This window comes from Meles meles, chromosome 8, assembly GCF_922984935.1.
Source record: "Meles meles chromosome 8, mMelMel3.1 paternal haplotype, whole genome shotgun sequence".
NCBI classification, from domain to species: Eukaryota; Metazoa; Chordata; class Mammalia; order Carnivora; family Mustelidae; genus Meles; species Meles meles.
The window spans coordinates 67,946,080-68,090,258 of record NC_060073.1 but is presented as its reverse complement, the minus strand read 5'-3'; the positions used below and the strand labels follow the sequence as shown (position 1 = coordinate 68,090,258).

The following is a 144,179-nucleotide window of genomic DNA, read 5'->3' as shown; positions in this document are numbered from 1 at the left end:
TTCTCTTGTGTCTCTCACAGTGCAGTATTTCTCTGTTCAATCCTGCCTCTAGGCTGAATGGGATTTGCTTATCAGTGTTGCTGCTCCTTGTTCTTGTAGGAATTTCTCCTGCTTTTTTAATTCTCTATCATCAAAGGCAATGGTGTGAAAATAGAATCTTTGTTTAAAATTTTATTAGTTCTTTTGATAAACAAAATTTTCTTGCATTTCTGAGATTTTAAACACAAACCTGTGAGCTTTTGCATTTCCAACTGGACTAATTTTCTGTCTTTTTTTTTTTAATGTAGCATATAATTTCAGCACCACTTTATCCATGCTATGGCACTCAGCCAGAAGTTGTGTGTGTGTGTGCACACATATGTATGTAAGATATGCAAATATATGTATATATAGGGAAACAACATATATAAACATATCTTACATATAAATATAGTAAAAGATATGTATATGTATGTATATTATATATATATATATATTTTTTTAGACTGTGCTAAAAATACATTTGGAATTTCAGATCAATATAATTACAGAGCAATACATTCTACATCAGTAAAGCTTAATTCTATATCCAACAGTAATCAAAATCTGATGGAACCCTAAATAGGTTTATCAGTCTCTAATATTTCTTCCTATAGACTTTGTTCATCTTTTGAAAGTATTTTGAGTTCTGCAGATCTCACTGATTTCTCTTGAAGGATAAGCTACATTCTTAACAAGACATATATTTCATGTAAATATCCTTGGTTATAAAGAAGGGATCGAAGAAAAACAAACAAAACTTGCAGCATTGATAGAACAGTGCTTAAAGCAACATTTTTTAAAAAGGTTTATTTATTTTTTCAACATAACAGTATTTATTGTTTTTGCACAACACCCAGTGCTCCATACAATACGTGCCATCCCTATTACCCACCACCTGGTTCCCCCAACCTCCCACCCCTGCCCCTTCAAAACCCTCAGGTTCTTTTTCAGAGTCCATAGTCTCTCATGGTTCACCTCCCCTTCCAATTTCCCTCAACTTCCTTTTCCTCTCCATCTCCCAATGTCCTCCGTGTCATTTGTTATGCTCCACAAATAAGTGAAACCATATGATACTTGACTCTCTCTGTTTGACTTATTTCACTCAGCAGAATCTCTTCCAGTCCCATCCATGTTGCTACAAAAGTTGGGTATTCATCCTTTCTGATGGAGGCATTATACTCCATTGTGTATATGGACCACATCTTCCTTATCCATTCATCAGTTGAAGGGCATCTTGGTTCTTTCCACAGTTTGGCGACCGTAGCCATTGCTGCTATAAACATTGGGGTACAGATGGCCCTTCTTTTCACTACATCTATATCTTTGGGGTAAATACCCAGTAGTGCAATTGCAGGGCCATAGGGAAGCTCTATTTTTAATTTCTTGAGGAATCTCCACACTGTTCTCCAAAGTGGCTGCATTTTTCTGGGTTATCAATAAGTTATCACTTTCTCTAAGAGGATTATCTTGATATTTATCACAGTAACAAATAACTATGTTTCCAACCTCACCACAGTTTCAAATTGAAATAAAATAGAATAAAACCTAATGTCTTTAAAAAAAAAAACAACTTTCAAGGGGCACCTGGGTGGTTTAGTTGGTTAAGCATCCAATTTGACTTCAGCTCAAGTCATGATCTTGGGGTTATGAGATTGAACCCTTCATTGGGCTCCCTCCTTCCCCCTCCACCACCCATGCGTACTCTGTCTTTTTCTCTCTTTAAATAAAAAAAAACAAAGAGACACACAAAAAACCTTTAAGACTGATAATGCAGAATTATTTTTGTTGAGAAAATTGCAACTTAAACAATATGGATGAAGATACATTATGTCTCTTCTTATTTTTAAAAATTATCTGAAGACACTGAATGTTTCGACAGAAGAGTGATAGAAAGATCAATGATAGATACATAAATAAATATTACATGTAACACTAACACTTGTTAAAAGGAATTTTCTGCAAATGTAAATTAGAAAAATTGAATTCAACTAAAAGTTGGGTTTTTGTTATGTATATGTATCTATGTGAATAAAGCAAAAAGATAAGTATATAGAATAGAGTTTTCATAATAAAGTGAATAATTTGCTACATGGTTTTAAGGTTATGCTTACCTTATATTTTTATTTTGTTTTTTTATTTGTTTGTTTTGTTTTGTTAGATTATGCTTGTTTTAATTAAGAAAATGAAGTAGCTGTAACTTGGTAAAATTTTCTTTTGTACCAGGAATGTCTCCTGTGTCAATATCTCAGCCTAGGAGAATACATTAATTTTCTATAGTTAAATGTATGAACTGAGAAAGTGGGAGAAATCAGATAACCTAGCTATGCATTTATATAGATAAGATTGGACATACAGATCAGAGTTCAAATTCATTATCTTCCACTTATGCCCTATGTAACCTTAGGCATGTTGTTTAACAACTCTGAACCCCAAAATACTCAACACCAAAATTCTCATTTATAAATTATAAATACTAGTAGCATTATGGTATGAGTAACTCATTGGATTTCTCAACCCACTTCAATTTCCTTTTTTAAAATCTAAAATTAAATCAAAGTTCAAATTTCATGCCTTGGAATTTTGGCACATCTAGTCTAGAATGTAACAGCTTGGCTATCCTGGCAATATCATTTAGTTTCTTTGAGATGCTTGTGAGTAGGAAATTTATCTTATTCATTTCAGTTTTTCTAACCTCCACAAAATCCCGAAACTGTAATAGACACTAACAGAGAAAATTTTCAACTGCCTTTCCTTAGTGTATCTATATTAGTCAGGATAGTGTAGGCTCTGCTGCAATAACAAACTCTTAAATCTCAATGTACTAAATGTATAAAGATTTATATCTTGCTTGTGCAAAATTTAGTGCAGATTGAGTGGCTTTCACTTGAGGCTCTCCTCCAAACTTTGACTCAGCTTTTAACTCTCTGAACTTAAGATGATACCATTTGAGGCTGTAGTAGGAAAAGGAAGATGGAGAAACAAGTGATAATTTTAAAGAACAAAGTCTGAATGTTGATTAAAACACTTCTGCCCACATTTATTGGCCAGACTCAGTCATGTGTTTACAAAACAACTCTTAAAAAGGTTGAGAAAAGTAGTCTTTCTGTTTACCATAGAAGAAGAAATGATATAGTAAACACAGCATGTGGTGTACATGAAATCATGCACTTTTCTGTAAAGCTTTTCCCAACCAGCTGATTGAACTGATAATTTGATTCTCTCTGCTAAGGGTTGCACAATACATTTTTAGAGTGTGAGGTAAATATTTATTTCATACGGTTAATTAGGTAACATTTCTTTTTCATCTGTGATGACATACCTGGTACAGCTCTCCAAACATAGTATGTAATTTGTCTTTTCTGAATACGTATGTGTAGCACAGTGGCATAAGACATGGCATTAGATATTTGGCAGACCATCACATGGAAGAAATGAATTATTCTTTGTGACATCAGAAGGCAGAACTACAGACTACGAAGAGATGTTGGATGAAGATAGATTTTACCTCAATCTATACAAAGACCTCCCAAGAAGATAGGTTAATTTGGTCATAGTGACACCTTAGTCTCTAGACATATTTTAACAGTACCTAATGGTGAGATACAGTGGAATGAGATCGTCTTTGGAGTTAGACTCATCCAAAATTAAATTTTAGTTCCACCAACTACTAACAGCTAGCTACTGACAGTGTGGCCTTGGCAAGTTATATTCATTGAGCTTCCAATTTTTCATACATTTAATGGAGTTTTATCTGTCAGATTTTTTTAAATTATAAGCAATGCAATCAATTCTGGTTGATTCATATAGAAAAGGAATTTACAGAGGATCATGAGTAAGTCACAGAATTAATAGAAACCTAGGAGAACCAAACTAAGACCAGCCAGCCATGAGCCAAGGTTGAATAAGCACTAGAGCCATAGCCCAGATCATGCCTTGGGAGCCATCTGGAGCTGATGCCACTGGGCAGTCATTGTCATGGCTGGTACTGCCACACTTGGCCCTCCTATTCCAAAACTGATTAAGAGTTACCACTGAAATGAATTATTTGCTTGTTGGACTTACTTGTGTCATTCTGGCCAGATTCAAATTTCTAGGTCAGAAGTTCTGATAGGTTCAGGCTCAGCTATATGTCATGTCTGTGCAACCGGAGGGTAGAGAATAATGAGTATGTGGACTTTATGTGAAAGGGGGCAGGATTGTTTCTCTCCAAGATTCATACAGTGGGGATATCCCCACTATGGAAAGATTTAATTACTGGACAGCCCAAAGTCAGCTACAAAATAGAATAATTCCAACATCCATGGCTTATGTAAGAATTGCTAAAGATTTTTTTTTTAATGGCATAGTGTAATAGAATATTTCACAAGGGCTATCTTGACCTAGATTTGAAGTCATGGCTAAAAATTCTCAATTTCCCTTCGTGGGTACTTTTCAAGCCTTGACCCCCAAATACTTCCCTTATCAGGCTCTAACACTCCTGGATTATAAAACACACATACCCATACTAGAGGCTCTCAATTACCTAACACTCAGGCAAGCCCCCTTCTTGGGCTGGCAGAATTGTTTAAAACATCTAATCCACATGAAAACTATGAAATCTTGCTAACTCCACTTCATATGGCTGTATAAACCACCTTATATAGGGCCAGCTTGCTGTTACTCTAGTGCCAGGTGCAAACATGTGTGTGGCCCTCCATGGCAGCTTTCCCTACTTTGAAGAGGTCACTAATAAAGAGATCTATTTGCTTTTTACCTGAGTCTTTGTGATGTGCCTCCCACTATAGAATAATAATCATGCCTAACATCATATAATTGTGAAACAAATGGTGAGTGTTGTACCCAGAACATATCCACTCAATGTGTATTTTTGCACAAATAGCTATTGATAATATTTTATAGATCATTTTTGTATTGGATATGTTTTACATTTTTCAGTGCTATTATTCTCTGAAGATCTAGAAAGGCACAAATACAAATATTAAAGAACATATATCTTGTTTTATTTTATAGCAACTTTGATCTACAAAGTTGTCATAAAACTGCTTTGTCATAAAAATCTGGCTGTTCATAGCCCCGCCTGCTAAGATTTTAAAACATTGGAGACCTGGACTGTGCCTGAGAACTACTATATAAGTAACTCAGAAAGTCATTATAGGGGAAACACATTTCTCAACATCTCCATGGGTGATTCTGCTATACAGATAAGGCTGAGAACCACTAGCCTACAGGATAAAATTCGAATACCATTGCATTGGAAGCATGAACTTTACAGTCCAGATTAATCTCTTTCTGATCTAATTTCTGCACCTGCTCTCCCACCCTTTGTAACAGTTTTATAAGACTGACTATTCTCCAGACACCAAAGCTTCTTTTCTCCTCCTGGATGTTCCATATATTTTTGTTTGTTTCTTGTTTTGTTTGATTTTTTTTTGTTTTAGCAGAGACTGACTTATATGTCTTTTGGGATAGGGTACAGAACCTTGTGCTATGGTCCTCCTTTGCTTCTTTTTGAGAAAGTCCACTGAAGAGATCTGTTAAATGTTTTGTTTTGTTTCCAGCAGTTTCACATTTCCCCATTTTCCATATTTCCAATGTTAATCCTTTAGAAGAAATCTTATATATTTGAGACCTTGTGATTTTAAAAACATATCCTCAATATTTAACTTACATCTCAAATTTATCCACTTTGGAACTCCAAGACTGATTTATTGATTAATTTAAAGGTAAGAAGCATATATTATGTCCTTATTAAGAATTGGGTGTGTATAGCATCCTGAAGAGATCTCCCATGTAAGAAAGGCTAGTAAATCTTGGACTTCTGGCTAGGATAGAGTATACCAGGCATCAGATTTACCTTTTAGGGAGACTTTGGTTATTTTAACTTATTACCTTGAGTTTCTGGGTGTGGTACATGAAAGGCAAATTCAGAAAAACCTAGTGATAGGGTAACAAATGTGACCTGACTTGCCCTATACTCTCAGTTCTAGGTCAGTTAGTATGCTTGGTTCTTACAGTTGAGGAAACAGTGTGGGAAGACCAAAATGATGTGAGATCACAAAACTAGTAGCACAGAGGAGACAGTTGCATGGAAAGAAATCTTCAGAGACTATGAAGCGTTCTCTTGAATACTCAGCTGAGTAATGATCAGGGCATGTATATGAGAAAACTGCAAGAGGCTAGAGAAAGAACTACCTAGAAAGGATGAGAAAGAACAGTACCCAACATTCCTACAGGGTGAAGAATAATGTCTGCTTTCATCAGCCAGATGGGGAAAACTCATGATTCATAGGGGATGGGGTAGAATATATTTAAGGATTTTACTTCATTAGTGGAAGAAAAAGAGACCTAGACTGAGCACTGCCCTGATCCTGCATAACATATCTTAAAAGCCAGACCTAAAAAACATTAAATTGTTTCTTTGAATAACCTGTACACCCAGTCTGGGCTCGAACTTAAAACCCTGAGATCTAGTGTCATATGCTGTACTGATTGAGTCAGCCAGGCACCCCAGGATCAAACTGTTTCTAAGTAATTTAAATTCATTCTAGAATAAAAGTCAAGAATACTTTTAATAAATATATCTACCACCAAACAAGGTAGAATTCTATGAGTTAGTCTTCAATAAAAAAAATCACCAAGCATAAAAAAATATCAGGGATACACAACCCATACTGATGAGAAAATCAATTATTTGAAGCCAAGTTAAAACTGACACAGATGTAAGAATTAACAGTTGGAGGGGGAGACAAACCATGAGAGACAGTGGACTCTGAGAAACAAACAAGGGTTTTGGAGGGGAGGGAGGTGGAGGGTTGGGTGAGCCTGGTGGTGGGTATTATGGAGGGCGTGTATTGCATTGGGCGTGGTGCATAAACAATGAATTCTGGTACACTGAAAAGAAATAAAATAAAAAAATTAAAAGAATTAGCAGACCTAGACATATTCTAAAAGGTAGGATATATGGAAGAGATAAGAAAATATCCAAATTAAGTTTCTAGAGGTCAAAGCTACAGTGTTTTAGAAGAAAACTAAATTAATTAGGATTCCAAACAAAATAATCAATGCAGAAGAAAAGAAAATTTGAAAATTCATCAATAAAAACTACCTAAAATTTAAAAAAAAAAAAAAAGGAGGCAGGGTGAAACAGCACCAATGAATTTACAGACATCTATTTTTTTTTAATTTTGTTTATTTATTTGACAGAGAGAAAGATAGCAAGAGAAGGACACAAGCAGGGGGAGTGGGAGAGGGAGAAGCAGGCTTCCCACCAAGTAGGGAGCCTGATGTGGGGCTTAATCCCAGGACCCTGGGATCATGACCTGAGCCAAAGACAGACATTTAATGACTGAGCCATCCAAGTGCCCCTAGAGACATCTTAATAGAGGGTGGCAAAAAATTTTGAAGAGATATTAGCTAAAAATTTTCAGATTTGAGAAAAAACTATAAAATTGAATAGTTAAAAAACTCAACAAACACCTAAGTACAAGAAACATGAAGAAAACTAAACCAAGGCACTTCATTATAAGATTGTTTTAAAGCAATGATAAAAAAAAAAATCATATTTTGCTTCTTTATGGATCTCAAGAAATCCGCAGAAATTTAAAATATGATGATGATGCAGAGTGATTACATTATTCTTTTAGATCAGAAATGGGAGAGTCATTGAGGAGGTAAACTCAAACTGAGCTATTTACAGTAGGGTCCAGGCTTGAAGACCTGAGGACATAATTTTTGAGGTTCTAAAGGCAAAAATAAGCTTAACATATGAGAAAAAAGGAAAGAAGGCCAACATGACTGCAATTTGTGGCTCTAATAGAAGGTAAGTGAGAGAGAAAGACAGAAGCCAGATTGTGTAGGGATTTATTAGTTTATGTTTATATACTTTTCCAATACAGGTTTGTAGAATTTCGTTTTATTCTAAATGCAAGGAAACGCCCTTGGAGGACTTTAACCATGGGCATGATATGATATGATATGACTAATGTTAAAATGTTCTTTGGAGGGGCGCCTGGGTGGCTCAGTGGGTTAAACCTCTGCCTTCGGCTCAGATCATGATCCCAGGGTCCTGGGATTGAGCCCCACATCAGGCTCTCTGCTCAGCAGGGAGCCTGCTTCCTCCTCTCTCTCTGCCTGCCTCTCTGCCTACTTGTGATCTCTGTCTTTCAAATAAATAAATAAAAATCTTTAAAAAAAAAAAAGTTCTTTAGAGTGCAATAGTGGAAGGATGGAACCAAGCTGACACTGGAGGTCAAGGAACCAAAAGGAAATCCTAAAATTATGTAGAATGGTCTTAGGAATGGAGATGGAAAAGAAGACCATGAAAAAAGAATCCTGGAGGGGAAAAGGCACACTGTGTACAGAGCAGCAAAGACAGACAACTGACTTTCCCTTGTAACAATTACACTAGAGAAAATAATGAAGCCCATCTACAAATTATTAAAAGAAAAAAACACATCAATCTAGAATTTATACGTGGTAAAAATTATCTTTCAAAGACAAAAATAGAATAAAATTTTTTCAGACAAAGAAATGTAGCATTTGACAAATCTTAACATAAATTTTTAATAAAATTTCACACCTAACAATAAAGGACATCTTAAAAACCTGTGGCTACTGAGGAAAAGAAGATGGTGGCAGAAGAGGAAGACCATAGGCTCACCTTGTCCCACAAACACAATTAGATGACTATCAAATCATCCTGAATCCCCCAGAAATAGACCGAAAAAATGACAGAACAAACTCCACAACTAAAGGCAGAGAAGATGCCGTATCAAAGAAGGTAAGAAATGTGGAGCCACCTACAGGAAGAAGCTCAGGATAGACACTGGCAGCCTTACTTCCATACAGCAAACCTCACCACCCTGTGATCAAAAGGGATTGGCACTTTTCAGTCAACCATTCCTGACACTGCAGGTCCCTCCTACAGAAGATCAGCACAGACTCTTGCCACACCACATCTTCGGACCAAAGAGTTCTGAAGGGCCTCAGTTCTGGTGGAGTTGATGCCAGGTTTCATTTCACAAGCAGAACAGGGTGCACCTAGTTAAAACTGGCCACATTCGGGCCAGGGACCAAACACTGTCCACAGTAGGCAAGAAGAGCCTCAGCAAATGACTGCCATGAGGGATACAGCAGCCATAACACAATAGCAGAGCACACACTGCATGCACTGGAGGTACTCCCTGAAGCACCAGGCCCTGGGTGCTACATAATTCTTCTTTATAAAGCCATTACTTTCAGGAGAAGGAGACATTACTGGCCTTTATAACGGGAAGAAGACAAAGACTTAAATAAAATGCCAAGATGGAAAAATTTATCCCAAATGAAAAAACAAGATAAGGCCAGGGCCAGGGACTAAGTAAAACAGATATAAATAACATGCAGAATTTAAAACATCAATGATAATGACAGTCACTGGGCTTGAGAAAAGAATAGAAGACATCAGTAAGACCGTTACCACAGAGATAAAAGAGTTAAAAAAGAATGAGAGATGAAGAATGCAGTAAGTGAGACTGAAAACAAGCTTGATGCCATGAAACAGACTTGAAAAGCAGAAGAACAAATTAGTGATCTAGAAGATAGAATAATGGAAAATAATGGTGCTAAACAAAAGAGAGAAAGAAGAAGGATGCAGTACAAGAACAGACTTAGGAAAATCAATGATTCCATCAAATGTAATAATATTCATATTATTAGAGCCCCAGAAGAAGAGAGAGAGAAGAGAGCAGAAAATTTTCTTCAAAAATAACAGCAGAAAAGTTCCCTCATCTGGGGCAGGGAACAGATACCCAGATGCAGGAGGTCCAGAGAACTCCCAACAATATCAATAAAAGCAGGCCAACAATAAGACATATTGAAATTAAATTTGTAAAACATAGTGATAAGGAAGAAATCTTAAAAGTAGCAAGACAAAAGAAGTCCTTGCAAAAGAAAACTCATAAGGCTAGCTGGAGATTTCTCAACAGAATCTTGGCAAACCAGAAAGGAGTGGCATGATATATATTCAAAGTGCTGATGAGAAAAACATGTAGCCAAGAATACTCTATTCAGCAAGTCTATCATTTAGAATAGAAGGAGAGAGAAAGTTTCCCAGACAAACAAAAATCAAAGGAGTTTGTGACTGCTAAACCAGCCCTGCGAGAAATATTAAAAGGGACTCTGAGGGGCAACTGGGTGGCTCAGTGGGCTAAAGCCTCTGCCTTTGGCTCAGGTCATGATCCCAGAATCCTGGGATCAAGCCCCACATCGGGCTCTCTGCTTGGCGGGGAGCCTGCTTCCTCCTCCCTCTCTGCCTGCCTCTCTGCCTACTTGTGATCTCATTCTGGCAAATAAATAAATGAAATCTTAAAAAAAAAAAAAGGGACTCTTTTAGTGGAAAGGAGAGACCAGAAGTGACAAAAACAGGAAGAGATCAGAGAAAATCTGCAGAAACAATGAAAAAGCAAGTAATAAAATGACAATAAGTTCATATTTATCAATAATTAATTTGAATGTAAATGGACTAAACACTTAAAAGACATAGGGTGTCAAAATGGATTAAAAAAAGACACACACAAGACCCATCTGTATGCTGCCTCAAGAGACTCACTTTAGACTTAAAGATACTTGCAGATTGCAACTGAGTGGCTGGAAAAACATTTATCATGCAAATGGTGTCAAAAGGAAGTGGAGTAGCAATATTTATATTAGACAAACTAGACTTTGGTCTTTGGTACCCAGTGTGTTTTTGAAATAATAGACTTAGAGGGCACTTGGGTGGCTCAGTTGTTTAAAGTGTCCAACTTTTGATTTCAGTTCAGGTCATGATCTCAGTGTCTTGGGTTAGAGTCCTATGTTGGGCTCTGTGCTCAGCAGGGAACCTGCTTCTTCCTTCTTCCTCTCCTTCTGCTCCTCCCCACTCTGGCTCTCTCTCTCAAATAAATAAATAAATCTCTAAAAATATAAATAAACTATCACATGTTTAAAATAAAAAATAGATGTTCTCTGTAATCTTGGGTTAGGCAAAGTTTTCTTAGACACAACAACAGAAATGTGATGCATAGAAGAACACATTGATAAATTGTACTTCATCAGAATTAATGTCTTCAAAGATATTAAGTGAATGAGAAGACTAGACAGAGACAGGAATAAAAACATTTGTAAATCATATAGCTGATGAGTGACTTGTAACAGAATTTATAAAGAACCCTCAACACAGTAATAAAACCACCCAATAAAAAATAAAAAATAAAATAAAATGGACACTAACTGAAGAAAATATATGGAAGACAAATAAGCAATGAAAACATGCTCAAGATAATTTGTCATTAGAAAAATACAAGTTTGTTCTATGTTCTTATTAAAGTGGTTGAAATCTAAAAGACTGACAAATATAAATGGCTATTGTATATTGATAAACTACCTTTGGAGAATAGTTTTTTAAGAGTTAAGCATATACCTACCTTATGGTCTATCCATTTTATTCCCTGGTATTTTTTCAAGAGAAAAGTGTATATCCATATACATATTTTATATGAATGTTCATAGCATGTCTACTGGAAATAACCAAAAACCAAGAATAACATTAGTATCTATGAACAAGTAAGTGGGTAAAAAAAGAACAAACAAACTGTGGCATGTGCATATAATTAAATACTACTTGGCTACCAAAATGAGCAAACGGATGCTACAACGTGGGTGAATCTCAAAATAATAATCTCAAAATGTTGACTGAGAAAAAAAACAAAAAAAATGCCCTGTGATTCCACTAATACAGAATATTAGAAAATGGAAAAAAAGCTAATGACAGAAAGGAGGTCAGTGGTTGACTGGGAATGAGGAACAGAGACTCGTGAAAAGAAGGTATTACAAATTGGTGTGAGGAAACTGTGAATACAGTCTTAACTCTTTTGGACTGTGGAGGTGTTTCCGTGGGTGCATATATGTGTCAAAACTTATTGGATTGCATTTTTCAGAAATGAAGTATGACAATTGTTACCTTGATAAAGCTGTTAGAAATATGGAAGGAAGGGGAGAAGGAGGGAAGCAGGGAGGAAGGAAAGAAGGAAGGAAGGAAACTAGCTTCTTAATGAACGAGCAAGTCAGTTCTTATCCATAGAGGATCAAAAAAAAAAATTATATGCTTGGTTCAGCAAGGGGCTCAGAGAATTAGCACTTAGCTCAGCAAGAAGCTTAAAGGACGGCCAAAATCAAGGAAGGCGTTGCTGAATTGAATCTTAAAGGACAAGATGTGGGTGAATTCATGAGGGGTGCGTTCCAATAAGAGAGTCTTCGTGTGCAAAGGCATGAAAGATGAGAGAGCATGGTATATTTGCAAAACTACAAATTAGATCTGTCTTCAGTCCCGGAATGTTGTCTTTGATCCCCAGCCCAGTTTTTTTCCTGTTTTCTATTAACATTGCATTGGTGAAGCCCTTGATTCCTTAGTGGCAAGTATGTGGGATTGTGAGATAGGGAGTCTTTTCACACCTGTTTCAACAAGAGCAGTTTCACTTAGCTGTTTTACGAATTAAGTGCCTGCAAAAAACTGACTGAGGGAAGAATTCAACAACTAGAGAAAAACAAAACCTCACCATTTTGGCTGCCGGGGAATGTTATCTTCATTAGAAAAAACTGTGTTCTTGTTTCCATTGTTTTGCTTTTTTTCCCCCTGAAACTTGAGTGGTCTCTCCCTTCCGTATGTGTTATCCCAGTCTATGAATTTTAAAGCCATCCCAGTGAAGTCTTCCCTGGTTCCTGCAGCTAGCTTAAAATATTTCTCCCTCTTATGAAAACCCTACAACACTTTATTTAGAAACATTGTGAAGCCAGTTATGTGTCAGAGAAGGCTGCTGGCACTTACCACATATGTCATTCATTTGATCCTCACCACATTGCTGTGAGACAGGTGGCATCGTTTCTAAGACACGGATGAAGAGTTGGAGGCTCAGATTGTTTATATGGCTTTCCAAAATTCACACAGCTGGTAAGAGGCAGAACTAGGAATACAATCCAGGGCTTCTGACCCCAAGCCATATTTTAATTCCATTATAACATTTTTGTTATACTCCAAAATTAGACTTGTCTGGTCCTATCTGGCATTGCTTTTCTTACAATATAGTACCCTTTCTTTTGTGGTTCCTTTCTAACGAGTTCATAAATTTCATTAGAGGCAGAAATGTCTTTTATCACTTTATATGTAGGCTGCACATAGGAGGTGATCAATAAATGTTGGAGGGAAAAAAGAATCCTGGGAGAGAAAAGAAGAGAACAAAGGAAGGAAGATACAAAGGACAGAAAGAGCAAGTGAATGATTGGCGATACATTAAGAAATGCTTGGTATTGGGGCACCTGGGTGGCTCAGTGGGTTAAGCCTCTGCCTTCGGCTCAGGTCATGATCTCAGGGTCCTGGGATCTAGGCCCGCATTGGGCTCTCTGCTCAGTGGGGAGTCTGTTTCTCTCTCTCTCTGTCTGCCTCTCTACCTACTTGTGATCTCTCTCTCCGTCAAATAAATAAATAAAATCTTTAAAAAAAAAAACAACTTCTTTAGCTTAGACCATACTTTTTCTCATTATTATTTTCAACTGCAGTCTTACTAATAAAAAAAAAAGTGTCTTGCAAATATGCAGCTTCCCAAACAAATGTTGATGTGGTGACTTGCCTTCTCTTTGTAACCTGGGTGTAAATTGAACCACAAGGGATGAATGTGGTTCATCCTTCATCTCGTGAATAGATTCCATTATCCATTATCATTACATGATTGTAGTTACAGAGGGCTTATCATGAGCCAGGTAGCATACTAGGCACTTAATGTATTTTTCATTTAATCCTCACAATTAGCTCATAAAGGAAGTTATATTATTTTTAATGCTAGAAATGAGGTATCTGCAGCCTGGAAATATAAGTAACTTGCTTTGATTATCAAGCCAGAATTTGAATGTTTCTCTGACTTCAACAATCACTCTTCTCTATACCATCAGATTATTCTGATGCATAAACAATAACTAAAAGCAATTTTCCTTTAACTTCTAAAAATACTTTTCCAGAAAATAGGAAATATTGACATTGGGTGATTTTTTATTTCTTCATAATTTTAGAGACACTGGAGAAGATTTCTTTTTTTTTTTTTAAATATTTTATTTATTTAACAGAGAGAAATCACAACTAGGCAGACAGAGAGAGAGGAGAAGCAGGCTCCCCGTGGAACAGAGAGCCCGATGTGGGGCTCGATCCCAGGACCCTGGGATCATGACCTGAGCCGAAGGCAGAGTCTTTAACCCACTGAGCCACCCAGGCGCCCCTGGAGTAGATTTCTAAGCGCTCATATAATCTTTCTGTCTGATTTTTTTGTGGGCGATTTTATTGGCGTCTTTGCATTGCACCCTGAACACTAAAAGATATTTTAGTTGAAGTAGTATGACACTGTCAACCTTGAAATAGGCATTTAAAACCTTTTTCATTTCATAAAGCTTTCAGTGTAGCATGTAGATTTATGGTTATATTTTTCTACAACAATTAAAATTCCTATAAATAACATTCTCCATCTTTAGCATTTTAACCTTCCTTTGTTGGTAGCATGATGCATTCAGCATATTTCCCTGAATGCAGCATAAATAAACCATAAATTCAATAAGATGTACATAATACTATTTATACCTAATATAAAATCAGTCTTCAAAATGTTACTTTGTGAATATATCCACTACATGAAGAGAAATATGCTCAGAAATCTATGTATATATTATATGCTAATTAACTCATAATTTCATGTAAATCTGTATGAACACAAAAGAGCAGAAATAAAGTCTCTGAAAAGCTCGGTATTTGAGTGATGAGAATGTGAAGGATTTTCCTTTTCTCTCTGTTTTTCCAGATATTATGTTTATGAGAGTATTAGAGATAATAAGTTTCACTTTGAAATTTCATACATATTTTAATTTATAAAAAAATTTCAAACACCAATGCCAATATTACCTGAAATGTGAAAAAATAACTATTGTTCATTCAAAACTATCCATTTATTTATTCATGTAATTATTACTTTAATTTCATACACATTTATGAGTACCTAATACATATCTGGAAATGGTCCAGTGATTGACTATGTAATAGTGAAAAAGCAGGCAATGTCCTTGTCAATAAGCAAGCATAGTAGCCAGGGAAGAGGGTCAGTACACATGCACACAGAGAAGTTGTGTGCACACACATGCACACACATACATGCACATATGTACAGGAACAGAAAGTTCACATGGGATAAATGCTATCAAGTAAAACAAGATAAGGTGATAAAAAAATTTTGAGAGGTGTCTTTGAAAGGTTATTGGTCTGAATGCTTCCATTCCAAAACTAAAGAAAAAATTACATGGACATAAAGATGATCATTGAGTTGGTCTTTATATCAATATAAATAAAGAGAAAAAAAACCCTCAAAATAGATAATTAGATTATAAACTATTTCAATTTAAAAAGATTATATAACATTAGATACATAATTAATGCTTATAAGTAAATTCTTACATGAAATGAAGAAGGCATAAAATAACCTAATTTAAAGAGTTTGACTATAGCATTTTATTTTTATGTATAAAAAATATGTAATTGTCAATACACAAAAAAGATTAATTTGATTAGTTTTGTTAGGATTAAAATATTGCTTTATGTTGCTTATGTTATTTGTATGGTAATGATAAATTGAATTTAATTCTTAAAAAATTAAAAATCCAGAAAAACTTTCCATCTCTATAATTTTGAACCACTCTAGTTTCCTTATGTAAAGTGAAATCATGTAGCATTTGTCTTTTTGTGACTGGCTTATTTCACTCGGCATAATGTCCTCAAGGTTCATTCATACTGTAGCATGTGTCAGAATTTTCTTTCCCTTTTTGAAATAGACATTTTTGGGGGACCATTTTAGGTTCAGAGCAAAATTGAACAGAAGCAGAGATTTCTCATATAACCCCTGACCTTACATAAGTATAGCCTCCTCTATTCCAAACATTCCCCACCGGCGTGGTACATCAATCAACTAGAGTCCATAGTTTACACTAGGGTTCACTCTTAGTATTGTTCATTCTGTGGGTTTGAACAAATACATAATGACATGTATCCACCTTTGTAGTATTATATACAATAGTTTCAATGCCCTAAAAATCCTTTGTACTCTCTATTGTAGTCAGGGAAGAGAAAATATTTGCAACACCTAACCTGCAGCTTGTTTTGGCAAAGGATTCCCTCACCTGCTTGTGACCAAAAGCAGCTTGCATGGGAGAACAGGAAGCAGAAACTTCCTTACCTTTTCTAGGTGGGTAGGCATAGCCAAGGGACTCCTTCCAGGTCCCTTAGCCAAAGAAAAGCCCTCTGACCCCTGGGAACCACTTATCTTTTTACTGCCTCCATATTTTTGCCTTTTCCAATAATCAAATGCATAGAAACAGTAAAATAGGAGTTAATATAGGGGGGCACCTGGGTGGCTCGGTCAGTTAGGCATCTGACTCTTGGTTTCAGGCTCAGGTCATGGTCTCAGGATCCTGGGATTGAGCCCTGCATTAGGATCCCTGCTCAGCAGGGAATCTGCTTCTCCCACTCCATCCCCCCCTCCCCCCTGCTCGTACTCTTTCTCATGTGCTCTCTCTCTCTCTGTGTCTCAAATAAATAAATACAATCTTTAAAAAATTAAAGACATAGTAGAAAATCAATTCTAGCCTGTACATGAAATTCTACTATACTTTTAGGACCCTTTAGTTTTAGGTAAGAAATCCTATTAATAAAGTATCCAACAATATTTTCAAACCTTGCCATTCATATAATCCTAGAACAATTCTATGAAATAGATTCCATAAATAATTCCCATTTAAAGATAGAGAAAAAAAAATATTCAAAAAGGTAAGAGCTAATAATTAGTATATACAGGATCTGAATCCAGATCTATGACTCTGAGGTGTACCAGTCCCAAAGAGCTGTTGGCACCAGAGAATTCAAAGCCCTACACAGTGGAAGGCCATGTAACGTAAGCTTAACATGCTAAACTAGAATTATAAAAAAATTACCTGAGGAACATAGACGACAATGATATTGAAGCTAACCAAAAGCATCAGGAAAAGTCCCATGACAGAGGTCACCTTTCAGTTAAGTCTGGAATGATTAGCAGATCCTGGAGAAGTTCCTGCAGCATTTCCTATGCAAGTGAGTCTGGAGTTAGAACTCTTTGCTGTGGCATCTTGGAACACATCATTGCTGTTTTGCTGCAAAAGTACTTGCACATGTCTTCCCTTCGTCCAGACCCAACTATTGCATACCCGAAGGCAGCATTCACATGGTGCTCCTCCCCTGGATGCTCTTCACTTACTCGAATAAGGTATGAGAGAGATCTCCTGGAGTTGTACAGCATGGAGACACTTTCCACTTTGATCACTTTCATGGCCCTGTTTTGAAGCTCACTTCCCTCTGTTTCCCTTATACTCAGTAAGTATTGCCCTTCATGTGGCAGGTCCCCACTGCATACCTTTCACTCCTTTGCAAGTAAGTACTCTTGGTGTCAAAACAGAAAAATAGAAGAAAGTTACAGATCTTTCTGTGACAGGCATGGTTCCTGCCATGGCTTAGAAAAAGTGTATAAATGCAAAATTAAAGGCATATCATAAAAATAACTTAAACTCTCACCACAGTTTAATGTGTGAGATATTACCATAATCAATAATAAACAATGTATCTCCATTGTTCACAGGTAAGTTTAAAAGTCATATATATTTATGGTAGGAATTGGAGGGAGAGCAATGGTATAACAAGCTGCAATTGTTTAACATATATTAACTTAAGGGGCACCTGCGTGACTCAGTGGGTTAATCTTCTGCCTTCAGCTCAGGTCATGATCTCAGGATCCTGGGATCGAGCCCCGCATCATTGGGCAGGGTGGGGAGACTGCTTCCCCCTCTCTTTCTGCCTGCTGCTCTGCCTCCTTGTCATCTCTTCTCTCTATCAAACAAACAAACAAACAAATAAAATATATTGGCTTTATTAAATGTCAACATTAGAGATCTCCTTTGAAATCTAGTTCTAAATCAATGGGATATGTAAAGTCTATTGGAGCCATAGTTCTCATGTTTTTTAAAATATTTTTATTTTTAAGTAATCCTTACACCCAACGTGGGGCTTAGACTTAAAACCCAGAGATCAAAAGTTGCATGCTATACTGGGCCTGGAAGTTGCCCCCACAGTTTTTATGTTTTTAGAATGAGTATGATCATATTATAACTTCTGGATTGTGTGGATTAGGACATACACACATAAAGTACATAGCACAATAGTAGGCGCCAGATAAAAGATTTTTTAAGAAAAGGTGTTCGGGTTATGGACATTGGGGAGGGTATGTGCTATCGTGAGTGCTGTGAAGTGTGTTGATTTCTTGATTAGTCTTTCTCTGGCATACCAACATGTCAGCAAATGCTACCAGACTTTTCTTAAACCTGAATCCTAGATCCAGTGTTTCTCATGATCTTCACAGATGGCACCCAGGAGAAGCCACAGACATGTCTAGCCAGGATGACTGCAATAGTTTTCTAACCAGCCATTCTTCTTCCTCCCTTCCTTTCTTAAAATCTACTCTTCTCATAGCAACCAAAAATGTTGTTTTAAAAATGTGAATCAGAGCATGTCATTCCTAGTGTACAAACTTCCAGTGATTTCTCAACCCACTTAGGCAAAAATAAATAAATAAATAAATAAAAATTTTTATCACATTTATAAAGTCTACATAACCAGGCCCTGTCTATCTCTGTGATTTCATCTGCTACCTCTCTGTCTCACTCAGACAGATGTAGCTTGACTTCTATGCGATTTCTCCAACACCCAACCATGTGCTTACCTCAGGACCTTTGCACCAGCTATTTCAGCTATCTGGAGTGCTCTTTTCTAATACCTTTATGGCTTCCTCCTTCACAACATTCACATCTCTGTACCCCTGGGGATAAAAATACATTATATGTTTATAAAAAAAAAATTTGGAAGGGGAGGCGAACCATAAGAGACTATGGACTCTGAAAAACAACCTGAGGGTTTTGAAGGGTGAGGGGTGGGAGGTTGGGGGAACAGGTGGTAGGTAATAGGGAGGGCACATTTTGCTTGGAGCACTGGGTGTTGTGCAAAAACAATGAATACTGTTACGCTGAAAAAAATAAATAAAATGGTAAAAATAAAAAAGGTGTTCGTAATATTATCAATAACACAAAACAATTATAATGTCTCCCTCCTGTCTGCTCAAGGAGTCATTTGCTTGCCAGACAGTGTTGAGTGCAGGGTATTCTGGCTGTAGTTTGTGCTCCTCCCTACCTTCTTCATCCTGGTTTGTGCATCTGTAACAACTGTTCTGCAGGCAGAGGATTGATAAGCTTATGGGGCTTTCATGTATTTGCCTTTCTTGGATGCTGCATTCTATTTGCTCACCTGCTAATCATCTCCATCATGCTTTCTGATTGCTGCTGTTCCCCACCCCGACTCTCTCCTTGAGACCACGCTTCACATGTCTTCACTGTAGGTAGAGAGAAGGCACTGCCCTCTGCATGGACCCCTGTAACTGCTTGCTACTGCTGTTGATTTATTCTGACTTTTTCATCTCGAAATGTGAGTTATCCCAGGGAAATTGAGATAAGCCCCTATGAACTTTATTTGATCCTTTAGAAAACTGTGGTGTTTGGAGAAGAAAGCCACCACAGAGATTCAAACCCATCTGGCAGGCGAAGAGAAAATGAAAGTGATTTGTAAATGCTAAAACATCCATTTTAGGGAAGGGTATCAAGGGATTCAACAAAGGTCATTCTGGGGACCATCTCTGTTTGTCTTCATGAACATTTCAGAGAAGGACATAAATTGAACATTAATTACACATCCTGTACAAACTAAATTGGAGTGGACAGCAAAAGAAGCAGGGATGGGAGTGGGAGCTCTGAACAGTGTGATCTGGGATGAGAAAAAACATTAAGCTTAATTTAACAGAAAGCTCAGGGATGTTGAGTATCATTGCCCAGAAACACAAGGTATGAAACATTATTTTCCTTACTGTTTTCTACTGCTGAGTTATTTTATCTTCATTTCCTTTTAATTATTTTTCATCCAGGCTTTGTCCAAGTTAGGTCAGAGGCTCCTGATGATGAATCATTCTCCTTGGCATATTGTGTTGTGATTGTATCCACTCAGATTCTCAGTTTCCCATGGCCTAACCTGGGAATAAAAGGGTAGTACTAAGCAGGCAGGGATATTCCTTGCGCAAAATATCTTTTCTTATGTTGTATTCTTTTCTCAAAATGACATTTCTTTTCCTTTATAGATCCAGGTCAAGTAAATCCATCAAAAATATATTTCATCAAAAAAAAAAATGACCCTTTCTCAAAGATCTCACAGTCCTGTGTTAAAGATCAAAATAAATACATAGCTTTCAGAGTGATAGTCTGAATATAGCTGTTCGTACTTATCATGGATTAATAGAAGAAAGAAGTGCAGGAGAGAGTAACTAAAGATTTTCTTTAGTCTATATCAATACAGATTTCATATATCTAGCTGAAGCTCTTCTCAATTGCATAAAGCCTTTCTTGCGATCACTTATATCCATATTACCCTCTTTTTCAGAACTATTCTTTTTCTTTTTTCTTACCCCCCACCATCTGATAAGTTCTGCTTTCTTTCCTGACAGATAACATACTCCTTAGAATTGATTACATATCTCTTCACATAAATACCAACTACTAACAAATACTTGCTGGTTAGAATCCTCAAAGGGCAGTATATAAAACCTCAGATTGGGGCGCCTGGGTGGCTCAGTGGGTTAAGCCTCTGCCTTCAGCTCAGGTCATGATCTCAGGGTCTCTGGGATCGAGCCCCGTATCGGGCTCTCTGCTTGGCAGGGAGCCTGCTTCCTCCCCTCTCTGGCTGCTGCTCTGCCTACTTGTAATCTCTCTCTCTCTCTCTCTCTCTCTCAATCTGTAAAAAAGAAAAAAAAAATTAAAACCTCAGATTTAGGTCTCCCAATTTCTCTGACAGGTAGAGAAAAATGGTAATAATGCCCATTTACATATTAGGAAACTGTTTCTTCTGAGAAGCTATGGCTTGCATGTGGAGCCCGGACAGAAACATGGATCTCCCACAATCTGCCATGTTGCCCAGCCTCTTCTGCTGGGCCATGCCATTCTTGCTCTAATGAGCCTTGCTCTTGAGGATTGAAGTGTCATCGGGTTGACTAAGCCTTTCTAAAAGTCTTTGATTGGCCTGTGTCTTTTTTCTTAGTCATAACATAGCTTCTGAGCCCAATGAAAGTGATGTTTATTTGAAGATACTTTGTCAGCTTCCAATCCATGTCTTCTAGAGTTTTCAGCCATAAAATGGCACAACGTTTGCCTAGAGAGTTTACATATACAATTTTGAAGGCCCCATGCCCAGACCTTCTGATTCAGTAGATTAAGGTAGAACTCCCAAATTTGCATTCTCCCAAATTTGTATCATCCTAGATGACACCAATGCTGGATTTCTGAGGACTACACTTTGAATTCTATGACAGTTTTGAGGAACAATATGTAACTTTTCTAATTGTCCCTAATGAGAGGCATACACAAAGAAGTAACAACCACAAGAGATATACAACCTGCTCCCAGAATTTCGCTACTCAAAGTATAGTAGTAGACCAGCAGTAACAGCACTTGGAAACATTTCAGAAATGTAGAGTCTTAGGTCCCAACCCAGACTTGTATCCAGATCTGCAGTTTAACAGAATCTCTAGGTAATTCATATATTCAGCAGAGTTTTAGACACACTATTTAAGTACAGAATAGCCAAATCATTTGGTGACTTGCACTCATTTCCTCCTCTCCTTTTTCCTGTTGCATAGCAGATGAACTTGTCTTCTGTCTGAGAAACTATAGCCTAGAATGAAGAGTAGTGCTTTATGGGTCATGCTTGCTCATGCAATGAGGACAGGATAGGATGGAATAAATGATTTTTTTTAAGATTTTATTTATTTATTTGACAGAGAGAGATCACAAGTAGATAGAGAGGCAGGCAGAGAGAGAGGGAAGCAGGCTCCCTGCTGAGCAGAGAGCCCCATGCGGGACTCGATCCCAGGACCCGGAGATCATGACCTGAGCCGAAGGCAGCGGCTTAACCCACTGAGCCACCCAGGCGCCCCGGAATAAATGATTTTAATGAATCCCATGTAATTCTATTTGTTAAAATACAGTGATACTCAGTCTTGATATTATACATGTATTCTTGGTTTTAAGTAACAGAGAACTGACAAGAAGAATAATGGAATATCTCTGAAAATTATAGAAAAGCAAGATTTTAGCTAGACCTCTGGGATTCAGGAAGCCAGTGGCTCAAATGCTTCTAGAATGCTCATCTTTGCATTCCTCTGCCTATTTGCTTTAGTTTCTCAGAAAGTCTACTTGCGCATCTTCCAATTTTACCATTGTAGAGGGCTTCCAACTCTTCCCTAGATTCCTGATCAAAAAATCCTAACGTGGGGGACGCCTGGGTGGCTCAGTTGGTTAAGCGGCTGCCTTTGGCTCAGGTCATGATCCCAGCGTCCTGGGATCGAGTCCCACATCGGGCTCCGTGCTCAGCAGGGAGCCTGCTTCTCTCTCTGTCTCTGCCTGCCACTCTGTCTGCCTGTGCTAGCTCTCGCTCTCTCTCTCTGACAAAAAAATAAATAAAATCTTTAAAAAAAAAAAAATCCTAACGTGGGATTTCAATTGCCCTAACCTCAACCTTTTTCTACACTTGTACAAATCAACCCAGAGACAGGATACCTTGGTCACTAATCACCATAGAACCACACAGATAAAATTTCGGAGAGGGGGAGAGCAGGAGTATTTTGAGAAATAAAATAAACATATGTCAATATATGCTATCACAACATTGCAGAGTTTTAGCAGAGTTTATTTCTCCTTTACCTCAGAGTCCAAGAGGGTCGTTGGTAGGTCGCTTATTCAATGACACCTTAGAACCATCCACTGAATTCACTTCATGAGGGAAATTGTGGAAGATCTCTTGAAAGTTTTAGGGGCCAAGCCTGGAAATGGTAAACACTTCCATCTACATTCCACTATCCAGACCAAAGAACTATAGCTAAATGTAGACTGTGGGCACAAAGAACAAAGGAAGTAGCATTGGTGTACTGATAGCATTTTCTCTGCCATTTATATAAATACAAACCCATATGAATACTGTATTTCCAATGTCCAATTCAAATGGAACTTGTTAAAAAGTGAACTAAAGCATAGTAAATATTGGAGTTTATTGAGTAAAACTTGATTCAAATTGGTCAACAGCAAACTGGAAGTGGTTAGAAGCACTCTACTGATGGGAGCTAGAAGAAAGACTTTATTAGAGAAAAGGTGGAGGTAAAGTAAGGAAATTATTTGATTGGCTGTAACTTACACAGTTGCTTTATTTGTGGAAGCTTAGTGGGCTGTTTGTGATTTGTTGTCCTTAGATTTTGATTTCTTAATCTTGAGTCATTATAGGGGTATGTTTTGGTTTGCTTGCATAGTCTTCTTAGGCATTAAAACCACCTCAGTTTAATGGCTTCCCCTTTTGATTAACAACCTTCATCTCATTTTGTGAAGAGTCTCTCCACATGTGTATAACCTATTGAATTGGCTATCAAGGAATCTACTTATTATTTATTTCCTTATAGATTTTCATTGACCGTTACTCTAAAGCATTACCATTATCTCCTCTGAAGGTGTTTTTGAACCCATTACTTTTTTCCCTTCCTTTCTCACCCAGGTTGATGACTGAGAGACCAATAAGTTCTGGTCTCCCTGACTTCCTATTTCTACTATTCTTACCTGAGACTTTTGAAACATACACTTAGGGAACATTTTCATGTTAGATATTTTGAAAGCAATTTACTTTTAGCAAAAAGTATCAAATTTTGCAATTGATTTGCTTTTAAAATCAATTTATTCATATATTTACTCATCATATATTTACTAAGCACTTACTCTGAGCCAAGTAGTGTTTTAGACATGAAAGCAGTGAATAGCAGCTTTGGTTCATGGATCCTACATTACAGTGGGAGAATAGGCATGCAGCAAGTAAATACATACATAAAAATAAATAAATAAAAAACAATCAGACTACGACTAATACCATGAAGAGAATTAAAATAAGAGAACATGAGAAGAGATTAGATTAGGTATTCAGGGGAGGGACCTCTCTTAAGATATAAACGGAGATCCACATGACAGACTGCATCCATACATGCCAAGATCAAGGGAAGAAGGACTCTCTAGCCCAAAGTTCCTAAGGTTAATTTCTCCTTTATTCTTTTCTTCATAGATACTCCTTTCATGGTTCCCTTTCTTTTTCGATTAATGAGATGTATAGACTTTATCTAGAAAAATGGTTAACTTTATTCCTTACATTTATTCAACTGAATGATTTGGATTCATATAAACAGTGGTATCCAGAAAATATTCAATAACACATATTTATTGATGCTTTAGTAATAACAGAGACCAACTGGTAAGAATTCACTGCATGCCAAGGATCATGCTTGGTGCTGGAAATACAAAGATACATAAAACAAAATTCCTTTCTTCCAAAAGTTCACAGTCTATTGGAGGTGACAAACCTTCCAGAAAGGCATTATATTCATGTATGATATGTGCAAATTTGGAAGTATGTACCCAGTATAGAGGTAGCCAGATAAAAAAGTGATTGATTCTCCAGAGATGGTTGTAATGGTCAAGGTATCTAAAAAACTGTGCTCTGGGAATGGCAGAGAGATGAAGGGGATACTAGAGAGATTAGGGGAATGGACTTTCACCATCTAGAAATAGTGCCACAATCTCCTACCTCTGACCAGATTAAAAGTCAGAGTACATTTTGTATTAGCATAGACATTTAAGTTATGTAGACCCTTTTGTTAGCCATCATACTCGGGAAATACTGTTCACGTTGCTTAGAAGATCTCAAGACTATGAAGAAAGTCTGATATTTCTTTCATCAGACTGTGTACTACATGCTCAGAGCAATGCAGAATTCTGAGTCAGCCCTAGAAGGCATTATTGAAGACTTTTTTTTCTCGTTGGCAGAGACTTTTATTTTGGCTGATGATAAAATTATGTAGGCAGTCTCTTTTCCCTCAGTGAAACCAAGCGTGTTTTTACTTTATTTGTGCCTCCACTCTGACATTTTAAGATGCTATTCATTGGAATGCAGGACACTTACCTGAAGGAAAAAAAAATCTTTTGTTAATTTTCATAGATTTATTTAATCGGTAACATATGGCCAAGTATTGTTTTCTTAAAAAAAAAAAAAAAGAGCAAGTCCTAAAAATTCTATGAAAGTTTGAGGTATTCCGTTGAAATGTCAGAAATGCCAAACACTCAGGCTCTTATTTACTCAAAGTAATTACCTGAAAACTTGGTAAAGTTCAACATTTTAGCCAAACGCTATCAAGACTCAGAACCTCATTACATGACAACTATCCAAAGAATGATATTTGATCAAAAAAAGCCTTGTTTGAGGGTACTCAACTGCTGCTCTTTGTGGCAGTATTTATCACATTTAAATGGAATGTAAGAATTGCACGTAGTTTGACATTTAGACAACTGTTACTCTGACAGTCTTATCCTTTCAGCCTCTATCCTTTTAATGCATTTGGCAACTGAGAATTTGAGTGTTTTAAGCAATTTTGGTACATATTAATTGTCTCTGGATTTAAGGCATTTTCAGAACCTTCAGGACATGCAGAGAGAACTTAAAAGATAGCTCAATTCTCAGGGTGTTAACAAAGTAGGAAGGAAGAATATGCAGAAGCAAATAATACATGAACTGTTGAAAATGAAGATCATAAGAGTCATTTGTAGTTTAAAAAACAAACAAGCACTCACCAATTACTTATTGTATATACACCATGATTCTAGGGGTCACCAGTACTTAAAGTCATCTCCAGGTTGTCTGCGTGTCTCAGAAATACAGAAAATGTAGCAAATTTCCCAGCAAAAACATAACCCGTCCTTGTAGAGATAGATAATTGGGGCCAAAGAGTCCATGAGATATTAACAGTTTTTATTGTTCAACCACATCTCTATATCACAGAGAATTAACAGAAAATGGATGTTGGTAATTAAAATGAGAAATGTTACATATTCAGCATTGTTTTTGTATCTGTTTAAATTCATTTAAACTAGTATGGAACACCTTTTTTTTTTTCCTTCCTTGACCTTGTGCCTCTGAAGGAATCTAATGGATTTTAATAAAACATAGGGTTATAAAATTACTAAATTTATGGGTTCGGCTGCTGTGCATTTCTTCCCTTGGTAGGGCATATTAACCTGTAAGTGTATGTTCTGCCCATTTGTTATGAGAGATACTAAATGAGTCAATATTGCATCAATAATTCAAGGAATAATTTAGCTATGTAATTGTATTTTATTGCATTAATGCTTTCAGCTACTTAGGTCTAAAACATATCTGTTGCATTGTAGCAATGCGGTAGGGCTTTTCTTTATACAAAGTTTGGTAATTATTATTAAGCATTTCGCAATCACCAAACACAAATATAGAGAAAAAGATCACAGCAGAAAAAATGTCCAGATCACATTGTAGATTAAAAAAAAAAAAAAAGCTTTTCCCCTTTTTCTATATAGATACCATTCTGCTTGAAATACTTTGATTTCCCTTTGCCAAGCCTATATTTAATTCTGAGCCCTTGCCACCAAAGTTGTGAGTTCATCAGCCTAGAGAAAATTTGAAATCGCTGCCATAACAATAATTATGAATAAAGGTGGAAGATACACAATTTTTGAAGTCCTTTTGCACCCACTATCCTCTTGTATCTTTGAGATAATCTTGTGCTTCTGATGGGATGGTTCATTCCCTTTTAGAGATGAGGAGCATGAGGCACAGATAGGCTCTTCTTCTGTTCCAAATCACAGGCCAACAGGTAGGGGCTCACAGTTTAAACTAAGATCTTCTGGCTTCATATCTTTGGATTCTTATGCTTGCTTCTTGTCCAAATTGGTACTCTGTGTTCAAGCTGGCTTTATTTACAGAGTACATTTTGGCTTTGGCTTTCTATGACTATTGGATACAGGCCCTATGAAATCTTATGGGAATATTTCCATTTTGTAAAGGGCAAGTTAGTTCCTGGAGCTTTTCCCTAAACTATTGAGATATGGTACTTTATCATTTCATCACAAGCCTAGTTACTTTTTTTCTTGTTCGTTAAAAATATAGTTCCATTTAGGCAAAAAACATTGCTCAAAACCTCTTCCTCAGATTGGGGTGTCTATTTGACAAGGGTGGGTCTGAGAATTATACTTAAATACTTAAGGGATTTGATATTGATTTCATCTTCATTAGCTTTTGCCTTTTTATCCTATGCACTTGTCTTCATTTCCCTTTCCTCTTTAGCTAGAGAAATCATTCAAGATACAAAGTATTAATTTGGCATGAGACACATATGAAAGTCTTAACATTTTGATCAGTCTGATCAGTGATTTGCCTCAGTTGACTTGTTTAATGTATTTTGGAAAAAATAGTGAACATTCATGAAAACTCTGCTCAAGGTTAAGATAGGAATATCATATTTTATCTTTCTATGGGATTGTAATAATGTTAATATTCCCTCCAGAAAATAGCACTGGACATACTCTACACAAGACATGGGAGGACAAAAAAGGCAGACTTGGGGGTTAACAAAAATATAATTCATATTACAACTTAATGTTCATAGTTCTCTTTGATGAAGTGAACTATTGTTCACTTCCCAGGTCCTCTTCTCTGCCTTATCTTTCTGATCTTGCAACAAAACTGGGGCATATAAGAAATAACAGTCACTTCTTGTCCTTTTGTTTTGTTTAATATTTCAGAGTTTAAAAAAACACTAATTCCCCCCCCCCCTTCTTCTCTCTCTCACTCTCTCTCTCTTCCATATATTGACACACAATATTACTTTAGTTTCTGGTGCAGACATAGTGATTCAAAAGTTTATATGTTATGCTATCTTAAACCACAGATGATAACTACCATCTGAAAAAGACACACATTTTCCAATATACAAATTTATTTTCTTATTTCTTGAAAAAAAATTATGGGGAAATTTTATGTCTTCAGAAGGAAAATATTTACGCTGGAATAAATTTACAATAGCTAACATAAGTCTTTAATAGTTCAATAAAAGGAATGTGATTTTTTTTACCTACAGCATCTATATAATATCATATAAAATATGATATGAAACTATAAACTCTCTCAGAGCAAAGTTTAGGTCTGGATCATCTTAATTTTCCTGACCTAGCATATTGCTTGGTAGATGCTTATTATATAGTCAATAAATAAATTTAGAAGAATCTAGTCACAATATCAAGAAAAAAGAAGTGGAATTGAAGCTATTTTTTAGATGTTACCTCCTCACTTGGTTAATCAAGTTTAAAAAGTTAACTTAGTGGGGAAAATTGCGTTTCTACAGTGTGCATCAGAAATCTATGATTTCTGTAACAGACTATATAACTAAATTAGAAGTTCTTAATAGAAATTTTATCCCATTATCTCCTGCAATGGGAGCTGTGGCATGCTGCCCATATTGCCCCCTTTTAAGAATTAAAGTATTTATTGAGGCATCATCCCACCTTTATAATTGTGGGCTACCAGGAGTGTTGTTGCTAAAATCATATAAGTCCTCCTCCAGGAATTGTGTTCAGTTGAAGTGCGTTGTCTCAACCAAGTTTAGGCCTCCTCCCTGGGCAATAACCACATCCAAAATGGGCTGATGAGAAATACAAAGGTCTTAACTCCTTGCCTTAATTCAAGATAACTTGGAAGGACTTTTCTGGCTCAAGAGTTCTGCACAGGATATGGTGAGGACTCAGTAGGAACTGCTGCTCACAGCTCAGCTCCTCCTTCTGCCCAAACCTGGTCCCGTACTCCTATTCAGGTATATTTTCCCAAACACTCCAATAAAGCTCCTGCACATATATATCTGCCTAATAGTTTATTTCCTGGGAAATGTAATTTTAGGATGATTGGTAGTTGAAATGATTCTAGGAATCTGACTGTAAAATGGGATTTTTGAGTTGGTCACCCTCGAGGCAGTTGGTAGTACAGTGATAGATGGAGTACTTATAGCCCCTGGCAGTGCTGAAACTCTCTGGTGATGAACTGGGATGAGATACCACAGAAGGTAATGCACTGACTGGTACAATATCTCAGACCTTTGGAAGATTTGAGGGAGTAGCAATTATAAGGACTATGCAATTAAATGGCTCTTTCTGGGTGTGATTGATGGATTGGAAAAGATAATGAAAGACTAGATTTTTTTTTAATTCATTTATTTGTTTATTTACAGCATAACAGTGTTCATTGTTTTGGCATCACACCCAGTGCTCCATGCAGTAGGTGCCCTCCCTATTACCCACCACCTGGTTCCTCAACCTCCCACTCCCCCACCCCCCCCCCACCCCCGCTTCAAAACCCTCTGGTTGTTTTTCAGAGTCCATAGTCTCTCATGGTTCATCTCCCTTTCCAGTTTCCCTCAACTACCTCTCCTCTCCATCTCCCCATGTCCTTCATGTTATTTGTTATGCTCCACAAATAAGTGAGACCATACGATACTTGACTCTCTCTGCTTGACTTATTTCGCTCAGCATAATTTCTTCCAGTCCTGTCCATGTTGCTACAAAAGTTGGGTATTCATCCTTGAAAGACTAGATTTTTAATGACCAATTAAGGGCAAACTGTCAAAGACAGAGGGCCTCCTTGGCAGCATATAAAAAAACTCTCATCTGCAACCGGAGGGGATTGGGGGAGGGAGCAAAGTTGAGAATCAGATCTAGAACTCCATTATATGGGTCTTAGAGCTCCAAAAATGATTAAATTCTCAGACACTGTAAGTCTGCTATACCAAGGTCAGGACCTAGAATAGGGAGAAGTGAGCTTCTAAAACTTGGAATGAGAATACCTGGGTTGGTGTGCTTTAAAATTCTGAATCCCTAAATTCTACTTTAACTTCTGACCTATAGAAGTGGCCCAACCCTTTCTGTTAAAGGCTAGTGCTCTCTCATTGCCCGAGATTGAGGTAAAGATTTTTACCTTATAATCCAGTAGGCACCCATTTCAGGATTTACCTCTTACTTCCCTTCTAGCTACCAAACCAACACCTAGAATCAAACAGTAATATAATCTGACTGGAGAGGTAATATTTCTATAGGAAGACAGTGGTTATACCTAAAAAGCCCAAATGTCTAGCCAACAAGTGCTAGCTAGAGCCAGGAGAATGTAGGGATTTTGAAGATGTGATGCCCCAGAGGGAGGATGAAATGTTAATTTAGAAAAGCAAAAGTTTATTTATAATGTTTATTGATATAGGAGCACCATCCCATGAATGAAGATTTAACACTTCAGCAAGAACCTGGGAGATAGTCAGAGGTCTAGGAAGCTATGGAAGTTCTTAGAAACTTGGAGAAAAGATGAGTGAAAAAGAGATATCAGAAGTGCCACAGAAGATGGTGGGGGGAAATGATCCAATGGTTCAGAACCATGGACATAATAGAGTATATAAGTCCAGAACACAGCAAAGGAAGGCCTGGGGGGCAATCCATTTGCCAATGAGGAATGTCTTCATTAATGAGGAACCAGAATTACTGAGAAGCTCATTGGTGGCTGTTCTCTGTAAAATAGGGCAAGTGATGGGAAATTCTATCCCAGACCGGGATTTTTGGAAAAAAAAACATAGATAATAGGATCCTCAAAGAATAGAAGCCAGGTGGTGACATTGAGCCATAGGAGATACGTGTAATTATTTCAGATTACATCTATGGCTTCCTGAAGGTGAAGGGAGACTCTTAGACCAGCTCACAGAGGGAAAAAAAAAAAAAAAGGACCCACATTTTCAAAGATAAGGTATCTCAGTATGGGTACACACACCAAAAGCAGACTGCTGCTGCATAGCTCCAGTGAGGAGTGACCCCAAAAGGCAGTAATGAACATCCTTATAAGAAGAGCTGCTAGTGATGTACCCGTTCATTCAGTTTATTAGAAAGAAATATTGACCCAAAGTAAACGAATGTTAAAAATGTAAAAAAAAAAAGGGAATCTTGAGCAGTGGAAAATAGATTTACTGGTAGTTCCAGTACTTGAAAGATGGATTGGAAGATCAGAGAACAAAAGAATTCTAAACTAAATCCTGGGAAAAGATTAAAACAAAACAAAACAAAACAAAAAAACAACCAATCCTGGAGGAACTATTCCATATGGGATGAACTTGCAATAGTCCTGACATTTTTAATTTTAATTGAAGTATAGTTGACATATAATACCAAATTAGTTTCAGCTGTGCAGCATAGTGATTCAACAAATATGTGATGAGAGACTAAGATAAGTGCATTATAATATTGACTATATTCCCTGTGCCACACTTGTCATCCCTGTGACTTATTTATTTTAACTGAAACTTTGTACCTCTTAATCCCTTTCACTCATTTCACCCATCTCCCCACCCCTTCCCCTTTGGCAAATATATGTGCCCTATGCTTATTGTAGCATTGTTTACAATAGCCAAGATATAGAAGCAACCTAAGTTTCCATCGTACAGCACATATGTACAATGGAGTATTACTCAGCCATAAAAATATATGAAATATTGCCATTAACAACAACATTGAGGGACCTAGCATGTATTATACTAAAAATAAGTCAGAAAGAGAAAGATAAACACCATATGATTTCATTCATATGCAGAATCTAAAAAAAAAAAACAAACAAACAACAACAATGATGAAGAAACAGACTCGTGAATATAGAGAACAAACTTCTCAAACTTCAGAGTGCATGAATTGCTTGAGTACTTTGCTCAAGTTGTCCAGTCTGACTTACTAGGTCTGAGATAGAGCCAGAGATCCTGCATTTCTTACAATCTCTCAGGTAATACTGTGATCCTGCTGGTTTTTGGACAAAACACACATCCACATAGGGAAGAGTTAGATGGCTTGAGCTTTTTAAGAGTAATGGATATTTGTTTAACTTTTTTTTTTGTATGGATTACTCAGTGGTAAATGTGTCTCTTCTTTTTGATAAAAAAAAAAAAAGATGTTAAGTCATCCCCCTTTCATAGACAGAGAAGCTATGTAAAGAAAGCCATATAAAGTAGCATTTAAAGTAGAGAGCCCACAATTCTTGACTTCTTGTGTTTTACCCACAAGACCAAATTACTTCTCAATTTCATGCTGTGTGAATAATAACCCAAAGCCATAAATTTTCTTTAAATCTCTAGTTACATTTTACTTAAAATTCTCATTGCATAGCTCATATCTTTATATTTATAACTTGCTCATTTTCCAGCTTTTGACATACACAGGCTCATAATTACTTGTGCAAGTCCAGTTGATATTAATTAATAGGGCAACAATTAATATTAATTTTATATGCTAGGAACCATACTCAATGTTGAGAAAAACATACTAATACAACATATACAATTTTTCCAAAGTGATTTAAAGTTGGAAGAAACAGACCAAAAGGTATGAAACAAGTGTTAATTAATTAAATTCTGTGTATAACATAGACCAAATATAGGACATGGAGTTAAAAGCTGCAGTCTGGTACATTCTGACCCTGGTTAGTTACTATATGTGAGATTTGAGACTGAGTTACCTAATTTCTCTGAGTCTCTATTTTCTCATTGGTTAAAGAGAAATAGTAATAACATTATTGTAGAATTATGATAGGGAATAATTAGAAAACATATACATAAATACCTAGTCCAGAGAAAGGCAGTATGGAATAATGATTAAAGTAAGGCATGGACTTTGGAGCTAGATTATCAGACTTTACAATCCTGATCCTTCTACTTACTGTGTGATCTCCGGTGAGTCCCTTAATCCCCATGTGCCTCAGTTTTCTCATCTAGGAAAAGGAAATAGTAATAGTAGCCACCTTTACGTACTAAGAGAAGTTAAATAAATATATTATATATAATACGTGTAATATTGATAACAGTAAGTAGATAAAAACAGCATCTGGTGGATAACAAATGCCACCATATGAGTGTTTACTTTCATGTTTATCATCATAGAAATTCAATATCTAATCACTAGAAGGCACTACCAACGAAAAACAAGAGAAGTTTGAACAAAAATGAAATCAGAATGGGCCCCAGTGGAAGCAAAGACTTTCAAGAGCAAGACTTGTTTTGATAGTCATAAAACCACACAGTCCACAAGGATGTGTTTATTTAAAACCATAAGCCATATAGAAATGTAGGGACTGGAGACAAAGATAAATAAGATCTCAGTCTAATAAGGGGGACAAATAACTAAGCAAATACAGGTTGTTCCCTGCTATTGATGTTTGACACAGATAAGTGTAAAATAAATAAGAGCCACAGAGAAGGAACAGTCACCCTTAGAAGTCAGGGCTTGCCTCCCATTAATGTATTTAACAAATATTGAAAAGTACCTAGTATAAGGGAGGCACTATGCTATACAGATTCTGGTAAAGATAAGAAACAGATAAGAACACTTCTGTCCATATATAGTTAAAAGAAGATTATTAAAGTTGAGTCTTAGAGGATGAATGTGACCAGGTAAAAGTACAAAGCTTGATGGCTGCTTTATATTATCATTTAGGGGTACTAACTACTTGCTAAGGGCTCCCAGCAAAGAAATATCAAGTCTGGGACTAGATGCTAGGTTCCCTGACAGTCTTTCAGTATCTTCTCACACCACTTCACGGTGGTGAGAGACCACAGACAAGACAAGATTGAGCTATACTACATCTGGGTCACTGAGCACATTGACATATTTAGCCTTCAAATTAATTTCTGTATGTCATTTAAAGGAAGAAAAGACTTTTAAAGTCATCCTTTGCCTTCTGATACCTCTCTTCATAAAAAAAAAATGTTCTTTAGGATGAACATGATGTTTATGCTGCATATGAATTTGAATGAATATGAATATTGAGAGTGTATTTTGTGTGCTTTAGAATGGACTTAACTGAATTCATAGTGATGTGGAAATGCAAGGCATCAGAACAAGTTGGGGGAGTTTGATCTCAGCCCAGCTAGAGTTTGGTTAATACTGAGTTAGCAGGACCAATCTTGTGCCCTCCCGCGAACTTTTCCTTCTCAAATAATACTTGGAACAGGCTACACACCAGGCTTCCCGCTGGATGTTGAAGACATTCCTGCTGTTCTTTCCCACTGAGTCATCAAGAGAGATTCTGATTGATATTACATATGCATCAAGGAAATGTGCTGCAGCAAGGAACCTAATTTATCTTCTGATTTCTGACCAAACAGTGTGATTCACCATTCTTTCTATTGGGGGTGATTAAAATAGTCCTAGCTACAGAGAACTATCATGAGATCTCCTTGCTTTTTGGAAATGTACGTAGGTACAGAATCTTTAAGAGGAAGATATAGAAAATATTCATTCTTGTACAAGAATCCTACCTCTGTCAGTAATCAAAATTGATAAAAAATGAAATTTGTAAGCTGTAAATTCAGTTTTCAATCCTGGTTCTACCACTTTTTAGTCATGAAAAAAAAAAATCTCTTTCTACTCTTTGAGCCTCAGTTTTCTCATTAGTAAAATGGTGCCAATTTCCTTTCAGAGATGAGAGATTCAAGTGGAGCAAAATATGTAACGGTATTAGCATTGAATCAGGAATAGAATGTGTAGCCGTGACACAGCCACTCTCTTTCCCTCTTCCTTGAGATGTACTCTGCTTAATTTAGATGTTTATTCTTTCCTCTTACAATACTTGTTGATATTTCTGCATCAGGAAACATATACATATAAACTTTGTTTTCTTCAACAAGTATTCATTGAGCATACATTATTTTATAGGCACTATATAAGAATCAAAAATTGGAGAATACTACTGCTTATGATTTCCCATAATACAGTTTCTTCTGGGAAGAGACAGTGCAGAATGACTATTCAGCCTTCACTGGATGGGGGTCACTGAGTTCTACGGTACAGTTCTCTGCTGTCTTCTTTCTATGAGATACTACAAATCTTTACTACTTGAGTCTTTTTCAGAGTCAACATTGTTATTGTTGGAGCTTTACAAACACCCTATGGGTTACAAAAAGTAAAGCATACAGCCTCATTTTACAGGGGAGATAAACCAGAAGTTAAAATGTCTTATTCACAACAGGATTGTTTATGTCATGCCAATAACTGAGCCTTAGATTCCAACCCCCATTGGAGGGTTTGTTTTTTTTTTAACTTTTCTTTTTAACTTCTAAAATAGCTAACTTTTAGTATAATTTTCTTAATCTATCAATGAATTTCAAGTCAAAACTCTTTTCTCGGGGCACCTGGGTGGCTCAGTAGGTTAATAAGCCTCTGCCTTCGGCTCAGGTCATGATCTCAGGGTCCTGGGATCGAATCCCGCATCGGGCTCTCTGCTCTTCAGGGAGTCTGCTTCCTCCTCTCTCTCTCTCTCTCTCTCTGCCTGCCTCTACCTACTTGTGATCTGTCTGTCAAACAAATAAATAAAATATTAAAAAAAAAAAAAACTCTTTTCTCTGTCTTGGCATGATAATCTCTTGGCCCTGACCTTTGCTCATTTAACTTGAATGAAATTTAGGCTTTTAGAAAATAGGCATTCTTGGGGCGCTTGGGTGGTTCAGTAAGTTAAGTGTCTGTCTTCAGCTCTGATCATGATCACATGAGGATGGAGTCTCACGTCCAGATCTTTGTTCAGTGGGGAACCTGCTTCTCTCTCTCCCTCTGCCTGCTACCCTCTCTACTTGTATTCTCTCTCTTGCTCTCTGTCAAATAAATAAATAAAATCTTTTTAAAAAATAGAAAATAAGCATTCCCAAGTTGTCTGTCGCAATTGCAAGTGGACTATGTCTTTTATCTCCCTGATCCATCTTGGGGTGGTAATTCACAGGTAACCACATTGTAGACTAATATGTGAGAGAAATGGAAGTGATCCTATGACAACTAGTTTAACAGAAGAAAGTAGAATATTTTTAAATGTGCCTATATATCTTCTAAGGATCAAAGATGATTATTTCAGTAACTTAGATCCTTGTTTAGGGACAGCTACAGAGTGATCTAAAAGTTTGTTTAAGGTAATAAACATTTTAAGTTACCAACTTATAGTCTACTTAGACCATGAAAAAAAAGAAATTATCTTATGAATCCAAGTAGTTTTTCATACTATGAAGGCAGTACACAGGATTCACTTAATCAATAGTTTAATTAATAAAAAATTATTGGGTGTATTCTGGGCTGGGCACTGTCCTAGTTGTTGTTCTAGTTGTTCTGCACTGTTCTAGTTGTTGAGGATACAAGAGCTAGTTGTTCTAGTTGTTTTGCACTGGTCTAGTTGTTGAGGATACAAGATACAAGTTCTAGTTGTTGAGCATACAATTGACTTAGCTTCTTTTGTTGAAAAACATGCTAGTCAATGAAAGATACAGGTGAGTACATTTTAATACAGTAAATAAAGCCCATTACATACTAATTAAGAGAAATAGGTAATGTGAGAACACCTTAGAAGAATAACTGACCGGATTAGGTGTGTCAAGAAAGTTTCCTTAAGGGGCACCTGGGTGGCTCAGCTGGTTAAGTATCTGCCTTTGGCTTGTGTCATGATTTCAGGGTCCTGAGATTGAGCCCCAGTTGGGCTCCCTACTCAGCAGGGGGCCTGCTTCTCTCCCTCTCTCCCCTTCTACCCCTCCCCTTTTCTCACATGTGTGCACATGCATGCAGGTGCATGCACTCTCAAATAAATAATTTTTTTTAAAGGGAAAGTTTTCCTGAGAAATTGATGGGATGTGGAAAGAGGAATTTTTTTCAGGCAAAGAGAAAAGTATGTAGGAAGACAAAGAGAATAAAAAGCTCAAGGTGTAAGCAAGGATGTGAAAGAAATTTGTGTCGTGTGAATTACTGTGAAGGTTGATGTTAAGGGTGGGAAGTCTTAGCTGAGTTGTTTTAAGGACATAAGTTTTTATTCTAGGTAAACTGGAAGACACTGAGGGGTTTTAATATGGAAATGATATGTTTTTTTTTGTACTAAGTAGGGCTATTCTGGAGGGTCTGTATCAGAGCTGGTTGGTATAAAGGCGGGAAGCTACTCAGAAGGCTTAGGCAATAAAATCAGTCAAGGAGGAGTGGTACCCAGGTCCAGAAGAGTTGAAGTGGAACTTCTCAGAGAGTAGATGGACTGTGTGAACGTTCTAGAATGTAGTGCCAACAAAATTTGCTGAGGGAAGGATACAGAGGAAGTGGGAGAAAGTTCAGAGATGTGTTCAGATTTCTGGTTTGGGCACCTACTAAGATACTACTGCTACTCACCCTTGTGAATAACACTGAAGAGGAACGTGTTTGTAGAGAGTGGTGGTAGGGGCAAATAAGTTGAGTTGTATCAACCTTAATGGTATCTATGGTAAGTCCATTCTGGGAAAAATTGAACAAGGACATTCTGCATGATGGCATAGTCAGTTCCCTTCCCCTACAAACAACTGTCTTCCAGAGTGGAAGTGTGTATTTCCTTAGCGTTCTCGCTCACCCTAGACTGAATTGCAAAAAAATTCAACTATTTTTTTAAACATTTATTTATTTGTTTATTTATTTATTTATTTATTCAAGTGAAGGGAGTGGGCAGAGGGGGTGGGAGAGGGAGAAAGAATCTCAAGAAGACTCTCCCCTGAGCATGGAGCCTGACCTGGAGCTTGATCCCATGACCCTGAGTTCATAATGTGAGCCAAAACCAAGAGTCGGATGTTTAACTGACTGAACCACTCAGGCACCCACAGATATTTTTATTCTGTCATTTCCTTTCCTTCCCTTCTTCCCTTCCAATCCTGTTTCTTTTGATAATCACAAATACATCTCAGCTGGGTTTTCTTCCATTTCCTGACTCAGCTGTAACTTTTCTTCAAATCCACATTTTTTACCCCAGAAAGGAGCAGAAGTGTTTCTAGAAATAAAAGTTACACAATACACCTTCAAGGGCTTTTTAATCTCCAGTGATAGTGTAGGACTTACTGTCCATGTGACTTTAGGAAAATGCCAATTAGATACTTCAGAATGAGAGTTGAAAATAGTAGATTGCAATTCCATTATGAGATCCAGCTCTTTCTCACTTTACACAGAGATTCTCTACAAAGTCACAGACACATTATGATAAACAAGATTAGATAAGGATTCAAGTCACTAGGACAGAAACAAAACCATTAATTAACCCTGAGATAGCAGCAAATTAAACAAACATGCCATGCCAAATACACTGAGAAATCAGGAGACATTCAGCCTGGCTTTAGACCATGGTTCCCCTGCTTTCTCTAGGTCAGAGAGAAAGTTACCCATAACTAAGCAGAACACATACTTGCTCTCCTGTTTAGAACATGACAAAGCAAATTTGTTGGGCTGTGGGTAGTTTGGAAGTATTGGCATTGTGTGAGCTGAGACTTCTAAAGTTTGTTTTTTCCCTGAAATGCAAAATTTTAACTGTATTTATTGCTCAGTCACACACACAAAGAGTCAGACTACTTTGTTCCTTAAAATTGTCACTCTGTAAAGGCTATTACCTGTGAAAGGAAAAACTCTGGGTGTTTGAATTATTGCCAACATATCTGGAACTTTTCTCAGGGAATCGGGGATTTTAATTTGAGATCAAATACCAGTGCAATCTAATTATTTGAACTTTCTCTGAACTTTGCTTTCCAGTTATTATGGGGCTTGTTTTTGTTTTGTTTGTCTTAGAAATACATGTATATGGGGAGATAGGAAGGGAAATGAGCGCAATGAGAGAAGAAAAGAAGGAATTCTGGACCTTCTGTGTTCCTCAAGACAATGAAACCTTTTCTGTACTTGTCTTATCTGCTATTTCCAAAAATGGGTATGAAACATTTGTCTGACTTTATTGATAAAGAGATTTAGTCTCTTTCCAGGTCACACAACTGTTGAGGAAAAGCTCTAAGATTTTAAAGCAGTTCTATCTGCCTTCAAATAAGATATTCTTTCTGATACTGATAAATATGGAAATTTTATGCCAAGCAAGAATACTCTTCTTTAAATGGTCTAACACCAAAAAGGCCACATTAACTTATAGAAATAATGAAAATAAATGAAGTATTTTCTTTTTCCATTTTAAAGGGATATGCCATCGTGTTATGCTACAAGGAAGCAAGGTGTTAACTTGTAATACTATCTTTCCTTCATTACTTATACATTTAATTCTGGGCTTTTCTGTCCAGAGAAATAACTTACTGAGTTGATAGGTTTTCTGTTGTTATTTTTTTTTAATGTTTACCATTCCATTCACCTAGACTTTTATAAATGTGAACATTTTAAATTTTCAGACTAAAAATATTTTTATTGATAAAATCAGAAAACTAAGTTATTGCTGGTGTCCCATATCACCATTGAGTCCCCTAGATACAAGTACCTCTGATATAAACAGTCCCTCATAGGAGCCTAGTACTGTTCCTCACAGAGGAAAACCTTTGAGTAAATTTCATAGGATACTTTTCATTCATCCACATAAATATTTATCGATTATTTATGTGCTGGGTAATAATAATAGGATGCAAGCACAACCATGTTATAAAATATTCAAATCAAATTTACTTTATATAATGTTGGCCATAAGCATGTTTAGATAATGTTGCCTAGGGGCGCCTGGGTGGCTCAGTGGGTTAAGCCGCTGCCTTCAGCTCGGGTCATGATCTCGGGGTCCTGGGATCTAGTCCCACATCGGGCTCTCTGCTCAGCGGAGAGCCTGCTTCCCTTCCTCTCTCTCTTCCTGCCTCTCTTGTGATTTCTCTCTGTCAAATAAATAAATCTTTAAAAAAAAAAAAAAAGATAATGTTGCCTACAAATATCCATAGCATTAGATATCCAGACTCTTGAGATGCTAGCAAGAGTTTATGCTACAGAAGTAGCTCTGTGGATGTTTTCATTCATTTCTTTTTTCTTTCTCAGTTTGAATCTACTAAAAATCACCTTCTGAGTGACCTTCCTGCCTTAATCTCTTTAAAACCTCAGCAAGCTCATTTTATTTTTACCGTGTCACTAGAGTGATTTTCTAAAACATGCTCTGACCACATCTTCTCATTTTAAAGCTTCTAATATTTTGGCTAGAGAAAAAAGTCGAGATTTGTTAGCATGTAATTGAGAGCCTTTTATAACCCAGCTACTAGTTACTTATTTTTGAACCTTAATTGAGTAGCTAATACTTTAGTCACATTCTGCTACTTTATAAGGGGTTTTTTTTTTTCCCAACAAACCAAAAATGTGTATGCCTCATTGCCTTTGCTCATGATTTTTTTTTTTTTTTTTTTTTTTTTTGGACCTAGAAAATCTGTCCTTTACACTTCCTTGTCTGTTTGGGAATCTTTTTAGCAACCTTGAAGGCCAGTTGCAAATGTCTTTGCTTTTCCGTATTTTTTTTTCTTATTTTTTTTCTTGGACTCCCTCAGATAGATTAAACTGTTCTCTTCACTTTGTTTCCAAAGCACTGCACATATACTTTTATTATAACACTGATCACACTGCTAACAAAAAGCTATAATGCATGTCATTTAGCCCCAGTAAACCATGGGCTCATTTGTCTTTGTCCCATTCATCTTTTTATTTTTACAGCCTAACACAATTCTTGGTCCAGAGTAGATACCTAATAAATGTTTGCTGAATTGCTAAATTAAATTTTGATCTATTGCATTTTTCTTAAGGCTCCTATATGACTGTGGTCTCTTGTTTTGTCCTGAGCATATAATATGTTTTTATCAAGGTGGGGGTGGGTAGTGAGTCCCACAGTAAATATTTCAGTGTCCAGTTATTACAGTAATCTTTTGTTAACTCTTATAAACTGACTCCCTTTGTTTCTTCTTCCTCTTTATTTCTAAGCTATTCTGTTTTATGTTCTAACCGTGCCTATTTCTGTGATTAGCATATTGCCTCAATATTTCCCTCCCTCTACCATTCTTGCTGTGATTCTGAGCTCTATGTCTTTTCTCCACAGTCCATTTTTAGTGCATTTTTTTTCTACAATCTTTTTTATACAACCCATATAGTCACTGACTAGAAAGCAGACTTTACCCTTTTAGTAATCTCTGAAGAACTAGCCCCTTCATTACTTGATTGAGGATATATTCTGAGTGTGCTCACTAAGAGCATGGCACTAGATGGTATTTCATAGGGAAACAAAATGTATTAGTTATGGTCCAAACCTCAGGGTCTCTATAGTTTTGCTGAGGAGGTAAAATGTCTTCATAAATAACTCTAATAAATTATTAAATCTTAGACCATTGACAAGAATCACAGCTTCCTGGATTCTTCATAAATAAGTATCTTCATAAAGCAGCTTGTTCTAATAGGGTCACAATGATAACCCCAAGCCCACTGGGAAGATTTATGATAGGAACCTGCTGTACTCACACTCGGCATTTCAAGCTTTGATCTGAGCTAGAAGGTGAAAAAATTTAGGGTCTAAGTGTGAATGTGTTCACATCTGTGTGTTTCACACTCAGATGTGAAACACACAGATGTGAACAATCCCACGATAATTGATTTCGTGGGATTGGTTTTTGTTGTTGTTGTTGCTGTTTGGGGGGGGGGGTGTTTGTGTGTGTATATCTGCACCCAAAGTCCTTTATCAAATGTCCCTCCCTCACAACTAAATCATACTCATTAGGTTGCTAGTGTTAAGGAGTTGTTCTAAGACATGTACAAACAATGCCTTCATTTGACCAACAGGAGTAATTCTCTAAGATGTAGTGAGTACCTTATAGCGGAATCTTTTGTTCAACCATGTGGCTATGACTTCTTCCCTCTTTGTTGCCCTGGCAACTATTCGTCATCCTGTAGAACTTAGCCGAGACAAAGCATCTTCACAGAAGCATTCCAGGAGTCCCCAGACTGTTGTAAATACGTTTTCCTTGTGCTTTATTGTTATCTTGAGAATACTCCCATTGTAGAGCTGACTACCCTGAGCTTAAATATTATTTTAGCTATTTTTATTTTTCACTAGAATGTTTGGGCTTCATGATCTCCTACCTTCTATCTTTCCTTATCTGCAACTCCTTCCTTTCCTTCTTTCTTCCTTTTTGTTTTCATCTTTTTCTTCATTACACACTCCTTGAGCAACCATTCCTTAGCACTTGGTGTTAAGGAGTATAGAGGTAGAAGGTGAATATTTTGTTCATTTCTTGGATGCAAATGTGTAAAAGGAGAGTGAGGATGAGCCTACAGAAAACATTTTATAAGAATAAAGTAAGATAATGCATAAAAAAGCATATAGAATGTTCATTGTCAAATATTTCTGCTCAATAAATGTTAACTATTATTGGATTTTTAAGACTTATTTTCTTCACTTGGAAAATGAAGATTATCTAGCCATAGGGTTTAGGGGAGCTTACATGAAGTTTGTTTCAATTATGTAGATGCTCATGTTACATAGTAACTGTATAACACATAGTAACACTCACTGTCCTAAATTGATCCTCAAAGAATAAGTAAAGACAGAAATTTCAAAGAGAGATTATTGGTTGATTTTCTTTGGCCATTGGCCCTATTCAATGAAACAGGAATAAAATTTATTTTAGGTTCTCCTCTCTGAAGCTGAGTTGAGGAGTCTCACAGAGAAGAGACTTGCTAAGAATCAAGATTAGGCCATGATTGAGCTTGGAAGTCTTGCTGGGTGGCAACAATTTCTGGCAGCAGTCTTAACTATTTGGTGCCAAAATGTCTGCACCTGTAGCACCTGTGTGATGGAAAAACACTGTTAGCACAAAGGGTGATAATGACAGGAAACTTAGAAAAATCTTATTACTGAATTCTTAATTGCAAGAAAGATGTTAGACAATGAGACTGGCATCATGTAATTTTGATATTGTGTATAATCAGGTTCCTGTGTACATTATTATGATTATTATTTTGCACTGGCTTTTTTTTTCCTCTTCTCCTTAGGACATCTCATCTGCCAGACCTCCCAAATCCATCTCTTTCCCCACTTGTCTTTTTCTTTTAAAAACTGCTCAGTACGTCTCACATAGGGATAGACATCCTTCTGCATGTTACCCCCTGTCTAAAGACTGAAGGAGTAACTGAAAAAGAAAAACTTGTCTGTGCATCTGTCAATACCCACATCCAAGGCCCACCATAGCAGGACCTACAAGAGCCTCTGCAAACTGACTGCAACTGACCTTTGCAGCCTCATTGCTATCGTTCTACCTTATCACCTCTGCTGTCCTTGTGTGGTCTCATCACTACTATCTCCCAACAGCCCTTATTTTCTCCATGATGGTCCTATGTTTTTCCATCTGTAATGCTTTATCCATCTGTAATGCTTTTATAGGAAAACATAGGAATTGTTTTCCTATACAATTTCTGGGGCTTAATTGTTACGAGTGTGAACATTGAAATCATAAACCAATTTGTATTAAAATTTACTAGTATATGACCTACTATATTCAATATGACATACATTAATAATAAAAGATAAATTAATAATAAATATTATTTACTGAGTTCTTATTATATTCTAAGCTTGGAGCTAAGATATTTGCATCCATCTATTGATTCAACATGTATTTATTGAGTGCTTAATATGTACCTGACATTGATACAGATGCTGAGGGTATAGATCTTGTTCCTCCCTACACAAAGCTCATAAACAACACATTCTCTCATAAAGTATGGAAATGGCTTAGCCCAATGCTAGTGTATAAAAAGCACTCAGTGGGTGGAAACTCCTATTGTATTTCTAGTATTCTTTAAGAGTCATTGAAAATATCATTTCTTTTGTAAGTAGTTCACTGACATCTCCTTTTTATGTCCCAGCAACCTACACTTGCAGCTTAAAAGAGAACATTTTTAACATCTTGTTTGTCTTTCCTATGAAACCTGAGACTCCTAAGATATGAATCTAAACTTCTAGAGCAGGGCTCTCAAACTCAGCACGACTAGCATTTGGGGATGGATAATTCTTTATTGGGGGGACACATGCTGTCCAGGGCATTAGCATTATGCACATTTAACAGCATCCCTCATTCTACCCACCAGATACATTAGCACTTTTTCTTTTTTCTTTTCTTTTTTTTTTTTTTTTAGTTATGAAAAAGTGTGTATTGCCTCCAGACATTGGTAAATGTTCTCATTAGGCAGAACCATCCCCATTGGAGAACCCCTGTGGTTCTAGGTCTAAAACTGTGGCAGTTACAGATTAGTCAGTGATTGAATAAGAAACATGGAAAACAAAAATAGGAATCGAGGGAGGAAAAAAAAATCATGGGAAAATGAAAGGAAAGAGATAAAGAGGGAAGGAGGGAAGAAGCGGGGAAAGAAAAGGAGACCAACATTTAAAGACACTAAATTTGATAAACATCATGTTAAATGATGTTTATCACACACAGTGTGATCACACACAGTGATTGCCTCCTATAACCCTCACCACAGTCAAATAAGATTGGAGCTCTTATTTTCCAGGCTTTAGGGATAAGGAACCTGCTGCACGGAGACACCAAGGCCTTATGAACAGCAAGTAAAAGAGCTAATATTTGAACTCGGGCTTTCTGACTCCTAAAGCAATGAACTTAGAGACAGTGGAAAGGAGAAAGGGAATGAATGAAGGGATAGGAGAAAAAAGGAGAGGGAGACAGAGACAGAGGAGAAAGGGGAAAGGATGAAATCAGTATGATTGCCAAGTTACAGCAGGAGGCAGAACTTCTACGAAGGACGGTGGAACACAGGGTGCAGAGACTTCAAGGAGAACTAACCCTGGGTTTTCATTATTTACAGACAAAACCACAAGGTCTAGAGGGTCCCCTGCCAAGGCACCTTGCCTTCTTCTTGATTCATACCTCCTTATATGATGAAGATCCTGTGGAGTCAGAGACGTAACTGACTGCCTAGAACCCTTGAATGCCCCTTGGATCTGTATGCTCTGGGTACTTGGGATCCCAGAATTCACTGTTGTTTTTGTTGTGGTTTTTTGTTTTGTTTTGTTTTGTTTTTTCCCCATGGTCTCTCCCTCTGTACTTTTGTGAAACATATCCTAGGCCCATGTGACCACAGGCTATGTGTGTGTGGGGGGAGGGGTAATGGACAGAGCTGGGATATATGGAAAGAGGACCCATACATGTGTCCCCAAGATCCTTCTCAGTTGAATGAGCCAGACATAGCAGAAAATGGACAGGGTTGCAGATTTGACTGGTGATTAGGGATTGAGAAAGGTATCTCTTAGTACTACCACATTTAGCTCAGAATTCCAAGAAGTGCAATAGTTCTTTTTTTTTTAAGATTTTATTTATTTATTTGACAGAGAGATCACAAGTAGGCAGAGAAGCAGGCAGAGAGAGAAAGGAGGAAGCAGACTCCCTGCTGAGCAAAGAGCCTGATGTGGGGCTTGATCCCAGGACCCTGAGATCATGACCTGAGCCGAAGGCAGAGGCTTTAACCCACTGAGCCATCCAGGTGCCCCGAAGTGCAATAGTTCTAAACTTAAGTTTGATCTTTCTGGTTTAAAGATATTATACCTTTAGCTATTTCATAATTGATTAATAATTTTTAAATATTTAGGTGTATGGGCCTCCATCTGTAGCTTTTCCCTGTGTCTGATAATAAGGTTGAGTGAATGTTAAAGAAGAGGGGAGAGGAGACCCAGACATAAAGCAAATGATGTTTGAACATTTTGTCCAGCAACTTTACAAAACAGATGTCCAAGTCCAGTAGACAACTTTTATTTTTCCTAAAGTAATTACATATCTTCTTTATCATAAGATAATTTCAGGTGTAACGGGCAAATAGAATGAATTAGAAAATGTGTTGGCTTTAAAACAAATGAAAAATACAGATTTTTTTTTTAATTAGAGGCATTTGGTCACTTATTTCTCTGACCCTTGGTTTCTCATTTCTGCATTATATACAGAAACACTTGTTTTCATGGTAGCCGTGGGACTTAGAGTCCCATAGCCAGTGTCCATGACAGGTGCTCAGGAAATGGCAGCTTCTACCTCAGCTGCTACCCCTGGTTTCCATCTTCCTTGCAATTCCCTCCAGTGGCTTTGATGGTATCAGATACTTGTCCAAAAGCACTCAGAACACAGAGAGGAGTCTGAAATTACTTTGAATATAAATCAAGATATAAATGATTGCAGCAGATAATTTTCTGTTCAGAGCTATAATGGGATTGTGTATCAGAAGAATATCAGCTAATTCTGAAGAGGAAGAGGAAGGACAGCAGAAATGAAGACTATAGGAACAGAAATTTCTTTACAGTTTTGAACATGAATCTCTCTTTGTGAGGGTATATAACCACTGATAACTAATAGATCTATACAGAAAGAAGGAAGGAAAGAAGAGAAAGATGTATAGCATATACTGCTTGACTCATTATTACAGGGTCCCCTGACATTTATCCATCACCTACTGAACTTCTAATATTGTACTAACATGCCTTATATTTACCATTTCAGTTCACCCTCATAACTACCCAAAGAAGGATGAGTTTAAAATGTGCAGGTGTGCCTGGGTAGCTCACTTGGTTAAACATCAGCCTTCAGCTCAGGTCATAGTCTCAGAATCCTGGGATCAAACCCCAAGTCAGGCTCCCTGCTCAGTGGGGAGTCTGCTTCTTCCTCTCGCACAGCTCCCACCTTGCTTGAGCTCTCTCTCTTGTTTTCCCTCTCAAATAAATAAAAATCTTTAGAAAGTGTGCAGATGATGCATGCTAGAAAAGAACTTTATTCTAGGTCTGCTGACTCAAAAACACATGCCTTTTCTTTTCTTTTCTTTTCTTTTTTCATAACAATTGTTTTATTATAAAGATGAACCATCATCCTCACAACAGGCTTATCGGTAGGATTTCTGGTAGCGAGCATGGGCACCAGGACCACCAAACTTTATGGATTCGCAGCGCCGGGGATCAGCTACCAAGAGGGTCTGGTCATACCAGATGAGGATGTCTTTGATCTCCTTCTTGGAAGCCTCATCCAAATATTTCTGGTTATAGGCCATCAGGGCTTTGGAGATGGATTGGCAGATTGCATAAATCTGGGCCACGTGGCCACCACCCTTCACTCGGACTCAGATGTCCACCCCAGCAAATCGCTCCTTGCCAAGAAGCAGAACAGGTTCCAGAAGCTTGTATTGTAGTGTGCGGGGTTCGATCATCTCCAGGGGCCGCCCATTCACCTTGATGAGGCCATTGCCTCGTTTGCAGTGCGCCACGGCTGTGGCCGTCTTCTTGCGTCCTAAGACCTGCACGGACTGCATTGGACCCTTGGACTGCAGAGGACCCTTTGGACGGCATGGCTGGAACGTAGGCCAGAGGTCCTCACCACGAGGCACTGCAACCAGAAAAAAAACAAACATGCCTTTTCTATAATATAATAATATTACTCTTAGTGGTATCATTCCTGGTACATTTACATATAGTTTGTGGTTTTGAAAAACTTGCATGAGTGCACGTGCATGCACGCACACACACACACACACACACACAGAGAAAGAAGTTGGGAGGTGTTCGGAATTATCTATGTAAATTTAAAAATAAGGAGCAGGTAAGTGATAGAACTAGGATTTGAATTTAGGTCCCTTCCATGGTCCTCCCACTGCAAGACAAGGGTCATGCATGCTATTTTACTGCAAGAGTGAAAACAATATACCTAATTAGCATAAGTTTTTCCTTTATAGCACTGGCCTTTCTTCAGTACTTAAAAGCATCAGAGAAAATACCCGTCTTCACCATCCCTGACAGCTGGAGAACAAGCTAGTTAAGATGGATACCTTGAGAGATTGCATTAATAAAGGTACAATTATACTAGGCATGAAGAAGAGACATGCAGAGCAGCTTTCTGTATTTAAATGAATTGTTTTGTGATGCAAATTAGTACACTCTGCACTAATGAAGTGAATTCTTTAACTGCTTGAGTCATTTCTGGTTATCATTAAACCATAGAAACCCCATGAAAAGAATTTACAACTGAAGATGGTGAATAAAACAAGGTGATGAATAAAACAAACCCATTATAAGTTCACCAAATCGATGCAATTCAGCTATTGAAAAGTAAACTTGTTGTTAGGTTTTCAGAGTCCATATTGTTAAATGGAAATAAAGGAAACAGTCCTGGGCTGTAAAGAAACAACAATTAATGCTGAGTAGTTACACTGAAACCAATTACCAGCACCGACTCTCCACATTTGTATCATTACTCAGTCAACAGTTACTATCTATATGCTTGTTATCCACTAGGACACACACTCAAATACAGCTCTAAAACCGTGGAGACTACCCTCAAGAAGGACAAGGTTTAAAGGGAAATGTATATGGAAATCATCAGGAATGTTCTTGGGATAATCGCTACTGTGAAGGTGGAGTGCTTTGAGAAGCTTTGCATCCATGGGAGGAAATGTATATCTAATTCTACCTGGGAGTCAAGGAGGTTTCACTCCTGGGTAATTTGTCCTCTCAACTCTGAAGTATGTGAGCCTGAAAAACTATGTGAGATGTATGTGTTTCTGGATCAAAGACAGAGGTGTGATAAGGCACTGCAGGGAACCAGAGAACCCACTGACACTTGATCAGGGAGAGGGGATAAGGCAGGTTTGAGGATAAAGCTAGGAGGAGGCTGGCCATGATTGCAGTGGACCATGGATGTCATATTACAGAAGTTTAGCCTTCTCCTAAAGGAGCTGTGGAACCACTGAGAAGTTTTAAACAGGAGAGAAATAAACCAGATTTGCTCTTTGGAAGTCTGTCTTGTGAGGATAGGCTGCAAGGAATTCTGAGGCTCTCTCTATTGCTTTAGTGGAATTATGTGCCCACGCCACACATAGCAGTAGGAATGGAAAAGAGCAGGAGGGAACAGTGAACGGGGAATACTAGAAAGAATGCCTATTGCTCCAACCCTCTGAAGAGTTGCACTTCTCAGTATCCAAAGAAGGACTGCTTCAGAAATCACCTAAAATACAGATCTGTTGTCACCAGAAACTGATGGACTTTCAGGTCCATAGGCTGCTTGGGTCTGCAGCCTAAGGCTCTCTGCTCCTGGCTTATATTATCACCTATTAGGACTTAGATCACATGATTTGGGGCTATCATTCCAAATCTATAGGGCAAACAAGCAGGCTGAAGATTTAGGTAAGAGCATAATACATTCTAGCTCCATTCACATTGTTGCAAATGGCAAGATTTCATTCTTTTTGATGACTGAGTAATAATCCAATAGTAATAATCCAATGGATATATATATATATATATTTTCATCCCACATCTTCTTTATCCATTCATCTGTCATTGGACATCTGGCTTTGCATCCATGGGAGGATGCATAATTTGGCTCTTGTTTATAATGTTGCTATAAACATCAGGGTACATGTGCCCTTCGGTAAGAGTTAATACTGCAGTTTTGATTCTAAAGGCTAAAAACGTGGACAGCATCTATATGGTGCAGTCCAGAAGCTGTATCCCATTTTCTTTGGGAAACTTTTGCTCTTAAAGCCTTCAACTGATTAGATTAGGCCCACCTGATTTATGCAGGGTAATCCACTTAAAATCCACTGATTTAAACTTGAAATATAACTAAAATATATTTTTACAGCAGTGTCTAGACTAGTATTTGACCAAACAGCTGGTCGGGATAGTCTAATGAAACTGATACATAAAATTAACCATTATATCACCATAAGGACTCATGTTTGATTTGAAATTTACAAAATATTGCGTGTTTTTAAGCCCAAGTTTATTGTAATAAAGCATTTAGACTTTATTTCACTTTCAGTATTTTAAAAATCAGAGTTATTATAACCAGGTACTTTTAACTGGTTACATTTTCATACTCAGAATCATCCTAGTTGCTTATACATCAGCACAAATTGTTTTTTGAAACTGCATCATTCTTCAAAGGCTTGCCTCCTAGTAATTTCTTATGTAACAACCTATGGGTAAGGATTTATTTATTTTTCCTTTAGGTTTATTAGGCTTAAACTGAATTTGGCAGAAATTTTAAATTAGCATTTGCATATATTTCAAGATGATTTAGTCCAGATTTATTGTTTTGTCAAACTGTCAAGCATTGTGCTAGCTGCTAGAGAGAGTAAAGGGGGGAAAAAAAAGATTCTTCCTCTGCTCTTCCGGAGCTCTTTTTCCTTCCACTTCTGTTAGACAACAGCTACCAAAAAAAAAAAAAACAAAAAAAACAAAAAAAAAAAACATTCACTGTGTGGAAAGGATTTCTAAGATAGGGAATGTCATTCTGTTCTAAATAGAATGTGGCGACTTGCCTATTTTATAGAAGGAAAACAGACAAACAAACAAACATATGTTTCCCTGCCATGCTACCCAATCAGCAGGTCACTGATTGTTTTCAAAGAAACCTACCATTGAAAGTAGAAAGATCTTTCTCTCTCAACAAAAGGTTACATTTGTTTCAGAGATGGTGATGCAAGCAGGCTGGGGGATAGTAAAGAATAAAACACAAAACAATGAAGTTCAGTAGCACCAGCAACTTACAGCAACTTACAGAGATGCCTTTTGTATAGGAAAAGAATGTCTTTGGGTTGTATGATTACGTTTAGCAATGTGAGAATTTGAACTGAGGAGCTATAATATTTTGGTGCTTCTAGAACTTGCTATTAAATAATAATTTCTACTTATGAATCATTTATAATTGAGGGTTGGGGATGATGACAACTGACATGTTGACTATTCTTCAACCTTTCTTAGGAATTATAATGCCTGGAAAATACAAGAGCATCTTTTTGCTCCCAGTCTTCCTGTCTTATAATAAAGATATAAATTGTTCCTGAATTTGAGAATCTCATTTTCTCAGGTTTAAATAATAAATTGGCATTGAGAACAGGGAGCTTGTGTCATGATGAAATGCTTAAGACACAGATATCTCACTTAATATTTTCTGATGGTATAGTTTGCTCATACCTGTGTACCATTGGTCACACATAAGATATATGAATTTATCTTCATTTTATTAGAATCTGCAAACTCCCAAGTAGCTAAATGATCTCCTCCCATTATAACAACTAATTTGACATTTATCCTTGTAATAGTTAAGTACAGACTAATTATATTCCTTATGAAAGAAAATATCTTGTGAAATTCTGACATGTTTGAAAATGTTTTCTTATAAGCAATGTTGTTCTAATAGATTTATGGAATTTTAGACCAGGAAGGGAACTTAACTGAATCTCAAGCTTTTGCATCTATGGAAATAGAGGCTCAGAAAAGCCCTCAATCTTGGCAAGGCTGTCCAGAGTGACATTTCATGTCCTCCCTTGGTCTCAATGACTCTCTTCTTGTTGCTGATGCCTATTTCTCTGGAAGCCTTTTCATAAAGTCTTTGGTGGTATTTGGTGCTATAGTTTACAGGTCAATTAAAAGTACAGTTTGGTTGTCTTGCCACTATGCTTTTGGCTCTCAGAGCACTGAACATATTGTATAAGTTGTCTATTTATATCTCTGACTCACTACTATGGTCATGATTTAATTTAGGAAACAAAAAAGATACTCTATAGGTATTTTAAGCAAAAAGACATTATAAATGAACGTACTTATGTATATAATCTACTTACCAAGTCACTGGCACTGGGCTGTTGAGCTCAAAGATACCCCACGATAGCTGTGATCCAGAGCACAAGAAGCCACCATAGCCCCCACCAGCTGTTCCCACAGCTGTGTCTCATACGTGCAAGCTGGAAGCTCAAAGTGGCAACCAGTCATGAGTCTCCTCCATTATGCCTCTGAACTCCATACAAGCCAAGATTATGTCTTTTCTGTTCACAGCTGATCCGTAGTACCTAGTATATAATAAGCATCCAAATAAATATTTGCTGAAATGATGAAAAAAGGAATAAATGCATACATGGAATAAATGAGAAAACTGACTTCATGTTGAGTGTGTAAAATATGTAAGATCACATATGACTATGACTTTAAGTCATTCTATTTGATTCCAAAGCCGGAGAACCTTCTAAAATACTCTATGCCTTTTGAAGACTCATTTCTTATTGCTGTATTTAGATACACATCATATCCTATAAGGTACTAAACTTTATACCACTGCATCATTCATTTCCTTTGTCCATGTTGAAAAATGGACATGTAGAACAATCTTGATAGCCTATAAAAGGCAGTTCAATTGTTACCTTCCAGAAAATCTGCCCCAAGTCCTAGTAACAGAGTATCTTGCTCAACTATTCATTATACTAGTCTTTTGAGAGTTACACAGGCATAAGATTTTTGAAGTAGGCAGAATGGTTAAGGAATCAGATATACCTGAGATTGAATCTTGGTGCTTCTATCTCCAGCTTTAAGACTTTGAACAAGTTAGTGTTTCCATACTTTACTTTCTTGCCATTAAAACATGATGAGGTGGCGCCTGGGTGGCTCAGTGGTTTAAGCCTCTGCCTTCGGCTCAGGTTATGATCTCAGGGTCCTGGGATCAAGCCCCGCATTGGGCTATCTGCTCAGTGGGGACCCTGTTTCTCTCTCTCTCTCTGCCTGCCTCTCTGCCTACTTGTGACCTCTCTCTCTGTCAAATAAATAAATAAAATATTAAAAAAAAAAAACATGATGAGAATCACCACATGTCTGTAAAAAAAAAATTAAAAAAAATAAGCATGGATGTTAGCACACAGTGAATGCCTGTAGTAATAATCTTCTATTAAATAGGTGTTCGTTTTCTTTTCCCTCCTCTCCTTCTCATTATTCTTAAAAAAAGTATTTCTCCTTTAAACTTCTGTTTTCCAACTCTTCTTATTCTTATTCCGTGACCTCTCCTTTTATGCCCTCTTCTATTTTGTCAGCGCAATCTATCTGTTGGCCACCCAAAATAGCTTCACCATGACAACCCACATACATCCTACCCTTCCCTTGTTTTGTGTTCCAGATTGTCATGGTGTCTGAAAATTACTTGACATATTTCCTTTGCATTTAACATTTAACAGACAGTATGCCCCACTTTGGTTTTAAGATCAAAGGGATATTCCCATGATGTGAATATTTGATGTCACCATATGAATACATTTGGGCCAGATTTTTAGGGGCCAAGAATGCTCTTGCTGTCATAATTAACTGCCAACATCTGACAGATGTCCTATATTCTCAATATAGCCCTAGAACTTCCAAAAGTCAGTGGATTTTTAAAACCTTGGGCATATTTTCTAAAGTAAGACACAGGTAATGATACAGACTCCTGTGTTAAGGAAAACTTGATTATTTCAAGTCATATTCATGGATATTAGGTGTATATTTAAGACATAGGAATACATTGAGGTATAAGCTATAATACTTTAATAGTTACAAAGTAGTTAATTTCATGATGGTTAATCAGGGAGAGTGAGGAGAATGGGTTTGGCTAGTCTGTTAGAACATGTAGACACGGGCAAATATTCTCATGTGTATTTCAGGACAGTCATTTAAGTCTTACTTTAATCTGAATCAGTCCATTATGGTAGCTTTAAAACATGGCCACACATTCTTTGAAACTCCTCCCATTAAGAGATGATATCTCTGCTTCCCTACCCCTTGAATCTGATTGGCTTGTAACTGCTTCAGCCAATAGAGTACGATGGAGCTGACACCAAATGACTTCCAGAGCTAGGTCGCATAAAACCTGGAAGCTTCTGACTTACCAAAAGCTTGCTCAGAGCCCTGACCAACCTTATAAAAAGTCCAATTACTCTGCAGTCACTATGCTAGAGAAGCTACTGTTGATGGTCCCAGATGAGTTCGGCCTTCCAGCCATTTCTGTCAAAGCACTAAGAATGTAAGTAAATATGTCTTGGACTTTCTAGATCCCAACTGCCAGGTGAATACTGCCTAATGACCACCAGCAATGTCATGAAGCTGAGTCTGAATTCCTGATCCACAAAATCATGAGCAAAATTAAATAGTCCTTGTTATTAGTTACTAAGCTTTGGCGTATCCTGTTGCACAGAAATAGATAACTGGAGCAGTAATCAATAAGTAATAGACAGGAAAGACTTATTTCTGAGTGTCTGAATTTTTTAACTTTTTGCAAAGTCTGAATGAGTAAAGATAGCATTTCTGAGAGTTTTACCAGGCTAAAGTATAATGAATAAATTTACGAGAAAGACTGAGGTGAGACATGCATACATCTTGCTTGTGTGTGACCATATGTGCACATCTATGTGTATGTGTTTACATTTCTACAATTTAAAAAGTGACAGCCACAGCATGTCATCATTTTTTTACCTGGTAACGATCTAAATCATCGTTATAAAAATATCTCTGCCTTCATTTTTATTTGTGCTTTAGAAGAATTAAGTAATTACCATGAGTCAGTGTCCTAACATGCTACATTTGCTATGAAGACACAGAAAGATGATAATATTTTTATAAAGCAGCAAGATTCCTTTGATGATATTTCCATTACACAACTTTTTTTTTTTTTTTAATGCTGGCTGTCTGGTACCTTTTAAAGCCAAACTCAAATGTACTTCCTCTAGGAAGCCTTCCTGGGGTTACCCACAAAGTAGTATTTTCTTCATTCCATGCACTAATAACAGGTTGCCCACAAACTTGTTCTGAATCTATTACCATGTTTTATTATAATCTATTGATTATGCTACTTTTCTTTATAGACCATTAGATCCTTGTAACAGAAAGACATTTTTATACATATTTGTATACCTAACATCTAATAAGCTGTAAAACCCAATGAATTTTCCTTTTTCTTTGACTGTCAGAATGTTCACAATTTAGTTTTGTGTTCAACATCTAGGAAGTATACTTTGTATAGATGGTTTCAACATTGAGAAATTTGAATAATAAATATTATGGAATGAAATAAATGAGTGTGTTTCCACATAGTAAGAATTTTTAGCATAGCTGTCTACCAACATCTGAATGAGAAAATATTTTTTAATAAATTTTTAAATTTTTTTTAAGATTTTATTTATTTGACAGAGAGAGAGTAGGCAGAGAGGCAGTCAGAGAGAGAGGAGGAAGCAGGCTCCCTGCTGAGCAGAGAGCCCGATGTGGGGCTCCACCCCAGGACCCTAGGATCATGACCTGAGCCAAAGGCAGAGGCTTTAACCCACTGAGCCACCCAGGCGCCCCAAGAAAATATTTTTAAAAATAAAAAAAATACTGATTCTTTATTCAGTTCCTGAGGTAGCTGCAATATAATTATGTGATGAGATAAGATCATAATCATAAGCCATGATTGGTTCAATCCTCAATTGAGCATGGTTAGATGTCTAGTTGTTCTTTCTTTGCATACCCTATTCTTGAGCAGAAATGACAAAGCAAAAGGAAAAATTTGTCATTTTATGTATTTAAGGCAAAACTAGATAACATTCTGGATTTGAAATAAATACAGAAGATCTAATAGTTATATTTGATTTAGTAGAGCTAAAACTGAACATAGATGTGTTCAATCACAAGATAAATGAATTAATCATACATCATATATTGGGCAGAAATTAAGGGACAAAATAATAAAGAAACACTAATGCAATAATACAGTCAAACAACATTTTTAATCTACTTTGTAACTTTTTTAATTTATAGGAATTTTAAATATAAAGTAAAACATGCATATATGTTTAAAACACAAGTACTAACAAATCGCCTAAGATAATAAAAAGTAGCTCAATTGATTAAAGTACAGGCCTTTTGGTATATAAATCCTAAGTTAGTATCTATATAAACCTATATGATATAGGGTGTCTAATTGAAAGAGTAGAAGAAATAAACCTTGTGTCTCCTTTCAACCTAAATTTTCTTAGGCTGAAATGACCGTATTCCACCATGGAGTAGATATATAGTTCTTTCTTCCTGTTGCCATTCATCTGTGAAAAGCACATTTATACGTTATTTATATTACTACAATTTCCTAAAGAAAGTTTGCTATTTTAAATTTCAGTGTGATTCCTTATCTGCCCTAGTCTTGTAGTAGTTTTTCTTAGGTGGAGTTCTATTCTTGTGAAATATTTTCAAAGCAAGCATGTACTGTTGCACAAATGAGCCCATATTTTTGAGGGATTCTTTTTAAACCCTAAATGCACAGTATAGTACAAGATGAGTGTGTAAAACTATAAGTACTCTGCAGGGTTAACTTTCATGAGCATGTATAGCATATATTTTGATTTACAGTATTAAAAATTATCATGTAGTCAGAGTACAAAGGATTCTTAGGACAATGAAAATATTCTGTTACACTGTAATGATGAATATATATCATTATACATTTGTCCAAACCCATAGAATGTACAGACACCAAGGGTGAGTGCTAATGTTATCTCTGCACTCTCGATAATGGTACATCAATGTAAGTCTGTCAGTTGCAACAACTGTATCACCCTGGTGGGGGTTGTTTGATAACAGGAGAGGTTTGCATATGTGGGGCAGGGCATATATATGGAAATTTCTGTAACTTCTGCTCACTTTTAAAGCTGCCCCCCCCAAAATTATTCATTACAAAAATTAGCAGTGATTAACATAGGGAATATATCTGAAATTTATGTTCTTTCCCAAACATTCTTGTTTCTAGAGCTACCTCCTTGAACTGGCTACCCAATTTACCTCATTTTATTTTTGCTTTTAACAGCTTTATGAAAATATTTAAGGGTGACTTAATATGGCAGAATAAACACCATTCTAGAATAAAGAAGACATAAATTCTAGTCTAGACTTTATAATGTGCTGAACAGGGGAGCTTCATTATATCACTGAAAATTTCAGGAGCTTGGTTTCCTCACATATAAAACAAAGATGATGATATGTGTTAAGTCCATAATCAAAGGAGCGAGACTGATACAAAGCGTAGGTCAAGCAAAGCTTTATTTCACGCCAAGCATCAAGAATCAAACCGACGGGTCAGGGTCGCCTTCTACAGAGAGGGCGACCCCTCCCTGCCTTACAGACTAACTTTTATAGAACAAAGGCCATGTGGTTGAGCCTGGCCACACACAGGTGCCCAATGAGATTGTGACACACAGAGAAAGCTGCACAGTCATGCTAGGTCACACACGGGTGGCCAATTGAATCACAATTTACCCTAGTAGATATTTGAACTAGCCTATCACCTTGGTCAGAATTGGTGCCCAAAAGGCTGGACCCACACTCCTTGGTAGCTAGGGAGACAGTATGCACGCCTCACTGATTGGATGTCTCCATCTGGCCTGACCTGCCCTTGTATTTGGACTTTGTTACCTGGGACTAGTTTCCCGGGAGTTGCTTTTAAGTAAGTTCCATGAGGTGGGGGCAGGGTCAGTTTAAGTTTTACTGCATAAACAACAAAATCACTGTTTAACCAGATGGAATCCTCTGGCTAAATTGGTCCTTACACTATCCTTATCTATGCTTATGAGGTCACCTGTGTCTTACAGAAATTACATTTTAACAGCATAAAATAGTAAATAAATACTGTGTGGTGGTGGCAGTAGTATTGTTAGCATTTTTATAAGTACATATTTTCATTTTGGCTAACTTAGTTAAATACCGTTAGAGAACAAAAACCAAAAAAACAAATTACCCCCCCAAAAAGAAACAAAATAACAACAAAAAAACACAAACAAACAACAACAACAAAACACCCTGCAATCTCAATTTACTTTAGTCTACTAATTTAAAAAAGACAATTTAAAAAAAGTTTTAAAAAGACTTTTTATATTCTTTACTAGATGGAAATTAAATGTATTAGATTAAGGGATGGCACAAGTTAGCTTTTTAATTAACAGAATCATTTTAATGCTTTATTAATAGAGAAAACTATACTAAACCTCCATTAGAGTGTGAATTCAAAAAGAAGAGAAACCAATTGTCTTCTCTCAGTTTTAAAAAGGAAGCCCTGTGTATTGATTAAGTCTCCAGCCCTAGAGGAAGAGAACCTTAGGTTTGGAGACTGATTCCTGCATTTAGTGCCTCTGTGACCTCAGGCAGGAAGCCCCACTTTACTCTCCCAACTGTGAGTTAACAAAGAATTCCTCCAGGGCTGAGCTGTCTTTGTGTGAATGGAGGAAAAAGGGAGATAAGACAGAGGACATGGGGGTGCCTGGGTGACTCAATCGGTTAAGCCTCTTCCTTTGACTCTGGTCCTGATCTCAGAGTCCTGGGATCAAGCCCTCTGTTGGACTCTCTGCTTGGCAGGGAGCCTGCTTCCCCCTTTTTCTCTACCTGCTTGTGATCTCTCTCTCTTTCTCTCTCTAAATAAAATCTTAAAAAAAAAAAAAAAAAGACAGGGCATGAATGTGATAGGGAAACACAGTGATTATGTTTTAGATAGTTTGGTAAATTTTCTTCAAAAATTTTTAGAGTTGAATCTGTTCTTTTCTTTCTAAGTTATTATTTATTTATTTGAGAAAATGCTTGAGTGAGCATGAGCAGGGGGCTGGGGTGGGTGGGGGGACATGGTGGGTGGAGGGAGAAGGAGGAAGCTGACTCCCTGCTGAGCCTGATGGGGGGGGGGACTCTATTCCAGGACCCTGGGATCATGACCTGGGCTGAAGGCAGGCAGGCACTTACCTAAGTGAGCCACCCAGGTGCCCCAAATCCCTTCTTTCTTATATTTCATTATAACTTTCTCTTGGATTTCAAATTTAGCTGTTTTAAGAAGGACACTATATACAAATAGATTGCATGGCAATGCAGTTTATACATGTGGATGCAAATGGTTTTAGGTAGAAAATAAAAAGTCATTGCAGAAAGAGAAGACAATGACAATTCATCTGTATTCCGCCCTCCATCAGTCATTCCTGCATTGCTCCTCGGAGATATTTTCCTTTATGCCTTTTGCTTTATATATGTAACATGGAGACTTTGGAATAAGTTTTGTAGAATAAAGGAGCCACATTGTAACTTTTAAAAAAAATTGTTCACTCTCATGTAAGATTCTCCTAAAAATGCAAGTGTTACAAGTGCTTGTGTACAGTCTTTGTATTTACCAGGGAAAAGCTTTCCAGAGCTTTTGTTTGTTAGGTGAACAAACAAAATGAACTAAAATGAACAAAATGAGCGTTTGTTAGGTGAAAGACATTACACAGGGAGCAAGGTGCACTACACTGAAATACTACAGTCTTTCAAGGACTAATTAAACAATCATATTTGGTTAATGGATTCTTCAGTTTTAAGATCATCTGATTAATAGTTATTATGAGAGGCGTTTTTGTTTTATTTTCTTCATTTGGTCAACACTACACTAAATCACATAAATAACCATTTGGAAATACAAATACAGTAAAATTCAATACGATGTGACAGTTCTGATTGATGATTAAAGGGTGCATTTCCTTGAATTCTAAAACATTCCTGCTGTGTTCATGTTTGACTCATATTTCATCTCCCACCCCATATGCCCCCCACATACTCTAATGTGACCAAAAGCCTATTCAGTTCCTTTTAATAGATATTGAGATTTTTAATTAATCTCCATGCAGTTTTTTTTCCCATTTTATTTATTTTTTCAGCATAACAGTATTCATTGTTTTTGCACAACACCCAGTGCTCCATGCAAAACGTGCCCTCCCCATTACCCACTACCTGTTCCCCCAACCTCCCACCCCTGACCCTTCAAAACCCTCAGGTTGTTTTCCAGAGTTCATAGTCTCTTATGGTTCGCCTCCCCTTCCAATTTTTTTTTTTTTAATAAACATATAATGTATTTTTAACCCCAGGGGTACAGGTCTGTGAATCGCCAGGTTTACACACTTCACAGCACTCACCATAGCACATACCCTCCCCAATGTCCATAGCCCCCTCCCCCTCTCCCAATCCCACCTCCCCCCAGCAACCCTCAGTTTGTTTTGTGAGATTAAGAGTCATTTATGGTTTGTCTCCCTCCCAATTCCATCTTGTTTCATTTATTCTTCTCCTATCCCCCTAACCCCCCATGTTGCTTCTCCATGTCCTCATATCAGGGAGATCATATGATAGTTGTCTTTCTCCGATTGACTTATTTCACTAAGCGTGATACGCTCTAGTTCCATCCACGTCGTCGCAAATGGCAAGATTTCATTTCTTTTGATGGCTGCATAGTATTCCATTGTGTATATATACCACATCTTCTTTATCCATTCATCTGTTGATGGACATCTAGGTTCTTTCCATAGTTTGGCTATTGTAGACATTGCTGCTATAAACATTCGGGTACACGTGCCCCTTCGGATCACTATGTTTGTATCTTTAGGGTAAATACCCAGTAGTGCAATTGCTGGGTCATAGGGTAGTTCTATTTTCAACATTTTGAGGAACCTCCATGCTGTTTTCCAGAGTGGTTGCACCAGCTTGCATTCCCACCAACAGTGTAGGAGGGTTCCCCTTTCTCCACATCCTCGCCAGCATCTGTCATTTCCTGACTTGTTAATTTTAGCCATTCTGACTGGTGTGAGGTGATATCTCATTGTGGTTTTGATTTGTATTTCCCTGATGCCGAGTGACGTGGAGCACTTTTTCATGTGTCTGTTGGCCATCTGGATGTCTTCTTTGCAGAAATGTCTGTTCATGTCCTCTGCCCATTTCTTGATTGGATTGTTTGTTCTTTGGGTGTTGAGTTTGCTAAGTTCCTTATAGATTTTGGATACTAGCCCTTTATCTGATATGTCGTTTGCAAATATCTTCTCCCATTCTGTCAGTTGTCTTTTGGTTTTGTTAACTGTTTCCTTTGCTGTGCAAAAGCTTTTGATCTTGATGAAATCCCAATAGTTCATTTTTGCCCTTGCTTCCCTTGCCTTTGCCGTTGTTCCTAGGAAGATGTTGCTACGGCTGAGGTCGAAGAGGTTGCTGCCTGCATTCTCCTCAAGGATTTGGATGGATTCCTTTCTCACATTGAGGTCCTTCATCCATTTGGAGTCTATTTTCGTGTGTGGTGTAAGGAAGTGGTCCAATTTCATTTTTCTGCATGTGGCTGTCCAATTTTCCCAGCACCATTTATTGAAGAGGCTGTCTTTCTTCCATTGGACATTCTTTCCTGCTTTGTCGAAGATTAGTTGGCCATAGAGTTGAGGGTCGATTTCTGGGCTCTCTATTCTGTTCCACTGATCTATGTGTCTGTTTTTGTGCCAGTACCATGCTGTCTTGATGATGACAGCTTTGTAATAGAGCTTGAAGTCCGGAATTGTGATGCCACCAACTTTGGCTTTGTTTTTCAATATTCTTTTGGCTATTCGAGGTATTTTCTCTTTCCATATAAATTTGAGGATTATTTGTTCCATTTCTTTGAAAAAAATGGACGGTATTTTGATAGGGATTGCATTAAATGTGTAGATTGCTTTAGGTTGCATGGACATTTTCACAATATTTATTCTTCCAATCCAGGAGCATGGAACATTTTTCCATTTCTTTGTGTCTTCCTCAATTTCTTTCATGAGTACTTTATAATTTTCTGTGTATAGATTCTTAGCCTCTTTGGTTAGGTTTATTCCTAGGTATCTTATAGTTTTTTTTTTTTTTTTTTTTTTTTTTTTTTTTTATACTAATGAAGCCACTTATGGTGTCCTCGGTTAAGATTACTTTTCTTTTTTTTTTTTTTTTTTTTTTTTTTTTTTTCCCCCTTTTATTAATTTTTTCAGCGTAACAGTATTCATTCTTTTTGCACAACACCCAGTGCTCCATGCAAAACGTGCCCTCCCCATCACCCACCACCTGTTCCCCCAACCTCCCACCCCTGACCCTTCAGAGTCCATAGTCTCTTATGGTATCTTATAGTTTTGGGTGCAATTGTAAATGGGATTGACTCCTTAATTTCTGTTTCTTCTGTCTTGTTGTTGGTGTACAGAAATGCAACTGCTTTCTGTGCATTGATTTTATATCCTGACACTTTACTGAATTCCTGTACAAGTTCTAGCAGTTTTGGAGTGGAGTCTTTTGGGTTTTCCACATACAGTATCATATCGTCTGCGAAGAGTGCCAGTTTGACTTCTTCTTTGACGATTTGGATGCCTTTAATTTCTTTTTGTTGTCTGATTGCTGAGGCTAGGACTTCTAGTACTATGTTGAATAGCAGTGGTGATAATGGACATCCCTGCCGTGTTCCTGACCTTAGCGGAAAAGCTTTCAGTTTTTCTCCATTGAGAATATCTGTGGTGGGTTTTTCATAGATGGCTTTGATAATATTGAGGTATGTGCCCTCTATCCCTACACTTTGAAGAGTTTTGATCAGGAAGGGATGCTGTATTTTGTCAAATGCTTTTTCAGCATCTATTGAGAGTATCATATGGTTCTTGTTCTTTATTTTATTAATGTGTTCTATCACATTGGTTGATTGGCGGATGTTGAACCAACCCTGCAGCCCTGGAATAAATCCCACTTGATCGTGGTGAATAATCCTTTTAATGTACTGTTGAATCCTATTGGCTAGTATTTTGGCGAGAATTTTTGCGTCTGTTTCATCAAGGATATTGGTCTGTAGTTCTCTTTTTTGGTGGGATCCTTGTCTGGTTTGGGGATCAAGGTGATGCTGGCCTCATAAAATGAGTTTGGAAGTTTTCCTTCCGTTTCTATTTTTTGGAACAGTTTCAGGAGAATAGGAATTAGTTCTTCTTTAAATGTTTGGTAGAATTCCCCTGGGAAGCCGTCTGGCCCAGGGCTTTTGTTTGTTTGGAGATTTTTGATGACTGTTTCAATCTCCTTACTGGTTATGGGCCTGTTCAGGTTTTTTATTTCTTCCTGGTTCAGTTGTGGTAGTTTATATGTCTCTAGGAATGCATCCATTTCTTCCAGATTGTCCAATTTGTTGGCATAGAGTTGCTCATAGTATGTTCTTATAATTGTCTGTATTTCTTTGGTGTTAGTTGTGATCTCTCCTCTTTCATTCATGATTTTATTTATTTGGGTCCTTTCTCTTTTCTTTTTGATGAGTCTGGCCAGGGGTTTATCAATCTTATTGATTCTTTCAAAGAACCAGCTCCTAGTTTCATTGATTTTTTCTATTGTTTTTTTGGTTTCTATTTCATTGATTTCTGCTCTGATCTTTATGATTTCTCTTCTCCTGCTGGGTTTAGGGTTTCTTTCTTGTTCTTTCTCCAGCTCCTTTACGCGTAGGGTTAGGTTGTGTACTTGAGACCTTTCTTGTTTCTTGAGAAAGGCTTGTAGCGCTATATATTTTCCTCTCAGGACTGCCTTTGCTGCGTCCCACAGATTTTGAACTGTTGTGTTTTCATTATTATTTGTTTCCATGAATTTTTTCAACTCTTCTTTAATTTCCTGGTTGACCCATTCATTCTTTAGAAGGATGCTGTTTAGTCTCCATGTATTTGGGTTCTTTCCAGCTTTCCTCTTGTGATTGAGTTCTAGCTTCAGAGCATTGTGGTCTGAAAATATGCAGGGAATGATCCTGATCTTTTGATACCAGTTGAGACCTCATTTGTGACCCAGGATGTGATCTATTCTGGAGAAGGTTCCATGTACACTAGAGAAGAATGTGTATTATGTTGCTTTGGGATGAAATGTTTTGAATATATCTGTGATGTCCATCTGGTCCAGTGTGTCATTTAAGGCCTTTATTTCCTTGTTGATCTTTTGCTTGGATGATCTGTCCATTTCTGTGAGGGGAGTGTTCAAGTCCCCTACTATTATTGTATTATTATTGATGTGTTTCTTTGATTTTGTTATTAATTGGTTGATATAGTTGGCTGCTCCCACGTTAGGGGCATAGATATTTAAAATTGTTAGATCTTCTTGTTGGACAGACCCTTTGAGTAGGATATAGTGTCCTTCCTCATCTCTTATTATAGTCTTTGGCTTAAAATCTAATTGATCTGATATAAGGATTGCCACCCCAGCTTTCTTCTGATGCCCATTAGCATGATAAATTTTTTTCCACCCCCTCACTTTAAATCTGGAGGTGTCTTCGCGTCTAAAATGAGTTTCTTGTAGGCAACATACTGATGGGTTTTGTTTTTTTATCCATTCTGATACCCTGTGTCTTTTGATTGGAGCATTTAGCCCATTAACATTCAGGTTAACTATTGAGAGATATGAATTTAGTGCCATTATTAGCCTGTAAGGTGACTGTTCCTGTATATTGTCTCTGTACCTTTCTGATCTACTACTTTTAGGCTCTCTCTTTGCTTAGAGGACCCCTTTCAATATTTCCTGTAGAGCTGGTTTGGTGTTTGCAAATTCTTTCAGTTTTTGTTTGTCCTGGAAGCTTTTTATCTCTCCTTCTATTTTCAATGATAGCCTAGCTGGATAGAGTATTCTTGGCTGCATGTTTTTCTCATTTAGTGCTCTGAATATATCATGCCAGCTCTTCCTGGCCTGCCAGGTCTCTGTGGATAAGTCTGCTGCCAATCTAATATTTTTACCATTGTATGTTACAGACTTCTTTTCTCCGGCTGCTTTCAGGATTTTCTCTTTGTCACTAAGACTTGTAAATTTTACTATTAGGTGACGGGGTGTGGACCTATTCTTGTTGACTTTGAGGGGGGTTCTCTGCATCTCCTGGATTTTGATGCTTGTTCCCTTTGCCATATTAGGGAAATTCTCTCCAATGATTCTCTCCAATAGACCTTCTGCTCCCCTCTCTGTTTCTTCTTCTTCTGGAATCCCAATTATTCTAATGTTGTTTCGTCTTATGGTGTCACTTATCTCTCGAATTCTCCTCTCATGGTCCAGTAGCTGTTTGTCCCTCTTTTGTTCGGCTTCTTTATTCTCTGTCATTTGGTCTTCTAGATCACTAATTCTTTCTTCTGCCTCATTTATCCTAGCAGTGAGAGCCTCCATTTTTTATTGCACCTCATTAATAGCTTTTTTGATTTCAACTTGGTTAGATTTTAGTTCTTTAATTTCTCCAGAAAGGGCTTTAATATCTCCAGAGAGAGTTTCTCTAATATCTTCCATGCCTTTTTCGAGCCTGGCTAGAATGTTCAGAATCGTCATTCTGAACTCTTGATCTGACATATTACCAATGTCTGTGTTGATTAGATCCCTAGCCTTCGGTACTGTCTCTTGTTCTTTTGTTTGTGGTGATTTTTTCCGCCTTGTCATTTTGTCCAGATAAGAGGATATGAAGGAGCAAATAAACTACTAAAAGGGTGGCAAAGACCCCAGAAAAATGCACTGTAACCAAGTCAGAAGAGACCCCTAATTGTGGGGGGGAGAAAGGGGATAAAAACAGGTTCTGAAAAAAAAAAATTAAAAAATAAAACAAATAAAGAAAAAATATAAAAAAGAAAGAAAAAATATATATATTTAGATAAACTAGTCAAAAAACGTTAAAAAAGAAAAGGGTAAAAGTTTTAAAAAATTTAGCAGAAGAAGAAAAAAAAAGAAAAGAAAAAAAATTGAAAAAAGAGAAAAAAAAATTGAAGTAGCTGCAAGACTAAAGAATCATGGGGAGAAAGCCATGAGTTCCGTGCTTTGCTTTCTCCTCCTCTGGAATTGCGCAGCTGTCTTAGGAAATGAACCTACTTTCCTTGATAGAAGAACTTCGTCCTGGCTGGATATTTTGTTGATCTTCTGGGGGAGGGGCCTGTTGTAGTGACTCTCAAGTGTCTTTGCCCGAGGCGGGATTGCACCGTCCTTACCGGCGGCTGGACTAAGTAATCGGCTCCGGTTCGCTTTTGGGAGCTTCTGTTCCCTGAACGCTTTCCGTAGAGTTCCGGAGGACGGGAATGAAAATGGCGGCCTCCTAGTCTCCGGCCCGGAGGAGCCGAGAGCCTGGGGCCCCACTCCTCAGTGCGCCCCCAGAGGACAGCACCCAATCACTCCCGTATCCCCAGCCTCTAGCCACGCTCCGAGCTCACCCAGCCCGCAACCAGTTCAAGGTAACCCCGAGCTGAGAGTTCAGTCCTCGGCTCTGTCTCTGCAGCCGGCTTCTCCGTTCTAATACCTGCGAGCTCTCCGACTCTCTGACACCCCCGATCCTTCTGTGACCCTGCGGGACCTGGGGTCACGCTGACCCCGTGTGGGCTTCACCCTGGTTTAGCCTCTGGAGCAATGTCCCTCAGTGGAACAGGCTTTTAAAAGTCCTGATTTTGTGCTCCGTTCCTCCACCGCTTGCCGGGAGCCGGCCCCTCCCCCCGCGGTCTATCTTCCCGTCTTTTTAGATTCACTTCTCCGCCAGTCCTACCTTTCAGAAAGTGGTTGATTTTCTGTTTCTAGAGTTGCTGTTCTTCTTCTCTTCGCTCTCCCATTGGATTTGTAGGTGTTTGCAATGTTTAGATAAGCTATCGAGCTGATCTCCTGCTACCTGATGTAGTCTCAGGCTGCTACTTCTCCGCCATCTTGACTCCTCAATTATTTGCAGATGATATGCCAGTATGCATGCAAAATTTGAGATTACCAACAAAAGGAAAAACCAACATATAGTAGAATTTTCTCAAGGTTTACTCCTGGCCATGACAGAGTTGCTGGTATCAAATAAGCACACTGGCATGAACACCTTGACAAATTAAAACAGCTGTAGGGAAGCAGGATTCCCGTGTAAAGCACTCTCCATCTGATGGGTCAGGAGTTCTCACTGGATTCTTTCCTGGGACAGGTGTGACTCCCAAAGGAGGAGGCCAAGCGATCTGATCTCCATGCAGTTTTTTATGTAAACTGTGTATATTTCTTTTTTATTGTTTTTATTTCAGTTCAGTTAATTAACATATATTATTAGTTTCAGAGGTAGAGGTCAAAGATTCATCAGTCTTACATAATACCCAGTCCTCATTACATCACATGCCCTCCTTAATGTCTATCACCCAATTAGCCCATGCCCCTCTCTTCCCCTCCAGCAAATGTATCTATTTGTTAATTCTCTTGGTGTTCAAAACCAAGTTCAAGGTCAGAATGAGTACTTTTTTATACTTTTAAACTATAGAGTGGACTGTTATATATTCAGGTTGTTGAGATTCTATGGATGATGAGTATATGGGAATCATAAAAGAGTTTAGAATAAACTTTATTACATAAATCACAAAGAATAATAGGTTGTTTCTAATTTTAGCTGCAGCCATGATAATGCCATGTTGAAAGATACCTGGATGGAAGAGACCATTTTGGCCTATATTCATCAGTTCCTCGTTGTACATCTCAGCCAATTCAATCTGAATATATTCGGAGATGTGTTCCCAAGACTCTGAGGCATTTTATCTCTGATTAGTTCTCTTCCAATGCTTCACTCCAAAATACTCAGTCTTTTTCTGCCATCAGTCCTCTTTTCTCTTCCCAAACCCCAAGTACCTCTGTTTCGAATTCATACTAGTGAGAACAATCCTCCACTGCCTACTATGAATTACGTTGTTATCGGGCTACAGTATTACAGTAGGAATTGTATTTTACAAATAAGTCTGCATGGAAATGAATTTTTGCATTTGTGTAGGGTTTAGAAAATTTAGGAAGATACAGTAATAAACCAGTACTGTAAACTATTGTGTACTCATGTACAAGTAATTATTAATTGTTCAGACAGATGTGGAGACACATTTGTGTATTTGGAGTACCCAGATAATGCATAACTTTGTCAAATAAGAATAGCGGTATTGAAAAAATAAACTTGGATGCAACTTACAAATAAGATGATATTTTGGCACCCAATTGATAAATAATAAATATAATTAATTGTTCTTAGTTTTTATGAGTATATCCAACTTCTAGTTCTATTTTGAGCTGATGTGATCATAATAGTTTTCATTCTAATTATGCTTAAGAGTTTATCAGTACTTTTATTCTGTTATGCATTTCAAGCCTAATAATCATTTGTTAAATTATGTAATTCCCTTTATTTTGTAAATGGAGACATTATTACTGAGAAAGATGAGGTAAATTGCCCATGTCAAGCATGGATCCAAAATTTAATCAAGATTTCCCTCAACCCCCAAATAGAAAGATTTTTCTACTGTGGCATGCTAGGCATCTGCAGATTTTGTGATGTAATTGTGCAGCGTGCTTTTGAACCCCATGACAATCTTCAAACATCCAGTAGATTTGAGCCCCTTTCTTCCAAGATAGGTATCATTTTCATTAGGGAATTATCAAGTCACTTTAAAGCAGCCTGCTTATCGAAGAACTGTCTGCACTTAACTCATGATTTTGTTTTTTGTAGTTGATAGTGATTGTTCCTATGGGGTAAGAATAAGAGGTGTTAATGGAAAGGACATGAATTCTGACTTGGGAATTGAGATCTAACATTGAATCTTTTCTCCATGTCTATCTTCATGATATTGGAGAAGTTAGGTGATCTATCTCTCCAATTTCCTCATCTATGAGAGGTTAATACCCTTTATTGCCTCAAAGACTATATAATACTGCGAAGACTGGATGATCTGAAACCTGTAGAAAGGCCAAGTCCAGTACTGTAATAGAGTGGATTTTTAATAAATAGTATGTCATACTTCTCTGTCCTCTTACTAAAGGTAATTACACATTGTTCAGCTTTCTTGTGTTTAAGAACATTTTAAGTAACTAAAAATCTCAAAGCAATAGTTAGTATATTAGCATTAATTACAACAAAAAACCAGTGCCATGTCTATATAACATTTATAAAATCATTCATTATCTATGTAGAGCTGTTAACATCATTCCCTATGTAGAACTAGTCACTCCATAAACATATCTCCTACTTGAGACGTAAGTTCATGAATGTTCTTTCTGTGTTGCCAGGCAGATTCTGTGTAAATATCATACTTCTAAATAGGAGGTGGTTAACCCTACAGTTTCTAGGAATCTATTCAGTTCAACATTAATGTCATAATCCCATCATCATCATCATCACCATCACCATCACCATTATTGTCATCATTCTTTTCCTTCTTATCATCATTTCTAACATATATTGAGTGTTTGCCATCTGCCAGGCCCTTTACCAAATAAATGCTTTATATGAATTACCATATTAATTCCACATTATCACATTTATGAGGGTACTATCTTAATTCCATAGTATAAATAAGAATAACAGATTTTAGTGTGGTTAGAGAATTCATTCAAGGTCAGATTTTATTGTGGTTAGAGAATTCATTCAAGGCCTATGAGGCAGACAGGTTAGGAAAGACTGAAATTCCCAGTGCCTGAGAGCATTTCAGTAACATAGGGTTGAGAAGTTTCAACAACTTTTAGAATCAAACTTCAGCATACCTGAAGTAATCTACTTAGGTGAATATTTCAAATCTCCAGTCATCCCCTGATCATTAAATGCAGTGTTTCTTTTTTATATTGTCTTAATCTCTATTTGTTTCATGTGTACTGGTATTCATGTATTCTATTCTACTCAACAAAATTATAAGCTCTTCAAACACAGCAACTAAGACATCTGCCCTTTTGGATGTTACACAACCTATCATTCTGCATATGAAGTACCTTCCTGGTTTGAAGGGAAAAACTGTATTTGACATTACAAAGCCATGTCTTCAGCCTCAGGTCTGGCTCTTAACTACCACTATTGCCCTAGACATGCTACTTTCTTTGAAACTTCAAAACTGGGGGATAAGGTGGTAGATAAAAAAGAGACTTGACAAATACAAGGTAGTAAACTGCTGTGTCAAAAGTTTATAAACCCACTTCCAGTGATTCTTTTAAAGAAATTATTAAAATCACATAAGTATTACTGTGCTCCCAAACATCTTTTTAATAAATAATTATTATATGCTAAACCATGAACTTTGACTTATTTAACATATTTATAGAAGCTTATATAACCTATCTAACTTTATGTACACATGATTATATTTAACACTGAGCCATTTCCATATTCTAGATCATGAGTAAAATAGTTTTAAATACACTGTACTATTTAATTCTTAGAACAAATCTTTGAGATAAGTATTATTATCCCCAACTTGCAGAGTCAAGCATTGAGGTGTTAATCTCAGATAACCAACGTATCCCAAAATACAGAGCTAGTAACTGGAAGGCATATTCGGTAGTTTATCATGTTTATGGGACACAGAGCATGATAAAGGCCCAACTAGGACAAAATAAGTTATATCATTATTTTTTATTAGGAAGTATGCTCTGAATTTCATCCAAAAAATTTTAAAGCAATGAGTTACTTCTTCTGTTTAATTCTTTCGAAGATTAGCTACATAATTTCCTGGGCCCAACACAAAATAAAAATGTAGAGTTACTTATTTAAAAATTAATAATTTCAGGATAGACACAACAGAACATTAAATCAAGAATAAAGAACTTGTGACATATCTGATAAAGGATTGGTATCCAGAAAATATGAAGAACTTATAAAACTCAGCACTCCCCAAAACAAATAACTTAGTTAAAAATGCTCCCAAGAAGATATGCAGATGGACAACAAATACATGAAAAGATTCTCATCATCACTTCTCATCAGGGAAATGCAAATCCAAACTCACTCACACCTATTAGAATGGCTGAAATCAACAACACAAGAAACAACAGGTGTTGGTGAGGATGTGGAGATGAAGGACCCCTCTTGAACTGTTGGTGGGAATGCAAACTGCTGTAGCCACTATAGAAAACAGTATGGAGGCTCCTCACAATGTTAAAAATAGAACTACCCTCTGATCCAGGAATCACACTACTGGGTATTTACCCAAAGGATACAAAAATACTAATTCAAAGGGATATATGCACCCCTGTGTTTATAGCATTATTTAGAATAACCAAATTATGGAGGCAGCCCCTGTCTATTGACTGGTGGGTAAATAAAGAACACACACACACACACACACACACACACACACACACACACACACAATGGAATATTATTCAACCATAAAAGAGAATGAAATCTTGCCATTTGCAATGACATGGATGAAAACTAGAGTATATGCTAATTGAAATAGGTCAGTCAGAGAAAGATATACACCATATGATTTCACTCATATGTGGAGTTTATGAAACAAAACAAATGTGCAAAGGTAAGAGAAAGATAAAGAAAATGAGGGGTGGGGGGAGAGAGAGAGAGAGTGAGAAACGGACTTTTACCTATAGAGAATAAATTGATGGTCACCAGAGGAGAGGTAGGTTGGGGTTTGGGTGAAATGGGTGATGGGGCTTAAGGAATTCACTTGTGATGAGCACCAAGTGATTAAAATAAAAACTTAAAAAAGATAAAAGGTAAAGACGTTGTGAGTATGGTGCCCAGTGCAAGTACACAGATCACATAGTGCCCATGAAGCCAATTCTGGTCCTTCCTCTAAAGGGCATGAAACTAAGTTTTGATAGAGCCAAGCATCTATCTATGTCTTCTCTGATTAATAAAAGGGATGAAAGTCCTCTCATATAGGAAGAAAGTGTGAGGATTTATATTCTAATTTCTTTACATTACAGTTTGATCATTTGACTCATTTATGAGGCAGAAACTCCTTAGCAAAAGGACATCATGAAGCTTCCATTCTTTACCATCCTCCTCCTTCTTATCAATTCCAACTCCATCATTATAATCATTACCTTTATTATTAACCATCATTATCTGATTATATTCTATGGCCAACAACTATACTATAAGAAATCATCATCTGATTAATCCTAAGCAAAATGTCTATGAAGTTCAATGGCTATTGAACTTTGCCAAGTAGCACACATCCTGCAAATAATAGAGCGTGGGTTTCAAACCAGGTATCTTGGGTTCCAGTGCCCAGTGTCTTTTCTACATATTATCTACTAGAAGAACATTTTAGGAAGCACTGTTAGGAGACTTCATGTTTATAATCAGATTATCCAAACATTCATTTGTAAACACTAAAAGTTTCATCCTCAGAAATGTGTTTCTGTTGTTTTTCTTATAGTTGTTTTTTTTTCTCTTTTGTTAAGGAACAGAACAATTTATCAAAAAAATTTAGGAGCAGACATAAAGGAACAGCAAGGCTTAAAATTCTACAAGACAATTTCTGCTTCTTTATTCCATTTGAATAGAGAAAGGAATTAAGTAACTTGGGGAAAGGAGGTTGAATTATTTGTTGTTTTTTTTTTGTTTGTTTTAGAATGATATTATAGAATTCAATTATCCATGTATATAGAAGTTCAGATAATTTTATTTAAAACACATACACATATTAGAATTTGCAACTTAAATGTCAGAAGACTATTTCCATATGAATTGTCCCTCTACGATTTTTTTTTTAAGATTTTATTTATTTATTTGACAGAGATCACAAGTAGGCAGAGAGAGAGAGGGGGATGCAGGCTTCCTGCTGAACAGAGAGCACAATGTGAGGCTTGATCCCAGGACCCTGAGATCATGACCTGAGCCAAAGGTAGAGGCTTTAACCCACTGACCCACCCATGCGCCCCTGTCCTTCTACGATTATTGAAAAGATCCCTAATTGATATTTCTATATCCTGTCTTATATGTCTATAAAATTAATTAGACTATAAGGGGTAAATTGAAAGTTTATTCTCTTATTCTTCAAGAAGGTGGTTTAGTTTATTTGATTTTATTAATTTTAGTTCAATGTATCAATGCCCTTCTTCCTATATGAGTCAGAAAAGCATTATTGAAATGTGAAAGTGTGATCTCCAAATTATGTTAGAGAATATTACATGGAAATATAATTTTTAACAGCACTCCAAGTAAATCTCTATAAAAGACCTATTCTAACTCCCTCATGTTTTCTCTACTCTTCTAAATAAATGTTAGTGTGACAAAATTATATTTACTTCCATTTAACCAGTTCAACTGGTAATTCAACATACCTGCACACAAGCACGTGTGCACACACACACCCACCCACCCACATACCCACACACACGAGTAGCTACAGTCTAACTAGTAGCCTGCATCTCCCACTCCCCTTTGTTTCTCTATATAGTCTTCTGTCAGTCCTTCAGATCAATCCTTAGAATTCCTGATATGTATTATTCTGCTAAAATCTCTTAAGTAGTCTCCAAAACTTGCTGCTAACAATGTGAAGAGCATCTTCACATGTCTCTTTGGGCCAGTTGGCTGAGTTATCTTAGGTGGATAAATCCAGAAATAAAGTGGCTCAGGATGAGGGCTCATATTTAATTTTGTTTTTCCAGATTGCTCTCTAAATTGCTATCACTTTTAACCCATGTTAGCAAGTACTTAGTTCTAATAAAAAGCATTTTGATTTTTGTTGTTCTAATGCACATAAGTAAATGCCTCATCTTTAAAACATTTGCTGATTACTAGTGAGGTTAAATACTTCTTAGTATTCTTATTAGGCATATAAGCTTTCCAGTAGATAAATAAACTATTTTCAATTTTTTGACTATATACATTGCTTTTCTTGGTTTTTCCTCACTGATTTTCAGGTGTCCTTTATGTATTCTAGATATACCCAGAATATGAATTCCCAGTAAATAATCTCTCTGTTTACCTTGCATATCCGACCGCATTTAATACTTATAGGTTTAAATTTCATATACGGCTTTGAACCATCTGGAATTTATTTGTGTATATAAATCAAGAGATAAGGATCTAATTAATTTTTCCACTATAAAGGCAGCAAAATATAATGGATACAATTGAAGACTTCAATCCAGTGAGTTTGCTTCCTGACTCTGCTACTTGTATGTCACTTTGTGCAGGTTATTTAACTCTAGTCTGTGCCTCAGTTTCCTGATCTGTAAAACACAAAGACAATTCCTCTCTTTTAAGACTATGTTACCAAGAGTTAGTAAATTTGCAGTGTTTAGATCATTGCCTGACACACTTTGGATACCACATAGGTGCTGTTATTGATTATATTATCATCATCAACATCATCATCATTATTAAAGAGTGGACCAATCGTTCCAACATTCTTTTACAAAATAACTCATTCTATATTGATACACTAATTTTTTAATGCCACCTCCATTATGAACTAAATTCCAAAAAGTAACATCAGTAACTTGCTAGACCCCTATTCTAACATGCTGTTTTATTTCTCTTTTGATTTAATTGCATGAAATTGTTTAGTTTACTGTGACTCTAAATGTCTTAATAGCTAGTAAATGAGACCTGTCATCAGTATTTCTCAAGTTATTGTGCTGTCAGAACACTGTAAATTATTTTTTCCAAAAAAACTCTTGTGTTTTTATTAAAATTATTTTGAAATTATCAATTAATTTGGGAAGTTTTAAAATCTTTATAATGCTGTCACTGTATTTGGTGTGGTTTTATTCTCAGTATATTTGCATTTTGTATTATTGTGTTTCACAAATTTCTTCAGAAGAAATTGCTAGATTAATAGATACATTATAGTTTTTTTGTTAAAGCAAATGATCATATTTTCTCTTTCATTTTCAACTTGAATTTACTGGTTAAAAAGGGAGAAGTGATTTTTGAATGTTAGCTTTATATCTGTCAACTTTCTGAAATTTGGTGTTTATAACAATTGTTCTATGATAGATTATAATGTATCTTTAGATAATTATTGTTTTCTTCTTCCTTTTGAATCTGTATTGCTTTTTTCTTGTCTCATTGCTTCAGTCAGGACTCGTTGTACAATGTTAAACAATAACACTCACAGAAAACAGTATTATCTTATTCCTGACCTATAAGGAACAAATAGTTTATACTCTTGATGTCTGGAACATTGCTTGTATTAATTTTATAATCAGAAATAACAAATATTAATATGAAAATTAATTTTAAAAATTGAACAAGCCTATAGTAGAGAAGAAATGAGTATTTCATACTAAGAGCTTAAGTATAAGTATAGCTTTACCTGAATAAATCAATTTAAGAAAAGATAGCTAAAATGCTATGTAAAACAAAATACCATTTTACAAGACTGTCTCAAAACAAGAAAAGTTCCATTCTGCATGTTACTGAGAATACCTTGAAGACTTCATGTCTACCTACTGGAATAGTTTATATTAAGCTCTATACTATGTTCATTAAAATGTTTTACATGTAATGAGTTCTTTGGATAAAAGAGTTGTGAATCTGGAATAGAATAATTTTTGGGTTTTTTTTGTTTGTTTTTTAAGATTTTATTTGTATATTTTAGAGGGAGAGAGAGAAAAAGTGAGTTCTCACAGGGGGAGGGGGAGGTGGTGGTGAGGAGCAGAGGGAGAGGGACTAGCAGACTCAAAGCTGAGGCCTAAGTCCGACCGGGGCTCAATCCCATTACCCAAAAATTATGACCTGAGCAAAAATCAGGAGTCCAAGAGTCACCTGCTTAACTGACTGAGCCACCAGGTACCCCAGGAATAGATTTTTTGGTAAGCTTGAACTTGGACAAGGCACTTAACTTCTAATCTACTACTTTTTAGGATTTTTGAAAATCAAATAAAACAATGAAGGAGAATATGACACATAGTTTCCCTCCCTCTCTTTTCTTTCATTAGCAAAACCATCTATGACATTTTGTTTACTTAACGCATGAGCTTTTAAGATGAATGGATATAACATCATTATATCAACAAAGACAGTGTAGGGAAGAATATATCCTTCTGCTTGTTTGTTAATTTTAAGAACTTTAACAATTTTACTGTTAATTCTGTAAGAATGCTTTCTGAAAATTTTGTGTACCATTTTCACTTCTCTTTTCTGTTTCCTTGATGAAATTAAAGGGAAGCCATAGGAACACTACTGGTCTAAAATAATTCATTGACCTTTCTTACCTAACCCTTTGTTTTTCTGATCAGAAAACAATATAAAACCTCAATGCAAAAAGTTTCTCAGTGCCAGAGCAAAGACATATATAAAATATTCTTTATATATCTCAGAATATAGTGACTAGTAGAATTCTGGAATTAATTCATAGTAAACTGTGTGTTGTATGTGTTTCTGTGTGTACATGGGTGCTTACAGTTTTAGTACTAAAATTTTATAAGTAGTGCCTACATGAAGTGGATGTATTTACTAATGATCTCACTCATCAAGGTCCTCAAATTCCAGGAAATAGCACTTGATGTATTTCAGAGAGAAAGTTGACTGAATAGATAGTGCAGCTTGATTATAACCTTTTTATTCTGTCTCCTATTGTGCTTTGACATGTAATACCAACATTGTTCTGTTGCCTACAATTTGCATCCATGTAAGTCATACTAAGAAGAAAGCATCTGTGCCCCTATGCTATGCAAAGCTATTGAGGCATTGCTGCAGGTCAAGCAAATAACAGAATCAGAATTGAACTTACCACGTTACTCTATGCCTTATTTTGTTAAAAGCATTAATGCTAAGCAGAGTGCTTTCACATCTGTACTCTCTGTAATGCTCACAGCAAGCCCAGAGATAAGCAGGACAGCAGTCCTGAGCTTCATTTGACACTGAGAAAGGTGAAGTTCACAAAACCTGATGGACTGGAAAGTAGCAGGGTTGTGACCTGAAACAAAGTCATCTTTTTTCCAGTTGAATGCCTTTTCCCATGGCAGTGAGAGAAAAGGGTATCCATTGTTTCACTCCTTTCTTCAGTTTGGTGCCATGGAAGTTTGGAGAATTGTCTTTGAAAAAGGGGGGGGGGGAAGGTGACACTTCAAAATAACTTTAAAAAATTCTTCTAAAAATGGTTTAAATATTTATTTTCACTCACTTCTTTCTAAAATAGCTTACTGATACTTGAAGAGCTATCTACATTTTCTTTGTATCAGGTAAAATCTGAAGGTTTAAACCAGTAAGACTTCAACAAGAGAAGAACCAGGAAGAGATATTATATTGAGAGATTTATTGCAAGGAACTGGCTTCCGTGCTTAGAGGGCCTTGCTAGGCAAACCTGAAATCCTTAGAGTGGATTATCAGGGAGGAGCTGGAATTCTGGGGCATAAGGTGAAGCTACTGTTTTCAGGTAGAATTCCTTCTTTGTTTGAGAGTTGTTCTGCTTGTAAGGGCTTTTGATCGATCAAGTCAAGCCTATCAAGAAGATCTAGGATAATTTCCTTTAGCTAAAGTCAACTGATTATGGACTTTAATCACATCTACAATATATCTTTACAGCAATACTTAATTTAGTGTTTGGATGTCTGGGAACTGTAGCCTTACCTCGATGAAATTAGAAAAAAAAAATCACAGTGTTGAAGTGGAATTTACACAGACTATAAAAGAAACATTGACTTGGGGACTGAGGAAAGATCTTGCCTTGATAATCAGTTCCCATGGTGACTTGGCAATTTTTTTTCCTCAAGTCTTTTTTAGCCATCTTTCCTTATCTACAAAATAGGCTTGATATTAAGCAATTTGAACAACATTACTACGATGAAATGATGTGATTATTCACCTATGAAGATTTTCATATTATACTCTTACCCAACACTAGATATTTCCCTTCAGATCAATTAATTCAGTAAAACTGAATATGTAATTGTGTATGTTTGTTTATATGTAGCTTTCTTCCTAGATTTTAAGCTTCAGGATCATTCGTACCATATTCTTTTGTTCACTATTAAATCTCTGTAAATTTTCTTAGAGCTACGTCATTCTCTAAGAAGTTCAATACCAGATCTCAACATTTTAATAAGAAAAATATATAAATAGCCCTTGAGCTTTGTCAAGTGTCAAGGAATTTAAGAAACCAAGAGGTCCATATAGCACCAGATTCTTCTGACCTGAAGTTAATTTGCTTGGGTGGAGTCTACTAAATACTGCAAAATAGACTAAAATCTCTGCTTTGAGTTTTAGCGGTGTAGAATTTGACAGTTTATCCAATTGGTACAAATGATAAATAAACATAGATAATTGAGCTCTGTTTCTGTCTCCTCTGAACCATGAAGTGCAATTCAGAATTTGCTCTTTCAAATTAAAATCAGGGGGGCGAAATGGAAGCAAACAAGGCATAGGGAAGCTGTTCTCCAACTCTGTATTCTAAAACCTGGGCCTTAGCAGAGCCCTCTGACAGCTGTCATTACAAATCAAATACCCGATAAGCAGAATTCTCTTCATTTCTGCAGTGCTGACATGGTTCAGAGAAGATTATGTCTCATAATAGAAATTCAAATAATAACAACTTTGTTACCTCCTGTTCTTCCCTTCAACTGAGTGCCAAAAAAACCAGTCCTATCCTGGAGGTGGGATTCAGTGTCGGAACATCAATCAGAAAAATATGTGGTGACCCAAAGTTATTTATATCGAGGCTCAACCTTCTTTCACTCTGGAAGATTAAGAAAACCACTTCCAGGGGCGCCTGGGTGGCTCAGTGTGTTAAGCTGCTGCCTTCAGCTCAGGTCATGGTCTCAGGGTCCTGGGATCAAGCCCCGCATTGGGCTCTCTGCTCCGCGGGGAGCCTGCTTCCCTCTCTCTGTCTGCTGCTCTACTTGTGATCTCTTTCTCTTTCTGTGTCAAATAAATAAAAAAAAGAAAAGAAAAGAAAAAGAAAACCACTTCCAAGGAAGTACAAAACATGATTGAATTTGCTCAAGGTCATGTCACCAGTTGATATGGGTATTGGCTATGACAACTCCAATCCCCAGTCCTCTGCACTAGCCAGGACTGTATCCTCCATCTTGTGTTGGAGCCAAAGATCAGTATCCAGGGTGGACACTATGATGTCCTCTCTCTTTTTGAAGTCATTAAAATTATTATCTGGAAAAGATGCAGAATTTAAAATAGTTAATGACAGAAGAGTAAGAATCCTATGTTTGTTGACATGAGAAATCCATGAAAAGACAATGAGAGGGAAAACAAAATGAAGGTACAAATGGGAAGGCAGCACAAGATAAGATTTTCTTGAATGGTGAGATACAAAAATGAAATGAAATAACAAGAAACAAAATTGCTCCTACTTTTTTACCATATGAAAGTTACAAGGTGCCTATACTACAAAATTGAATAATAAGTATTTTATTTATATGATTATGTTGCAGAAGTTTTTATTTTAGGTTTCCTTTTAATAGTAAGGTGTCAATACATTTATAATATAATAGAATTTACCCCAAAAACCCATATTTATGCAGAACTGTTGAGATACATATCTGTTGTCTAAAGTAAGACACAACAATATTTTGCACTGGGACATGCATCAACATGTCTCAGAAAAATGATTAGCTCCCAAGGCAGGGCCTCTCACTCCTGAATATTTTTCTCATGTTTAGTCCACCGTGCATGCACTTACATGGTTGATTCCATTGTGATGTAGCAGTGAACACACTGTCCTGAGAAGTAGATGATTCACATATAATTTCAACTCTAGCTATATGATTCTGGCAAGTCAGACCCCTGTCCCCAAGCTGTTAAACGGAGGTCATAATACAAGTTAACCTTATCTTACTATGCAGTTTTGAAGCTGTGACTATATACAAGCTTTTAAAAATATAGTTATTATGGGACACCTGGGTGGCTCAGTGGGTTAAGCCTCTGTCTTCAGCTCAAGTCATGATCCCAGAGTCCTGGGATCGAGCCCCACGTTGGGCTGTCTACTCAGCGGGGAGCCTGCTTCCCCCCTCTCTCTGCCTGCCTCTCTGCTGACTTGTGATCTCTCTCTCTGTCAAATAAATAAATAAAATCTTTAAAAGAAAAAAATATATAGCTATTATATGTTACTTACTTATTACAATAATTAGTTGTAATAAACTTTGGCTTGAAATTTGATTTTATTTCTCCTTTTGATAAAGCATCCAGTATTTCATTCTCTTGTTTATGCACTAAACTGTTCTCTTCCTTCATGTCAAGTAGCCATTTCAGGTGTGAATCCTCATGATTCTTTGCTAAGCCAACTTGTTCGTTTGCCTAACACGTTCTGTTTTTCTTCTCTGTGTCCTCATGTTTATGCAGTTCGGCAGTGCTCTAAATTGAATGTCATTTTCCAAACGCATTTTCCTAGATTTGCATGGAGAGAACCAATATTATCTCCCTCTTCAAACTCTGGATAAATTGCCTTTGTCTTTCTGATACCATGTCATGTTGTAATGTTACACCCAGTTTGTGTGTTTAGAATGCTAAATGGATCTGGGCTGGGAATTAGAGTTCTGGGTTCTAGTTTGTTATGAATGCCATTGTGATGTTTTTATGACTTGAGGAATTTAACACATTCATTCACTCATTTAGACAAAGAGTAAAACATAGTTCTTATTCTCATTGAATTCACAGTCAACTGGTGCAAACAAATGTAAATAAATCAGCAAAGTACCCAGTGGTAACTGGAACTATACAAAGCATGTGAGAGCTCTGGGTAGACAATGGTGAGTTCTGCCTACAGTTTTGTCAGAGGAGGAGGTAGTTTGGTTTTGGTTTTGGTTTTGTTTTTTTTTTTTATTTTTTTTTCCTTTTATTTATTTTTTCAGTGTAACAGTATTCATTCTTTTTGCACAACACCCAGTGCTCCATGCAAAACGTGCCCTCCCCATTACCCACCACCTGTTCCCCCAACCTCCCACCCCTGACCCTTCAAAACCCTCAGGTTGCCCCAACCTCCCACCCCTGACCCTTCAAAACCCTCAGGTTGTTTTTCAGAGTCCATAGTCTCTTATGGTTTGCCTCCCCTCCCCAATGGTTTTGTTTTTTGTTTTTTTGTTTTTTTTGTCACTAAGCAACATTTATAATTATGCATTTATTTGTATGGCATTTTGTTTCTTTACCATATTAAATGTCTCTCACCAGATATACCATGAGGCCAGAGACCATGTGTATTTTCATTACAGTGTAACCAGCATCTTTCATATATATGATAGATATAATTTGAATAAATGAATAAATCAATATACACAGAACAAAAACAGATTAATATCCCATGCAGGATATTTGCATGATCCTATTTCTGTTATTTCTGCTTTAGAATGATCGCAGCAAGTGCCGTGTGAAAGCTAAAGTGAAGGGGGATGACAAAAGGCATGGCTAGCAAAAAGCAAAATAATTAAACACACACATAAAATTGATTAATTTTTTTTCTTTAAATGACTGATAAAGATGCATATTGAAAACAATACCACTGATCAGGCAGCTAAGAGTTTGGTCCTGCTTTCCTGTTTGGGTGTTATATTATCACAAGCCCCTTAATTTTTCAGGATGTCAAGTTCTTCACATATGAAGTTAACTAACTAAAACTTCATTATCTCTAAATCCCTCTGTAGTTTAAACATTCCGTGTGACACAATAGTAACTGAGTTATATCAAGTATACCAAAGTCGAAATAGAAATGGAAAGAATTTCAGAAAAAATATATACTCTTATATAACGGCACATATTTCTCAAGTGCATAATTGTGTCTATTAATCAATCTTAGATTCCTTCTTCTTTTTCTTAAACCATGCTATATTTGCATCTGGGCATACTTTTTGCACTGGACCTCAGATATAAGTATACAAATGTTATGTGCTTTCTCACAGGCATATCTGTCACATTGGGGTATTTGAGTGTACTACACAAGGAAGACACAACTCAGGGCTATGCTGTTCACATCTTAGACATAGATATACCAAGTTGTAGAGAAACCATAAATAAACTGATGTAAACCTTAACCTGCTTAAAGCTTCCTTGCAGCCATTCATGTCCAGCTGTGCTTCCAAACGTACCCTGAGATGGCTTTATCCTACCTACCCACTGATCTGTGAGGCTGAATTCTTTTCCTTCATCCTATTCTGAATCTGACACAGTCATCTCAGAGTCAGGGGGTGGCACGGCACTGAGTATGTTCTGTAGTAGTGGCATGAGTGTCCTTGCAGTAGCAGGGTGTGTGTGGGAAGGCTAAAGTTTGGGCATGTGTGGGTGTATAGTCAGTGTTTCGCTCTTGGATTCTGAAAAGTTTTCCTGAGGCTTGATGCTGAAGATATGAAAAAATATAATTTAAATGTGTCTCTCTTTTTTTTAAAGTCTTAATTTATTTTATTTTTTCAGCATAACAGTATTCATTGTTTTTGCACAACACCCAGTGCTCCATGCAACACGTGCCCTCCCTATTACCCACCACCTGGTTCCCCCAACCTCCCACCCCTGCCCCTTCAAAACCCCCAGGTTGTTTCTCAGAGTCCACAGTCTCTCATGGTTCACCTCCCCTTCCAATTTCCCCCAACTTCCTTCTCCTCTCCATCTCCCAATGTCCTCCATGTCATTTGTTATGCTCCACAAATAAATGAAACCATATGATACTTGACTCTCTCTGCTTGACTTATTTCACTCAGCATAATCTCTTCCAGTCCCGTCCATGTTGCTACAAAAGTTGGGTATTCATCCTTTTTTTTTTTTAATAAACATATAATGTATTTTTATCCCCAGGGGTATAGGTCTGTGAATCACCAGGTTTACACACTTCAAAGCACTAAATGTGTCTTTTTTCTAATTTGCACAAAACTATCTTTTGGGTCATCATTGTCTTTTCTTAAATCTTCTTTTTAGAAAAGGTAGCCACAGACGTTAAGCCCTAGCTCTCATCTGAACCTCTGTTTGCCTGTGACTGAGTTTTTGCCATTGCGTGTCACCATCGCTACTGATTTTTCACTCTTTCTTGTACAAGAATGGTTCATCTCTTTTCTGCCTCATTCTATAGGCTTGTTAGTTATGTGTTAGTGCAGTGTATTGAGAACAGCATCAGGCATAAGGCAAGCAGGGTTTTTAAAATTACAGTGTATCAAACTACTACAATAGTTTTTTGAGGAAAGTTGATTTTTTCCAAAATCGACATTTAAAAACATGTACAGGCAGATTTTGTGATTAAATTGCTCACTCTGTTTGTCAGTGCCACACATACAAACAGGCCATTTGTAAAGAGGGCTGGAGTACCTAATTCACACAGCATTAGAGAAGGCATGCATTGAGAATTTGTGTGTGTCAGCTAACACTTCCAGAAATAATTTTAATGTATGTACACTACAAATGATGAAGGCATAAAGAAAATAAAGAGAATGTAGTTATATACACACACACAGGAGTATAATTCAGCCATAAAAAAAAAATCTTGCCATTTGCAATAGCATGGATGGATTTTGAGGGTATTACACTAAGTGAAATAAGTCAGACAGAGAAAGACAAATACTATAAAATTTCATTTATATGTGGAATTTAAACCAGCAATACAAGCTTGTGATACCAAGAAAAGGTTTGTGGTTGCCAGAAGCGAGAGTGGATGAAATGGGTTAAAGGAGTCAAAAGGTACAAACTTTGAGTTATAAAATGAATAAGTCATAGGGATAAAATGACAGCATGGGGACTACAGTTAATAATGTTATACTATGTATTTGAAAGTTGACTAAGAGAGTAAATCTTTTTTATTTTATTACTTTTTTTTCAGTGTCCCAAGATTCATTGTTTATACACCACACCCAGTGCTCCATGCAATACGTGTTCTCCTTAATACCACCACCAGACTCACCCAACTCTCTACCCACTTCCCTCCAAAACCCTCAGTTTGTTTCTCAGAGTCCACAGTCTCTCATGCTTCGTCTCCTCCTCTGATTTCCCCCAACTCACTTCTCCTCTCAATCTCCCAGTGTCCTCCGTGTTATTCTTAATGCTCCAAAAGCAAGTGAAACCATATGATAACTGACTTTCTTTGCTTGACTTATTTCAGTCAGCATAATCTCCTCCAGTCCCGTCCATGTTGATATAAAAGTTGGGTATTCATCCTTTCTGATGGAGGCATAATATTAAGAGAGTAAATCTTAAAAGTCCTCATAAGAGAAAAAATTTATTTGTAATGACATATAGTGATCAATGTTAACTAGACTGATTGTGGTGATCAATTTACAATATACCCAAATATCAAATCATTGCTGTATTCCTAAATTAATATAATGTTGTATGCCAATTACACCTCAGTAAAAATAAATTTAAAACAAAATATATGCACTAATTCATATTGTCTAAGGAAATACTCTTGTTGCTATTTAGGACCTGCAGGTCAGTTAAAGAACAAAAGTGCACATATTTGTTGCCTCATACAATCTTTGAAGGATATTTAAAGTGTGGTTTATGAGTGAGTTTTGAGTGTATTCAAATATAAAAGAAAACTATGGTATCTTTACTTGTAAGGCTCTTTATCAAAAGGAGAAACATTAGTGTAATTACGCCTTTCTTATTAAATTTCTTAGGCATGATTCTTAAATTTAAATGTTGTAATTGACTGTTGCTCGAGGTTCTCAAGGACTTGGTTTTCATTTGTTTATTCTACCTGTAGGAACAGATGCATATAGTGTTGTCATGAAAATTATATAGTGCACTTAGGAAAAGTACACCAAATCATTTTTTAATCAGAAAAAAAGATAATGTCCATCATTTGTTGAACACCAAACTATGCCAGATATGAGCTAAGTGAGTTACATGCTTGAGTGGATTTACTCTTTATAAAAGCTCTGTGAGTACAGAAATAATGATATACCTGTTTCAAAAATGAGGAAATTGAGCATCACAAGAGTTAAGTCATTTACCTAAGGTAAATTAAATCATCGGGATGGCCAACTGCAAGGTTCTGATTCCACATGCTGCCTCTGACAATGCACAGTATTTGGAGGAAGAGAAGTACTGAGTTTGGGAAAATGCAGTTCTCAAGGACCCTTGATCATGGCAAGACCATGCAGTCTGTAATAACTTCAGAGAGGACCTGTCAGCCAAGCTGTGGTCTAAACAGATGGATAGTCCACACCCATAATGTCAGATGACTTCCAATACCCTCCCTGTGTGGCATCTAAGTTTGAAAGGAGTAACTGGATGGTGGTGGGGAAGTGTGCACTTTGATTCTCCCACTCTCAGGACCTTTTAGAAGGCAGGCTCCATGAATCCAGATGGAAACCTCTGATATAAGGAAACCCCAGTTCCTACAAGCAGCCAACAACTCCTCCACCCCAAACTCTATTTCCACCCTGCCATGAAGACCTCTGGAGCACTTTACCCTGGTCTGAGCATAGCATACCTTTGAAGACGCTCTGTATGCCTGGACTCCCCACTCCAGATACGGTGATCAAACTGATTAATAGCAAAGAACCACGGCTACAATAATCTGAGCACAACAGACAAAGGCATACAAAGTAAAAGCCAATTCCTTGAGAGCCAGGGTACCTCTGGGGATCCTATGTTAGGCACAGCTCTCCATCCAGGCATGGTATCTGTTGCCACCATAGCCATTCCACAGACTCACAGGCTGGAACACATTGACCAGCCCCAATATACCGGGAACCAACCCCAGTCCCCTAGGAAGACACGAGGGCTGGAGCAATATCACATAGTCATCTTCCATCTTTTCTATTGATTTAAGACTTTTTCTGGGGCACCTAAGTGACTCAATAAGTTAAACATCTGCGTTTAGCTCAGCTCATGATCCTAGGACCCTGGTATCCTGCCCCATATTGGGCTCCCTGTTCAGCAGAAAGCCTGTTTCTCCTTCTCTATATACCATTCTCTCTGCTTGTGCTCTCTCACTCTCTGTCAAATAAATAAATAAAATCATTTTTTAAAGAGTTTTTCCTTTCAAGATAATAATGAATATAGACTTCATGTGATCATGGCAGCCAATTACTAAGCAAGTGTGTGTTATATATAAAAAGCAAAAGGAAAAATAAAAACTTAAACACCCTGGCTAACATGTAGATGTTTGCATTCATTTTTAGAAGTGCTTAGTCTGCCTCGCAATCTGATAGGAAGAGGGAAAGGAGCTTCTAACAGTATTAGTATATCACTTTACTGAAGACTTAAAAAAAATGTTCATTGATCATATCAAAGAATAGTAGGAGATGGAGTGTGACTTTAGGTAATGTAGGGGGAGGTGATAAAACACCTCTCAAAGCATCATGACAATGCTCTTATTGCACTCAACTTATAAATGTTAAGCATCTTAACCTTAACGTATAAGCTATTTATAAGCATATAAATATATGTGTATATAAGTACATGTATAGGCATACAAATATATAAGTATATATGGTTTTGTATCTATCACAGGGTCAGGTTGTAACAAAAATTTTACTTTTCACGAACTAGCACTGAGTCATAGTTATCTGTGTGTTGTTTTTATGAAATTTTCGTTTGTTACTGTATACACAATGAGATCAATAGCTCTTTTAACAAAGAAATACACATTTGAAATCCCATATCCAATCCAGCAGCAAGTCCTATTATTTACACACATAAAATCTTTTCCTAAATCAGAGCACTACTCACCATCCTTTGTCCATAATCCAAACCACAATGCCATTGTCCTCAACAAGAGCAATGTAGCCTCCTGACGGACCTCCTTCCTTCCCCTTTCTCCCCTAGGGAATTGTGGGAAGGATCTTTTGAAAATACAACTTAAACCATTCCTCTTACTACTCAAAACTCTCCAGTGGTATTACATAACACTTTTTAAAATTTAGTGTAATACTGGTTTCGGGAGTAGAATTCAGTGATCCATCACTTACATAAAACACTGAGTGCTCATCACAAGTGCCTTCTTAATAGGATCACCCATTTAGCCCAGCCCCCACCCACCTGCCCTCCAGCAACCCTCAGTTTTATTCTCTATAGTTAAGAGAATCTTAAGGTTTGCTTCCCTTTTTCTTTATTTTTTCCCCTTCTCCTATGTTCCCTTATTTGTTTCTTAAATTCCACATATGAGTGAAATCATATGGTATTTGTCTTTCTCTGACTGACTTATTTTGCTTAGCATAATACATTGTCACTCTACCCATGTTGTTGAAATGGCAACATTTCATTCTTTTGATGGGTGTGTGTGTGTGTGTAGTGTGGTGTGTCTGTCTGTCTGTGTCAGTGGATGTTTGGGCTCCTCCCATAACTTGGCTATCTTTGCTAATGCTACTATAAACATCTGTATTTTTGTATCCTCAGGGTAAATACCCAGCAATACAATTGCTGGATCATAAAGTAGTTCTACTTTAAACTTCTCAAGGAACTTCCATACTCTTTTCCAGACTGGCTACATCAGCTTTCATTCCCAACAATAGTGTAAGAGGGTTCCCCTTTCTCTGTGTCTTTTCTAATAGCTGTCATTTCCCATTGTTAATTTTAGCCATTCTGATAGGTTTGAGGTGGTATCTCACTGTGGTTTTGATTTGCATTGCCCTGATAATGAGTGATACTGGGTTTCTTTTCATGTGTTTATTGGCCATCTGTATGTCTTCTTTGGGAAAAAATGTCAGTTCATGTCTTCTGCCAATTTTGTAACTGGATTATTTGGTTTTGGGGTGTTGAGTTTGATACATTCTTATAAATTTTGACTTCCCATAACATTTAGGTTATAGTCCAGACACCTAAGTGTGAACCCTACTGTCTTCTGAATGTCATCTCCTACTCTGTTCTCTCTAACTCACTGCTCTTGCATCACACAGGCTTTTACATCTGCTCTTTCTCTGCCTGGTGCAGGCTTTTCCTGAACTAGGGTTGGCAGACTTTGCCTTCATTTAAGACTTTTCTCAAGGGTCTCCTCAGAGGAACAGTCTTTGAGTGGCATATGTAAAACATATCTTCTTTATCACGTTACCCTATTTTGTTTTTCCCTTTATACCATTTATCATTACCTAAAATCTTTTGGTTCTTTGTTTGTGAATTATTATCTGTGTGCTTTATGAGGGAAAAAAACAAACAAAAAAAAAAACAAAAACAAAAGCAAGAACAGAAAACAAACCTTTCAGAATTGTTACCCAAGCTATTCATTTATTGTTGAGTAAGTTAACAGCATAATTTTAAAATGAAATAATTGTTACTATTTTAATAGTGAGTCAGATCTGCTAGAATGATACATGTTATGCTGGATATAAATATTAAAGATCATTGGATAAATGCTACAGTAATATAAGGTTCACCAAGTAAAAAGATTCCATTTACCTGGAGAAAGAATGGGGAACTTCATAGAAAAAAATAACTTATTTGACCTTCACAACAATTCTATGTAATAGATAATATTATACCCATTTCACAGATAAGAAAACTGAAGTTTAAGAGCTTAAATACTTTCTCAGCTAGGACTTGGAATTATCTGATTTGAACATGATATTTAGGTCTGTCTGAGTTCAAAGCCTGTTCTTTTTACCTTTTAGCTATGTTTCATGAGTTATAGTTTGTCCTGGGATGATCCTGAAATAAATATAAGCAGAGCAATGTCCTGAGAATGGTATGCTTTAGCTTTAGACAGACATGTAACTTCTAAGTTCAGTTTTACCACTTTCTACTAACTAGACAATAGATACGTAACTTGTTTTCTGTGAATCTCAACTTTCTCCTGTATAAAGCAAGAGTAACTTGTCAGTGTCTCGTAAATATTAAGTTAAATAATCAATGTAAATTATTTAGTACAATGCCTACAACATAGTGATCACTTCCTATAGGCTTCTTCAATCCCAGTTCTAGAACTGTGGTCTTATTATGATACAAATTTCTCTTTGGACACTTACTGAACATTTGTCAATGAAAGTAGTTTTGTTTGAAAGTCCACACTCCTATAGACAAGTATAGTTCCTCAAGAGTTGAAACATAAATAAACAGATATTTTAAAAATATCTTTGTAAATTCAGAGCACATAAAATAAGAATAGTTTTTTTTTTTAATTTCATTTACTTCTTCAGATTTTAAAATAAAATTTGGTTCCGGAACCCACCTTAGGAATTACAGGTCCTTCATTATTTAAAGAGGTTAGCACTGCTATATTTTTTTTCCACTAAATGATCAATATAGAAGAAAGTATGTCTATTAATTATATAGAAGTATTCCTTAGTTTTCTGTCATAATTGATTTATTTTTCTCTTGTTGCAACCAGTTTTTTCCCAGTATATCATTCCCCTTGATATTTTAGGTGAAACTCATGTGGCTCTTAGGAGAGGGAAACTTTAATCTTCTTTGTTAATATAAGTTTTCTCTTTCTTTTTTGCCTTTATGAGTTTTTCCTCCAGAAGAGCATGTGGCTCTCATTTCTCTTAGTACAGTTGTTGTCGATTTATATTTAATGTAGTCAAAAAGTTTTCATCCCTATGAACTTCATGAAGTCATAGATTCAAAACATCAGCATTTTGCATGATGAATTTTGTTTTCCTTTTTCAGTGTTAGTCTTATTTATTTATACATGTGCTCCAAATTAATGAAGTTTATTAGAAAACTGTTTTGGAAATACACACAACCATGTTTACTATTCCTTTCTTTTCATGATGTGTCATTTTCTGTTTTTATTTATGCTTTATATAGTATCAAACTTTACATTATGATAAATTATAAAATATCATTTACACCACCTCTTTCACTCCAATTGCTAAAGCACAATGTCACATGAACTTATTTTTACCCCAGTAATCCAATTAAAATGAATCCATTGATGTTGATCATAGAAATTCTAGATTTCTTAAAAGGAACATGCCATTATTTGATCATTTAATTAAGTAGGCCATAAGTCAGTGTGAAGTGCAAGGTAGTAAATATTTCTTGTAAAGTGCAAGATAGTAAATATTTTAGATTTGTGTTTCTATGATATTTGCTATAACTACTCAGCTCTGCCATTGTAATGAAAGACAGCCATCGAAAATACATGAGTGTGGCTAAGTTCAGTAAAACTCTAAATGGACAACTAATCTGAATTTCGTATCATATTCATAGGCTAAAATATAATTCTTTACCTTTTTCTCAAATAGTTTAAACTATAAAAATCAATAGTAGCTGATAGTCTCAAAATGAGTCAGTGGGCAGTATTGGCCCCTAGGATTTGATATGCTGACTCTTGATACAGGTGATCCTCTTTTTTAGGCTATCATAAAACATTTAAGGAGAGAATCTTGGCTTATACCCAAACTGGTACATATTTGGGGGAAACCATAAGTCAAAAAAGAATAGGGAAGAATGTAGAGGTTATAGTCAGTGGAGTAGTAAAGAAATTTTAAAATTTTAGAGTCCTTTGGTGAAGAGATAAATAAACTTAAGTATATGTGGAAAGAAATAGAGCATAACTTATGTTATTTTAAAATATGTTAATATAATCTGTCTAAAACTGTACTCGGAAATATAGTGGAATAAGTTGATACAGAAAAATCCCTACTTATACTCCAAGCAAATACATAATAATGTTGAATAACAGATTGTTTTAAAATTAAAATATAACTACGAGCTTACATCAAATAAGGACAATGCATAAGGGCAGTGAGCTTTAGTAGAATCTGAAGTATAATCATTCATTCAGACCTTTTAGTAATTGGGAAACTAGGCCTGCAGAGTCCACATAGTGTAACAAGTCCAGGCTGTAGAAACTGAACTACTTGGATAATGCACAAAGATAATTTGTCTATGGACTAAGACTTGTGTAGTTCATAAAATGGGAGAGCTAAAGTTACCTTGATAGGACCTTTCCATTGCCTCAGGGTTTGTCACCTAAAAAAGAAAGCTCTTCAGTATTTATGATCCATCCATGGTTGTAGTTCCACATTCTCAGTGTTCTTGTGGTGCATGAATAAAAGGATCATATATCCTATTGGTCCAGGGCAGTTCTGGTTTATGACTGTTATAAAGTTCTTGTTCACTTTCATAAATGTCCTATTTGGATATAAAATTATAATATTGTCCTATAGATATCCAGAAGCTAAGAGATTAATGCAAAAAAAGATCATTTTCTTGATCACGAACTGATGAAGACTTAAGGTCTTAAGCTGAGGCAAATAAAAAAACTGTCCTTTAGTAACTCAGGATAGAGGACATTTACACACATGTACACAAAAAAACACATACACAAACATGTCCGTACATGCACACAGGAACAAAATTAAACCTCCGAGAGATCAGGGTACAATCAAAAATTACAAACACAACATGAAACTCTGCACATGGAGGAAGAATCAGTCAGCACCTCAAAGAGAATTCACAATATAAGTAGAACTAATATACTGAAAGAGGTATTTTAAAGTGTTCAAATAGATAAAGATAAAATATAAACTTAAGGGGGCACCTGGGTAACTCAGCTGGCTGAGCATCTGACTCTTGGTTTCAGCTTAGGTCATGATCCCAAAGTTGTGGCATTGAGCCCCATGTTGGGCTTTGCGCTGAGTGCAGAGTCTGCTTCACTTGTGCTCTCTCTCTCAAATAAATTCTTTAAAAATATATAAACTTAAGGAAGAGCATCATATGGGAAAATCAGGAAATATTAATCAGAACTTCTAGACCAAATGTATAGGTATGGATAATGTATAGGTATCGATAAAAATGTATAGGTATGGATAAAAAATAATAACCTAAATTGTGACTTAAAAGGTGTACCAGACATATATTCCTAAAGGTGTTTATTAAACCAAATGGTAAAGCTTAAGAAAAATCTCAAAATGTTTTTCAGAAAAATGAAAGAGAAAATATGAAGGAATTTGGAACATTAAGGATCTAATGAAGTCCCTGTATATTTGAATATATAATGGCTATGAATTTTCTAGAACTAAAGAAAGATATGACTCTTGATTTAGAAAGAGTACATTGAATCCTGAGGGGGGTGGAGAATTTTACGCTAGACATGTCATTGTGAAAATGTATAGCATCAAAACAAAAGAGAAAATAAAATTAGGCATTACAAGACAAAGATTAGTACAGAGTAATAACAATGACAAAATACTTTGAAGATAGGCTTCTATCCAGCATTAACACATAGTATGAGACCATTGATTGATATCTTCAGAGTACTGGAAGAAGAAAATAATTGTCAATCTAGAATTTTGCACTGAGCCAAGTTATTAATCAATAATATAACACTTAAAGCCATTTGCAGACTAGAAGGCAAATTAATCCTAATCTGATATTTAAAAATTCAATGAATAATATTAAGGAAAAAGGATACTGAATCAGAAGGAAGGAGTTCAATAAAACACTAAAATAATTGTTAGCAAATATTAATAATAAACATACTGGCAAATAATTTTTCTTAATTCAGAGTTCTTATCTATTGGACTTCAAATACACTGAACTCATGTTTCAAATGCCCTTCATTAAGCAATTGAGGATGATTAGTTAGGTATCCTAAACAAAGTTCATCACTGCACTCTTGATCCAGAGATGACTGCTTTCTTTGTTTTTTTTAAATATCATTGTTTTGGCCAGTCCCTCAAGCACCTTTAAACACAAACACACACACATAACAGAACTGTCAAAAGTTGTGTGGTAGTAAGTGGAGTAGCTGATTCAATTTCAGGTCTTAAGAGTATTTTAACTCTTTTAATTTTATAAAAGAAAAAAAAGCTCAATTACTTTTTTTTGTTGTCTTAACTGATTATGCAACAGGAAATGGTTATCAAAGTTCTGGTCTGTATCCTCCTTTGTAATACTACAACCTGTGACTACTCTAGAGTGATCAACCACAATCTCATATATGGGAAAGTATAAAATACGTACCTTATGAAGCTTACCCCAAAAAGCTTACCCCATGTGGATATAATAACCAATAAATTAATTAGTATATTTGTCTAGGATATTTGTGTGGTAGTAAGTGGAGTAGCTGATTCAATTTCAGGTCTTAAGAGTTAAAATTAAAAGAAAAAAAAGCTCAACTACTTTTTTTTGTTGTCTTAACTGATTATGCAACAGGAAATGATTATCAAAGGTCTGGTCTGTATCCTCCTTTGTAATACTACAACCTGTGATTACTCTAGAGTGATCAACCACAATCTCATGTATGGGAGAGTATAAAATATGTAGCTTATGAAGCTTACCCCCAAAAGCTTTCCCCATGTGGATATAATAACCAATAAATTAATTAGTATATTTGTCTAGGGAAACACTAAGAACATTCTGTGATAATGGAAATCTCCATTTATACTGTCCTCTATAGTAATCACTAGCCACATGTGACTGTTGAGCACCTGAACACTTGAGATGTAGTTCATGCAAGTGAATACCAAATTTTTACTTTTATTTGATGTCACTTTTTACACTTATATTTAAATGTCCTCATGTGACTGGTGGCTATTTTATTGGATGACACTGATCTAGAATTATAGTTTTCTACCCAGGTAATTAGGGATAGTTAGACATCATAATTAGTGAGACATCCTAACTTAATGGCAGACTCCTCCAACACCTACATAAGGTTTCTCCATTTTTACATAGCTATCACCTATTTTTACACATTTAGCTCTGAAAATATTTGCGATAATTTTCTTTTACATGAAGAACATTATGCAAGTTGGTACACCTTATTTTGAGTCCAAAATCTTACAACTACTAACACTGGATAATTCATTTAATCTGCCTAAGCTTCAGTTTTCTCATTGTTTTAAATAATAATAATAAAAATTCCTTACTCTTCTCAAAAAGTAAGAGCGTGGAAATTATAGGGAGAATTGGAGAAATAATACATGTAAATGGCATACCATGATGATTTGTTGTATAGATCTAAATGCATTGGTGTCAAAGGGTTATCTTTAATTTTAATTTTTTTTTAAATTTATCAATTAGAGAGAGAGTGTGTATGTACAAACAGAGGGAACGGCAGATGGAGAGGGAGAAGCAGGCTCCTTGCTGAGCAGGGAGCCTGATGTGGGGCTCAATCCCAGGGCCCTGGGATCATGACCTGAGCTGAAGGGAGACACTTAACCGACTGAGCCAACCAGATGCCCCTGAATTTTAAGGATCTATTTGTATGGAAGTATTGCTAGAGATAATAAAATGACAAATAAAAAACACAAACCACACAAATAAGTAATAAGTAAATATGACAATATTAACTAATATCTGAATGTAATATTGTTGTCTTTTTTTAATATTTTATTTATTTGACAGAGAGAAATCACAACTAGGCAGAGAGACAGGCAGAGAGAGAGGAGGAAGCAGGCTCCCTGCGGAGCAGAGAGCCCGACATGGGGCTCGATCCCAGGACCCTGGGATCATGACCTGAGGCTTTAACCCACTGAGCCACCCAGGCGCCCCCAATATTGTTGTCTTATAAAGAAAATGTGCGGTTGGTTTGCTGATATATTTTTCTAAATGTATATGTTTTGTGCATGGTGAATATGTAAGAGTACAGGGCAGAAGATAACACGAAATATTTAAAAATAATAGAAAATCGAATTAGGTATCATTATGGTATGTAATTATTAATTGGATTAAGTCATTTCTAGATACAGCTATTTTACCCATGGCAGCATTACTAAAAGTTATCTGTTTACAAGCAATAATTGAATAATAAATTAAGCAAGTTTATACTCTGATGGGTTAATTAAAATATTTCTGCCGCTATATATTTTCCTCTCAGGACTGCCTTTGCTGTGTCCCACAGATTTTGAACTGTTGTGTTTTCATTATCATTTGTTTCCATGAATTTTTTCAATTCTTCTTTAATTTCCTGGTTGACCCATTCATTCTTTAGAAGGATGCTGTTTAGTCTCCATGTATTTGGGTTCTTTCCAGCTTTCGTCTTGTGATTGAGTTCTAGCTTCAGAGCATTGTGGTCTGAAAATATGCAGGGAATAATCCTAATCTTTTGATACCGGTTGAGACCTGATTTGTGACCCAGGATGTGATCTATTCTGGAGAAGGTTCCATGTGCACTAGAGAAGAATGTGTATTCTGTTGCTTTGGGATGAAATGTTCTGAATATATCTGTGATGTCCATCTGGTCCAGTGTGTCATTTAAGGCCTTTATTTCCTTGTTGATCTTTTGCTTGGATGATCTGTCCATTTCAGTGAGGGGAGTGTTCAAGTCCCCTACTATTATTGTATTATTATTGATGTGTTTCTTTGATTTTGTTATTAATTGGTTGATATAGTTGGCTGCTCCCACGTTAGGGGCATAGATATTTAAAATTGTTAGATCTTCTTGTTGGACAGACCCTTTGAGTAGGATATAGTGTCCTTCCTCATCTCTTATTATAGTCTTTGGCTTAAAATCTAATTGATCTGATATAAGGATTGCCACCCCAGCTTTCTTCTGATGCCCATTAGCATGGTAAATTGTTTTCCACCCCCTCACTTTAAATCTGGAGGTGTCTTCGCGTCTAAAATGAGTTTCTTGTAGGCAACATACTGATGGGTTTTGTTTTTTTATATTTCTGTATTCCTTATTGGATTTCTATCACAAACTAGATTGAAATAATTGGTATTACTTGGGGGCAGTTAAAACTAGACCTTATGTTGTTATATACCATTTTCACTCACAAATTTCATATCTCTTCCCAAAGTTTTCTCTATTTATTTTTCCTTATAATTGGTTTAGTTGTAATCAACAACACAAGTCTTGAATCTCTGAGGACTTGATAAGAATAAATACGTAGTTATAAATCTTGAACTAAGAAACATTTTAGAAAAAAATACATTTGAAAATTGTACATAGCTACTGATTTCTGGAAAGGAGTTTCCAATGGAGTGAAGCAGAAAAAAATTATTGAACAAATCGGTAGATTTGTTCTATCAATATATTTCAATCTAAGATTCACATTTTATGACAGTAACATAGGTAAGTAGTCTATTTACTAGCAAGGAAAACATAAACTTACATTATTCTATTTATCAAGAAATAGTTCATTGCCTGACAACTCATTTTCAATCATTATTCTTAGCTGAAAGCAGAATAAATGGGTTATCATTTAACAATTGTCTCAATTGGATGGTAAATTCTCATTTGCTAGGACTTTTATAATGCTGTAAAACTACCTAAATCTATACAGGTGGTACTTACAAAATATAGAGATATTTTGAGAATAGGTTTTAGCCTTTACTTGATTTACGGGGAAAAATATCATAAAAACAAGAATAGTTCATTTAAAGCATGGAAGAAACTAAAATAGCCACTTTTTAAAAGACATTCTCTGTTCTTCCCTATATTTTCTACTCTACATTGCTAGTTTAATTTTTCTTGCTTTCTTTTTCCCCATGAATTTTATGTGTATGCCCCCAGATTCAGAAAGAGTTTTCAGTATAAGAAAAGGAATCCCTGGTGCTGGTTGTGGCTCATTAAAACTGGGTGCTGCTGGGTCTGGGTGAATTAGTCTTCTGCATTCATGAGTGCCAGAGTAAGCATCTTAAAGAAAGGGAAGGAGCAATCTGTCTACTAGATGATTTGTCAAACTACTGCTGTCAAAATTTTATATATCATGCAGGCAGGCTGTGTGTGTGTGTGTGTGTGTGTGTGTGTGTGTGTGTGTGTGTGTGTAGGATATATACCACTATAAAAAAGTGATATATAAAATATATTACTATAACAGTGGTGCCATTTCATCCATTGTTAGGCCTGTGATAAAATACATTGGTGTGATATCACCATATATCACCAATATCACACCAATTTATTTTTATCACAGGCCTAACAACCATTTAAATGGCACCACTTCTATAGCAAGAACTCTTGGGGATACCTACTCCGACATCTCTACTCAATCCTACCTTTATTTCTGAGTCCATGGGAATCATTGTCAGTGATTCACACCAGTTTTTATCAGGCTACCTCTTACTCAGTCTAAAGATTAGAATTGGCCTACACAGTGTAAAATCATGTGTAATACCTGCCATTTCCTTTCTTTGATATGTAATGATTTGCAAAGTGTTAGGATTTACGAATTACTGACAAATTTCCAACATAAAATTTCCAACATATAACATTAAAGCTGAGAACATTCTTTTTTTTTTTTTTTAAAGATTTTGTTCATTTATTTGACAGAGAGATATCACTAGTAGGCAGAGAGGCAGGCAGAGAGAGAGAGGAGAAAGCAGGCTCCCTGCCGAGCAGAGAGCCCGATGCGGGGCTCGATCCCAGGACCCTGGGATCATGACCTGAGCCGAAGGCAGAGGCTTAACCCACTGAGCCACCCAGGCGCCCCTAAAGCTGAGAACATTCTTATTAGTTCACCTTTTATTATATTATCATGAGGCTTGTGGTCTAGAGAGGCAGAAGTATTTTTCTGAAGCCATATACCTTACTGTGAATAGTTCATTAAAACTAAGATTGTCTTTATGCCTGTTTATTTAAGTAATTATTTCTCAATTGCATATACACAGGAATTCATTTAAAGTTTATGAATAGAATGCTCTCTACTTAGTAAGTTTATCTTTTTAAGTCAAGTCACATGCCAGTTTCTCTGAGAGGTACTTTTTATCTTCTCCAAGAAAATTTAATTTTTATATTCTACTCCTACAGATTACTTAATCCCCAACTACAGTTTGCCCAGGTTATCATTTGTATTACATTATATTTATATTTATATTATAATTACTTACATGTTTTGTTTGCTTTCTGTCTTCTCCAAAATACTGTGAATAGTTCCAGGACAGAAGTTTTGAGAATCGTCAGGACTATTTGTAACTATTCCGACCCCCTCCTTTCAAACACATGATATGATTGCCCTTCTTCGACCCTTTTCAAATTGGTCATAGCCTTGTGATCTGAGCCATCTCTGTACTGAACCTTCAACAACCAGAGAGTGATGGGTCACATTCCCATCCTCTGCTATGTGGATTGTGGGGAAATGTACAAAAAATGTCAGTGGGGGCTTCTAAGTTACTATGTGAGCACAACACAGTCATTGTCACCCAAAAAGGGTCATGTGGGTTGGGAGAAATAAAATTTTAAGCCATAGTGATTTGGGATCTTATTTTATTAATTACAGCAAAGTTTCTTTTATTCTAATATATTTGGTGTATCTTGTCAGTTCTTATATCCTAGTACCTAAAGGTTTGGTCCATCCATATTAGTACTTTCTGAATTGATGTTAAATTGTAGTGATTCAGCTGTTTTACATGTTGTTTAATGAAACACATGTTCATGTTATTTAATAAATAACAATTGCCAAGTAACAACTCATCAACATAACAATATTTATGGTCTATATATACCAGAAATAATATTATTATATCCAAAATTTGAAGACTTTCCCAACAATTTATACAAGAGAAGGCCACAAGCTGAGTTGCTGTTTTGAAAAGAGCTCTAGCCTAGAAGTTGAAAAACCCGAGTTTTCGTCCTGGTTTTTTAAGTTGTTGGCTATAGTATCTTGGATGAGTTGTTAAAAAATCCAAAAATTTTTCCATATCGTAAATGAGAAAAATATAAAACCTCTCTATATCACAAGCTTTTAAGAAAAATTAGATAAAAGATATTAAAGGATTTTTGAAAACTGAAAGGAGCTGTGTAAGTATAAGGTGGTAGTACTACGGTCCTTGGAGTTTCTGAAATATATCAACATTTTTTCAGCATACAGGTTGGAACAAACTTAAAGAATAAAAATATTAGGGGCACCTGGGTGGCTCAGTGGACTAAGTCACTGCCTTTGGCTCAGGTCATGATCTCGGGGTCCTGAGATCGAGCCCCGCATCAGGCTCTCTGCTCAGCGGGGAGCCTGCTTCTCCTCTCTCTCTGCCTGAATCTCTGCCTACTTGTGATCTCTCTTTCTCTGTCAAATAAATAAATAAAATCTTTTTAAAAAAAAGAATAAAAAGATTAAGCTTTCTATCCAATGCAATAAGCTAAGAAAAATATATAATGTTTATAAATAACAAAGTGGAATAAAATAAATATTTTTAAGTTACATAATTTTCTTCCTACAAGGTCCAAGAAATTCAACTAAGTTTTAAAGAAAGAAAGAAAGAAAAAGAAATTGCAGGCCAGGCAGGGCATACACTTCTCAGCTCCAAATAAAACAAGCCATCTCCTGTGTGAAGTGCTTCCCCTATTTGAAACATGAAAACATTTTCTCTTTCATGTTAGTTAAAATTATACATAAAATATCTAAACAAAACTTCTTGAAAAAAATATCTTCCAAACATTTCTGAAAAGAAAAATGAGAGTAACTTGGAAAATTATAAAAGAAAATTTGCACATAAGCAGCAGGGTTTTTAAAAATATACATATATAACTGATTGCATCAATAAAAGAAAATCCTATTTATTATAAAAATTCATAAGGTATGACCAAATTTTAGAAATATGTAATATCAATATCAAGAGCACTATAAAGTATTGATATGTATTACAAATACATATCAATATCAATATTATATAAGAGCTATATTATATTTATAAATGGAGAGTTACATTTGATGTTTTTGAATTAGAAAACTCAATACTGAAAAGACTACATCCATATCATGTAATACAATGTAACAGTACTAATACCATTTCCTCTTTTAAAGTACAACTGGAAGAATCTGTTTAAAACTAAAAATTTCCAAGAAACATTTTATTAACCTATTACCAGCTCTAAAGCAATAAAGAGCATATTATTAGTTTAAAAAGTATGGATAGAAAAATATCATAAAAAACATCATTTCAAATAAGTGTAAAATTCCTAAATAAACTAATAAATAAAATTCCTAAATAAATTAATAAAGCTAATTAAACTCATTAGCTTCCTATTTCAGGGATAAAAAAAACCTTATCTCTATGTTATACTATAAACTTTGATTAAAATGGTAAATGAAATCAAATCAATACAAGTTCAAAAGAAAATGAATAGTTGAGTATTTGCATAGTCTTAAAATGACATTATAAGGACATTATAAACATGGCTCTAAAGGAAGATTTATGAATATAGTTACATACAAATTTACACCTCATATGTGGATATGAAAGGATATACATAATCAAATTTGAAAAAATTGAAATATGTATATATTTAAATATATGAAAAAGAACAGATTGTTGCTTTGAATATGTAAATATATTTTGCAGCTTAATAAAAACTGATGAAAAGCTTTTTATAAAACAAGGTAAAGGATAGGACCTAGAAATTCATAAATGAAGACTTAGTAAGGATCAATAAACTGATATAAGAATGCTCATCCACGGGGCGCCTGGGTGGCTCAGTGGGTTAAGCCTCTGCCTTTGGCTCAGGTCATGGTCCCAGAGTTCTGGGATCGAGCCCCGCATCGGGCTCTCTGCTCGGCAGGGAGCCTGCTTCCCCCTCTCTCTCTGTCTGCCTCTCTGCCTACTTGTGATCTTTCTCCCTCTGTCAAATAAATAGGTAAAATGCTTAAAAAAAAAAAATTAAAAAAAAAAAGAATGCTCATCCACAGAGGATGTAAATTAAAATAGCAAAGAAATAATGGTTTCATATCCTTCGTGGCCTGAGAAAACTAAGTAATTCCAAGAACTAGGTCAGTGCAGATGTAGAGAAATGGATGCTTTCACACATTGTTGATGGGTATGTACATTGGTTCATTTTGGGGAAAGTAAATTTTTCATTGCATATCAAAGGACATAAAAACAAAACACCATTTATATAGAAATCCCAAAGAAATCAGAGTGCACAAAAAATGTATACAAAGAAATTATCACTAATGTATAGCAGCTTAAGAATGATTTTTAATAATCACTGACTTTTTTTGGTTTGTCATAAATTAGCTTATTTAATCTCATACGACCCTATGACAGGTACAATTTTTTTGTTAAGCTTTCTATTTTAATAATTGACAGATAATGTTAGTTTCAGGCATCCAATATAGTGATTTAGCATTTCTGTATACTACTCAGGGCTCATGATGGTAAGTGTAATTCTAATCCCCATCATGATAGGTACTATTACTACTCCCATTTTTTTAAAGGAGGAAACTGAGGGCCAGAGAAGTCACAAAACCTGCTAGTTTGCACAGTTTGTAATAACAATGCAAAACATTAGCTAAAGCCTAATTATTTAGTAGTAGTAGATTGGTTTGTTATATTCCTGCAATACATAAAAAGATATTCATGTAGTCATTAAAGTGATATTGTAAAATAGTTAATGAGATGGAAAAATGTTCATGGAACACTGTTAAATGAAACAAGCTAGTTTCCCAATAATGTAATCTTTATGTTACCATAAAAAAGAATCAGAAGATTAATACTTTTGCTTAGCACAGATACTAGAACCAAATATCAACAGTGATTATTCCTGTGTTTATAACTATAGGTCACTTTCTATTTTAATCTTATGGCTTCTCTTTTTTAAAAAATTTCTATTGCAAGCATTAATCTTTTATAATGAAAATCATTTTTTATCAAGAAATATTTTGGCAATTTTTATCAAGAAAGGAGTGTTGGTTATCTTCTAATTGTCACCATATGTGTAGCCCAATATAAGAGAATAGAAACAAAGAAAGGAATTTCCAAAGTCTAAGTGTAGTATAAGTGTAAGTATATTATTCCCACTCCAGGATTCTTAAATAAAGGAAAATATTTTCTCCTTCACCTCTGACATACAGGTTTATTGGTGCTGAAATAGATTTATTGATAAAGAAGGTGGATTTTTGACATCAATTTCTTTTGGACTTTTCTACCTCTCCCCACTCTCCCTGATCGCATTTTTTTATGCACCATTTGGTTGTAACTCCATCCAAATCTTTTAGGATTCCAAATATATCTCTAGGCCAATTGTAAAAGGAGAGTTTGTACTTGAGGAAATAATCTCAGGCTAGAATCTACTAAATTGATAACAATGTGCTAAGTCCTACAGAGAGACAACCTTTGGTTCTCAGAGAGCATAAGTGGAGAGAAGTAATAGAAGCATATAGATTACTTAGCAATAACATTGTGTAAAAATAACTGCAAACATAGAAGAGGCATGTTTGTGCCTCTAAGTGACTTCCAATGACCTGAATGATTATTGCTTATTTTAGAATATAGAGTGGTCTCCATGGGGAAGAGTGCTTTTATAAGAATTTGTGATTTAAGAGAGATTTTAACTAACCATAAAATGCTGCACAGGTTTTAAATAGATGAAGGCAAGCGTCAAGGGTAGCCACAATGTAGTGAAAAGTGCACTAGACTGAGAGGCATAAAATTAGAGCCTAGTCCTTGTTCTGTTGCTTCTCAGAGAGATAAACATGATCAGGTAAATGATTTTTTGAGATTCAGTTTCTTTAAAATGGGGAAAATACTTGTACCTACCTCACCAAGTTGTTGGAGACCAATGAATGAGAGGAAGAGAGAGGAAATGAAACTACAAAAGTAGTTTGGAATTATGTCATGTAGATCATAATGTATTGAGAATATGGATTGCATTTCACGAGGTGAATGCTGCTTTTTGGTGGAATTTTAATGTCAGTTTTCTATGGGGATGACTGGCAAACTTACGTTACACCTCAGAATAGTTTATCCTTCACACACTGTTTAATTAGATTTAGATATGTGTAGTGGAAGCCAGATAGATAAATGCAAGTAAGTGATCCAAGATGAGTGACTGAAATGAAAAGTCAAAGCAGAGTTCCAGCAAGCTTTACATTTTGGGTAAGAGATGCGACAGAGGAGGCTATTGACTAAGGGGACAAATATATGCCTCCAAACTGTGGAGAAAATATTAGAAACATGTGATTCAACTTCCTTGGCCATACTCTCCAAGCTTAATGTGAACATCCCAGTGTTGATTTGTAATTTAATTCCTTCCATCTGGGTATATCCCCACTCTTGCTCTCATTTGAAACTTCACTAAAGACAAAATTAAGAAAAGGCTATTATTCCTATTACACATAAGAGAAAACTGAAGCACTAAAAGGGAATTTTGAGGAGTCCAGCTTATGGTCCATTGTTCTTTTACTATACGGATCATCTTTTCATTTGTAGGCCTTCTGTTGGCCATTGTAAGACTCAATGCCAGGCTCCTTCCCTTTCCCTTTTGTTCCTGTCTCCAGCTGTTCTGCCTCATTCAGAAAGCTACAGATTTTCTGATAGGCGACAACTATATTAGAGGTGGCCTCTCAGTGAGCTTGCTATTAAAAATGCTATTTCTGCATTTATTCTGGATTTGGGGAAGGCTCAGAGGAAACCCTCTCCTCATTCCATCCTAAGGAAGTCTCAGAGTCAGAACTTTAGGAATCAGAGTACAATATTTTAATGGAGAAAGGGCCTGGAGACCATTATCCAGAAGTTACTAAATGTCAGGACCATGGAAGCAGGCTTTATGGATTTCTTTAAAAAGCTTCATTAACTTGACTAATTGGAAAGTAGAGATTTGCAGACTTGTCTGCTTTTGGGGTGAGAAGACAAAGTCAATAGATGTGTGTGCAGGACATGTGGGACTGTGATAAGCCACTAACTACTCCTGGCAGATGGACAATATGTTTGCATTTAGTCTATTGTAAACAAAGGGTGTTAACTGAAGCAGCAGCATTTAGCAGAACAAGCCACAGATTTGGAGTCACTCTGAACTGGACAACACTTCTGAGTTTACCAATTATAAACCTTGAGAATATAAAATAACTACTTAAATTCTCTGAGTTTAATTTTTACTTTTTTAAAACAAGGAGTATTCTACCTTTGCATGGTCTTTATGATAATTCATACTAATGCACTCTGGGTAGAGATAGTGGAGTGAAAACACACTTACCTTTATTCCCTAAATGGAAATTTAAAATGTCTTAAATTGTACAAAACCCACAGAGGAAAAGAGAAAAGAAGAGGAAATAAAAGCAATAAGTTTTGAGAGTTGTGAAATTGATAGACAACTGTTAGGTAAGTGAATCCAAGGAAGCTGAATCTTACACCAGTAATGAGGAAAATGGAAAAGGCATAGGGTATATAATGCTTATAAAACCGTCTCCCCCACCTCCCAAAAAAAAGGCAGGGAGTGAGTATCAATACTTTTGGGAATGGGGATAAAGGCAAAAATTTTAAAAGACTGATTGAAAGTATATAAAAGAAGCAATTAAATCTCCATGTTATCTCCCCACTTTATCTTTTAACTATTGGAAGACTAAATAGGATAAAATAGGGGTTTCTGGTGAGAAGTTATCAGTCGTGGTTTTCAGGGCAGTGCTACACTGAAAATAGAGGGGCTAAGCGTGTTTACACACTGGCTGCTGAGACCTATCTCTCCCTTCTCTATCTTCTGGAAAGGTTTCAGACAAGAGTGTGGAAACTCTCTTGCAGGTGAAACTGATTCACCAAAGAGAAAAAGCATAAAGTACACAAACCAGCCACTACAATTATCCCACAGTCTACAAGTCTCACACACTGACTCAAACTTCCAAATAGATTTTTTAGTTTCCCCACTCTTAAATATAAGAAGATAATTAAAAGTCATAGGCAACTGAAAAATGACTCTAGTATGAAAGATAAATAACAAACCAACAGAAAGCAGAAAGAAAAAGCAATTCTGAATAAACTAAAACTATAAAAAGAAAACAAATAAAATCATTGACAGTCTCCGAGGAGTAGGAGAAAATATATAGTCTATTAAACAAGGATAAGATGCTATAATATGGTATATTTAGAAAACAAAGAACTCTTAGTAATTCTATGTAGTAATTTTATATATTTATATAAATACATTATGATGTATAATATACATATAATTTTATGTTTTATAGAGTAACATCTATAGATATAATATCAGAAATCAAAATTCAATAAACTACTTCAAATATTAAGTTGAAAAAATATTACTGAAGGAAAAAAATATAAAGGGCAGGAAAGTTAGAGTGAAAAATCTATGAAAATTAGAATGATAAGAGGTCTGTCATCAAAATAATAAGAGTTTTAGAATGACCACAACCAAGAAAATAAAGACTATTTTTTTTAGTAAGAGAGGGCATTTTCAGTAGGATACTTCAAGAAGTATTTATGTCAGGAAAAACATTTGCTTCTTGTTTGGAAGCATTCACTAAATGTCCCTCCAAAGAAATGAAAATAGATCCACATGATACAAAGAACTGTTCATTGTTCATCACTGTTTCCCTGTCCTAATCCAAGCTACCTTATATAAGGACTAAGATATTTCAGTAGCCTAATAACCTTTTCTGTTTTTCACAGTCTTTAGTCCTATCTGCATACAAGCAACCAAAGCAACAGTTTTTAATTTAATACTCCCATGGCCTCCTGTCACACTTAGAATACATTCAAATTTCTGTCTCTGACTTATGAGTCTCCCCATGATCAGGACCGTCATTAAGCCTCCAATCTCCTTGCCTTGTAGGCTCTCCCTCCAGTTTCACTGACTTCTTTGCTGATGCCTGGACACACAACACTCAGGACTTGCTACTGGCTTTTTTAATTGGCCCAGAATGACTTTTTTCTTCTATATATTTATATTTCTTCCTCCACAGTTTTTTCTCAAGTTTCTGTACAATGCTATCTCTTCAGACTTCTACTGACATCACAATCTATATTTTTCTCTCATCGCTCTCTCTTTGTTCTGTTACTTTTCCTCAAAGCACTTATCATTAATTGAATAAATGAATAAGTAAATGAGATTTCTGATTTATTTTCTTTACGATAAAATATAGGCCCCATGCTGGCAAAAACATTGTTTACTTTATTGCTACAACTGATAGCTAGAACTGCTCTTGGCAAAGAGCAGAACTATAATACATTTCTATTGAATTAAATAAAGTTGTAGGTATTTTCAGTCTGTTTCTATCTGTAGCTAGATCCTTTGTCTTCCCTCTTCCCCAAATTCCCTTTTTTTTTTTTTTTTTGATTTGACCAAAGCAGAAGTTTTCTTTATTTTTAAAGCAGGCTCCTGGAGGGGAGTACAGTAGATTCTATCTAGATCTACCAAAAGTGGGGAGGGGAGATAAAGCAGATGTTCCTGACAGGGGCGTTTGGAGGAGCCTGGTCTGAAGGGACCTTCTAACTGTTTCCATACAGGGCTCTAGGAAAGTTGGGGGGTGGGATGTCAGAAAGAAATAGCTGTGTGGTTGCCCTGGGGGACAAATCCTGGAGGCTTGCTTTGTTAAAGAACCCATCTTCAAACTCACCTCAAAAATGATTTCACATCCTATCTTCTGGATGGGGACACCAAAATCATTAGCTGTAGACAATTTTCTGGAATATGTAGGATGTCAGGAAACTTCATTCATCCCTGCAGGAAGGAGAAAGAACTCTAGTAGGGCCTGTGGTTGAATTTGTTTCCAGTAGGGTGAGGATTAAATAATAATAACAATAATAATAATAATAATAATTATTATTATTTTATTATAATAATGATAATAATGATACAAAATTTGACTTGGACAAACTCAAAACCTGTGACTCTCTTAAACTTATCAGGGGAGAAATTTCATGCTTTCTATAAATGGAATGTTTTATACATTTTATATAACAGAAATAAAATAATCTCAATTACACCAGAAATTTTGACTTCCATATTCAAAATTCAAAGCCGAAGTGTATACTGAGTATGAATGGCACAGATGCTGTAGGGGCTATAATCAAATAAAGGCATAATCTCATGGGAATAAAACCTATATCCCTGAGAGGGTACTGCAATTTCTTCTATTCTAAGAATTCATTGCATGTAAGATGGACAGACAGTTCAATAACAATTTTGCATTTGAAGAAAAGAGCAACTGTAATTATTTTAGCTGAGCATGCTAGTTCTAACCTGTGTCCTTTCCAGAATTAGAGTTTGGCAAACTGTGTCTTACAATGAAGAACTGTAAGAATTGAAAATATGAAGGAGGGAATGGTAAGAACCATATGAGTGGGGGTGCCTGGGTGGCTCAGTGGGTTAAAGCCTCTGCCTTCGGCTCAGGTCATGATCCCAGGGTCCTAGGATCTAGCCCTGGATCGGGCTCTCTGCTCAGCAGGGAGTCTGCTTCCCTTCCTCTCTGCATGCCTATCTACTTGTTATCTCTGTCTGTCAAGTAAATAAATAAAATCTTAGAAAAAAAAAAGAACCATATGAGTGAATAGAAAATTAATGATTTATGAGATGAGAAACAGTTTCAGTGGAAAGTCTGTGTATTCTAGGGTGAATGAAGACACCGTTCTGGAAGCAGAGGCATACTCCCTATGATGATGCATCTGTCTGTAGCTTTGACCTGGGAAGTAGACCCCACAACATTCAGGCTTTATACATTACCCAAGTATTCATGTTTGGATGTAAGAGTTTGGTTTTTCTTCAGTTCATCCATTGAATTAAAAGATCACAAATAAGCCTGAGTCTATAGACAGAAGTACTTCCTTTGGTACCCAATGTGTTTTTATTTTATTTATTAATTTATTTTTAAGATTTTATTTATTTATTTGACAGATAGAGATCACAAGTAGGCAGAGAGGCAGGCAGAGAGAGAAAGGAGGAAGCAGGATCCCTGCTGACCAGAGAGCCCACGCGGGGCTCAGATCCCAGGACCCTAGGATCATGACCTGAACCTAAGGCAGAGGCTTTAACCCACTGAGCCACCTAGGCACCCCTGTGTTTTTAAAATAATAGACTTAGGGGGCACCTGAGTGGCTCAGTCATTTAAGCATCAACTCTTGATTTCAGTTCAGGTCATGATCTCAGTGTCCTGAGATCAAGCTGCATATAAGGCTCCCCACTGAACAGGGAACCATGCTTGAGATGTTCACTCTCCTTCCCCCTCTGCCCCTTCCCCTGCTCTCATGCTCTCTCTTTCTCTTAAAAAAAAATAAAAAAGAAAAGGAAAGAAAGGGAGGGAGGGAAGGAGAAAGAGAGGAAGAAAGAAAGAGAGGAAGGGGTAGGGAGGAAGGAAGAAAGGAAGAAAGAGAAAGAAGTAATAGGCTTAGTTGTTAACCTTTAAAAAAAAATTTCATGAGGTTTCTGCGGCTCAGTCAGTTAAGTGTCTGCCTTTGTCTAAGATCATCCCTGTTCAGTGGGGAACCTGCTTCTCCCTCTGCCTGATGTTCCCCCTGCTAGAGCACACACACTCTCTCTCTGTCAAATAAATAAAATCTTTAAAAAAAAAAATCATGAAATTTCACATAAAAGCCAGATCTGACTTCTGGCAAAACTAGGTCTTCATTGTCACCTGTCAATATTCAGTGAACTTGGGTAACATAGCAATTTCAGACAGGGCACATGGTATCTGGTTAGCCACAGTCACATCTCCCCTGGTTTTCTCATTTAGGTTTCAAGCTTGGTTCCTGTATGTATGCTATTTGCCCCCTAACTTCTAGAGAAAGGCTTCATTATGCTTTTCCTCTGTTTGGATGTGAGTGCTATCTCCCTGTGTTTTTCTGTTTGCTCTAGTACTTACTGTGCCTCTTTGCTCAAGTTACTTAATCTTCTTTTGCCTCAGTCTCTTGTTCTATAAAATAGACTTATTAATAGTACCTACCTCATAGGGTCATATGAGGATTAAATTATTTATTTCTGGCAAAATATTTGGAACTGTTCCTGGAAAATAGTGAGCTCTTAATGCTAATAACATCATGATCATGATCATTCTTCAAGACTTAGAGTGTGTCCTTCTAACCACAATCTCTCCTGACCACCGTTACCCCAAAGTGGTTCATCTTCTTTTGCCCAACATTATAAGTAGCACAAATCTTTCCAAGTCCTGAAAACCTTGTATTAATAATATGAGCATATGCCTCATTTCTCTATCAAATCAGTATCATTGATAACAAGGGCTATGTTTTATCCATCTATGCATTGCCAGAAACAAACACAATACATACACAATGTTACACAGTAGAAAATGCATCCTTAACAGATGTTTTTATGCAGATACTTTTTTTAATTAATTATTTTTATTGACATATAATGTATTATTTTCCCCAGGGGTACAGGTCTGTGAATCATCAGGCTTACACACTTCACAGCACTCACCATACCACATACCCTCCCCTGTGTCCGTAACCCAACCACCCTCTCCCTGCCCACCAACCCTGTTTGTTTTATGAGATTAAGAGTCTCTTATGGTTTGTCTCCTGCCCGATCTCACCTTGTTTCATTTTTTTGCTTCCCTACCCTCCAAACTCCCAACTCAGCCTCTCAAATTCATCATATCAGGGAGATCATATGATAATTGTCTTTCTCTGATTGACTTATTTCGCTCAGCATAATACCCTCTGGTTCCATGCATGTCATTGCAAATGGCAAGATTTCATTTCTTCTGATGGCTGCATAGTATTCCATTTTATATATAAATATGTGTGTGTGTATATACATATACATATACACGTATACATATACATATACACGTGTACATATACATATACATGTGTATATGTATATTACATATGTATATGTGTGTGTATATATATGTGTATGTGTGTGTGTGTATATATATAGAAATTAGATGTCCATGCAACTGATTTCTGGGCATTGATTTTATATCCTGACACTTTACTGAATTCCTGTACAAGTTCTAGCAGTTTTGGAGTGAAGTCTTTTGGGTTTTCCACATAAATTATTATATCATCTGTAAAGAGTGAGAGTTTGACTTCTTCTTTGCCAATTCAGGTGCCTTTTATTTCTTTTTGTTGTCTTATCCCTGAGGCTAGGACTTCTAGTACTATATTGAATAACAGTGGTGATAGTGGACATCCCTGCCATGTTCCTGTTCTTGGGGAAAAATCTCTCAGTTTTTCCCCACGGAGAATGATATTCGCTATGGTTTTTCATAGATGGCTTTGATGATATTGAGGTATGTACCAACTATCCCTACACTTTGAAGAGTTTTGATCAATAAAGGATGCTGTACTTTGTCAAATGCTTTTTCAGATCTACTGAGAGTATCATAGGGTTCATGTTCTTTCTTTTATTAATGTATTGTATCACATTGATTGATTTGTGGGTATTGAACCAACCTTGCAGCGCAGAAATAAATCCCCCTTGGTTGTGGTGAATAATCCTTTTAATGTTCTGTTAGATCCTATTGGTTAGTATTTTGGTGAAAATTTTTGCATCTGTGTTCATCAAGGATATTGGTCTGTAATTCTCCTTTTTGGTGTTATCTTTGTCTGGTTTTGGGATCATGGTAATGCTGGCCTCATAGCATGAGTTCAGAAGTGTTCCTTCCATTTCTGTTTTCTGGAACAATTTCAGGAAAACAGGAATTAATTCTTCTTTAAATGTTTGGTAAAAATCCCCTGGGAAGCCGTCTGGCCCTGGGCTGTGGTTTTTTGGGAGATTTTTGGTGACTGCTTCAATCTCCTTCCTGGTTATGGTTCTGTTCGGTTTTCTATTTTGTCCTAGTTCAGTTTCGGTAGTTTATATGTCTCTAGGAATGCATCCATTTCTTCCAGATTGTCAAATTTGCTGGCATATAGTTGCTCATAATATGTTCCCATAATTGTTTGTATTTTGTTTGTGTTGGTTGGGATCTCTCTTTTTTCATTCATGATTTTATTGATTTGAGTCCTTTCTCTTTTCTTTTTGATAAGTCTAGCCAAAGGTTTATCAATTTTATTAATTCTTTCAAAGAACTACCTCCTAGTTTTGTTGATTTGTTCTACCGTTCTTTTGGTTTCTGTTGCATTCATTTCTGCTCTGATGTTTATTATTTCTTTTCTCCTGCTGGGTTTAGGATTTCTTTGTTGTTCTTTCTCCAACTCCTTTAGGTGTAAGGTTAGGTTGTATATTTGAGAACTTTCTTGTTTCTTGAGAAAGGATTGTATCACTATATACTTTCCTCTCAGGACTGCCTTTGCTGTGTCCCACAGGTTTTGAACAGTTGTGTTTTCATTTTCATTTGTTTCCATCAATTTTTTTCGATTCTTTAATTTCCTGGTTGACCCACTCATTCTTTAGTAGGATGCTCTTTAGCCTTCATGTATTTGAGTTCTTTCCAACTTTCCTCTTGTTATTGAGTTCTAGTTTCAGAGCCTTGTGGTCTAAAAATATGCAGGGAATGATCCCAGGCTTTTGGTACCAGTGGAGACCTGACTTTTAACCCAGGATGTGATCTATCCTGGAGAATGTTTCATGTGCACTAGAGAAGAATATGTATTCTGTTGCTTTGGGATGGAATGTTCTGAATATATCTGTGATGTCCATCAGGTCCAGTGTGTCATTTAAGACCTTTATTTCCTTGTTAATCTTTTGCTTGGATGATCTGTCCATTTCACTGAAGGGGGTGTAAAAGTCCCCTACTATTATTGTATTATTGTTGATGTGTTTCTTTGATTTTTGTTATTAATTGGTTTATATAGTTGTCTGCTCCCATGTTAAGGGCATAGATATTTAAAATTGTTAGATCTTCATATTGGACAGACACTTTAAGTATGATCTAGTATCCTTCCTCATCTCTTATTATAGTCATTGGCTTAAAATCTAATTTTTCTGATATAAGGATTGCCACTCCAGCTTTCTTTTGATGTCCATTATCATGGTAAATTATTTTTCACCCCCTCACTTTAAATCTGGAGGTGTCTTTGGGTCTAAAATTAATTTCTTGTAGATAGCATATTGATGGGTTTTGGTTTTTTATCCATTCTGATACCCTGTGTCTTTTGATTGGGACATTTATCCCATTTACATTCAGGGTAACTATTGAGGGATATGAATTTAGTGCCATTGTATTGCCTATAAGGTGACTGTTATTGTATATTGTCTCTGTACCTTTCTGATCTACTTTTAGGTTCTCTCTTTGCTTAGAAGGCCCCTTTTAATATTTCCTGTAGGGCTGGTTTGGTGTTTGCAAATTCTTTTAGTTTTTGTTTGTCCTGGAAGCTTTTTTTTTTTTTTTTAAGATTTTATGTATTTATTTGACAGACAGAGATAACAAGTAGGCAGAGAAGTAGGCAGAGAGAGAGGAGGAAGCAGGCTCCCTGCTGAGCAGAGAGCCTGATGTGGGCCTCGATCCCAGGGCACTGGGATCATGACCTGAGCCAAAGGCAGAGGCTTTAACCCACTGAGCCACCTAGGTACCCCCGTCCTGGAAACTTTTTATCTCTCCTTCTATTTTCAATGATAGTGTAGCTGGATATAGTATTCTTGGCTGTATATTTTTCTCGTTTATTGCTCTGAATATATCATGCCCGTTCTTTCTGGCCTGCCAGGTCTCTGTGGATAACTCTGATGCCAGTCTAATTATTCTGCCATTGTATGTTACTGACTTATTGTCCCAAGCTACTTTCAGGATTTTCTCTTTGTCACTAAGACTTGTAAGTTTTACTAATAATGATGGGGTGTGAACATATTTTTATTGATTTTGAAGGGGATTCTCTGTGCCTCCTCCATTTTGATGCTTGTTCCCTTTGCCATATTAGGAAAATTCTCTATGATAATTCACTCTAATATACCTTCTGCTCCTCTCTCTCTTTCTTATGGAATCCCAATTATCCTAATATTGTTTCTTCTTATGGTATCACTTATCTCTCGAATTCTCCCATTGTGGTCCAGTAGTTGTTTGTCTCTCTTTTGCTCAGCTTTTTTATTCTCCATCATTTGGTCTTCTATATCACTAATTCTCTCTTCTGCCTCATTTATCCTAGCAGTAAGAGCCTCAATTTTTTATTGCACCTCATTAATAGCTTTTTTGATTTCAACTTGGTTAGATTTTAGTTCTTTTATTTTATTTTTTTTCCCTAGCAAGGGATTCTCTAATATCTCCCATGCTTTTTTTCAAACCCAGCTAGCACCTTGAGAATCATTGCTCTGAATTCTAGTTCTGACATAATACCAATGTCCATATTGATTAGGTCCCTAGCTATCAGTACTGCCTCTTGTTCTTTTTTTGTGGTGAGTTTTTCCACCTTCTCATTTTATCCAGATAAGAATATATCAACGAGAGAATAAAATACTAAAAGTGGGGCAAAGACCCCAGAGAAATATACAGTAACCAAATCAGAAGAGATCCAAAACTGGGGCGGGGGGGGAGAGTGGAAAAAAAGAAATTTATTTATATATATATATATATATATACACACACACACACACACACACACACACACACACACATATATATTAGACTGGTAAATAGAACAGAGCCACCCACTTGATTTTGGGTGTATTTTGGTGGCTTAGAGGAAACTACCTCCCAAAATTTTAAAGAATATATATATATATATATATATATATATATATGCACACACATATATATATATATATATATATATGCACATATATATATATATGCACACACACAAAAATAAGGTTAAACATGATGAAGAGATGGAATATGGCTGTAAATATGAAAATTTTTTTAAAAATTCTAAAAAAGGAATTGATAAGATAAATTGTTTGGAAAAAGAAAAAAAAAAAAGAGGAGGAAATGTGCTCAGGCTGGAGACTAGAACAAAGCCATATGCTAGATTAGGGTATATTTTGATCTATTATAAGAAATTGTATCCAAAAGTTTTTTAGGAAAAATAAAAACCTATATGTATACAAAAAGGAGGTTAAGTGCAATGAAGGGATAAAATAGGACTATAACAATGAATGTTTAAAAAGATTTTTTTTAGAAAGGTATTGTTAAGATAAACTAGTTAAAATATGTTAAAAGAGTAAAAAAGAAAAGCTAAAAAAATAGGATAAGAAAAAATAAAACTAAAAAAAAATTAACTTTGGAATACTGAAGGATCATGGGGAAAATGTCATGAATTCTATGCATTGCTTTCCCCTAGCTTTGGAGTTCCACTGTTCTCCTTGGAGTTCCACTGTTCTCCTTGATTGGTGAGCTTGGTCTTGGCTGGACATTCTTGCTGATCTACTGTAGGTGGGACCTGTTGCGGTGATTCTCAAATGTCTTTGCCCAAGGTAGAATTGCACTGCCTTTGATGGGACCTGGCTAAGTAATCTGCTCAGGTTCACTCTTGGGAGCTTTTGTTCCCTGAATGCTTTCCATACCTGCTTTGGAGGACGGGAATGAAAATGGTGACCTCCCAATCTCTGGCCCAGAGGAGTTGAGAGCTCAGGGCCCCACTCCTCAATGCACCCTCAGAGAAAAGCAGTCAGTCAGTCCTGTCTCCCTGGTCTCTGACCGCACTCTGAGCTCACCCGGCCTGTGACTGAGCATTTCTATCTCTGGCACATGGCCGGGTTTGGAGTCTCCAAACCCAGTAGATTCCTACCGCACTGCTCCTCCTGGAGAAGTAAGGTGAGTCTCCCCAGATCTGTCATTTGTGGGGTCCCTGCTCAAAGAGCAGTGGCTGGACTGTGCCTTGGATCATGGTTTAAGGTAACCCCAATCTGAAAGCTCACTCCTCGACTCTGTCTCTTTAGTCCTTTCCCTATTCCGATACCTGGCTGCTCTGCCACTCACACACCCCCGATCTTTCTGTGACTCTGTGGGTTCTAGAACACCCTGTCCCTGCAAGGGCTCCACCCCTGCTTAGCCTCTGGAGTGACATCCCTCAGTGGAGCAGACTTCTAAAAGTTATGATTTTGTGCTCTACTGCTCTGCCGCTTGCTGGGAGCCGGCCCCTCCCTCCGTGGTCTATCTTCCTGTTGCTTCCTATTCACTTCTCCGCAGTCCTACCTTTCTGAAAGTTGTTGATTTTCTGTTCCTAGAATTGCTGCTCTTCTTCTATCTCCTGTTGAGTTTGTAGGTGTTCAGAATGGTTTGATACCTATCTATCTGAACTCCTGGGATCTGATGTCATTTCAGTCTGCTACTCCTCTGCCATCTTGCCTCTCCTCTATACAGTTACTTTTACTTGACATTTGTTGTTGAACACCACACCACACATTAGGGTATGGGTATACCTTGAAGCCAAATGGCAAAAGACAAAGTTCCATCTCTATGTACTATTTTCTGTGTTAATAGCAATATGTTTATTATCTTCATGCTCATCTATTTTTATCTCTCAATGATATATATTTTTTCATGGGTCATGCTTTTCAAACTTATAACATGTTTTCAGAAAATTCCATAAATAGGTCTTTGTGTCCATAGCCTCTATCACAATGTCTGGTGAACATAAGTTACCTTTGAAAAGTTGTCTATGGAATGAGTAACTGAAAGAATAAATATATGAATGAGTGTCATTTTCTAGCTAGAGATCGATTCCTGTTAAAAACAACAGGGATTCAAGTCTCTGTTAAAGAGCCATAAAACAATTTTTAAACCTCTTTTCTCCCTCTCATGAACATATCTATTGGTTGCTGCATTTTCAGACCTGCACGTGAACTGGTAGTGCTTCCCTCAACCTGTTAGATACTCATACATAACTGGGGGAAGCAATAAGGAGCTTGGAAGACATTTTAAGTAACTTCTGGACAGGTGGATAGACACATAGTTCAAAGAAACTTTTCACTTACAAGGACACAACTATGCCCTGAGCTAGAACACAGTGATATTTCTTATTAAATGTGAAAAGGAAGTAACCATTTACTTCCCAATGAAGGTGTGAAAATGACAGGTAGATGCTTTACAAATGGTGGTAAAGAGGCAGGTATTCAAAAAGGTTTTGGACACTTAATTGGAGGAGCTTCTATAGACTTAATACATTTTATAGAAAATAATGTCTTGCATTTTGAATGCAGTTAGCAATTAATTATTGATGTTCATCAATTTGATGCTCACATCAGCCTTGGGAGGTAGAATAGTACTGACCTTAAATATTCTCATGAGGTAACTGAGGTTTAGGATTTTAAGTCCTAAAGTTTAAAACAGATTAGAAAAATTTCTGTGAAAAATATGTATGCATCTCAGATTAAATAGGGTTGACCAACTACCTTTTCATCAGCCACCCTCCTGACTGGTGTGAGGTGATATCTCATTGTGGTTTTGATTTGTATTTCCCTGATGCCGAGTGACGTGGAGCACTTTTTCATGTGTCTGTTGGCCATCTGGATGTCTTCTTTGCCGAAATGTCTGTTCATGTCCTCTGCCCATTTCTTGATTGGATTGTTTGTTCTTTGGGTGTTGAGTTTGCTAAGTTCCTTATAGATTTTGGATACTAGCCCTTTATCTGATATGTCGTTTGCAAATATCTTCTCCCATTCTGTCAGTTGTCTTTTGGTTTTGTTAACTGTTTCCTTTGCTGTGCAAAAGCTTTTGATCTTGATGAAATCCCAATAGTTCATTTTTGCCCTTGCTTCCCTTGCCTTTGCCGTTGTTCCTAGGAAGATGTTGCTACGGCTGAGGTCGAAGAGGTTGCTGCCTGCATTCTCCTCAAGGATTTGGATGGATTCCTTTCTCACATTGAGGTCCTTCATCCATTTGGAGTCTATTTTCGTGTGTGGTGTAAGGAAGTGGTCCAATTTCATTTTTCTGCATGTGGCTGTCCAATTTTCCCAGCACCATTTATTGAAGAGGCTGTCTTTCTTCCATTGGACATTCTTTCCTGCTTTGTCGAAGATTAGTTGACCATAGAGTTGAGGGTCGATTTCTGGGCTCTCTATTCTGTTCCACTGATCTATGTGTTTGTTTTTGTGCCAGTACCATGCTGTCTTGATGATGACAGCTTTGTAATAGAGCTTGAAGTCCGGAATTGTGATGCCACCAACTTTGGCTTTCTTTTTCAATATTCCTTTGGCTATTCGAGGTCTTTTCTGGTTCCATATAAATTTTAGGATTATTTTTTCCATAATGCCAAATGTTTCATATATTGTATTTATAAGTTAGAGTATTCTAGATACAAATTTCAAAGATTCAGACCTTCCCGACTGTATCTAATTCCTATAATCATAACTTTAAAATTCTCTGACATGCAATACAAGGTGTAATTTCAAGTTCTCAGATTCTCACTCTGGCTTTTCATCTGAAGGCCGTGGAATAACCTTCAAAAGCAGCTCTGCCATTAACATTTACATTAACCTTAATCAGTTTTCTCTTTCAAAGACAGATTGCTTTTCATTTTCCCTACATCTGTCTTGATCTGAATAACCTTTATTGGTACTTAGTTTACAACCTTTGGGGATTTTTTTTTTTTTTTTTAGATATCAGTTTATTGCAACTTTGGAGAAACAAAGAAGTTCAACAGGGATATCTGATACATGGGCATGGACACAACAAATCATTACTTCTCCCTTAAAGACAGGTGGCTACTTACATTACCACTAAGAATTCCACTGTTTCTGTATTCCAGTATGCTCCATGGTGTAATATGGTCAATAAATTTATAAAGTGTTATATACCATAATAAATAGTACCCTCTACTTCTGCAGAAGCATGCCTGTCTCTCATAAGTACTTATTCAATGTATCTTAAGCCCCTGGATAACAAACGTCATGGCTTCTTTGCTTACTCCTGTCCTTTGCAGTGTCTATCAGATATTGATACATAGCAGAAACTCAACAAGTACAGAATAAGGCTCACTGTGTCTGCATACTTCGTGGGAGACTCAAAATTCACATTTACTTTTAAATAGGTTTGGGAGTCCTTCAGTCTAGAAACCATTACTTTCAGTAGATTTGCACTCATGCTTCCTTCTCACCAGGATTTCTAATGAAAAATATTGAATATACACGAAAAGTTGAAATAACCCATAACAAAGAAATAACTCATATAGCTATCATCTAGATACTATAACATTTTACTATACTTACTTTATTAAATATCTAGTCATCCCTATGTCCCCCCAACACCCATGGCCTTTTTTTACTTCTTTTATGTTTCAAAGTAAGTTGCAGACAGCCATACATGCCCTGCAACTACTTCAGCATACATACCAACAAAAGTTCAACATTTGTTTATCATTATTTTTCTCTTTTGATAAATTTTACATATGGGGAAATTAATCTTCATAATGCATTCAATGAGTGAGACATGCATACTTTTGTATAATCCAATCCTCTGTTAAGAAATGGGATATCATGCTAAAGAGTGCCCCTCTTTGCCCTTCCCAAAAGCTCATCCCTACCCAAGCAGATGTAACCACGGATCTAATTTTTTTCAATGTTTTGTTTGTTTGCCTTTCTAACACTTCATAATAGTGTGTATTCTTTTACATAACACAGTTTTTTATCTCAGCAGAATGTTCTTAAGATTTATTCATTTTGTTGTTTCTACTGTGTTATTTAATAAAATTCAAATGTTCTACCAATACTTTCTAAATCTATAATGTACTCTGGCCCTGCCTTGACCTGAGGTGTCCATTCTCTTCCTATCCCCATTGAATTCACTGTGCTTCAGCCATATTGTCTTTTTAAAAAATATTTATTTTTTTATTGAAGTATAATTAACAAACATACAGTGCTAAATTAGTTTCAGGTATACAATATAATGCTTCAGCAACTCTGTAAGTTACTTAGTGCTCATCAAGATGAGTGTACTGTTAATCCTCTCTAGTTACCAGTCTCCCCAACCACATTGTCTTCTAATCCTCCTAGAAGCAACAAACTCTTCTCTCAGAAGAACTCTTCTTCTAGTTTCTTCTTCTTTCAGAAGAACAAACTTTTGTTTCTTCTTGTACTTGCTGTTCTTCCACCTGAAACAGGGTTCTACATAACGATAGCTTCCTTTGCAGCCTTTAAGTCTCAGCTCATATATCATTCTACTCTCTGCTTTTATGTGTTCAACTTTTTTAGATTTCACATATATAAAGATAATGCAGTATTTATCTTTCCATGTCTGATTTATTTCAATTAGTAATGCCCTACAAGTTCATCCATGGTGTAACAATGGCAGAATTTCCTTCTTTTAATGGCTGAATAATGTGTGTGTGTGTGTGTGTGTGTGTGTGTGTGTGTGTGTGTGTGTGTGTGTGTGATTTCTCTATCTATTGGTTTATTGATGGGAAGCAGTTAGATTGTTTTATATTGTGGCCATTGTGAATAATGCTGCAGTGAACATATGGGAGAGTATATATCTCTTTGAGAAACTGATTTTATTTCCTTTGGATATATATCCAGAGGTGAGATTTCTGGATCAGTTGTAGTTCAATTTTTAATTTCTTTTTAAAGATTTTATTTATTTATTTGACAGATAGAGATCACAAGTAGGGAGAGAGGCAGGCAGAGAGAGAGAGAGGAGGAAGCAGGCTCCCTGCCAAGCAGAGAGCCTGATGCAGGGCTTGATCCCAGGACCCTGGGATCATGACCTGAGCGAAAGGCAGAGGCATTAACCCACTGAGCCACCCAGGCGCCCCCAATTTTTAATTTTTTGAGGAACCTCCATATTGTTTTCCATAAATGGCTGCACCAAGTTACATTCCCACAAATAATGTATAAGAATTCCCTTGTCTCCACATCCTCAGCAGTACTTGTTGTATTTCACCTTTTTGAGAATAGTAATTTTAACAGGTGTGAAGTACTAACTCACTGGTTTTGACCTGTATTCCCCAATTAGTGATGGTGAGCATCTTTTCATATATTTGTTGGCCACTTATATGTCATCTTTTGAGAAATGTCATTCAGGTCCTTTGTCCATTTTTAATCCACTTATTTTTTTTCCTATTGATTATCTGAATTCTTTATATATTTTGGATAGTAACTCATCAGATATATGGTTTGCACATATTTTCATAGATTGCCTCTTCACTGTACTGATTATTTCCTTCACACAGAAATGCTGTCCTCATTTAGAAGCAACTGTGGCAAACTCTGTCTTATTAGGAACTGATCATAAACAATGAGCTTAATTGGCGTGCTTCCCATGAGTAAAGTCATACACAATCAGGTGTGTGAGTCAGTATCACAGAGGGAAAGAAATCCTCCAAGTATTACCAGGGACTGTATTTGATCTTGAGAATACAAAGGTGAGAAAACAGTCCCTGTCCTTGTTAAAATTACATCTAAAAATGAAACAGACAAAAACATATGTAACTTAAGCCCTATGAAAAATACAGAGTACATGTGTATACTCCATAAAAAAAACAGTAAGAGACATCTAATTTACATTAGTGGGTTAGTGGTGCTCTGCCTTAAAGCAACATTAAACTTCAGACATAAAGACTCTATTTAAGTTAGCAGATAAAAGGTGGAAGAAACTTGTTCTATGCAAAGAAAATCATGTATACAAAGGCTGTAAGAGGACAGGGCCTGAAGTTTTCAAATAACCAAATTGTGCAGACTAGTTCTAGAATATAGTGGTTATAGAAGAGTCAAGACATATAAAGGACTAGAGTATGCATGGCCATTCCAAGTCAGTGAGTCATGAGTTTTTCCTACCTGTAGCAGAAAACCACTGAAGAGAGATGGTCAGTAGAATTATACTAACAACTGTGGATTCTGAATGTCACCAATTTACTTACAAAGCTACAGTTTCATTTCCTCATTTTTAAAATTAGAGTGATGCCTGTGCTTATTTCATTGCATTATTAAAAGCAATAAGCAAAATAATACAAAAATGTTTATAGAATTATGTTTACCACATTATCATTATAAATAGTTCAGCTATTTTATACTATCATGTTCTTTTATATTTATTGAAGATTTTAACCTTGACTGTGATTGATAAAAGAGGTAAGTAAAAAAAAGTAGCAAGGGCAAACAAGGCAAAAATGAGCTATTGGGACTTCATCAAGATAAAAGGCTTTGCACAGCAAAGGAAATGGGCAATAAAACCAAAAGACAGCCAACAGAATGGGTGAAGATATTTGCAATGACCTATCAGATAAAGGGCTAGTATCTAAAGTCTATAAAGAACTTATCAAACTCAACAGCCACAGAACGAATAGCCTAATAAAGAAATGGGCAGAAGACATGAACAGACATTTCTCCAAAGAAGACATAAAAATGGCTAATAGACACATGAAAAGATGCTCAACTTCACTTATCATCAGGGAAATACAAATAAAAACTACAGTGGGATATTACCTCACACCAGTCAAAATGTTTAAAATTAACAAGTCTGGAAACAACAGATGTTGGTGAGGATGTGGAAAAGGGGAACCCTCTTACACTGTTGGTGGGAATGAAAGCTGGTGCAGCAACTCTGGAAAACAGTTTAGAGGTTCCTCAAAAAGTTGAAAACAGAGGTACCCTATGACCCAACCATTGCACTATTAGGTATTTACCTAAAAGATAAAGTCTAATGATCTAAAGGGGCACCTGCACCCCAATGTTTATAGAAACAATGTTCAGAATAGCCTAACTATTGAAAGAGCATAGATGTCCATCAACAGATGAATGGATAAAGAAGATGTAGTATATATATACAATGGAATAGTACTCAGCCATCAAAAAGTGAAATCTTGCCATTTGAAAAGATGTGGATAGAACTAGAGGGTATTATGCTTAACAGAGAAAGTCAATAAGTCAGACTTAATTGAAATAAGACAATTAAATGATCTCACTCGTGTGGAATTTAAGAAACAAAACAAAGGAGCATCGGGGATGGGAGAGAAAAATGAAACAAGACAAAATCAGAGAGGAAGACAACATAAAAGACTTAATCATAGGAAACAAACTGAAGATTGCTGGACGAAGGTGACTGGGGGGTTGGGAAACTAAGTGATGGGCATTAAAGAGGGCATGTGATGTAATGAGAACTGAGTATTGTATAAGACTAATGATTCACTGAACTCTACCGCTGAATCTGATAATGAGCTATATGCTAATTAATTGAATTTAAATTTAAAAATATTAGGGACAAGCAATGCATTTGTAGCTATTATTATATTGTTTGGATAAAAATTTCTTCTACATAGATAATTATCTTTCAAAGGATCAAAATACAATGAAATTTTTTTAAAGATTTTATTTATTTATTTGACAGAGAGATCGCAAGTAGGCAGAGAGGCAGGCAGAGAGAGAGGGGGAAGCAGACTCCCCGCCAAGCAGAGAGCCCAATGCGGGGCTCCATCCCAGGACCCTGAGATCACGACCCAAGCTGAAGGCAGAGGCTCAACCGACTGCACCACCCAGGCGCCCAATGAAATATATTTTTAATAAAAAAGTAACAAGGACAATTCTGGTTTCCTGGCATGAAAATCACCTGGGTAAATAGATGGGTCAAGCATAGATATACTTGGAAATCACACAGGTGATCTGGCAGGAGATCAAATATGAAAATCACTGAGATATGGATGACACTTAAAATGCAGTTGAGATTTTCTGGGGAGGGAATGTCAATAGGAAAAAAAGTAGCACGAGCATTGAAACAGGGAGCGACACTGAAATTAGGTGTCAATTTGGAGAAGAAGAGATACTAAAAAGACTGAGCTTAGAGATAGGTGGGTAAAGACAAGGGCAATGAAGCCAAGGAAAGAGAATGTTCCAAAGAGAAGAGAATGATCAGCTGTCCCAAATGATATCAGAGAGTTATGAAAAAAAATCTGCTGGATTGAGTACAAGGTAATTTTTGGTGATATTGGTGAGAATACTTTTTTTTTAAAGTGATGAGAGTAGAAGGACATTGGAGGGAGCAAAGAGTGAAAGAAAGGAGCAATAGAGAACCAGAAACAGTGTTTGAGAATCTTGACTATGGAGAAGATTAAATAATAGGGTAGTTGTTGAGGGTTCTGAGGTGAAGAGAAAGCTTTATTAAGAAGGCAAATAGTGAAATATATTAAATATTTTATTAGTTGAGATTTTTTTCTAACTACAAGCTTAATACATACCTACTTATAACAAATAAAGAAACACAACAAAAGATGAAAAGACAAAGCTCATTGTCCCCCTTTCTTTGCCCTCAATCCTCATTCAACCACACAGATATCCAAACCAATTCTAACAGGATAGTGTGCATGTTTTCCTTCATTCACACAGACATATGTAAGCACACATTCTCATATGAAGAAGATACTATTTTTTGTTTTGTTTTTACCTAAATGGAATCATACCATATAGCTTTGTTTCCATTTTCTTTGAACAGCGTCTACAGAGAAATGCAAAACTTTTTTTCCAATTTTATACTGACATAGACATATGTTTCATTTTATAGACAATTGAATCCCACATTCAGAGTTTTCTCTTTTACATGCAATTTTTGTTTTTGGCATTGTTGCCTGTTCCTTCCCATACCCCTGATCTGTTTGTCTACAAAGCTGTCACTCCCACCCTTTGCAGATTTGTTTACATTTGGGTGCTGATTATTTCACACACTTGCTCATCCTCAAATCTCTTCTGCCTTTATTTATTGTAACATGTTAATTTCATTTTTTGTAAGAAAACATACATGCATTCAAACAATAAAGCATAAAGACCTTAATAACATTTTTTTCCCTTAAGGAGTACCCATTCTTAGGTGGCTAAAACAGAATTAAAAAAAAAAAGGAACCCCATCTACCTTTAATAAATATATAGAGGTCAAAAGTCATAATGCAAGTTAGTATTCCTGGAAATCTATCCAAAGATCTTGGAAATGCTTTACAGTTCCTAATTAAGCTTTTCCATGCCAACCAGTTTAACTAAAGAATATATAGTAACCTCACAGAGGGACCATTTCATCCAACTCAAGCATTCTTCCCTGGAGTAGAATAAAATAGTTATGTGATAGCCAAGCGTAACACTGAACTGCATCTTAAGATGGAAAATGAATGGTTTTATTAGAGCCAAATGAATCTGCCAAGAGAGTTTATACAGAACGTGTTTTAGATTTAGAATTTGCATGGCATGCTAGTTTTTATCACTATTAATATGCTATTATGAAGCTGGATGCTTGGTGTTTTAAAGTGCCTCCTGACCGTAAATTAGTCAACACATAAACTGCTTTTGAAGTAGCATCCCAATTTTCCAGTTGAAATCTCTGCATCCCAAGGTGATTAAATGACTGTCATCAAGTGTTTCAATTTCTGTACTTCACTCCTCTGCAACTTTCTTCATAAGGGCACATGCCTACTTTCTTCCATGTTGGTGATTAAATAGGTTCTTACACATGTGATCACATTTATGTCTTATCTTTATATGAAGTAGGTATGCTTTGCCTCCAATTTGGAAGCAAGGAAACCAAGGTTTACATGATTTGCAAAAGAAGGTCACAGCTACTAAGTTGGCAAAGCTAGAATTATGAACACTACTCTTCGGGATGTCAACACCTGAAACCTTTCTGTCAGGCCACATTGCATTCTTCAAACTCTTATATGTGGCATAATTCATGTACTTGGTTTGGTACACATCAATAATCTTTCTATATTAGTGATGACATTTAAACAGATTTTAAATATGAGGGACTGGGCATATGTTTACTATATATTTTACTAAAGTGCTATGGAATATGGATTATTTTTCCTATTTTACTTAAACGAAAACTAAGGCTGTGATTTACTTGGATGGTAAGTAGAGAACGAAATGGTTATATCCACATTTATCTATTTCTGAAACCCAGGTCCTAAATTACTATATTATATAATTCCTAATTTTGTTCTGCCATCTATTCTCCCAACAAAAACAAAAACAAAAAATTAGAAACTACATTTTAGTACTTGTAAGGTATCAGTTGACTTTTGCTTAAAATATTAGTAGCTATTTCTCATTTTTGGTGTATGTAATCTGAATATCAGATTCTAGCTCTGCTAGTGGCTTCTCATTTCAGGACCCAGAATAAAGATGCAGGTCCTACTGGGCATCTGACAGAGCTCAGAGGCTCAGGAGGGCTAACTCAGTCATATAATCAAATTTGAACTTAGGCATGAAGGTAGTATATGTAGTGACTGCTCAGACTATTTTGGCCAAAGAAGGTCACATGCCATGGCCAAGTGTGGGGCAAGGAAATATATTCTATCTGCTTTAAGACTTGGCAACTCCCATTTGACAGGACGTGTAGATAATCCTGTTATAGGTGAGAGAGTGGGTAACTCTGCGCCATCTGAGGTACCATATTTCCAAAGTCAGAGTGAAATCTCAGCATTTCTGGCTAAATTTCTAAACCTCTGTAATGTGGACATATCCTATCAACTCAACTAGTTATCACCACTATCTTAAATAATCCATTGGCTTGGCACCACCACATTGTTATCATTGTCCATGCTCTATCCTCCACCTGGGATACTTTCTTACTTTCTTCTCTACATTTCACTTAGTTTTCTTAACTTCCTATTCATTTACGTTGCAACATATGAATGGGCTTTAGCAGTGGAATGTCAGTGATTTCTCCACCTCCAAACCAGACAATAAAATGCCCAGTATGATCCCGTGTTAAAAACGACAATGTCACGTAACAGAAAGAATCTGGATCTCTTAGTACCACTTAAATGAATGCTGTTGGGGTGAGTAGCCTAACCCAATCAAACCAGGAATGTACAACACTGCATGCACGTACACACATACGCACACACACACATACACACACACATACACACACCACACACACACAATGAGGCAAAACTAAAAAGCCAGTAGATAAGAAAAAAATGAAATCCTAAAAAGTAATTTATTGAACCTGAAGAATGCAGAAAGAAAACTATCAAAGAAAGGAGGTACAAACAGAAATGCTACAGTCTAATACCCAGATATACTATAATTAGATTGAATTACATGACAGGAGTGATCATGCTAGGTAAAAATCAGAATTCAACTCTATGCAGTTTGCATGGGATGTGTATAAAATATAAAGATTTTTAAATTTTATCTTTTTTATTTCTTTTCAATGTTCCATAATTCATTGTTTATGTACCACAACCAGTGCTCGATGTAATACATGCCCTCCATAATACCCACCACGGGCTCACCCAACCCCCCACCTCCCTCCCCTCCAAAACCCTCAGTTTCTCAGAGTCCACAGTCTCTCATGGTTTGTCTGTCCCTCCAATTTACCCCAACTCCCTTCTCCTCTACATCTCCCCATGTCCTCCGTGTTATTCCTTATGCTCCATAAGTAAGTGAAACCATATGATACTTGACTCTCTCTGCTTGACTTATTTCACTCAGCATAATCTCTTTCAGTCCTGTCCATGTTGATACAAAAGTAGGGTATTCATCCTTTCTGATGGAGACATAATACTCCACTGTATATATGGACCATACCTTCTTTATCCATTTGTCCATTGAAGGGCATTTTGGTTCTTTCCACTGTTTGGTGACTGTGGCCATTGGTGCTATGAACATTGGGGTGCAGGTGGCCCTTCTTTTCACTACATCTGTATCTTTGGGGTAAATATGCAATAGTTCTATTGCAGGTCATGGGGAAGCTCTATTTTTAATTTCTTAAGGAATCTCCACATGTTTTCCAAAGTGGCTAAACCAACTTGCATTCCCACCAACAGTGTAAGAGGGTTCCCCTTTCTCCACATCCTCTCCAACACATGTTGTTTACTGTCTTGTTAATTTTGGCCTATCCTAACTGGTGTAAGGTGGTATTTCAGTGTGGTTTTGATTTGAATTCTTCCTGATAGCTAATGATGATTAACATTTTTTCATGTGTCTGTTAGCCATTTGTATGTCTTCTTAAGAGAAGTGTCTGTTCATGTCGTCTGCCCATTTTTTGATGTGATAATCTGTTTTGTGTGTGTTGAGTTTGAGGAGTTCTTTATAGATCCTGGATATCAGCTCTTTGTCTGTACTATCATTTGCCAATATCTTCTCCCATTCAGTGGGTTGCCTCTTTGTTTTGTTGACTGTTTCCTTTGTTGTGCAGAAGCTTTTGATCTTGATGAAGTCCCAAAAATTCATTTTTGTTTTTGTTTCCTTTGTCTTTGGAGACATATCTTGAAAGAAGTTGCTGTGGCTGATGTTGAAGAGGTTACTGGCTATGTTCTCCTCTAGGATTCTGATGGATTCCTATCTCATGTTGAGGTCTTTTATCCATTTCGAGTTTATCTTTGTGTATGGCATAAAAGAATGGTCAAGTTTCATCCTTCTACACATAGCTATTCAATTTTCCTAGCACCATTTATTGAAGAAACTGTCTTTTTTCCACTGTATATTTTTTCCTGCTTTGTCAAAGATTATTTGACCATATAGTTGAGGTTCCATATCTGGGCCCTCTACTCTGTTCCACTGGTCTATATGTCTCTTTTTGTGCCAGTACCATGCTGTCTTGGTGATCACAGCTTTGTAGTAAAGCTTAAAATCAGGTAATGTGATCCTCCCAGTTTTGTTTTTCTTTTTCCAACATTTCCTTAGCAATTAGACAACAAAATGAAACAAATTGACAATGAAAAGTCAAACTCTCTCTCTTCGCTGATGACATGATACTTTATATGGAAAACCTGAAAGACTCCACCTCCAAACTACTAGAACTCATACAGCAATTCAGTAATGTGGCAGGATATAAAATCAATACACAGAAATCAGTTGCTTTCTTATACACTAACAATGAAAATACAGAAAGGAAAATTAGAGAATCGATTCCATTTACTATAGCACCAAGAACCATAAGATACTTGGGAATAAACCTAACGAAAGAGGTAAAGGATCTGTACTTGAGCAACTACAGAACATACATGAAAGAAATTGAAGAAGACACAAAGAGGTGGATGACCATTCGATGCTCATGGATAAGAAGAATAAACATTGTTAAAATGTCTATATTGCCTAGAGCAATCTATACTTTAAATGCCATTCAGATCAAAATTCCACTGGCATTTTTCAAAGAGCTGGAACAAACAATCCTAAAATTTGTATGGAACCAGAAGAGCCCCTGAATTGCTAAGGAAATATAAAGATATTTTAAAAGATAGATTAAATATAAAGATATAGGTTGAAAGGACAAAGATGGAAAATGATACATCATGCAAATACTAACCATATGAACATCATTAAAGCTATGTTAATATCAGATCAAGTGGACTTTTGTCATTACATAGACTTGTAACTTCCATTTAAACTATATAATGTTGTATGTCATTTCACCACACCATAATGATCCTGAATGTATGCACATCTATTGCAAAAGTTTATATACATAAACCCAAAACTGATGGAACCAGAGGGAGAAATGAACAAATCTAACAAGTTGTGAAATTTTTAGAAAGTTTATTTCTTTTAGAGAGAGAGAGAGAGAGAGCACAAGTGGGAGAGGCAGAGAGAGAGAGTCTTTCACAGACTCTGTTCTGAATACAGAGCCCAGTGTAGGATTTGATCTCATGACCCTGAGATCCCAACCTGATCCTAGAGTCACTGGCTTAACTGACTGAGCCACAGAGCAAGTTAGGGATTGTAATATTTTGCTTAAATAGTTTTAGTCCAAAGTACAAGGAGAAAGAAAGGCAGTGAGGCCAAAACACATACCTACACTTTCTAGAAACTGGACACATTACTTCCACCTACATTTATTTGCCTAATATTTAGTCACATAGGCACACCTGGCTGTAAGACAGTCTGAAAAATATATTCTTTAGTCCAGATGGCTCAGCATATATGCATGCTAGATATGTATGTGTGTGTATATGTATGTGTGTGTGTATATATATGTGTGTGTGTGTGTGTGTGTGTGTACATGTGGGTATACATATAGTATGTATATGTGTATATTTAAATATATTATATGTATGTGCAAATATATTGTAGATAATATATATGTATGTGCATTATATATAAATAGAATCCATACATATTGCCATAAAAAAAGGCAGAATGGATATCAGATGCCAATTATTTGAGTCTGCCAAAAGTAATCAAAGAATTATGTAGGTTTTTTTTGGAAGAACATGTATATACTTACCTAAAAATACAGATAGTAAATTTAAATTAATACAGTGAAAATAAGTTTGGCCTATGGGTAAAGATAACTTGCAACTTCCTAAAACAGGAAGAAAATTCTAGGCTGTTTTTATTGATGGACATAGCTTCAAAAATACAAAAAATACTTCAAAAAATGTTTAAAAATCATGATATTGAAATTTTTATTCTAGGACTATAAGAATGGTATAAATAATGGTCTTTAAAAATGGTAACATAATTAGTTAAAAATGAGAAAACAAGATAAAAAAGAAAGTGTTATTATCAGACAATATAATTATATACAAAGTGAATGCAACTAAATACAAGAACATCTTAAAAGTATACAAATAAGAATTTATCAAGATTGTTAAAACAAGAACATAAGAAAAAAAATCAGTTATCTTCCTATACATTAGTAACAGAGATGTATTTACAAAACTCACACTGTGCAGTGCAAAGAAATAAATGTAATAAAAGATGTGTAAGACATACATGGAGAAATTCTTAAAATGTATTAAAAGTCATAAAAAGAGACTGGAATAAGTACCTTGACACATAAGAGCTGGAGAACTCAATAAGGATATCCAGATAACCAACATTTAATTCAATTTAACCAATTTCAACAAAAATTCTTAACAGGGTGTTTATGTAAATCATAATATAGTCCTAAAATATGTATGAAAGAACAAGTGTCCTAGAATTGCAAAGACATTTTGACATTGCTTCACTAGGTACCAGTTCTTGGTATAAAGCTGAAGTAATACAAACAAAATGGGTATTGGCACAGGAATAGAAATACAGAAAAGGACTAAAAAGTTTAGCAACAGACCCATTGCATATATGAACTTGATATCCATTATAAGTTGTATAACAAATCTGCAGCAAAAAATTGCATTATTCCATAAATTATGTTGGGAAATTTTATTTTTCACTTAATAAATATTTTATGTCTTTCTCAAGTAAAAAATATTAATTTTAAAGAAAATATAGATAATGAATTTAGGGTGTTTGAAAAGTGAAACATTATTTAAACAAGGCACTTTAAAAGTTAATCATAAAGGATAACATCCACAGTTTTGAATTCTTCAAAATATATTTAAATAAAATAAAATGACACCAGCAAACTTTTTTTTTAAGATTTTATTTATTTATTTGTCAGAGAGAGCATGAGCAGCGGGAGTGGCAGGCAGAGGGTGACACAGGCTCCCTGCTGAGTAAGAAGTCCAATGTGGGACTTGATCCTAGGATCCTAGGATCATGACCTGACCTGAAGGCAGAAGCTTTACCCACTGAGCCACCCAGGCATCACCAAAAATGTTTCTTAAAAAGAAAAAAACTGGGGCACCCATGTGGTTCAGTCTGTTAAGTGTCCAACTCTTGGGTTTAGCTCAGGTCATTGGATCCAGCCCCAGATAGGGCTCCCGGCTCAGTGGAGAGTCTGCTTCCCTTTTCCCTCTGCCCCACCCCCAGCTTATGCATTCTCTGTCTTTCGCACATAAATAAATATTTTTTTAAAGAAAAGCTGAGAGAATTATATTTGCAATTTACATTTTTCAAAATCCTATTTAAAAAATCTTAACAAAAATGAGGGCCAAGAATATGAGCACATAATATATAGAAGTAATTTCTTCCATCTAAAAAACATAAAAATAATCAACCACACAGGCTAAGAAGCGAAATGCAAAGAGAGTGACCAACTGCGCTAAAGGTGTAGATGAGTTAAGTAAGAAGATAAGTGGGCTTCAAATTTGTAAACATGAAGCCATTGGTGATCTTGACAGATGTAGCATTGGGAAGAGTGTTCTAAGTGAAAGCCTGATTGGTATGGGTTCAAGAACAAGTGAAAAGAGAGGAGTCAGAGACCATTTTGTTAAAAGACAGAGTAAGTTATTAGGACAATGGGTGAAGAGAAATGTGGGCTCAAGAGACATTTGTAATTCTGTTTTTTTATTTTATAGGATGTTTGTAGTGATGAAAGAAATGATTCGGTAGAGAGAGAAAATGTGCGAGGCAGGAGGAAGGGAAGAATTGCTGGAATAACGCCCTGGGTTAAAGCCTAGTGTATGTGGGAAAGTGTTGGCTTTAGAAACACAGCCAGTTGATCGTTGAATGGGAGAGTAGTGGAGAAGTGCATACAGCGCAGGTGCAGGTATGTGGACAGGTGTTCTAATAGGAGGGTGTAGAACCTGCTGCATAATTGCTTTTATTTTCTCAGGGAAATAGATAGTGACATCACCAGCTGAAAACTAGAATGTTGGAGGTTTGAGGAGAAAGGGGAAGGTAGGAAACAGTCACAAAATAGCATGGAAGACTGAATGAAATAGGGAGAGTCAACATGCTATAAGTAACAGGCTACTCAATTGCCAGTCATAAATTTAAAATTGTTTCTCAACTTATATATGAAATAAATACAATAGTTATAAAATAAGACCACTCATATGACGTTCATGTTCATCTGTGCAGGTGTATGGGCAGAATGGGTGGAAGGCAGGCATGGATGGACCCACTTCTGCAGTAATGACAGGCAAGTTTGATGAAATAGAGGGAGGGCAGGGAGGTTGAGCAGGTATTCGAAGGGTTGATGACAATCCCCAGTCATGGAATTTAAGATTTAAGGAGGAAATGACAGAATGATGAGGATGAGAAATATTGACAAAGTAAATGTGGTAAATAATAATTTTCAATAAATATAGGACTCACAAAACACAGTCAAGTGAGAAAAAGGGTTGGAAACATAGGTGCAGTTTGATGCCATTCGTGTGAACAAATATATACATATACATATGTATTTAAAATTTGTTACAAGCATATTATAGAAATATGGGTGACATAGATAGGTGTATCTGGATATATGCATATATTATATACATAGGTATATATGCATCTGTATTATAAACACATACATGGAAACATATACATATGTGAGGATGAGAAAGTATACACAAACATCAAAATAGTGATTGCCTCTGGAGAAGGAGGAAAACGTCTTTAACCTCACTATTTTTGTTATGCTTTATTTTTCTTTAAGAGGTGATGGAATAGTGGCTAGAAATGTCAGTTTTGACCCTAAGAAGCCTGGCTTCTTATTACCCTTAGGCAAATTACTTAAACTATGTGTGCTTTTTTCCTTTTTCCTAAAGTCCTCTGTGTACCTCAGTTTCCTTTTCTCTAAAATAGGAGTTGCTGTAGACTCCATAGTGCCCCTTAAAAATTTATTTGTTAAAATTCTCACTCCCAGTTAGTTTGTTAAAATTCTAACTCCCAGTGTGATGGTATTGAGACACAAGGTTCTTTCTCTCTCTCTCTCCCTCTCTGTCATGTGAGGACACAGCTGAACATAGCCATCTGAGAGCCAGCAAGAGGGCTCTCACCAAAATCTGGACAATCTGGCACCCTAATCTTGGGCTCCCAGCCTCCAGATCTGTGAGAAAATAAATCTCTGTTACTTAAGCTACCCAGTCTGCGGTATTTTGTTATGGCATCCCAAGCTAGGACGGGGATAATAAAAGTACCATGTTCATCAGCATATTAAAGCATTTCTATTATTAACATGAAAGTGCTTTATAACACAGTAGCTACAACCGTAAATGACCTGAAACCATAAAGCCGAATGTGTTCGTGATAAGTGCACGGGTCTTTGAAATAATGTCTTCAGTTTTCTGTAACTTGAAATATTTAATGTTTTAAACAAAAATGTAGATCAGTTTGGCAGTAATATGGATTTAAGATGGGCAAGATTAACACAGGATGACAAGTGAGAAGTCTACTTCACTAACACTGATGAACTGTGACTTTGATTCAACTAGAAAAGTGGCAGAAGACAAGAAGAAGGTGATTCAAGGAATACTTTAGATATAAAAATGTCAGGGAGAGAAAGGACAGAAGGACAATACCTCAGTTTCAGAGTCCTGTGTAGAAAATGATATCATTACCTGATACAGGTCTTCTTCACAGCAGCTTTCTTAAGGAAAATGACACATTCTGCTCTTGACCACGTCCACTTCAAGCTCACAATTAAGAATGAGCAGAAACAATTCCTCTGTTACACCCTGTGATTTTTGGTTTTGCAACTTAACTGAACCACCACAAGTGCAGATTATAGAAGCACACAGGAGTGATAAATTCACAAATGTAAAACATATGGCTAAGACTGATGAGAGTTCATGATAAGTTTTAGAGGATGGGAAAGTTCACAAGGAGATGCAGCTTTTGGCAGCCCAAAAGGACTATGATATTCTCAGCACAGGTGCTAACCATTAAAGTCACTGCTGCAGAGGTGGTATTTAGTCTAAATTTGTCAAGTGAGTTTTCCAAGATCATAGCAAAAGATAGTTCTTGAATAGCTTCCATCACCTAAATTAGATAAACACACTAGTGGGAACAGTTGCCTGCTCTGATATGTGTACCTAATATCTATATTTAAATGAAAAGCAATTAGGGGAAAAAACAAAGAGTTTATATTTCCGTAAATGCTTTGCAATTTTCAAAATTAAAAGGGTTACTGGAAAAATTTTAAGATTGCAGAATTAACTGTAACTATTAGCTTGGTCCTGCTAGCAGTCAGACTGATTCATTGCATAAGGAGGAGCAAAGGAGTAAAAAAGACATTCAGATGAGGGAAGGTGTGGTGGAGATAAAGCCATCAGAGGAGTTCTTCTGTGCTTTGGCAGAAGCCATTTCTTAGTGTATAATTTGGATGAATTCAGCATCTGTGTTTGGCAAATACTTAGGACAAAAGAAAGATAAGAGAAAATAATAATTATGTCTCTGTGAATTAATTTATCTTTGGTAATTATAATATCGCTTAAATATTTAGTAAGGAACATGAACACCTGCTTTGTAAATACCTATTAGTGAAGAAACTTTTCTTTTTCCCTGTAAAATATAACATGTCATCCTTTCTATATTATCATCAACTAAGTTGGAAAGTCTTCTTTTTTTGTTGTTGTTCCAATCAACATGTTATTTTTCAAAAATTTTTATTAGTGAAGTATAGTTGACATACAGTGTTATATTAGTTTCAGTTGTACAACATAGTAATTTGACAAATCTGTATATTATATAGTGCTACCATATTAAGTATAGCTATCATCTGTCTTATTTTATAAATGATAATGTATCCTACTGATTATCTAGAATCGTGAGTCGTTTCCAATTTCATCATCTTTCAGATAATTTTTTTTAAACCATCATTAAAGGCATGAAAGTCCAATTTGGTTATCATTAAGCTATTAGTCTGGCATAAAAATTACTGCATGATTAATTTGTATTCTTCAAGTGCCATCAAAAATAATATTTACAGGGTGCCTGGGTGGCTCAGTGGGTTAGGCCGCTGCCTTCGGCTCAGGTCATGATCTCAGGGTCCTGGGATCGAGTCCCGCATCGGGCTCTCTGCTCAGCAGGGAGCCTGCTTCCCTTCCTCTCTCTCTGCCTGCCTCTCTATCTACTTGTGATCTCTCTCTATCAAATAAATAAATAAAATCTTTAAAAATAATAATAATAATATTTACATACTGGGTGTTTTTGTGCTGGAAACATTGTATGGGTTCTCCTACTTCTTTTGTATTATAGTATATGAAAAGCTAAAATGGGTATTATACATGTCAGGGAATTCTAATGTAATTTCTAAACTTCATGAATTTATGTTTATGCTTTTTCTTCTGTTGATTAAATTGACAATTAAAATTTAAATATATCTACATATATTTATTTAAAAGTATCAACATCAAATGCATTGTTCTGTTCACTGAGCATAAGACAGACCTGGTGTATAAGCAGGAGACCGACACTATCTGTTACGGCTTCAGTAATGTCAAGAATTACACAGTCTCCCTCACCCCCAAATGCTCAGTTGAAATGCTCAAATAATAATATCACCAAAATTATAGTTTTCTACTTAAACATTTACATGTATGTTAACTTACTTGAACTCCAAACTCATAATATTGTGAAATATTGAGAAAATAGGGCTTTAAACCCAAGGTAGCTCAAAAGCACAATTTATAAACAAAGGCCAGGATTCTAATCTAATCAGTAAATACCAAAACTAGGACACAGATATTTATCTTTTTATTCCAGATTCTGTGTGTGTGTGTGTGTGTGTGTGTGTGTGTGTGTGTTTATTTTAAATCTTATGAAAGCTTTTCAGAGGAACTCATTATTGTTCAGAGGAACAAATAATGTTATTATATAAGAAACCTATACAACTGTCTGAGGAAAAAAATAAGTAACTTAAGTCTTCATATAAATGCTTAGCAACAAGGATAGTATTTAGATAGGTAAACCATTATTGTCGCTAGATATGAAACATACAATTAAAATAATATTGAGATTGAAATTCATACAGATTCAGTCAGAAGATGTTTTTAAGAAAACTACTTAATTCCATTGAGGTTGTGGTAAACCTGGTACACTGGTATATTCCTGAGAGAATTGTCTATTGGCAAAATGTTTAGAAAGCAGTTGGTGATATTTATGTGTTTTCAGCATCTTCAAATATATCCTGCACAGATAATTCAAAAATAAGAAAAATACATGTTCATGAGCATGTACCGCTAGTAACAATGGTTAGATATTGGAAATAATAGCATTGTTAAAATAGGGAGAAATAGTAAATTAAATAATTACTTGTGGTCTATGAAATAATATGTTTTCATTTAAATGGTAATTATAGATATTATGAAGCAGCATAGAAGCGTTTATGGCATAATGTCAATTGAACAAAAAAAGAGATGTGTGTGTTTATTAGGATAGCCACATCGTAAAATTATATGCAAGCATACTATTGAAATGTGCAAAGAATATTAGTATTTCTGTTAAGCTAGTTGGGGTTATAAGTAATATTTTCCTGTTTTCACAACTGTCTTATTATGGAATGTTTAAAAAGAAGTATAGAAGATAGAATAATAATCTACATTACAGTCAACCTAAATCTGAGCTTCCTCTTTTCACTCCCAATATCAGAACATCATTAAAATTGGACACTCCTGCCTCATAGGTATCTCCCTAACTTTACTATTGTGTTCCACTCCTCCTGCCACCATCATTGTTTGCTTTGATAACCATAACAACCTTCTTCACTATTATTGTTCCCTTCCTCTCCAGGGTCAATTCTAGTCTCTCTCCCCTTTGTATTCTGCTCTCCAGAGTGAGAACAACAAAGAAGTTGTTCTCTATTCTCCACTGGATCTTGCTTTTCTCACCTCTGAGCTTTCATCTGGCCCACCTCTTTCCTTTCGCTGCTAAAGCTTCAGCTTCAGAACTCAAACATCTAATGCTTTTGCCCAGACTCCTCTTCTTCCTACTTCTAATTATATGGTGACAAAGGCTCAGTCTTTGCCTCTCTTGTCTTTTTCGTTTTTCATTTCTCTGTAGTTGATTTTTTCCAGTGTTAAACTCTGGCTTTCATCTAAATTCCACTGATTCCGAAATTTATCTCCAGCCCAACCTCTCACATAAGCCATAGAGTCAAATGAGCATATCTTGGCTTCCTTGACATTTCAGTATATAATAGGTATCTTTAATTTTTCATGTCCAAAAATAACTCATGATTTCCCAACCCACCATCAACAAGCCATTTCTCCCTTGATCTCCGTCTCTATAAATGGCATCACAATTTACCCAACTACTCTGACCAAAAACCTAGCTGGATCCATGAAACTTTGCTTTGCCTAACAACCAACGTTAAATCTATCAGCTAATCATTTTGTCTTCTAACTTGAAAGTATATCCCAATTCGGTCACTTCTTACCAGACCCACTTTGATCACTCTTTTCTAAGTCACCAACATCTCTTTTCTCATCTAATGTTGTAGCCTCCTAGATTGTCCCTCTGCTTTCACTCTTGTTTCCTCCATGATCTAGTCCTCATATTATTACTGAGAGGAATCTTTTTTTTTTAATTTCTAATTTATTTATTTGACAGAGAGAGATCACAAGTAGGCGGAGAGGCAGGCAGAGAGAGAGGAGGAAGCAGGATCTCCACCGAGCAGAGAGCCCGATGTGGGGCTCGATCCCAGGACCCTGAAACTATGACCTGAGCCGAAGGCAGAGGCTTTAGCCCACGGAACCACCCAGGCGCCCCTGAGAGGAATCTTTTAAAAATGTAAATATGATCGTGTCACTCACCAGCTTCAAACTTGAATGATTTCCCACCACACTTGGATCAAAATCTGGAGATGTTACCATGATCTGAGAGGCTCTGTATTTTTGGTACCCCTTTATCCCTCTGGTCTTACCTCATGCCACTCACTTCCATGCCATTGTGCTCCAGCATCAAGGCTCTTGCCGTTCCTAGCACCCATCAACCTCTTGTCTGTTTCAGAGCATTTACATTTGATATTTTCTTGGCCTGGAATTCTATTCCCCCAGATCTTCACAGATCTCACTCCTTCCTGTCATTCTAGTCTATTAAAATATCACTTTCTCAAGCTCCCCTTGTCTTCTCCATCTTAAAAAAAAAACAAGTCATTTCATCCCACTTTATTCTGCTTTATTTCCTTCATAGAATCAATGTACATGCCTCACAAGGGCAAGGATATCTGTTTTTATTCACTGTTGAATCTTAAGCAACTAGTGTCCCTAGCACATAGTAGGTGCTCAATAAATATGAGACAAGTGAACAAAATTTATTACCATTATAAATTACAGTATTTTTATGTGTTATTTGCTTATTTCCTCCATTAGAATACAAGTTCGGTTTTGATTATGTGTATATTCCTAGTGCCTAGAATTATGCGTAACTTACAGTAGTCTCTCAAAAAATACTTCTTAAAGTAATAAATAGAAGACCTTCCCTTTATTCCTTCACTCCTTTATTCCTAAAGTTAGAGTTGCTTTACTTTTTTATGTTAACATGAAACTAAACATTTTATTAAAATAATTTCGGCAAAACTAGGTATCAGCTGTTTAAAAAAAAAACACTACCTTGATACCTTGATAATACACTGGAACAAAGTCTTTAGAGGCAAAATTTGTTGAAGTATTTGAATACGTCCCATATCTCATGAAGAGATGTGGGGAAAGAGACTATGAGCTCTAAAATAACTGCTCTATGCCGTGTCTGCCAATTGTTCTTGATTATAGCATATGCCATTCATTTTGTCTTTAAATGTACCACTGTCTCTTACCTAGAGTAGCTTACTATTTATTATAACTGAGAGGTTTTATGATTTATTATAACTAGGAAACTTCAAAATGCTGAATTGTAAAATTGAAGTGATAATAAGTTTCTGTGGGTCAGAACAATGAATCTTAACATTTCTAAGCTTCCCACTTTCAAATGTTTGTCATTACGTGCAAAGACAGTGACCCATTTTTGAACATTGGCTGCCTATAGACTTAAATTCCTTATTTTTTAAAATAAAATTTTATTTTGAAAGAGAAACTACCTACAGAAGTTTAACATGTTGAACAGGATTTTAATATATAAATGATAATACATGGTTCCTCTTGGCCTTTTATAAAAAGAAAGTTATCCATAGTTAAAATTCATACTCAGATATTACACAAGTTATGCAAGTTTGGAAGAACATATTTAAAATTGATACACTTCAAGTTTTCAGAGCTGTGTCAATGTTTAGCTAACTGCATTAGTGGATCTAAATACTATGAGCATTTTCTCACAGATTCAACGTACTATTAGAACATATACTTGCAATCTTGACTACAAAACAGGCAAATATATAGGAAATTAATGCCATTTGATTATTATGGTAGTGAGAACACCTGATTGTGAATCTTCTTATTTTGGTACCCTCAGAAACAGAATACATGCAGAAAGTCAGACATCAGGTTCTCATAAAATGTTGAGTGTAGTAAATCTATTTATGTCTTAAGAAACACAAAGTTGACTCGAAGAATGAAGAAATTTCTGTAGATAGAAACACATAGATACTTAATTAGCTTCAAGACTTGCTTAGACCAGATAATCAATTCAAGCTATATGATGTTCTTCTACAGGTAGTAACAAAGCATCTCATGGGCTCCCTCTGTCTCCATCTTTGCTCGTGAGGACTTTGCCCATTACAACCCCATGTGAGATCACACAGCTATGCACTCTGTCAGGGGAATTTTATGTGCTTTGTTCTGTCAGGACTCTTCATCATCTGTCACAAGCAAATAAGCAGCTATTTACTTTCTGTTTTGCTTCTTTGACATATCTTTATATGTCAATTGTTATTATTACTCTCTGTTTTGCTTCTTTGACATATCTTTATATGTCGATTGTTATTATCAATCTAAAATCATATTATCCCACTCTTCTGAGAATCTTGGAAGATTCCTGTCACATAGAAGCTACTCAGTAAATGTTTGGATAAATGGCATTTTCTTACTTGAGTGCACTTTATTTGGAAAAAGAAAAAAAAATAAATTCCATTTTTTAAAAGAAGCTTTGAGAAAAGCTTATTAGATGTTACCTTAGAGTACAATAATGTATATTGTATAACTGAAAAGTAGGGCAAATAAATTTAGTTCCTTTGGACTTTAAAGTAAAAAGTACATGTTCCTTTTTGCATAGTAGAGTGAAAATGTATGCCTTTGGTAACACCCAATGAGACAAGGTCTACAGGACTCCAAAAGTCCTCCAAATTCATAGTAAATGGGAAGACTTAAGAAGGCTTCCCATAGACCCAGAGCAGGGCAGTGTCCTTGGGGTGAGGCACTGCTCGCCTTGGGGAGTACTGGTGTAGCTTCTCACCCTGCAAACCTTGAGGTCAGAGAATAGTTGGCTATCCCTCTAGTTCTAGTCTCTAGTTCACTGAAGAGACTGCAAACTGAAAAGACCAGACAGACCTTCCTAAAACAAGGTCTGTATCTTTCTTGAGACTGGCTGCAAACACATTACCCTGTTTAATAAAAGGTTAGAAATTGCTTCTATTCACAAATCACTTGCTCAAGAGAAAGATACCTTGAATAAGATCAGTTATTGTCCTGTCTTGTCCCAGGTCACTGGCTGATTCAGCAACTACTTTGTTTTCTGTATCCTGATAGCTCGCCCATTAATTGGTACACCAGGTCTTAACCATGGCCTGGAGAGCCACACTTGCCAGCAGTAAGGAAAAGGACAGAAAAGAGCTGTAGACTGTGAAAATACAGTGGCTCCAGAGGCTATGTTGGTCATTATCTTATGCTCATGATTTGAGAAAGAAGAATGATACAGCAGGTTGTGTTCTACTACCCTATAAATTAATAGGGTTGAAGGGCATACATGGTGGGTACCTTCTCTTATCTGCAGAATTTCCAGAACACTAATCTCTTCCTCTGCCTGGTATCCTACATTCCAGCTTCCCCAAGCTCACCTCCCAGCTCTTCCCAGACACGTTTCTTGAGAGTAGGTTTTTCTACAGCTAAGGTGCTCATAGTCGTTGCCTCAAGGTGGGGGTACCAGGCCATGGGCAGAGTAGGGAGAAGGAAGGCAGGCAAACTATTCTATACTATCCCTCCAGCCTCACTTCTCAGATAATTTTCAGGTAATTTTGTTAATCTCTAATAGAAGAAGTAGTGGTACAAAACAATTAATTCTTCTCCAAACCATTTTTTAAAAGATTTTATTTATTTATTTGACAGACAGAGATCACAAGTAGGCAGAGAGGCAGGCAGAGAGAGAGGGGGAAGCAGGCTCCCTGCTGAGCAGAGAGTCCAATGTGGGGCTCGATCCCAGGACCCCGAGATCATGAGCTGAGCTGAAGGCAGAGGCATAACCCACTGAGCCACCCAGGTGCCCCTCCAAGGCATTTTTGATAACTAATCTATCACTGGAAGGGAGGGAAGTGTTAACAATGAAGAATAAGATCAAGTCTCTGTAGGTTCTTTATTATTTTATTCCCCAAAATGTTTATTTAGCTCTTGCTATGTGTCAGACAGTCTGCTAGACCCTGGAGATGCAACAGTAAACATATGGGAGATCACTAACAAAGTAAAACAGGACTCTATTTTATTTTACTTACACAGCTCTGGAATGCAGTTTTTTCCTGTCATTTTTATTTAACTAGAAAATACCCTGAGATTACAAGATAGATTAAATTAAAAAGCAGTTGCTATTTGCAACAGTGTGAATCTCATTTTTATAAATACATTATATTTCAAGAAAAAATACAAAAATAAATTGGATGCTGAGGCTAATATTTGATGTCATTCATAACTTCTATTTCAGTTTTGTGTCTTCACCAAAATACCATTTTTTTTCCATTTACTAAAATTTTGGAATCAAAATGTGATGAATTTGGCCTTCTATTAACAATGGTAAAAATGAAACGAGATGGGATTGGGAGGGAGACAAACCATAAATGACTCTTAATCTCACAAAACAAACTGGGGGTTGCTGGGGGGAGGTGGGATTGGGAGAGGGGGAGCGGGCTATGGACATTGGGGAGGGGAGGCGAACCATAAGAGACTATGGACTCTGAAAAACAACCTGAGGGTTTTGAAGGGTCAGGGGTGGGAGGTTGGGGGAACAGGTGGTGGGTAATGGGGAGGGCACGTTTTGCATGGAGCACTGGGTGTTGTGCAAAAAGAATGAATACTGTTACGCTGAAAAAATAAATAAAATGGAAAAAAAAAAAGACACATAAAAAAAATAAACAATGGTAAAAATGAAGAGACTTTTATCTTTATTATTTTGCATCTCTTGATGTGATTTTTCTCGAGTTCAGAGGGTTTTACTTGGGCATGCAAAGGATGCCTTGTAAAATAAAAAGAATTTCAAGTGAAATGGTCTTTGTTTTGAATATTACATACCTCAGCCAAGTTCTCTGCAATCCTGATGTACTGATGTTATATCACATCCCTAGTGCAAATAACCATTGGAAAAGCAGGGAGTTGAGAGGAGAGACTTGAGGTCTAGTTCTAAATCTGGGTGGCCTTTACATACCATTTTTTTTTCTCCTCTAAACAGATTGTCCTCACCTGTAAATAAGAAAATTGGAGTAACCCTTCAAAGCTTATGAGTCTGTCATGTGCTCTCATGTTTTGATTTCAATTTTTTCAGCCTTTTTTCATCACATGTATACATGGATAAGTTCCTGACTCTTTGCTATATTTTCTTCTATTTTAAAAATATTCTTTCTGTTCCATCACTTAACACTAAGCTGTAATATAGCTCACATGTAGTTGACAGTAAAGAATAACTACGGAAAAACTGGGTTCTTGTTGTGGTTGTTGTCATCATTGTTTTTAAGAAATACATGGAAATCTATATATAGATGGTTGCCATAGATTTCTGGAGTTATTTGAGCTAATTTAGACAAAGATCTTAGGGCAACAATAGACAGTAAGAAATCAGAATTAACTGCCATTACTGTTAGTAATATTAGATAGAGTACTAATTTATTATTTTTGACAAAACAAAAGCATTCACCATGTTTTTAAGGCATTTTAATTATAGAAAGTTTGAAAAAAGAAGAGGAGGTAAAACATCAAGAATAAAAGAAACATTATTTATGTTCCTACCCCTCAGGGATAGCATCTATTAATAGTTCACTATATATTATTCTGTGTGTCTCTATGTACATAAATATTCATACACACATAGAGAAACTTTTATAAATGACTTTGAAGTACAAATAGTTTTTTATTTAAAATATAAGAAGTAGTCCTCATCATGAATATTAGGCAATTTTTTTCTATATGTTATTTTATTGAGCATATGTATCATAATTGATTGTGCTAGAACCCTATTATTGGGCTGTTTTACTGCTTATATTATAGTTATTTTCTCAGGGTAAAAAGTTAGAATTGCAGGGTCAAAGAATAAGCACCTTACTGAACGAAGTCTTTTTGTAATGAAACAATTTGTACTATGATAAAAATGACAGAATTTCTCCCCAAGCCATCATGAGTTTTTCTTCCCAACTAATATGAGAGAATAGAATTGTATATATCCTAGCTATACATGCAATTTAAGTAGAACCTCCCCCACAAAGGGGTCAGATATTTTGTGGAATTTACAAAACAATGTGAAGATTAAATGAGCAAGTATTGAAGATAAGTTTTTTAAATTAAGAGCATTAAGCCCGGGTATATAATAGCAGAATAAATTCAGAATAAGCCAAAATGTATATTAAAAGGACAGCTAATTAAAATCAAACAATTAAGGCTCTGTCAGCCATAGAAATTTACAAGGTCTCTATAAAGAAGGATCAAAACAAAAAAATAGTCACATTTTGTACAACATTTGATACAATTCTTCATTTAATTACTTAATGTTATGAACTAAATAGTATACCCCAAAATTCATATGTTGATGCTCTAACCCCCCAAATGACTGTATTTGGAATCGGGCCTTTGGAAGATAATTAAGGTTAAATGATGTCAGAAGGGTGCAGCTGTATTCTGGTAGAACTCCTATTCTGGAATCTTCCTCTCCAAACATGCATGGGCAAAAGGCCATGTGGGGACACAGTGCAAAGGTGGCCATCTGAAAGCCAGAAAGGGAGCCTTCACCAGAAACCAAATCTGCCAGCACCTTGATCTGGGACTTCTAGCCTCTCGAACTGTGAGAAACCAAATTTCTATTGTTAAAGCCACCAAGTCTGTGATATGTTGTTAGGGCCACACAAGTTGACTAATACACTTTGCAAATTTTGTCTATAATGTCATCTATAATATAGCCAAAAAATATCACAAAGTAACCTTCTTTGTCTTACCTAAATTAAAACTGTAAATGGGCTTGTAAATAAATGCAGGCAGACTCTAATAACCATGTAGCTGCTAGTTCAGAGGAAAGGAACACCTTCCTATGGTTGGATAGCCCAACATTTGGAAGGGCATCCAGAAAGGGTGTTATAGCATCTGGTCTCTGTTGTGGGCATGATGTGTGCCAACACAACCCAAATTTCTTTTCCATGAAGGACATATAGCCCCAGCTGCTGATGCACTGTCAGGCAAGAGCCTATAGCCATCAACCCGTTCAGGGATTACCCTGGGTGCAGAGAGCTGCCATGCCCAAGGTCAAGCCCTCGCCTAGTGTAGTATACTCTGAAGGATTAATCAGTCCAGCAGTATAAAGGCTCAGTCAGCTTGGCCTTTTTTGGGACAATTTCAAGGTGGCATTCTAGCCCCAGAGCTCACCATGAGGTAGATGTAGGCTGTGGTTGACTAAATTGCAGGTTGACTTCTTCCTGTGCCAACTCCTGCTCCCAACTCATCCCTTCCACAGGTGTTGCTCCCAAAGGCATACCTAAATAAGCTCCCTGCATGCTAAATTCCATCTTAGAATTTGCTTCCCTAGGAACCCAACCTGTGGTTCATAGTGGGTAGAAAAGGTTACAATAATATTTGCAGGTGCTATAATTGCATCACTGCCTGATTGCTTTTGCTCAAAACGCCCCCCAGAGGGAACCCATACCTTTATGCCAAGCCATTTAGCTCACAAAATCAGACAGACCTAACAATTGTAGCATAAGACTGTATTAGGCTAAATTTTTCATATTCTAGTTGTGTAAAGAATTCAATGATGAATATTTTATTTCTTAAATCAACTGTTTTATTATGAGCTTTATTACAGATTGTTCTTAGAGGAAAATGAAGAGTGTGCTCAAAACTAGATACAGATAGGGGCGCCTGGGTGGCTCAGTGGGTTAGGCCACTGCCTTCGGCTCAGGTCATGATCTCAGGGTCCTGGGATCGAGTCCCGCATCAGGCTCTCTGCTCAGCAGCGAGCCTGCTTCCCTCTCTCTCTCTGCCTGCCTCTCTGCCTACTTGTGATCTCCGTCTGTCAAATAAATAAATAAAATCTTTTAAAAAAAAAAACTAGATACAGATAATCAAATTGTACTTAGAGATCTAATAATTTAAATTTCAAATATCTTTTAAGAATTTTTCAAATAGGTGTTACCTTCACAAAATATATAATCCCATTCACTTATACTTTCTGTTAGAATTCTTGTGGTCAATTTTCTTCATTTATCTTTAGTTCTCTTTTCCCTGTCCTCCCCAAATCAGCCTCTGAGACCATCACCTCCAGCTAAAAGACAGTTTTTCCCATCTTTTCTATGTCTTCAAATCCATGTTCTAACACTTCTCTGCTATAATATGTTAAAAAAGACATCTAATTTCTCTGGGTCCTAGTTTGTTTTTTCTGTAAAATATGGGGAGAAATATTTAACTACCATAGCTGAGTATAAATTAAATGAGATAATGTATGAAAAATACAGAACATTTCACCTAGCCTACACCAGGTACTTATTGTTTTTTTCTTTGTCTCTTCCTGTGAGAAAACCTTTGAGAAAGGCTATGATAGGAATGACTATAGGACTCATTGCAAGCAAGTGGTAGATGCATTGAGGTAGGGGCAATCTCACCCTATTTCCTAATTAAATTTCTATTTATGGGACACTTACTGTGTGCTAGGTATGTAATTGTGGGCAAGATAAAGTCTGATTCAAGAGCTTACCATTGGGCGCCTGGGTGGCTCAGTGGGTTAAGCAGCTGCCTTCGGCTCAGGTCATGATCTCAGGGTCCTGGGATCGAGTCCCACATCGGGCTCCCTGCTCAGCAGCGAGCCTGCTTCCCTCTCTCTCTCTCTCTGCCTGCCTGTCTACTTGTGATCTCTCTCTGTCAAATAAATAAATA

The 144,179-nt window shown here is 36.4% G+C and overlaps 1 pseudogene; it reads right to left on the bottom strand.

Annotated features, from left to right (window-relative positions):
• Positions 1 to 46,739: 46,739 nt before the first annotated feature.
• Positions 46,740 to 138,968, bottom strand: LOC123948790 (annotated as a pseudogene).
• Positions 138,969 to 144,179: the final 5,211 nt, after the last annotated feature.